General features: G+C 38.1%; 1 protein-coding gene across 5 annotated transcripts; it reads right to left on the reverse strand.

The window, feature by feature from the left end:
- Window positions 1–1,724: 1,724 nt before the first annotated feature.
- LOC129236473 (protein tramtrack, beta isoform) lies at window positions 1,725–99,394 on the reverse strand. 5 transcript variants are annotated; one of them, XM_054870897.1, is made up of 7 exons: window positions 39,052–39,411; window positions 18,698–19,183; window positions 18,069–18,608; window positions 17,890–17,991; window positions 17,335–17,422; window positions 13,590–14,023; window positions 12,527–13,521 (listed from the first exon to the last, which is right to left on the reverse strand). In XM_054870897.1, the coding sequence occupies exons 2-7, from the start codon at window positions 18,839–18,841 to the stop codon at window positions 12,826–12,828; spliced, it is 2,004 nt and encodes a 667-aa protein (XP_054726872.1). In that variant the 5' UTR covers window positions 18,842–19,183; window positions 39,052–39,411; the 3' UTR covers window positions 12,527–12,825. The 5 variants fall into 5 exon arrangements, with proteins under 5 accessions (XP_054726869.1, XP_054726868.1, XP_054726870.1 ...); XM_054870894.1 differs by lacking the exons at window positions 12,527–13,521; window positions 13,590–14,023; window positions 39,052–39,411 and adding exons at window positions 1,725–4,059; window positions 98,828–99,394; XM_054870893.1 differs by lacking the exons at window positions 12,527–13,521; window positions 13,590–14,023 and adding an exon at window positions 1,725–4,059 and having other exon boundaries at window positions 39,052–39,412.
- Between the last annotated feature and the right edge of the window lie 44,785 nt (window positions 99,395–144,179).

Here is a 144,179-nt window from a genome sequence, read left to right on the forward strand (position 1 = left end):
CGTCGCAGTTTTCCTCGCCGTCCAACGCCTACTGGTGAAACACTGCGACGTTTAGCCGCTCGCCTCGAAGAGACTGGCACAACACGAGATGCTGCCAGGCGTGGCAGACCCCGGAGTAGCCGTTCTGCAGAGAATATTGCTGCTGTAGCCGAGGATGTCATGGAAGCGCCGTCGACATCGACCAGACGACGTGCCACGCAAATGGGTATCAGTCAACGGTCTTTACAGCGAATTTTGGTACAAGATTTGAAGATGTTTCCGTACAAAGTTCAGACGGTGCATCAGCTGTCAGCTGCTGACCACCAATCGCGTCTAACATACGCTCAAGCCATTCTTAATCACCACCAAGAGGAAGATGATTTTTCATCAAAAATAATCATGAGTGATGAGGACCATTTCCATCTTAGCGGGTACGTAAATAAGAAAAATTTACGCTTCTGGGGCACTGAAAATCCGCGTGTAACCCACGAACAGCCATTACACCCGCTCAAAGTCACTGTATGGTGTGCTGTTTTCGCTGGAGGAGTCATTGGACCTTTTTTCTTCGAAGACGTCGCGGGCCAAACGGTTACTGTGAATGGTGAGCGCTACAGAGCAATGATCAACGAGTTCTTTTTGCCGCAACTTGATGAATTGGGATTGGAAAACATGTGGTTCCAACAGGACGATGCAACGGCACACACTGCACGTGCCACAACCGATATGCTGAAGGATGCATTTCCCGGGCGCCTAATCTCCCGTTTTGGCGATTTGCACTGGCCAGCAAGATCGCCTGATTTGACCGCTCCAGACTTCTTTTTGTGGGGCTTTTTGAAGTCGCGGGTTTATGTCAACAAGCCTCAGACTCTTGCAGCTCTTAAAGACAATATCCGTCAAGAATGTGCGGACCTATCGCCGGAAGTTTTGGCCAAAGTGATGGAAAATGCCATAAAAAGGGCTCAAATGGCAATCAACTGTGGCGGCGGCCATTTACATGACATCATATTCTCGACTTGATGTAAAAAAAATTAAAAGACCAAATAAAAATAATCCACAAGAAGAATCAAAGTTTTTCATTTTTTTTTAAATTACAGCCAAAAAACATCGCAAGGTTACTTTTGCGCCACCTTGTATAAATTTGAACTTATAACGATTTTCTCTTGACGAATATTTTTCGTGTCCATTCTTTTTGACCCATTTTGGCTACTAAGCGATGGCGATGTGCCGATTTTTCCGAGTATAGTTTGTAAAAGATTTGCGTGTGCGGTTTCGCAAATGGGGGATAAGTTGTTCTTGGCTAGAACTTAAGTATAGATTAGTAGTATTAATTGTGAAACTGGCCTTACGGCTTTCCCACCCAAACGGACTGGCAAAAGCGCTTCTATAGATACATATGCAAATGGTTTGATGTATGTATGTATGTATATATATGATTTCTTAAATTTAATTCAGTGATCAGCTAAATAAAATAAATAAATGACGTAAGAAAGCAAATAAGGTTGAAATAATTTCTCAAACGCATGAAATTAAATGCTAATTAATTAATACAACAATGTAATTATATATGTACGTATGTATATAGCGTGAGGGTTAAAAATATGGACGGTCCTTAAATTATTTACATATTTACTGTTCACAAAAATAATTAAAAATATTATTTTTTATAACTTTTGCTATTAGCTATTAAATTATATTATTTTTAAATAGATTTTTGTGCACTAAACTATAAGGAAAAAGTCGTTGAGTTTAAGCTATTAGAGGCTTAAAATTATCATTGATTTCAAATACGCATATGTACATATGTATGTATATAGCATATTTTTCAAAATCTTTAAGTAGATTGCAGCATACTACTAAATTTTTTTAAGACTTTTTGTGCTGTTACTTGTCTCCGTTAAGCAAAATACCACAAATAATAAATTTATGTTATATGTAAAACTTTTAATCTCATTTTTGTGCCAAGTTAATTGCTTTTTTATTGTTTTCTTTGCTTTGTGCGTTGCACTCGATGCCACTAGCCTAGCACTACCTCCATTATCATTAATAGATTTCTAAATTATTTTATTTATTTAAGTAAATGAGTTGCTTTTTGTGCATTATTTTCTATATACGAGTATGTATGTAAATCAGACCTTTTAGTTATGCGCTTGCGTTGACACAACATCAAAAGTTATTCTTATATTGTAAACTAGTAGTATTTCTTGCACTTTGCGGCCTAGCAAAAAAAAATTAAAATTTAAAGCCTAACTAATAATTATTCCTCTTAAACACTCTGTACTTAGCAAATTTCTTCATTTAGTCTAGCATTTCTTTCTATTAACTTACTTTAGTAGGTTTTTTGACAACTGCCACTCTACTTAACCTCTTCCAGTCTTTGTGTTATACGTTTTGCCTGCAACATCGCCATATTTGTTGACTTCGTTACGGCTGCACTTGCCGGCGTCGCTGTGGCATTCGCTGGTATAGTCACTATCGGTTCGGGTGAGGGCGACGGTGAGATTACGATCTCATTTTTAATGGTTAAGTCACTCTGCAATTTCAGTAACGCCGCCGCTGATGTGGGCGATGTTGGCCTCGAAATGTCCCTCTCCTGCGGTGTTGTATTCAAAATACTGACGCCATTATCCATGTAATCGTCCTGTATGATTGATCTTTGTTGGTGCTGTTGTTGCTTTTGTTGCTGCTGCTGTTGATGTGCAAGTTGCTGTTGCTGCTGCTGTTGTTGTTGTTGTACCGCAGCGCTTGCGGTGAATATTGCAGTTTGCATCTCTTCGGCCGTTGCCGCCGTAATCAAATAGTTTAGCGGATTAAAGCTGTTGGTGTCGCGCGCTACGAAATTCTCATGCGCCATCTTTAGATGATTCTTCATTTTATCCGGTCGTGAGAACTCTTTGCCGCACAATGTGCATGGAAACACTTTGCGCACCTTACCCTCGTGATAGAGGAAGGCATGTCGCTGGAAACTGTATTTGTTTTTGAAAGTCTTTTGCAAGTCCTCTTTGGCGCACTCGGTGCACTGATAGACGCCTTCGTTGATGCGCGCATATCGGAAGAGATCGAGCCCACGCACTGACATCTCGGTCAAGTGCTCGGCTTGGTCATCGATTGTGGATTGCGCTTTGCGGCGTATCCGTCGTCGTTGTACTGGGCGGCGGCTTGTGCCACTTGAGCGTGCATTCGGTGTTATCGTTCCAATCGTAGCGTTTGCATTCGAGTTCTCATTGCCCGGCACATCACTTATTGTTATTGTTGTAATAGCGACAGAGTCATCAATGTTACCCAGTGATGTGTCGGCGTTTTTGTAATCCAACCCGGCTGTCTCATCGGCTAGCGTCAATTCTGGCTCTGACTTGTCAGTCTGATCGAGTATGAGATCCATATTTGTGGGCGACATGCTATCCTCGCGCTGCAACTCCTGTTCGAGCAATTGCGTTTGCTGGGACGGCACTTTCTGTTGCTGTTGCGATTGCGCCTTCTTAGTTTGTGACTGTTGCTGCTCTTGTGCAGATAATTGCTCCTGTGGTTGTTGTTGTTGTTGTGCCTGATGCTGCTGTTGTCGGAAGAAATCGGCACTGGGTTTTAACATGGGATTCGCCGCCATGTGCAATAAGAACTGGTGGTGCAAATTATTAGCCGATGGTGGCTGTATTGCGTTGGGCGTCTGACGCTCAGCGACACTGGCGAGGGATTGTAGCGCTGAGCAGCTGAAATCAGTATTACTGCTGGGCATTGGTTCAATTGTCGTTGTGTTATTATTCGGTATTTCTTTCAGTCCGGCGCGTAACTGTTGTTTTAACAGTGAATTGGTGTTTTTGGTGATGTTCTGCTGTTGTTGCTGTTGCTGCTGCTGCTGCTGCTGCGGTTGAGCAGTTAATTGCAGTGAACTGCGCACTTTTAGGCCTAAGGCGGTGGGTAGATGTGCAGTGACATCCTGTTGCTCATTGAATTGAAGGAGTGATGTTTGTGTGGGTCCTGATTGTGGGTCATTTTGTGACTGTTGCTGTGGTTGGACGGTGGCCGCGGGTTTAATTAAGCCGAATAGTCTTTGTGATAATTCTGGAGATGTATTTATCAATTGCACTAAAAAGGTAATAAGAAAAAAAGGTTAATAAACAAAACATACATTTTAGGGTAGAATAGGGGGATTTGAAGGTAGTGCAAAGGAAATCCATGTGTTATGACAAAAATAAAGTATCTACGGAAAGTGGTTGCTGGTGAAAGTCACTGACAGATGACTTCAATTATTCTGACGTTGCCAGGATTACCAAAAGCCAAGTGGATACCACGGATACAAAAATATGGGCCTGCCCATGAAATACATATTAGGATAATTATTTTTTGACGTGATAACGTCTTATAATTCGATTTAACAGACTGCACGCACGAAAAAATGTGTCGTTACCTTGCACATTAGTGTTACCTTGCTCATTTGTCGTTACCTTGCTCATTGCCGTTACCTTGAATGAACTGCAAGCGAAAGCGCGGAACGAACGACAAAGCAAACAAAGCAAACGAACGGCAACGTTCGACATCTTGCTCTCTCCTACTTAAGTGCGCGTATATGTGTATGTATATGCGCATATGTACATATATAAATTCACGTATTTGTATTTGCATATGCCTTCTTATTGATTATTATTAATTTGATTTACTTGAAGAATTTAAAATAAAACCAAGTTTGTTAATAATACCTGTTGTTTTAATGTTATTATTATTTTTTGACGTGATAACGTCTTATAATTCTATGTAGCCGGCTGCACGCACCAAAAAATGCGTCGTTATCTTGCTCATGCGTCGTTACCTTGCTTGAACAGCATGTTATGTTATGTCATGATATGTTATGTTATGTTATGATATGTTATGTTATGTTATGTTATGTTTGTTATGTTATGTTATGTTATGTTATGTTATGTTATGTTATGTTATGTTATGTTACGTTATGTTATGTTATGTTATGTTAAAGTATATTATGTTATGTTAATGTTAACTCATTCTCTATATCCATACAAAATATCTATCAAACAAATAAAATTAAAATTTTGTTTTGAAAAATGCAACCATTCAATTAGTATTTTCTTATGACGTTATCACGTTAAACTATCGTCAGTAAACCGACTTTACAGACAACCTCTTTTTCTTTAATTTTCAACTAAACGACAACTTTTTATTTTATAGTTGGCTCAGCTCTGTGCCTATTTTTTAGTTTTTCAAGAGGGGGAAAAACCGTCAAACTTTTTTTTGTTGTTAATATTTTCTGAATTTTCTTCTATACCAATAATCGGGCATTTTCAATTAAAACTATTGCAGACTTACAGGTTTTTTGTGACTTACAGCATTTTCTCTTTTTTTTATATGAACTTAGCACTTTTTCTATCAACCAGTTTTTCAATAAATTTTTTATTGTTAAAAAATTTTTTTTTGGTCATTTTCGTTATAAATATATATTTTTTGTATTATTATTCATGATTGCGAAATAAGTAACCACCTAGTACAGTCTTATTTCATTGCTCTTAACAGAAATTACAAATTTAATTCGTAAATTTCTGTATTATTTATAAAGGAGAATAATTAAAAATTGAGCTACAAATAATTTGTGACGTAAATCATTACAAAATTCATGGTGGTCTTTGAGTAAAATTTATTTAAAAAATTTCAATCTTCGTTGTTGTTTTTGTGGCAGTGAGGTGTAGTCACCTATAGTCTTCGTCTAACTCATCTAACGGTAGACCCAGAAAATGTGCTCTTTCGACAGGTTGGTGGGGTTGAGAGGGCATGGGAATAGGTGGTTAGTATCGTGCGATGCGCCTTCACATGCCACACCTCGTGAATAATGGGAGTGATTCTGGATAAGTAGGAGTTTAACCTACTGTAATATCCAGATCGTAAATGGGCCAAAGTTAAGGAGTCTCACGAGTCAGCTGAAGCTAATCGTTTGTAATAGATGATGGTTGGCCTCCGATAACAGCTTCCGGGGCTCGGTAGTTTAGGAAGGTGGCGAGAGTCTCCTTATGAATGTCGTTTAGCGTCTGTTTATATACTGTCCGCTACAGTAGTTTCAGTTGTGTTTTATCCAGGTGTAGGTGAAGAGATGTCTTCTGTCTCGCCTGGGAAGTAGCTCAGGCTCTAGAAAATGTTTGCAGGATGATTCGTACGGTAACAACCTAGCAGAACTTGCATGCTGAGCATTTTGCTGTGCGCCTTGATCGGGAGCATGGAAGCCTTTGTCATTGCCCCTAGTGCTGCCGGCTATCGATTTAAGGACCTTGCTGCGTTTTTGGACCTTAGTGGCAATTGCGGTTGTATGCGCTGAAGATGAGAGCAAACTGTCCAAGGTGGCATCGAGTAGTATAGGCTGCTGACTTAAGATTTTGGGGACATTAGTTTAGCTTGCAGATCTATATTACGTTGTAAACATGAGTTTTTTTTATCCCGGTCTTTGCTCTCTTCAGTTCTTGCATCTTCTCTCTTTTGTTTTTTTTGGTGAAGAGTATGCATATTCTTCATGTGAGAGGTTTCCGACTAAAAACCGCGTACATAATCGCATTGGTGTTATCTTAGCTGCAAACTAGGCCAGATTTTTGGCATAAAGTTTTTCATAAAAAAAACCAACGTGAAAAGTCGTCGAATGTTCCTTTTGATTGAAAAATGAAAAAAAAAATCCTAAGAATTTTGGTGGTACGTGTAAGTAGAGAGTATTGCATGCTTTATTTTTCAGCTCGAAAAGAACAATTCAAATGAAACCCGAATCGTTTTCCTTAACACTTGTCTATCCAAAATTAATACAATGATAATTGAATTATAAAAAATTCTACACTAGTACAAAAGAACTATAAATGTCGCCAACAAGAGAAGAGATTAAATAAAATATTGAAAACATAACTACCACAGGTTAGTGTAAATAGTTCTTAAGCGTACATGTTTGTTGTCAGCATTAATGCGAATATCTCGTAAGCTCAAATGTAATCATTCTTAAGAAATGAGCATAGTCCGCTTATACCATAAGCAAAAGCTTACGTAGCTTAAAGTACGTTCACATAAGCAGGGATTAACAATAAATTAACCCGTTTACATAGAGCAGATTAGCTGCAAAATTAACAATCAGCTGTCAAGACTGTTTTGAAAGGTTTTTCTTCATAGAAATTGGTTTGGAATTGGAATATTTTATTGTTTTTGATTTGTTTAATTATTATTAACGATATGAAGAAAAGGCAAAGAGAAGCAATAGTTAATTTAATTGCGCTATAGACAGTTGGAGGAAATCCGTAAACCATGTCTACTGACGTTGCAAAAAATTATGGCCGCAATACGCATGCCCAATTCGATATTACATCTTATAATAAATCGTCCCCTTAGTATAACAATAGCCTATGTGCTCATAGGCTATTATTTTCTTATTGAATTTTTGGATTCTCCATCGTCGATTTTATATGTGGTCAAAATTTTGTCAAATTCTAGTTCCACAAAGTGGGTCAAAACGTCAGTCAAAAAATAATAAATATTTACAGAGATTTGAGTGAGAGCTACTTTCGACAAAAAGTTTGAAATTCATTTTCTCAAAACATCAAAAAATTTATAGGCTATTTTAATACTAAGGGGACGAAATAATAATAGGACAGAGCGACTTGCCACGCTTTTTTCTGTAATATGAATGCATAATTAATAATATCTAACAAAAATTTTATAAGAATTATGTCTAGAAAGCTCTTTTCTTTGCCACCGTCCATTTTATTTAGTTTTTACATTGACGTTTCACCTCATATTCGTAATAATAATTATCGATAAACACAGAAACACAGGATTATACCGAAAAATATATATTTAGTATAATCTAAGATTATTTTATAATCTCGGATTTCGGGAGAGAAATTTTGTATAGGAAATCTCGCTTTTTAATTACGAATTGGGAGTTAAACTCGAAAAAGTAGATACTCTAGTTATATGTGAAGCTAATAGCGAATTAGGAGTTGCATTTCTCAAATGAAGATTATTCGATTTTTGTGAGTTGCCACGAACATACGCGCTTTGGTATAAACTAAGATCAGACATAAAATATGCGCAATTCGGTTTGAACTTGCTGATGCATGAACAAACATTTTCACCAAATCTTGTATATCGACATGGTGCAGTTAGCACTAATCTTAAAAGGACAACTGTTAAAATTTCATGATATTCTATTCATTAGTTCGTGAGTTATTGCGCTAAAAGTGACACAACTTTTATTATTTTCAAAACAATGGATCAAAAATAATTTCATGTTTTAATTTTGCACTGCTTCTTGATGGGAAAAAATACCGTTCAAGCGAAGCAATGGCTTGAAAAGTGTTATGGAGACTTCACTCCATCAGAAACAACAATAAAACGATGGTTCGCTGACTTCAAAGAGAGAGATTGCGGTCGTAGAGACACCGATGATGCACAACGCAGTCGACGTCGAAATGCGGCTGTAATGCCAGAAAACATCAAAAAAATCCACAAAATTGTTTTGAATGATCGAAAAGCGAAGTTGCTTGAGTTAGCTGACAACGTAAAGATACCAAAAGAACGAGTTGACTTTATATGGCAAGAGCATTTGACTATGAGAAAGAGAGAAAAGAGACTTTATATGGCAAGAGCATTTGACTATGAGAAAGCTCTGTTCAAAGTGGCTGCCGCGTATGCTCACTGTTGACCAAAAACAAGAACGTGTTGATGACTCTGAACAGTGTTTGGCCATGTTTAAACGTAATAAACCGAAATTTTTGCATTCAATGTGTAACAATGGATTAAATATGGATCCATCACTTCACTCTGGAATCAAAACGATCGTCATTTGAGTGGACAGCAACTGGTGAACTTCGTCCAAAGCGCCCGAAGACACAATGATCGGCGGGAAAGTTTATGCCTTCGGTATTTTGGGATGTGTGTAGTATAAAATTACCGACTATCTTGAGAAGGGAAATACCATCAACAGTTAATATTATATAGCGTTACAGGAGCGTTGCAAAGGAGAAATTGTAAAGAAACGTCCGCATGTGGCAAAGAAAAAAATTTTGTTTCATCAAGAAAACGCACCGTGTCACAAGTCAATCAAAACAAATGACAAAACCAAATGAATTGAACTTCGAATTGCTCCCACATCCACCGGATTTTTCTCCCAGCGATTTTCATTCGTTTCCAAACCAAAAAAACCTACTCCCCGGTAAGAAATTTCGCTCGAATGAAGAGGTTATCGTTGCAACTGAGGCCTATTTTGAGGCAAAAGATAAATCGCTCTACAAAAGAGGGCATTGAAATGTTGGAACGGCACATGAGTGAATAAAGTTAATTTTGAACAAAAACAAAAAACATGTTTTCTTTGTTAGGCTCGGTACTTTTCAGCCCATGTGTTAGAACCGGAACCAAGAGTAGGTGGTAAAATTTGCTGGTAAAAAGTGTGACTACGCACAGCATTCGCCTGAATTTGCCAGTTACATATATTCCAAAAGTAATGTAAAAACTCAATTTGTGTTGTTTTTTTTTTTTTACTTTTTTAGTGCAACAAAACTTCTTTATTAAAATATTAATATTTATATTTTTCTTTTCAATGTAAATGTATGTATATGCCATAAAATATGTATAGCAATAAAAATAGGTTTTAAACATTGAAGGAGCTGACGTTGTGAGGTTTATTTATTTACTTGCAACTATTTTTATGTTTTTGTTTTGTTATAATTATTATTATTGATTAAGTTGTTATCAAACTAAAAACTAAATTGCACTAGCTACCACTAAAAACGAAGAAAATAATATGTATAGTAAACATTAAATGTTAGATAAATAAAAATTAGACGTATTGTATTTGTTTCTTTTCAGCTCTTGTATTTAGAATGTTGAAAAGTTGTTCGCAAAAGTATGCAACGCTTGATTGCTTATTTGCTGCTTTGCCGCATACAAAAAGAAAGGTTCAAAAATATTTATATGTACGTAGGTATATGTAAAAAATATTAATATTTTAAAGCATTTTCACTCACTAAAATGGAAAATATGAACAGGTTTTTGTTTTTTTAGTAAGAATTCTCTACTCTTGCTGGAGATCGTTTGCTACTATGTTATGAGTGTGTGTGTGTGTTTTTTGTTTTTTAATTTTTTACTCTCTTCAAATTGCCATTTCTTACGCGGTTATTGCAAACAAACGCGCTTAATACATACAAATTTGAAGTGTATTGTATTTAAAAAAATCGCACTCGTTTTTTGTTTATTTTGTAAGTATCGCATTTTTATTGCAACGTATTTTCAATTGGTATTTATGTAATATGTATATTTTTTCACAAGAAAAATAAGTGCACTTTTGTTTTTTATTTTTTAAGAATCGCCTTTTGGCTACTCTGTCTTTATGATAACAGCAATAAATGGTATTGTCACGTTAGAAGCGATTTTTTGTTTGTTTTCATTCGCTGTGTGTTTGTGTGTATAAATTTATTGTTTATTTTTCTTATTAATGTTTAAATTAATAATTATTGTATTTGTAATTCTTTGGCGATAATTTAAGCCTCCGATTTAAATGTATATATATATATATTCTATATATTCTTATGCAATTCATATACATTTATGCTTTAAATATTTGCTTTTTAATTTGTTGTTTTTATTATACGCTTTTTTATTGGTGTTTTTACAAGTAATAGTAAGTATCTGCTTATACTTCGACATTTAATAATGGGAATAAAAACAAACAAAAACATTACAGTTAATTAATGTACTAAACATAAATATATTTATATTTATATATATTTCTTTAATGAACGAAAATCGCTTATATGCAGCTATTGGATTTGCATTTTTTATTTATTAATGTTTTAATAGTACTAAATTTAAATTAGTTTTTTTTACCATACAAAGTAAGCAAATTTTTATAATATAATATTAAACTAGCTTCATTTGAAGGCAACAAGGTAGTTTTATTCATTCTCCTTTTAATTTTTATCGATTTAATAATTAATATTAATTTAATTTTTTAATAATTAATAATAATTGTAAATATTTTAGCGATAAAAAACACGTAAAATTAACTAATTGTGTAAAATGTGTGTTTATCATATGTCTGTCAGTGTGTGCTTGTTTTTGTGTAAGTGCAGTTAGTCGGTTAGCGTCGTGCGAAAATGATAAAAATGTTTTTTTTTTTGTTTCTTTCTTTTTAGTCACTTACGAACAGCCCAGACTTACAATATAGCATATTATTAAACTAAAAGGCCACTTGCGGTCGAATGCCGTCTCGGAGTTTAATTTATGTGAAAATTTTCATTTTCAGAATATTAAAAAATTAAAAAAAAAAACCAACTTAGATTAAGAAAAAATAACATAAAATTGCACAACTTATATTTAGCAAAGAATTATACACGGAGCTGTGGGCTTAAAAACAAATATTTTTAAACGTGCACAAAAACAAAAAAAAAAAGTATTATACAGTGTACTCTCGCTTAAGCGTACACCTAAGGGAATGAAAAATTTGTCCGCTTATGAGAAAAATATAAAAAAAGTTAATATATTATGGGACGGTTAACGTGTTGTGCGAGGGAGAAAGAAAAAAAAATAAAAAAATTCCTAAGGATTTGTGGTATGTGCTGAAAAAAGTGTCTGTTAAGAGGGAGTACACTGTGTATGGTATAAATAAAAGCTTACTAGAGATTCAATTTTATTGCATGAAAAAAAAATTAAATTTGAAAGAAATAAAACAGCAGTGAAAGACTACTTTTCGCGACAATAACTCAAAAATAGATGCTCTAGTTTTTTATTTGAGCTCATAAAATGCATATTAGCTCAACTGCTAAAAGGGCGTAATTTTTCAAAAAATGTTTATATCATAAAAATTTTATTTTGCTTTGCATTTACAATTTAAAAAAAAGAAGAAAAATTTTAATTGTTGCAGCAGGAAAAAAAAAAATTAATTAAGTAATCAATTAAGTTTTCAGTAACAGTATTTTTTTAACTCATTCAAGTGATTTTTTTAATTTCAATTCTCCATTTTTCATTAAAAATAAAATAAATAAATAAAAATAATTAGTCAATTGTGCACAAACAACACTTTAATTTTGCGTCCACTATGCCCACTTCCGCAATATGTTGAAAACTATAGTTGGTAGCATTAACATATTTTACATTGATACATTTTTTTCATTCTTTTGCTGTTTTTATTGTCACAAAATAAATAAACACGGAATCCCGGAATTGAAATGTTTCGAAAAGTTGCTTAATTGTTTAATATTTAAGATTTGCGTATGCAATTTTTAGACTAAGCGTAAGAAAAATTAATATTAAATAATTTAAAAGTGAGAAACATATAAACGTAACGAATTCGGGGGAAAAACGAAAAAAAAGCTAAAATTAAATTTAAAGAAAATGCGCTTGTCTGCAGCATATAATTACAAATAGCCAACGTTTTGAACGTTTTCTAACTGTTATTTTAACGAATTTTGAAAACAACGAAAGTAATGTCGCGCAAAAAGCGGTTCGTTTTGCTATTTAGCATTTGCAACTTTTTTGCTGCCTTGGAAGCATTTGCAACTTTTTTGCGCATTGGAAGCCTTTTCCTACTTCTAAAATTCTACCATTCAGACATGCGTGACGACTTTGTGTTTAGTAAGGTGCATGTGTGTGAGTGTGCATGTGTGTGAATGTGGGTTAGTCGCTCTGTCTTTTTCACATTTCTCGACTAACAGCCCCCACCCCGCGTTAAACAAATGGAAATATACATATTTATATGTATGTATGTCTGTGTACCCAATCACCCATTGTTATTATTGCTGGAGAGTTTACTATTTCCTATTTCCTATTTTTTGTTTTCTGTTTTTGTTTTAGTTTAGTAGTCTCTGATACGCTTGAGGCGTACGCTTATTGCGCTGCTGCCGTTTCGGGCAAACGCCCCGCTCCTAACGCCAGCGATGCTGTCGATGACGTCGACGAGGATGAGGTTGACGATGCCGCCGATGCTATCGCTGTTGACACACCAGCCGCGGAGTGATTTGAGCACTGTGTCGCCAAATCGGGTGGTGTGGGTGTGGACGCTGCCGACACTGCTGCCGATTGGGGTGCTGACGCAGTGGCTGCGCCCGCCGCAGCCGCTGCTGCCACAACTGCGGATGCGTTGGCCAGCGCTGTTGAGGGATTCTCGATTTTGTGTATGATCTTCACGTGCGCCGTCATATTGTCTTTGCGCGTAAATTCCTTGTAGCAGAAGGGACAGGGATACACTTTCACATTGCGTTTGTGTGATGTCACATAGTGGCGGCAGAAATTGCTAATGTGTGTGTAGACGCGCGAGCACACCTTACAGCGATACGTATGCTCACCCTCTTTGGTACAATAGTCTCGGACGGAACCCTCCGCTTCGCCTTCGGGTAGGGCGCCACCCGACGTGTTCAATTTGGTTTTGGCCGAAGGTGAAGAAACTGTGGGGGTGGTGGTGGTGGTTGTATTACCACTTAAAGCGCCCTTCAGCTTATTTGATTGTGTGGGTGTTTGGGCTGCGTTCGCATTGGCGGCAATGTAATTGACGTTGAACATATCCATATAATCGCTGGGGTAGTTCTAAAGAGAAATCATGCAAAATACACTTGAATACTGTAATTATGAAGCACATGGATACACACACATACCTTGCTGTCGGTGCCAGGGATATTGCCACTGCCACTGCTAACGCCATTTTGCTTTAATTTGGTACGCTTATTTACTTTCACCTTAGACACTTTGCCGATGGGTGTCAGTTTCGGTATGCTAACCATCGAGTTGAGTAGCGTCACAGCACCTGGCATGCCGCTGGCGCCAGCTTCCGCTGACATTTTCATGGCAGCAGCCGTAGCGGCAGCAGCTTCCAACAGTTGTTGTTTCTTTTGTTGAGCAAGCAGCAGTTGTCGTTCCACTTGTTGTTGTGCTTGGGCGGCTAAGGCGTTGGCGGAATTTTGTTGCGAAGGTGAGCTGGTGGCATTCGGATCGAATTTGAACTCAACAGGCTCGTCGTATTCGTCCAGCATCAGTTGTGGTTCCATGTACGAGGTGTCCATTTGATCATCGCAGTCGCTATCATTGCCATCTAAAATTGAGTCAATTGTGGGATTGTTTAGAAATAGTTTAATGTTGAGAATCAAACAAATATTTTTGAAATCAGGCGAATGAAAACACACCACACATACAGAGAAACATGCAGAAAGTTTGAAAATCCTTTTACGAAATTTCTACAATTTTAATTTGCAAACTGAAATGAAAGTTGAGTGCCCTTTAGTAGTGACTCATCTGAGAGTTCTGCTTCTAAACGCTGCTGCAGACGTGACTCTTAGTAAAAAAAATTATTGAGGCATATAATCAAGAAATTTTTTAAAAACTGGGAATTCAAATTGGTGATTTCTATGAAATCTACGAGCCCATTTTTTCATTTAAAATGCTAATGCAACGGCGGAGAGCGTGAGAAAGAGTTATTCTGAATGAAATTCGCGAGGTTACACTAACTGGACTTTAAGAAAGCGAAGTTAGATTAAAAAGGGTATGTCAAAAAGGACGCTTTGATGTTTGAAGTGAACAATTTCTAGACGGTAACTTTTGACATTTCACAAGTAGATAAATGTACCATTTTACAGGACAGAACAAGGCGTTAAAGTTATTGAAACTTATTATGAAAATGGTCTTGATCTTTAAGAAAAACATATCGCAAAATACGTGATTTTTTTTGGTGGAAATAATCGTCCGAATGTGTCGACAATTCAAAGGTTGGTGAAAAAATGTCTGTCGATGACAGAAAAAGGGTTGCCAGATCAGACTGATAATGGGTGGGCGAGTCCTTAAAGTGACTCATAACTGAATTATTCAATTAAGCCGATTAAATATTTAAGTTTTTACAAATTTTCATAGTCCATTAGTTGCAATCTCTCTTAAAAAGCTCTCAACTGCTCTTTGATCACTTCATCAAAAGGGGATATGTATTTTTTCATCTTTTTTTTTTTAACAATAAAAATGATTATGAACTTAAGTTGTATTATGTGTGTGTGTGTGTGCTTTCTTCACTCGGTTCATGTATGAATGTATAATGCAACGAAAAAGCAAACAAAAAACGGAAAGGAAATTCGTTATGCTGTAAAAAAAACTTAACAAGAAGCTATATTTTTCACACGCACGCGTTCCAATGCGGGAAAAAAAACGTATCGGAAAAGCTGTAGGGATTTCAAGCCATATGCAGTTAATAACTGTGTATTCAAATTGTTGCAATTTGCATTTATCCAAGCCCGTGCAACACGTGCAAGTTGTATGAATGCAGCGAAACATAACTGCTTCACGTATGCAACGTAATGGTATTCGAAAAAAAATATCGCGTAAATCAAGGAGTGCAGCAATAATGAAAAAAATTGGTACCAGATTGTTTTTAATGCTAGCAAAAAAGAGTTTTTAATGCGCGCTGGTGTTTTTCTTTATTTTCTCATAATTTGTTTTTAACTGTATTCTTAAATTTAGTAACTTTAACTATTTGAAGCAATTTTTATTCGCATATTTGTTTTTTGTTCTTCATTACGTCGGCCATGAATCCCTAAGCTTAGCCCGATCGAATCTATTCACTCTCTTTTTCTCTCTAATTTCATCGTTTCCTTTTCGTTTTATTTGCGTTTCTTGCATCATACTTTCATCATTATTTCTTTGATTCTTTTTTTTTTGTAAACTTTGAAACTCACCTGCCGACGAAATGAGTCGCGGCCTTTGAACTTTTCGCTTACATGGTTGACACTACGCGCAAAAAAATTACAAACGAGTAAGTACGCGACATAATATTTTAGTTGTTTTATTTTATCACTGTTTCTTACAATTTTTTATGTTTTGCTTTAAATTTATTTCGCACAAATGACCTACGATTTTTTTATATCCAACATACTTTTTATGTTCGGGTATCTTAAGTTTCGAAATAGTTTTGTAAATCCCTTTTAGCTTTTCCGATGCGATTTTCAGACGTGTTTTTTCACTAAATTATTATTTAAAATATTTTCCCACGAAATTTGTTTGATTTTCAATACAAATGAATGTTGTTTTTTAATAAATGCATTTTCTTGCTTATGAATATGATTGGTGGATTTCTTAAAACTAATGGTAATTGTTGGAACTGATGTGGTCAATTGCTCTGCAGATGAAATTATTAAAAATCTTAAACTAATGTCTTGTGATACAAACCAAATAATTATAATAATAATATAAATAACTCTATGGAGTAGAAAAAATTCACTATGATGTAGTTTTATTTTGTGCCTTGTACGATCTCCAAGGAAATTAATAATCAAAAAAATCGTTCTAACACGTGGATGGTATATTTTTTGCCAATGATAAAAAATTTATGAGTTCTAACCTCAAATAATAGTGGGGAGTACGTTCAGGTTGCGCTTATTTGGGCAAAGGTGCAAGTTTTCCTCATTTCTGATTTCTCATTTTTCATTATTACATTATCAGTCATTGAATTAGAAGCGATGAGGAAAAATTTTAAATTCTTACTGAGAAAAGCAACAAAAATTGATATACACGTAGGTGTACGAGCACTACACTCGGCATAAAAAATGCATTGAACTCATTTAACAAATCTATCATATTAAACTAGATAATATTTTTTTGAATTCAATCTTATGATGCCAACTCTAATCTTTTAAAACAAAAACTACGTTTAACCCTAAATTCATAGACTATATTTACGGTTACATTGTTCATAAACATATGCCTCTGATACACCTTATATTACTTTTAAGGTCACCTAATTTAAGTATCACGGGAGATATTAATAAAAATCTACAAATATTAGCTAGAAACAACTTTTATTGAGTACTGGTGCCAAAATGAGCTTTCGTCGTTCTATGATCGCTTTCACGACCTGCGTTGTATGAATTCTTTTAGTTGAGGGTGTATGAGAGACGTGTGTTTATGAATCTAGGGTTAATAAGACAAATATCTAAAAATTCCGCAATGATTCTAATTAAAGCTGTACTATATATTTCTTTCATAAAATCCACAGGATCTTTCGGTTGGCAAGCAAAAATATTTTTCGACAATTTGCTATAAAAATTCATTTGCAGTGCAATAAAAAATGTACCAAAACAAAAAAAAAATTATTTTAAGAAAATAATTATTATTTTTATATAAATTCTTATGATACATAAAGCTGATGGCCTATCCGCTAATGCCTTAAAATCATTGTGATTGCTTTTCCAATTTGAAATAAAATATTTTGAGAAAAAATTATTTTACATGTTTCTAAAAACTAAAATAAAATAGTAAAATCTTGTCATAAGAATTTAATGGTTTGAATTTAATTTAGTTTAAGAGATTATCTACATATATTCAGTTTTGATGGTTTTGATGTAAAAATAAAATGGAAAAACTCACCCGATGTGCTGTTGTCATTGTCATTTTGCTTGGATTTATTGTCTTTTGATTTGAATTTCTTGCTGTGGGAAGCAGAATCTCGGCTCTCCTGTAGAAAAAATAAATCGTAGTAAATTAAATATTTTGTATACTACTACTAAAGCAAAATTATCAAAGCAAAAAACAATAACATCGTGACATTCTAAAGTACAAAACTTTGTTGTTGGTTTAGTGTCACCACCTTTAATGAATTCGCCTTCAGACACATTTTGAACGAGTAATAGCAGTAAAGCAGCTGATTTAATTTTTTTATTCGGTCTCTAAATTGACAAATTTTCTTTAAGTTACTCTGTGGTTCATAGATTTGCACATTCTAGGTGCCAAAAGCAAAAACAAAATGCATTGTTTTTGTTGTTTTTGCGGTACTGCTACTACTACCTGTTCAATGTGCATTGGATTAACTTTTAAATATCCCACCTAGCCATTGACAGTTTGATCAATCGTTTTCGATATGTAAATAATTTTAGTATAAAAAAAACCAAGAAAAAATAATAATTTCACAACTCGTTTACTTACACTCGGATCGCGCATATCGCCACCATCGCGTTGATTATCATCCGAACCATCATCATTGCCACTATACGAGTCCCCCATTTTGCAATCGCCCATTTCGGAGTCCTGCAATGCATAGAAAATAAAGTTAAATTTTAGCATGATTCCATTTGGCTCGCCTTTGCGTTTTCATTCATACTCACATTCATCATGCCTTCACGTTCGAATTCATCATAATCATTGCCGGTGCCATTCGAGCTGCCCGACAATTTTCGTGGCCTGCCACGTTTTCGTTTCGGCATTGAGGCGAGCGCTGAGCTCAAAAGCGATTGTTGTTGTGCATGTTGGCCGCCGGCCAAAGCAGCGGCACTAGCTAAACCACCAGCACCAGCGCTTGAGCCAGCCAATAGGCTATTTTGTGATTTGCTGCGTTGATGTTGCTGCTGCTGTTGTTGCACCAAGTATGGTTGGATACGTTGGAGCTGTGGTGGTGGTGGCGTCGGTGCGACAGGCGATGGTTTATCATCATTCACTTCGGTTAAACCTTTGATGCGTAATGATTCCGCAACGCGCAAGAAGGCGGTAAGACGTTCCTGATCGACAGAAACTTCGCCGCGATACATAAAATCAAGAAGAGATTTCATATCAGAATATGGGACATCCTTCAAAATGACAATGGGATGCTTCTCAGGATGATTAACAAAGAGCGCATTGAAATAGGGACTGCAGGCGGAGAGAACCATCTGTATTGGTGTGGAAAAGTAAATTTATTAATGTATGCGTGCACGTTTTTAGTTTCGGAAGTTGTTTGAAAAGTTCCAGCGGCTTTTACCTTGTGTGCTTTCAAATATTGCCCATCCACGGCCAGCGTGACATCCGTAAACGTTTCAGCGTGCAGAAGCTGGTCGAATACAGATAGTAAATTGCTTTGATGGTTATTCCATCGTAGACAAAATCTTTGGGATGCCATCTTCATTTGGAAATTTCTTGTTTTGGATTGGCTGTGATTTGCTCACAACCCACCAACGTTTACGAGTATAAATATGTATGTTGAGAAATGTCAAAGTAATTTTGCCAGTCTGTGCTAGCTAGCAAAACCGACGATTAGCCACTGCGCGAATTGGTCGGACACAGTTGGATGTGGCAGATCCTTTCACTCAGCTTACAAGACTTGTTCTTGTGTTTTCACTAAATATGTGTGTATTTCGTTCCGTTACTGCGGAGCAGCGACGAGAGTTACTTGTATATTCCTCGATTTGTGTAAAAAAATCGCTCTCCTTTTTTCCTTTCAAACGGTGAACATGTTTTTCAAAAACTCCTGCAATGTGAAGAAAAGGAAACTGTAAAATTGGTTTTACAACTTTTTAAAAGGTGTTTTTGTAATACACATGTAATTACATACATATATGTATATGTATTACACAAATTAGTTTGTATGTATTTGGAAGGAAGTAAAGTATTTTTATAAGCGCGAAAGACCTGAACTGAGTAGGATGGACATGTGTTTCAGCAACTAAAGAGTGTTGGAGTAAAAAATCCATAGTTAACATCTTTATTTCGGAGGAATGCGGTTGGAAATACAGCCGAGTACCTAAAATATGGTATGAATTGTCATGAAACCATAAAAATGCAATACCTTAAAAACTGAAACTGTATCTACAGACTGCCTCGAGGTCTTCAAACACTTTCTATGTATTTATTCAAAGCAACCAATGAAAAAAATATAAAATTATAACTTCCGTTATAGTATTATCGACTAAACGAAATAACTGTTTCTATGCATACAGCTAACTGTAGGCGAAAGGATTTACAAATGAAATTGAAATGGGATGAAATTGACGAAAGACAGCTCGTGAACGAAACAGGACGCACGCCATGCAAAAAAAAAAATAAATAAAAAAATATTAAAGAATAAGAACACGATAAAAAAAGGGAAGGTTGAGGTGTGTTAAGCAAAGCAATTGCACATTAGAAGAGAACTAAACGATGGAGGGTTGATTGAAGGAAATGTTTTTGGCAGAATATTGGCGAGAATGTTGGCGCTACGAAAGGTATTTGAAGTTGAAAGTTCAAATAAAAAACTATTGACGGAATTCCATCACTGAATGAAAGTAGAACTGCAAAGAGGGAGAAATGTTGAAAGCATGGGGCAGATTAGAAGTAGGGGGCAAAGAACTTATTTAAATATACCATATATGAGAGTAGTGACTGATGAACCACAGAAGAAAGTCGCCAATGGCAAATATTTCTCCAATCCATTTATACAATTGGCACTAAATTAAAATTACTCAGTTCATAAATGAAATGAGGGGCACGAGAAGCTTCGTAAGTATTTGAGCAAGTTGGAGAGCCCGTAAGAACAAACACACAATCACAGCGAATAGCAAGCGAGTGAGCGCGGTCAACGAATGAGTGAGCGTACAAATTTGCAAAAGAGCGAATCACATACTTGTGTAGAAGAAAATATGTATTTTCACACATTTGCAGATACAACAATAAAAAAAGGAAAGAAAGAGCATTCAATGTTCAATGCATATTAAAGATAATTAATTATCGAGCTTGTTGTGCTTTAAAATTTGAAAAAAAAAAAATCACTGATAATGCGAACGAATGTAATGAGAGAAAGGAGAGGAAAAGCACAGTAAAAGTGAAATGCATAAAATCACTAAACGGCTAATAACAGGTGGGTTTCACATTCTTAAGAGATAAATTAGAGATTGTTTTAAGTGTCATATAAGTGTGTATTTGCGTATGTATTGCATATAAAATAATTCTATAATAAATGTGCAAATGTCTTATTTGAGGTATGAAAGATTCCACCACAAACATTTATGCAAAATATGAGCCAAGCTCCTATCCAAAATCGTAGGCCTTTTACGGCGCTGAGATCAAATGTTGAATGTATCATTTTTGTGGCTAATATTGGGTGTTTTTTAAGAGCTTGGGAACTTGAAATTATAATAAAAAACAGAAATATTGTTGCGGTGAATTTTTTTCTTATTATAATTTGGAAGATAATTTCATAGCATTTATTTTTTTGATATACATATATGAAATACGGCATATGTCCGTCGCGGCTATGAATTAAGTTATCCATTCACTCAGTCCAATTTTTAACTACTTTTTCCAACAAATTTGGAAGTATCTCGTCAATGGTGTTTGAATATTGCAATAAATCCATGTCGTCGATGTTTAGCTGATTAATTTTTGAAAACAAAAATTCAGTCAGCATGGCTCGATAGCGCTCGCCATTCACCGTAAGCGCAGCTTCTTCTTCATTACGAAAAAAATTTGGACCAATGATGCCCCCAGCGCTTTATGAACTTCGTGAAAAGTTGTTAATTTTTTTTTTCAAAGTAAATTTCCACAATTTGAAAGCATTATTTTGGCGTTTAACGATTCCTTTGATGGCTTGCCAAATCTTACTGGACAGAAATGTCAACACAGTTTGCCATTCTCAGCCGTCATACCATAGTTATTGATATCGATAGTTCTTATGCAGCTAAAAAACACCCGGTACATACAAAATACATGTAAAATTCAGGCATTTTTGACTACCGCCGTAGCCAAATGGATTGGTACGTGATTACTAGTCGGGAGTACGTAGGTTCGAATCTCTGTGCACGAAACAGCAAAATGAAGGGAAAAGTCGTTTCCAATAGCGGTCGCCTCTCAGCAGACAATGGCCAAACTCTGAGTGTAGTTCTGTCATGAATAAGCTTCTTATAACACACCATTTGTCTTTCGAAATCGGCTTATAACTGTAAGTCTCTTCGTTTGTAGCACAACATCAAGACGCACGCCACAAATAGGAGGAGGAGCTCGGCCAAACACCTCACAGTGGTTTACACTCCAATTATTCATTTATGACTTCAGAAACGCATTTTTAACCAGATTGCATACTTTAAAAATACCTCCCAAACATACGGTTTTATTAGTTCTTAGGGTGTGCCGAGTAAAAATATACAGTTTTCAGAATTTTTTATTTACTTGTACCCTAAAACCTATTTACTTCCAAACCAAATTTCGAGGTTCTACTCTTACGCGAAGTGCGTCAGTCAGTGATGAGTTAGGGAATCAGTCAAATAAGCGATTTTTTAAATGCTTGGCATAACTTTCAGAATTTCAGAGCTAATTGAAATACTCTTACAAATTTACATAACAAATTTCATACCTTTGTTTGAAAAGGTAACGAACTTACGGTGGGGAAAAACTCGCTGAAAAGTGTCGTCTAAATAATACACAGTGCGCGCGTCAGCCGGAACTGGACCTGACGCAAAGCTGTGTAAGCCAAAAGTAAATTTCAAAACCACTTTAACAGTAACAAATATCCACTAGTTCCCACGTTCTAAATACTTCGGCAGCTGATACATACTCACATACATACATAAGATACCTCTCACCCACAACAGCATGTTGCGCCCCTCATTTTAAAGCAACAAAATGCTCCAACGCTTATTACGAATGCAAACAGGTATGAACATAAGCACACAGTGATCATTTGATAAATCTAACTCACAAGTATTTCTCATAATTATACCACAGCATCTGCGTTCTGGTCAATACTTTCAATACCGTTTAATTGCTAATATTAAAAAAGATTCCATTAAATAAACATATTTTTTCAAAACCTTTTCATACCTGCTAGTAGTTTCAATGCACATTTTATAGTTATTTATATTAAATATGTACACATAAATGTCTGGTTTCTTTAATATGTATGTATGCACATACATATATTTATTGACGATTTTAACGCATTTGCCGCAGGCAAGAGATTCTATTAATTTCGTGTCTTTCGCTTTTGCTAATAGTTATTTATGAATAACTGATTTAACCGGTAAATGGTTTGTGCCATCATAGCATTCCTTTGCCAATTCATCAAGTGATCGTCAATATCTCTTGAAATTTTTTGCTAGTTTTATGAGTCACTTTAAATGAGTCAGACGCTGGAAGGTTCCGTAAACTTTGTCAGTAGGGGTGGTATTGCCTTTATACGTTCGTATGTCCATATGTATGCACATATGTGCTCATAGCTTAGATCATTGGAAAATCATTGGTTGGGACTATTTTGGTTACGGATACTTGAAATTTAATAAATGTACGAAGTGAATCTCACCACGTTGTTGTTTTAACAGCATAAAGCATGCTCCACTAATCATTGCCATGGGCGCTCCTACAACATTAAATGAAAACTCTCAAAGACTTTAAAGTCCACTGCAACCCTGGATTATTTTTATACCAGCGCACTTGCGCCAAGGGTTTTATAATTTCGTTTACAGCACAAAGGGATCGAAATTCATATACTATATGTATGTGGATATGTGTGTACCAAAATGCGCAGAATGATTAGAGGAATCTCTTTAGCCATGAAATTTAGTCTTAACATATAAAAATTGGGCAAGGTTTTTATTCGATCTCCATAATAATTAAGTTAGATCTAAATGTGTACCAAGTTTGAGCGAGTTTTATTAAGTCGTTATCGAGATGAACGCATTTAACTAAAAAGGGCGCGGCAGTTTTTTTTTATATTTGCTTGTATTTATTTTCTTAAGTTGCGCAAAATTTAGATAATTTTTCCTAATTTTTAACAGATACCACGTTTTTTTCTTTATATTTTTTATTAATTTTTGTTTAAATTATCGTGCGCATTTACAGACAGACATGACTAAATCGACTCCTCTCATTATTCTGATCATTTTGTTATACATATATGTATATGTACATACAATATACACCTATAACTCAAATTCCGCGAAATTTCGCTCGTAGATTCTTTGAATGATTGCCTTTAATATTAGTAAAAGGAAATTGCTGATAAGTTTTAGTTGTATATTTTTTTATAATTTAATGTTTTAATACAAAGGCTGAACGCAGACTTTTTCTGCCATGTGTACGTCGGGTTCTCTATGCTGCTACATTCAACTGTTATGTGAGCAAAATTATAATACCCTTGCACACAAGACCGCGGGTACGAGTATAATTAAAGATATACAGGAAAAACTTTTAAGGAATCACATAAGAAATCACAAATAACTGGAAACTTATAATTACAAGCAATTTTCCGGGGAGCGTCAATTGGCGTGAATACGTGATTCCTAGAAGCACGAACAAGTGTTCCACCACGTGAAGTGATTTTATTGTAATACATACATACATACATACATATCTACATAGTATGTTCATAAACATCCAAACAGCAAAAGCCTGCAAACAAGTGTCACGTCATCGTCGTAGTAATGGCTGTAGTCTTGGAACATTGAATGGCGATTGGTAATCGGCATTCGCTGATCGACAAAACGAACAATAACCCACACGTGAAACGAGAGACGCCGGCAGGCTAGCAGGCGAACGAGTAAAAAATGACAGCAGCGACGTTAGCGACGGATGCAAAAACAAAAAAAATACTGAACTTAAAGGCGAGTCGTACAAAAGCTGCCTATAACAGGTTTCTAAGCTATTCATTTAATGTGTGAGAGCTCGTACTCGTATTAGCGGCTGATTTGACATTTTAGAAGATTTCAAATTAGGGAGCAGTAGTGCAAAGCAACACACATGCAAAAACAAATGCACAAGAGAAATAGTTAAAAGGCGGTGTTGCGGCTGCACAGGTGGAGTTGTGCTTAGAGGTTTTTTTTTGTTTGTTGGGGGGAGGAGGTGGAGTAGTGCAGTACATTATTATTATTATTTATTTATTAAATTATAATTAAAATTATAAAGTAATATGTTTACTGCACTAGCTACCAGGGCTATCGGCTGCAGTACATATTTAATGCAAATATACTAGGCAGAGGTGATGCTTTTAAGTTATTGGTGTGAGTTTCTTAGTGCGCACGCGCATGCCTGTGACTCAAAGCGGAAATCGGCTATGCAAAGCTCACTGAAAAGATTTACCAGAAGTCAGCAATTACAAATTATTGTAAATTTTAGTAAATTCATACATGCATTGTGTTTGTGTGTGTGTTTGTATAAATATCATGCAATACAGCTGAGCATCTAATAAATGCTTATATTATCATTTTAAATAATTATAAAATTGCTTGGCAAACTATTCACTTTTGTTCTAGTCTCGGCATAAACTGAATACTTTCGCCTTGTCGTTGTGATGTTAAAAATCTGTTTTCGTCATTGCAATTACATTTTCATAAGTAAATTTCATTGCTCTAAAAGGGCAAAGTAACTAATAATTTGTTTTGCTCACAATGTAATTATAGCTGACTAAGAAGTGCTCATAGTTGTCATCACAAATACCTGAGTGTCTAAAGCGTTAAGCAGGGATGCAAGGTGGCGCAAAATTAATCATCCAATCTTGTTTTTGAACAACTACTAACTATTAAATAAAAAAAAAAAAAAAAAAAAAATAGTTAGAGTGATGGATATCTTTATTTTGGCCTTGGCGTGCTCCATTGCTTGTTTCTTTGTCTACGTTTCGTTCACAAGTGTCAAATTTGACTGACGTACGACGCCATTTGTAAATATATAAATCTTCAGAAAGGGTGACTAATTTTGCGCCATCTTGTACTTACTAATGTGTACCCAACTTAAACTGTTTGTGGAGAGTTTGCTTAAGAGCTGCATGGCATAGCAGAGTGCCGTAATTGAAAGCAGCTTATGGAAACTATGGCGCAGAATCATAGTAAAGTTAAAGCGGCCTCTAAATATGGAACAATTTGATCCGATCTATTCAGAGGAATAAGACTTCTATAGACGCTATGGGCTACACAAAGCAACTGAGCAAAAATAATGCAACTTTGTTATAAATCTAAAAGTTATATGGCATACAGTCACTCATACCTGGAAGCCAATCAATTCTTTTGTGTTTTCTGGACTAATGTTCACCTTCAAAGCAGGCAACACCTCTGATTGCTCCCCAGCACGATTTTGCATTGCATTTACCTTTACCCGCCAACGCACGATTCAATGAAACGCAAGGAGAGTGTTTCGTATGATTTAGATGAAAATCTGGGATTTAGTATAATATTGTGAATGCACATACATACATACATATGTATGTGTATATGCTTGATAGAATTCATAGAATTCTGATCTTGATAAACTTTTCTAAGTTCATTTTCCTGCTACATACATATGCACATATGCATATATCTAGACATATACTTTGGAACTTCCAGCGAAGAGCACACGCCTCATTAGTTACATTGAGCGCTGACGGTCACAGTGGGTAGTTTCTAAGTCTTATTTTATTCAGCCGAAAGCCTCCGATGCTAGCGCTGTGTTACCATATAAGTTTATGTAGTTATGTAATAATAAAATTTTGATATAAACCTTTATAAAATAAAAAAATAAGCTTGTGCTTAAAAAAAAACGGAAAAAAGAAAATTGGAAAGTTGGTTGCTGTATCTTACTTCGCAAATTTTTGGATGTGTCTTACAAATGGAGGGTTCCACACGGACTTATGGGCGGCATATAGAAATTTATATACAAGGTGCCGGAAAATTAATCATATGACGTCCTACGTCAATCATATTTGACACTAGACAGCTGCAGTATACAAACAGACAAGCAATGGAGCGCATAAAAGGCGAAATAAAGGTTTTTAGCACTCAAGTTAATTTTATTTAGAATTCAAAAACATATTATGATGGTTAATTTTGCGCCACCTTGTATTTACAGAAGTTTGTTTTTTTATTGGAAGTGACAAATTGTTTAACTTATTTGTAATACGACAATAACCGCTTACTGGGGTATGGTTATTTTCCAAATACAAGTAAATGTACGACATTTGAAGCTTAAATAGAGATTTAAACAATGGAAATCATTAAAAATGCAAGAGCTTGAGTAGGTGAAACCCAGAATAAAAATTTGAAAGCTTTTGTAAAAAAAAAAAATTATAAAATAATAATAAGCTTGAAAGCTTCTAGCTTGTTGAACTTTAGCATTGGAGTCGAATATAGCAATGATGTACGTAAAATGAACTTCACAAAACACTGTCAGGCTTAAAAACTTGTAGAAAAAAAGCTTTCCAGGCTTAAACAAGTAAATTACATATACTTCTGTTTTATTATGAACACTCGAATAATGTTTATTTGGCTGTCTAAAAATTTGAAATAATATTAACAAACTCTTTTATTGTAAGTGTAACTTTTAAGTTGTGTCTTCATAATTCTCATAATTTTTTATATTATATTATTCAGAAATATTGAGCAGAAGCCTCAAAACTAAATACTTATAATTTATCTCAAAAGTGTTAGTTCAACATTAAATTTCCAAAATATGTGTAAAAATCTTTGAAAATGCTATCTAGCTTAAAAGCTTTTTCAAAAGTTCAATATTTAAGCCAATAAATCACCTTGTTCAGCTTAAGACATTTCAAGTGCTTTTAAGCCTCAAATCAGAATTGCATCAATATTAAATTTATTTTCGTTTCGAATTAGCCAGTATTTTCGTTTTTTGCCAATACTTAGTAAGCTTAAAAGGCTTTGAAAATCAAATTTAGTTTGAGAGTTTTGCTTACTCAACATTACAATATCTATAACAAAGCTAAAAACAAGCTATGAACCTTTAAGTTTGTATAATATTTCTTATTATTTGAACCAAAAATGCCAAGGTACAGTAAGCTTGAAAAAAGTTTGAGACTTTCAAGAGCTTTAAACATTAAACGGGCAGCACTGGTTGTAGTACACATTATGAGTGAAAACAAAATAAAATTTGTTTATTAAAACTGCCTATACAAGTTAAGAAAAGGTGGCGAAAAGTAATCACTTGTTTTTGCAAAAATTTTTTTTCTGACAAAAAAAAAAAACAATACAAATAATGATTTTGAGGAATGGAATAATAAAATAAATATTTGATATTTACGCCCTCCATTTCTATCTGCTTGTATACTATAGCTGTCTAGTTCACAAGTGCCAAATATGATTGACGTACGTCATTTAGAAAAATTATAAATCCTCCGACGGGGTGAATAATTTTGCCCCACCTTGTACATATAAAATTGACAAGAATTTTGCATTTCAAAAGTTAAAATTTTAAGCTTAAGCTACTTAGTTTTCAATATTTTATATTACTCAAGTATTTTAGAAGAAAATAGCATTTTTCAACTACGTTTTAAAAATCACAAAAGCTGTCAAAGCTTTAAGGCCTAAGAACTTAGCTGTAATTCAGCGCTATTATTTATTTAATTTATTCGAAGCTAAGCAAAGCAGCATGAGAGACTAAAAGCTCCTAAAACGGCAAGGCTCAATATGAGCATTATTGCCAAAAGATTTCTCTCAAATGGATCATAAAATATTATAAAATAATATAAAAATTTCAAATCCGAGCGCTTTAATATCTGTAAAGCTTTGATAGCAACACCCTACTTTGAAGCTTCAAGGAAAGTCAATTTTTTGCTAGTTTATCAAAAACTATATTTGTCCAATAAAAATATTGTATTTTCCAACGGAACTTTTGAACCGAAACGGTATGCCAAGTTTTGTCATACAAAAGCGTTTGCTAATGTTTCTTCTAACAAAACGATTTTCTTCTTTTTTTTATTTGCAGCAGCAATGAAGGGTGGGTAAAAAGTGCAGGAATGAGTGCACATACATACATACATACATACATACATACATACACATGTATTGTATTTTCAAGCGCTTAGAAATGTCAACTAATGTGTACACCCAGGGTGTGGAGCTTTGCGGAATGACTCTAAAAAAGGTAACTAGCAAGCAATTGAAAATTATTGTACTACAACTACAGGAACTACTCAAACGAATAAAAAAAAAGTACACACACACATTGAATGAAAAGCAGCAATAAAACATCGAGAGTGAAGCCAGATGAAGGTATTCGATTTTTTTCAGTAGCCAATTGCCGACAAAAGGCAAGGCGGGCAATGCAAGGTGAGGCGAGCAAAGCTACAGCTAGCGATCGTGTGGCCGCTTTTGATTATTTCCAGGTAACGATCGGTGGAGGTTGGTACGCCGCATAGTGATCACCTGAATGAGGCAAAACAGAAGTGAAAAGCCCATTGAAACACGTAGAATGTAAAACAGTTGACGAAAAAGTTATGAATAGACAAAGGAAAATGGTAGGCAGGCGAGTGGCGTGTCAGCTATAAGGCCACAATAATGTTGGTGGTGAAAATTGTCGTAACAAAAATTACAAGCAGTGCTCAGATGCTTGCTTGTATGCTTGAGTGTGTGTAGATGTGGCAAAAGTAGAAGCAAATACTTAAGATAAGAGCTGAAAACACAGAAAATATTGAAGACAAATATACACACGAGCGTTTGTTTGTATTTACTTTGCAGCAGACAGTTGGGATTCTTTATTGCTTTGATCGTGGGGTGGTGAAAGATGAGGCACCAAAAGCGACGTTCGTAATTCCAGGCAAGAGGACGTGCAACACTGCTAGAATAAGCAATTTTGGGGGTGATCGTACACAAAATACGAGCGCACAAACACACGCTCACAAATATATGTATAATATATATATGCGAGTACTTGCCTACAATGAAACATGGGGTCATACGCGTTGGGTAAGCATGCGGAGATACGAAAAAGCATGGCATGGCAGGGGATTGATGGAGAACACGATCACCGCGACACACTCGCGCTCGCACACAGGGCATTGTGTAGCAAACCAGCTAGCAGGAATGGACGCAAAAGTCAAAACGGCGCACACACTTGTTGAAAATTATCTTATCTCATTTTTAAAAGTGTACTTCTTCAAGATTTTTACTACGCGTAGATGTGTGTGCATACACGCATACACATACATGGCCATATGTGATTTCCTTATATTGCGTTGTTTCGAGTCAACAATCAGCCAGCCAGCCTGGTTTACTCCACTCCATGCCTTTTGCAAGAAAGAAAGTAAATAAACGTAATGAAACAGATGCGCCTGTGTGTGAGTTTTTAACATTTACTTAGCTTTCCTGCTGCTTACGCATGCAAGGTTTCACGATAGAACGCCCCAAAATTTCAGGCAATGCGCGAGTATGAAATTGGCAGTCACAGTCACAGGCATTTATTATTTGTATTGCATGTATGTAGATACTTTTGGAGCGCACAAGTGGCGCTGCTCGATTGTTCAAATGATACTTTTGTTGTTGTAGTATATTGCTATAATTTGTTGTTAAGACATGATAAGGCGTTTGTGTCGGCGTCGCCGCCATCGCCAACAGGCTACGAAATATGGGCATCGTTTTCATTTGCTGGTGTTGAAAGTCAAAAATACCAACAAATTTACACATACATTTGTGTATGTTGTGAAATTCGAAACTTTATGATCCGCTTGACAGAGCAAGGAAAGGGACATACACAATATATTTAAAAAAAACATTTTTTTGGTTGGTTTGTTTTTTCTTTTATTTACGACCATGGCCAGATAAGAGGCTTGAGGCATAAATGCTTATGATTCCTTTGACGTAATTTTATAGAAGCAACATAATTTGTTTCTTTTCTTTGAACATAAAATTTTGATAAAGGCAGCGCTCAAAAGCATGTGCAGATTTTTTGTATTTTAAAACGATTACTCAACTTGTTACAACTGGCTGAAGATGGAGCTTTGGAGATTAGTTACTTAGGGCAGAAACCACCGTGAAGAAGTGATGCAAGAATTGAGAAGCTTTTATTCAATGCAGCTTTCTTATTAAAAAATGTCCTGAAAAGTTTCACAATTATAGAAAATTCTTAGCAGAAAAACCAAGTAACCCTCTTTTAATTCATAAGAATATCGGAATGCACAGATTTTTAAGTCTAATAAAGCCGTTACAGGTGTTGAAGTTTACATTTATCTTTAACATGAGTATGCAACACGATCTACAGAATGCCGAGGTGTGACCAACATCAGACCGGTAACCGGTTCTCAGCGATTTTGAAGGAATCAGCTGATTTACTTACGTCATGGGCGTTGTGACGGCGGTTTGTTTACGAAAAAACTGAGTTTTTGTCGGTGATATGTGAAAAAATTTAACACAGTCTACACTCAAGTTACTTCGTTGCCGTATGAGCAATGACTTTATGGACGTGTGTGTAAATACGTGTGAAATGAGCGGTTAGAATCCTGCTGCCGAGTCCCCGTCGACGTGGCAGCAGAAGTTACTCTCACAATGGCTAAACCGGGCAACTTATCATCCTGAAGTGTGTAATTCTCAACAGTCTTTTTGTTAAATGTGCATGGGATACGCTTGCAAACTCAGTCCATGCTCGAAAATTAGGGTTGGCTTCCCTATGTATCTATGCTTTACAACTACATCGATACCATATTCAAATTGCATATCGTTGGTTTTTTAATGCTTTCAGCTAATCTGCTTTCCTGTATTAAGAGCCATAAAGCTCAAAAGAAGAGTAATGTATGAGAAACTCACTCGTTCACTTAAATGATTTTCAGATCCGCCCACGATTTTTATCTGGTTAATCGGTTCCGCTTCAAAATCGAAAATACAAAATCAAGATATATGGCTTCAAGCTAACATAGTGATCGAAAAATATGGTATTATAGAAATTAAAAAATTTTCAAATCATAAATTGCCACAGGTAGAGCTTTTATTTACAATGTGAGTAGCTTGAAAATGTCTTAATATTATTTAAAAAAAAGGGAAGATGCCTAGGCCAAGCTTTCACTCCGATTTCGGTATGATTTGCCCCACAGAGGGCGCTACCATTTGGAACTACAGATGACTCAATTATGCGAGTACTTTTTATGGCAGAAAAACACTTGGAGGCTGTTGTTAAAGGCTGTCAAGGAGTGACAGTGAGTGAATTATAGAATTTGTTTTTTGGTATTTTGTATGCGTTACGGGAGCGGATCCAGGGGCATTAAGGGGCTAAGGATAGAGATCAATAGATTAATGCTTTTGCTTACGATCAGAAGTAAAACCAAAAGCTTTCGCAAGTTTAAAATCATAAACTTTCAGATCAACGTACGAATATGAGTTAAAAATTGAAGTTGGGAATATTTACTGAAAATTTTATACGAATTCTGAGTCTTCTCGTGTCCAATTCGCATTTATGTTGTTTTAAGTTAGTTAAAATTGTCACAACAGATTCGGTGATATTCTTAAAGGAAAACTATCAAATTTATCAAGAGGATGCTTTACGTGAGCTTCGCAAGATCTCGAGATAAATACATATTATATGTATATATGGGGCAGCCGTCGTAGCCGAATGGGTTGGTGCGCGACTACCATTCGGAATTTAAAGAGAGAACGTCGGTTCGAATCTCGGTGAAAACACCAAATTAAAAAAAAAAAACATTTTTCTAATAGCGGTCGCCCCTCGGCAGGCAATGGCAAACCTCCGAGTGTATTTCTGCCATGAAAAAGCTCCTCATAAAAATATCTGCCGTTCGGTGTCGGCTTGAAACTGTAGGTCCCTCCATTTGTGGAACAACATCAAGGCGCACACCACAAATACGCCAATTATATATATATATGTATGTATGTATATATAAATAGTTCTGAAAAGTCTATCTAAAATTTCAGTATTAAGCCTATACTCTTAGTGATAAAGTAGATTCCATACGAAAACTGAAACTTATTAAAAAAGAGAACGGAAAAGCAATGCTCACTAGAATATTAGTGAGCTACACTAGCGAACACTACTAGGTTGTTCAATACGTTTTGCGTTTCGATAAGAAAAACACAATTTAACATTTGAACAACAATATACTTCTGAAAACGAGATTCCAATTTATAAATCCCATCGAAGTGAGAATCTGAAAGGACTGCAAAATACGCTTCCCCAGTTGTTATGACCTCATCATTTGATGAAAAACGCTTTCCAAGCAAGAAGTTTTTTGGTCTGGAATCATCTGGAATTCGCTATGGGCCATATTAGATGAATACGCTGGATGCTCCAACAATTCGAATTTCAAGTCATGGATTTTATTCATTGTCAAAATGCTTTTGTGACAAGTTGCATTGTCCTGATGAAAAATATTTTTTCTTTTGCAAACTGGGTATTTTTTCACGAATTTTTCCACCTTCAATTTGTCTAAATGGTTACAATAATATTCAAAATTTTTTGGTTTAACCAGTTTGCAAGTTTTCCGCAAACGAAATTGCTTGCGCATCCCAAAAAACTGATGCTAACAACTTCTTGACCGATTGCCGATTTCAGGGCATGAACTCGTTTCGGACACCAAGAACCAGGTTCACACCACTCCTTAGCCTCTTGTTTTGATTTATGATCATGGGGACAGACCTAATTTTCATCCACAGTGATGAATCGACTAAATGTTGCTGAGAAAGTCGCATTCGAATTGGTTTTTGTTCCATTGTTGGCGAGTGTGGCACCCAATGAGCACACAGCATTCTGAAGCATAATACTGCAGTCAAAATATTGTTTATATTGCTCAAAGAGTCAGTCACTCGACGATTTTCCAATGCGATATCCCGTATTTTTTTCTACGATTTCTGGTGTCGTTGCTGTTTTTAGACGTCCTTTACGTGGATCGTCTTCAATTCTTGTACGACCACCTTTAAGTCCAGCAACCCATCTTTCTACTATGCTAATTGATGGCGAAAAGCCCTGATACACTTTCAACATTCGTTCACAAATTTCTTTTGTTTTTAAACCTTACAAAAATAAAAATTCAATCACTGTGCGTTACTTGATTTTTTCCATTGTAGAAAATACTGTGACACGTCGGTACCAAATGGCTTTCAAACAAAGAATGAATTGACAGATTGAAATGACACTTCACATGCGTTCAAATAAACAAAACAACAACAACAAAAAATTGAGACTTTTCTTGCCTTTAAGAGGATCACGTAAATAAATATATGGATTTTATGATACAAATTTTCAAAACTAAGCTTTGATATTTTGTACATTCGATTGGTATTACTGTAACGCATATTGATTTTCCAATTATGTAGTTGCTTTAAAGGCATAAGTGAAAAAAGTTAATTTAAAATTATTGTAAAGTCTTTTAAAATGATTTCAATACCCTAGCTGCAGAGCTACTAAAATATAATTTCTTAGCTGGGGGCCAATTAGACAAATACTTTCGCAACAGGAGTAGATACGATGATAATATTAACAGTAAATATTACAGATTCTCCATTTAAAATAATCTTTACACTACGAGGTACAGCAGCTGCAGAATAGAATTCACGAAAATATTATATATTTCATATCAATCGCTCTTTGCTAACAAGATCAGAATACTCCTCAGTGAAACTTTCGAAGGATATTTATTGTATGTGTTACATATTTACGCGTCATTTCATTCACTATTAATAGACACAATTGTAAACAACACTATTTCAGTTACTGATCAATGGCACCCGGCAATTACAAAAACACTTAAAATGTAGAAATGCTATAAGTTGCTTGCGCTGATAGGGTCATTGCAAAGAGAAATTTCTGAGCCCAACAAGCGAGCCCAATAATGAATGAATAGCATTTTTGTGGTTCCAAAAAAAAAAAACAAAAACCAAACAAATAAAAAATATTTCATAAAATACAACACAAAAAGTGACAGCAACTAGAAAATCGAAAAGCGGCAATTCTACAAATTGATAGTTTTATGAATAGCTAATCAAATTTGCGCTCAGTGAGAGTATGAGTAATGTGCGAGCTTAACATACATACATACATAGATATATACATATGTACATGAATACGTGTGAGAGAGCATAGACCGATCGTACGGAGCAAAAGATCATTTGTGAATCAGTTTATGGCGGTGGAATGAGTAAGAAATCGGTGAAATGGTGAAAGAAAGCGTTTGGCAGAGCGATAGAGAGTAGCAAAAAACAGAACGCATTTATTTGATTGATTTTCCGTTTTCTATTCACACTTCTTTCACCCCTTTTTTTATCTTTTCTCACTTAGTAATAGGCAGGATATTTGGTACTTGGATTTTTTTTTTAATTTAGAGGATTGTTGTTTTTGTTTTCAGTTGGTAATATTGGCTTTAATGAAGAAATTTAATTCATATGTTTTATTTAGTTGATAGGAATTTTCACTGAATTGTATGTCGGTTTGACTTATTTGAGTGTTGAGTGTGCGCGTATGTAAGTGCGCATGTATGTTTATGCTCTCCACTACGGCAGCAACGATAATTAAAGTGCGGTGACAGAGTGGGCGATTGTAAACGATTTGTTTTTAAAAGGAATTCAAAGATGCCAGCGCCGCAAAACAGGAAATTACGAAATGACAAGTAAAAAAGTTTCGAGATGTTCTTGTGGTCGACGTACTAATAATATATTAATATATTTAAATGAAACCTGGTCTAAGGTAGGTGGTTGTTGGAAATGAACAAAATCGGTCAATAGTCACGCCCACCTCCCATATAACGGTAATTAACAAAAAAAAAAATATATATATATATATATGTATATATGTATATATGTATATATATATGTATATAAAAAAAGAAACACAAAACGTGATGACAAATGGCGAGCCCAAAAAAGAAATACAACGTATAACACTTTTGAAAACTTAAGAAATGTCACTGCTTACACAAATTTTTATTATTAAATGTTAATTTTGTTCGGCGTATTTTATAGGAAATTCTTTTAAGTCATATTTTTTGTCATAAAATATTAAAAAAAAAATTAAGTTTTTGCTGTTTCAGTGCGTTTTTTTGAGTTTTTTTTTAATGTGTTTTATTATTGTTTCTTTTTCAGAGTCCGCACTATATACTTTATGAAAAGATTTCGAGCATTATGCGAAGTTTTGGAATATTGAAAACCTACAAAGTTGCTTCATAAATTCATACAGCGTGAAGTATTTTAGATTTTTGTATTGCGTTCTTACCCGATTTTCTAAAAAGGGACGGTTATTAAGGCGTAGATTTCATAAGAATTATATACAACTACCTAACCCTGAGAAGTTCCCAGAATTTTTCTAAATTCCCACAGTTTTTAAATATGTTTGTGTTTCAGTGCTTCTCACACATTTTCAAGATCAGTTATTTGTTGGATACACCGAATTTTTGATTTTTATAGTATTTTATGCTTTACATTTTAACTTCAGTATTTTCAATGTTTTTTTTTTTCATTTAAGAAAAATGTTATTTTTATGTACTACGTAGGAGTGTGTTTTAGTATATGAAGTATTTATGCTTATCAAAAATGCAATTTACGATTTAAAAAAAAAAAATTTAAATTATTGAAATAAGCAAGAAAGAAAAAACAAAAACAATTTAAGCGAGCTAATTTTCAAATGGTCGGGAACTTTTTACTGTTAAACAAAAAGAAAAAAAATACAGAAAACATAAAAAAATAAACAAAAAAAGATTAAAAAAATAAACAAAAGAAAAAAAACAAAATAAAAAACAAACAAAAAACAAAATAAAAAACAAACAAAAAACAAAATTAAAAACAAAAAAAAAAAAATAAAAAATAAAAACAAAAAAAAAATAAATAAAAACAAAAAAATAAAAAAAAAAAACTGTTTTTTTATAAACAACTGGAAAACCATCAGATTAAAACCGAATTATGCCCATAATTTTGATTCTGTACATTCAGCATTTGAGAAATTTTTAGAATTGTAGGAAAAAATTGAAATGTACTTCTTGATCAATTCGAAAATCAAGCACAAGAATTAAAAAAATTCTATAAATTTTTGCAGGTACGACAATTCAATTAACATTATTTTAACACCTCTGCTCAATTGTGCCCCACGGTATTATCATATAATTTTGCGCACATAAAGATTGTATGCAACGTCGTACAGGAATCGGGATAGACATGCATATCTAAATGCTCAGAATGATGAGAGAAGTCGATTTACCGAAGGCGGTAACTCGAGCAAAAATTAATATATTTAAATGAAACCTGGTCTAAGGTAGGTGGTTGTTGGAAATGAACAAAATCGGTCAATAGTCACGCCCACCTCCCATATAACGGTAATTAACAAAAAAAATAAAAATAAAAAAAATAAAAAAAAAATTAATTGTAAAAATATACAAAAGAAACAAAAAACGTGATGACAAATGGCGAGCCCAAAAAAGAAATACAACGTATAACACTTTTGAAAACTTAAAAAATGTCACTGCTTACACAAATTTTTATTATTAAATGCTAATTTTGTTCGGCGTATTTTATAGGAAATTCTTTTAAGTCATATTTTTTGTCATAAAATATTAAAAAAAAAAATTGAAGTTTTTGCTGTCTCAGTGCGTTTGTTTGAGTTTTTTTTTTAATGTGTTTTATTATTGTTTCTTTTTCAGAGTCCGCACTATATACTTTATGAAAAGATTTCGAGCATTATGCGAAGTTTTGGAATATTGAAAACCTACAAAGTTGCCTCATAAATTCATACAGCGTGAAGTATTTTAGATTTTTGTATTGCGTTCTTACCCGATTTTCTAAAAAGGGGCGGTTATTAGGGCGTAGATTTCATAAGAATTATATACAACTATCTAAATTCCCACAGTTTCAGTGCTTCTCACACATTTTCAAGATCAGTTATTTGTTGGATACACCGAATTTTTGATTTTTATAATTAGTATTTTATTCTTTACATCTTAACTTCAGTATTTTCAATGTTTTTTTTTTTTTCATTTAAGAAAAATGTTATTTTCTTTTTTTTCCTTTAATAAGTACGTGTTAAACATTTTTTCAACTTTACCTTCACGTTGAGAAATCACGATCACGATTTTGTTAAATTTCACACTTTTTGGAGCAATTTTCTTGCTGCATCACTAAAAATTCCTTCAGTAATCAATACAATTTTTTAGAATATCTTCTTATGACATGTACTTTTTTTGAATACAATTTGTTTATACACTTAAATTTTTTTTACAAAATTAGAATCCACTATATTTTTCATCTATGTACATACATATGTAGACCGATGTTACGCACATATTTTTTCACTTAAGTCTCTTCTTTCTTTTTGTTGAACTTTTCGCCTGAAATTCCTTTATCAGCACAAATAGCAAATTTTTATTTTCATTCAACACTGTCTGTAATTGTTGTTGTTTCTAAAGCTCTATATAGCAGTAGGCACTTTGTTTTTGTAATAACTTATATACAAATTGAGTCTCAATAACTAATGAGGAGAAACACGTCCTTACACGCGCAGCCATCAAACGTGAATGCCTGTTGAACGCGCCTCTCCTGCGCTGCTTACCACCACCATGAACCACTGTCTGCCAATGGTACCACTGCCAATCACAGGCAACAACACCAACAAATGGTAACTCAGCACACAAAGCGACGCTCGGCGACGTCCCGTTTGACGACGTGGACACGAACGAAGGGGAATTACCGAAGCTTCATGAAACGAGACAAGGCGAGGCGAGTACATCGATCATTCGTATTCGTAGATACATATATATTTACATGTATACATATATTTTCATATCGGTGTGTTTGTGTGTGCACAGCGACGTCCTACAGGCGAAGGAGGCGCAAAAGAGTAGAAAAAAACTTGAATATTTCCAACCACCACCCCCCTTTTTGATTTACTAATTTTATTGTATTTGGTACACGACTGGGACTCGTCCAATTCATATTTGCTTGTCGATCGTTCGTTTGAGTTACTCATACGCGCAGGCTACAAAAGTGCTTGGTGATTCGATATATTTGGTTCATATGTACTATACGTATGTTTTGTGAGTGTCTGTTTGTTTGTGTATACCACCCTTGTGGACAAGTGAAGTGGTGAGGGGGATGTGTCGGCGGACGACTTTTTAACTTCGCCTCCTTTTTACGCCACTGAGATGTGTGTTTATGCATGAGTATAACAACTTAAAAAAGCAATGGTAGTGCCCCTCACGGCACAGAGATTTATCGAAGAGGGTAAATTCCGTTGCCGTTGCTCTGTTACAATTAGCAGCGCTGCTTTCGCCTGTTGCTTTTCAGTTCGTATAAAAGGGCGACCCCTTGATTTGCGTTTGTGTATAAATGTGTGCTTTTCCTATTTAACCAAGTGAGTATGTGGCTTTTGTGGAGGGGTTGACACGCAGGCACTTTAACGCGAACGATGAATAAAAAAATAAGTAAAATATTTGTATGTGAGCCTAAATAGGCGGAAGTCAATTTAAAGGATTGAGTGGAAAATATTCCCTTAATACTATAATTAGATGGTATAATACTTTATGAAATTAAATTTCTATAAAGAAATCGATTTACATAAGTAAAAAATTTACAGATTTTGAAAAATTTGAAGCCATTGGTTTAAAAAAATGTGTGTGTAGAACTAAATGCGACGACAAGCTTCTTGCTTAGCGATGATATTTTGATGCTTAACTGCTGGCTTTTAAACACTTACGTTGTTGCAGTGTTTGTGCTGTAAAAGTTGATATTTTTCCGATGGTTTTCCACTAATGCTATAACACTTCATTAATTCCATACAATTAGGTAGCTCCAAGTATTTACCCTTCAACGCACTTTAAATACTTTCTTTAACAAGCATATAAAATATTTTTCCCCCCCAACACACTTTTTTGAATATATCGCGCCGAGCTTGTTTTACGTTACTATATTGCACACAATTTTAAAAAATATAAATATAGTAGTTGTGGTTTTGATATATTTTTACACTTCTCTTCTCCCCTTAATCAAATAACACACGCGCGTACACTGGATAACCAACAACACCACTATAACACACGGCGACTAAATTCATACTGCTTGGCGAGCCTGGCGAACAAGCGTAACGAAGCAGCAGTGACGATGGCAGTGGCAGCCATCAGCCAGCACCAGCGCTAGCAGCAGCAGCCGCAGCAGCAACACAGCAACGGATGATGAACGAATTGTTGCGAAGCGGATTGTGGTGAAAGAGGCAACGACGAGTAGCACTGGCAGCAACAGCGCGCGATCCTCAGTCCTCTCAAAAAAGGGAAATTAATGCACACCACAACCACATATGAGCAGCAAGCACTCAAGGTACTTAAGCAGCGAGCCACGAATGCACACACATACATAAGTGTGAATACGCGAATGTGTGTCGAAGTCAAAAAGTCACTTCTGCTGACTTGACTACCAATACAAAATTGCATGTTGCCTTTTGTTATTCTCCTTCGCAGCAGCAGCAGCAGCAACAACAGTCACAACAATCAATCCTACGCATTTCGCCTTTACGCGGCCGCGTTTTCTTGCTACCCTATCTAACCAACGTGTTAGTTTATCGAAAGCCAGCAAAGTATTGCATGCCGTAGCATAGAAATCCTACAAAGCTAGCAACAACAACACATATTCATACAAATAATAGCAAAGCAGAACCGTCGACTTCGACAACAAACACAACGTAGTGTGCGCTGCTCAGCTCGACTCAGCAATCTCCTTTTCCTGCTGCGCTAAGTGCGACGAGTGTGCAAGAAGGATAGATAGCATGAGCGCGAGAGCTGAAGCGTGGCGGTATTCACTACGCTCTCACAACTGGTATATGTATGCATTGAAGATTGGAAAGGAAAATACAATACGTATAGAAAAAATGATTTTTCCAACTCGCAGTAAGTAGCCTGTGAGCCATCACAAAAGTAGGGTGGCATATCTAGGCTTTTATAAGACAAAAAGCAATCATTCTTTTTAGTTTATGTGGTACATTACGACTCCGCTCTGCGACAATGAGTATAACTTTATGTCATCACTGCTTACGCACACCAACTCAACCACTCTCTTGTTCTCTCGTCATCTCTGTTTTACCCTATTACACCACACCCCGTTAGGTGTTCAACATCTCCTTAGCAATCTTTTAATAATGTTAATGCTGTTGTTTCCTTCATAACCCCATTCGCATGCACTTGCCGTTCCGCTTGAAAGCTCCTCAGCAAATATCAATTTAGTACACTCTGAACTCTCTCTCTCTCTCTCACACGCTCTTATGCCTCAGCTTTGGTATTTTGTAGACTTCCTCAGACTTGTCCGTTTATAATTCAATTAAATTCTTTTGAAGGTAAATGCATTTCAAGCTGACCTTTTCTTTTCTGTGTATGACCTTTTTTTATTGGTTTATTCCAAATTTTAACTCTTTCGTCACGCTCTGTTCTCTAATTGACTTGTGCATGAAATTTTGAATGAACTGAAAGCTTTTGAGCGTCAAGTCTCCAATTGGGATATGATCGTTTCTCCTGGCGAAGTGTTATTGAATTTGTGAATGTGTTCGCCCGTGTATATTTGAATATGTGCAGGTTCAGATTTGTGGTTTTGTTACAAACTTAAATGCGCTCTTTAATGTGATTTTTTACAGCCATTCTCATGCTTCTTTTTTCCAATATGGGGTTGCTTTCCATGAATTTGAGCGGGGTTACCATAATAATATGTATGTATGTATGTCTGTGCAATTTATTTGAATTAATAAGGGAAAGTCGATTATTTGATTCAATCTGTAATTTTTTTTATTTTTTATGACTTGTAAGTCAAATTGTGCTCATTTCCCAAATCCCAACTAAATTCAGGCTACATTAATTTATTTTTAAAGAGTTATAATAGTGAAAAAAAGAAAATATTTTCATTAAACTTTCACAAAATAAAAAAAAATTATAAGAATTTGTTTCCAATGAAAATCTGGGACAGAATTTATGAAGCCGATTTAGCCCAGTTCTGAATATTTCTCGCGTACATATTCAACCTTTCAATGTGGATTTTGATAATTACTAAAGAAACCAAACACCGATGAGATTTATTTGACGCGCCCTTCTTATCCATTTTGTCCAGAATTCGTATTGTGAAATACGATGCATGTAAACCACTTCTCTCAACACTTATTATTTCAAGATAAACCAGAGAGTAAGGCCAAGTTTATAGTCTAAGATACCAGGGGGAGATTCTACAAACCCGTTTAGAGAATTACGCTATCTTTCAGGTGAAACTGTTTTTTATACGAGTATGAATGCATGCATTCCTCTAACTTCACGCCGACAACGGCTGTTTTCCTCACACTAAGCAAATCAATCTCAACCTTCTCTTAAGTGAACAGCTCTCTTGGAGGGACAAAAGTTTACTTACGGTTCAATGTTCGCCCAGGAAAGATTTCACTGTAATTGGCACTTAAATCCTTTATTGGGTGTTTGGTTGAGCTCCTCCTCTTATTTTTAGTATGCGTACTCACGTTGTTGTTCCACAAATGTTCCTACAATTTTAGGCCGCCATTGAACTGCAGATGGTTTTCCATGAGGAGTTTTGTTATTGAAATATACTGGGAGTTTTATCATTCCCTGCTGAGGGGCGACCGCTATTAGAAGAATGTTTTCTATCATTTTGGTCCTTCGCGCTCAGAGCGGCTTTCGAACCCGGGCACTACTGAAGGGTAGGTAGGTATATAGGTGAAGTGGTTGAAGTACCAGTCTTACATTCTTCAAGTAGCAGTAAAACGCCGTTTTGATATCATGATTTTTAGACCTCTAACGGGCTGATTTCTACAGCCAATCAGAGCTGTTAATGTAATGGAGAAGTGGGATTTAGGTTGGAGCATTGCCCCAGGCTGTCGAAGAAAAGAGCACCTAGTGACCTTAACTATGCCTAGGTCATAGCTGCCAAACCTGGACATTTACAGAGAAAGTGCTCAATGGTCTTTTTCTCTGAAAGGTAGCTTCTGCAATGGGGATTAAATGAAAAACCTAGATTTCTACGTGTGTGTCGATCGTCCAATGGCCGGTAAGCAATGGCTGGAGTTTGGAAATTTAATGGCGTGGAGCCCCCAGAACTTTCTCCGCCCTGCGTCGATTGTACTGGGGTCAAAGGGCTTTCGAAATAGCACACGAAGAAATGGTCCTTCATCTGTTCTGCGCTTTTCTGAGAATTAAGTCGGTAAAAACGTACAAATCTATTTGGCTAGTGTGAAAAGCTCCCGATTTATTAGTATGATGTAGCCCATAGTAAAATGTCCATAGTTATTGGTTGAGCTCAACATCTGAATGTAGTTGCCTTCGTGACATCAATGTAAGACAGCACTGGAAGGCTTGACATCTAGAAGTAGCAAGACCATCATTAAGAGGAACTTCGCCTCAGTATTTTTTCTTAGCATAGAGGATACTTTAAGTATGCCTGCTCGGATGTTAGCTACTGCTCGGATGTTACTACAGCCGCAATAGATGTTTTATGCTCGCAGTAGGGAATAATGTGCACAAGAATACTAGAAAATTTAATTTCATTCATTATTTCTATATATTCTTACATCCCAATCGCTGATCTCTGAAGCCATACATTCAGATTACCTGTCAATACAAACTTAATCGCAGCCATCGCGGTTGCTCAGGTGCGTGCACAAGACGCTTACTGGCCAAAGCTATTGGCCATATATCTTTCTGCTCATTGGGCTGATCTGACACGTTGACCATAATTATGTTTTTCTAATAACTTCTCAGCGTTTCTAGCCTTTTTCAATTATATACACATACACACACACACACTCATGCATTTCAGATACAGTATATAGTATGTATCCAAGACCAAACGGACATCTACTAGATACTATTGTACCTGTGAGTTATTATAAGCTTTTATTTTTTCCCACTTGCCACTCGCATTCTGTGCCGTTTTCTATTGCCACTGCTTTTGCGGTTTGCTGCATACATTAGCGTGTTTTTCTAGCTTCCCCACTTCCTTTTCTAATGGCTTTATGTACATACACACGCACATGCATACATCTACAAACATACACATAAAGCTAATTAATTTTTTGTTGGCGCTGCTCTGGGCTCAAATGTGCTTGTGGCCGGTGAGAGGCGCGTATTGCTTGTTCTCCACGGTGGCGCTCTGTCTGATGTAGAGTTCTCACATAGGGGAGCAGCGGTTGCGTGCTTGCCTTGTGGGAGCGTGAGTGATTTTCGAATGCTCTTGTCTGGTGTAAAAGTTTCATTGTTGTTTTTGGGGCACGTGTAGTTGTGTTGTTATTGTGTATTTTGTTTTCGTTTTTTTATTGGTTTGCTCCAACTGTTGTTGAGGAAAAAATTCCTTTACACGTAGGCAGTGATCGCAGTACAGCGATCAAAAGGCGTATTTGAGCCAGAAAAAGCTTCGGCTGAAGGCAAAGTATAAGTAGGGTATGTACGTATGTATGTACAATAGGTAAAATTGACTGTTTATTAGTAAACGTACATATGTATGTATACAAGTATATATATACTATATATGTATATGCACGTATATGTATATGTATGCTCACATGTATGTATGTAGTTATGAATGTAGTCATAAGTATCTAATATCCGTCAGGTATACATGTGATTGTTATTTTGAAGGTATTTTCTCATTCGCTGTTGCTGTTGCCTTTACAATTTTATTATTTCATGTTTTCGGTTCTCCTTTTCCTTTTTCGCACCGGCATTAACCACAAGGTGTTCGTCACTATGCTGGCATCTATTCATCTATTTATCTATGGCTTTCATAGTGATTTGCCTCTCACTGCTGCCTTGTTCCGTGGGCTGTGAGGTGTTGCCTCATACAAGGCACTCAAGGCGTTCAAGGCAAACACACACACACACACACACATACACATTGTAATATGTAGATCGCTCGTCGCGGCGAATGGATGGCGAAACAATCAACCAACCAACCAAACAGTCATACCAACCCAGCAAGAGCCGAATCAGTCACTCAGTCACATTAGCTGGATCGAACATGGTTGAGGACGAAGAGGGCTTTTGACGTTACACCACTAGGCGTATTAGTTGTTTGGCCTACCGTACACGCGCACACACACTCACATACACGCATGTGGGCACACCATAGACATGACAAACTCATAATATAGTTACTTTCCTCCTCCATTCTCTAGCTGGTGATTAGAGGGTCGACAACGACAACGATAAATTCGGACGATCGCTTCGGTGCCTAGGAACATATACGTACTCTGCCTGATGGCTGGTGACTCTGTGACGACGGTGATGGCAGCAAAGCCAATGCTTTCATAGCTAGCAGAACTCAGTTCGATTGCCGCCTTCGTCGCTTCGCTTGCCACCGCATTCGTTTAGCTTTCGCTGCGCTCCCTCCGCTAGTTGTTGTTGCTGGTGCTGCGACTGATATTGATAAAAACAGGCATTCATGCATTTGTGTAGGTCTAACCGAAAGTCGAGAGGAAGTAATTGAGAAGGCGCAAGAGTCGAATGTGAAGTGAAAAACAGATCCGAAAGCATATCACGCAATAGGGCAAGGCAAACAGGCAAGCAGGCAATTCGGTAGAAATGTACATACGTATGTAGCACTAGCTAGATCGCTAGATCGGTGGATGTGCAGATGGGAAGGGAGGCGACAAATCAACCAACTAGCCAGCCAGCCAGCAAGCAGGCAGGCAGGCGAGATTGCACAGGCTAGGCAGGCGGCACGGAATTCACGATACGATTCAGTGACTACGCCGCGGAATCAACAAACGGAGAGCGCAATAGACACGCTCAAAGCAACGTAGTGATGGCAATACCACAGCAACACCACAACCAACACCATCACCAATTATAACAACTAACTATATGTGGTGGAATTCGCTACCCTGACAGCGTAGTCCGCGATAGCAGCAGCCGATACCAGCGCCCCAGCGGTTTTCCATATATGTAAGTGTAAGCGCTTAAATGGATACGAGTGTAGGCTATAGAAGGCTCAGCAGCCAATCCAACTATTACCGGTGTACTCAGCATTACATACAAACATACATTTATATGGTACATATTTTGTTTGGCGGGTATACATTTTCGTACGCGCCTTACTCTCTATTTAAGCGGTTGTCATGATCTGTTGCGTATGTGTGGGGGTGTGCGTGTGTGTGTGTTATGCGGTAATTAGAAAATAGCGCTACTTGTTCAGTTTTAAGGGTGAAGGGGGCGAAAGGAAATTCTGTAAATAAATTTATACCCCTACCCTTTTGCGCAAGGGTATTAAACTCTGTTCACATAACGGTTGTATGTAACAACATAAAGGAATTGAGATAGATTTATAAGTAGATAGAGACACATATGTATATACCAAAATGCTTAGAATAATTAGAGGATGTCTGTCCATCCGTGCAAACGCAAACTCGAGTAAAAATTTATATATTTCAATTAAACTTGGATCAAATGAAACTTCATCTTCCCACATTATCAAAAGAGAAAAAAAGTGATACCTCGGTTGTAAATGAGGCAAAGTTACTCAAATTTGGTACGAATAATGCACACAAAAACACAAATAAGACGCAAGTAAAATTTTGAAAAGTGGGCGATTCCACACCACCTTCTGGGTAAATGTGTGCATCTCGATAAAGGCTTCATAAAACACGCCCAAAGTTGCTACACGTACTGGATCCCACCTCATTTAGATCTGACAAAATGATTATTAAGATCAAATAAAAACCACGCCCACTCTTTATATGTGCAGCATAAATTTTCGACCCTACGTCTGATATTACAAGTTACGGCTCTCATTGTCTATGAGTGTTTCTTGGATTCCAAAACCTTACAGGCAATCCAAATAAAAAATATTACTCGTACTAAAATGTGCGTGGGTTTTAAAGTGCGGTCCGGAACGAATTTGTCCTTCCTTACTTGTTTTTTTTTCGTTTAAAGAGGGAAGTGTATGCAGGAAGTGACGTAATAGGGTGCTCTTACCGGGCTATGCATAGACAAACATATATAGGGTGGGACATTTAACGTTTGAAATTTGAAATGCTCATTGCACCACGTTACACACATTCTTTCCTATGAACCAAATATACTTTTTTGGAAAGGGGATAAAAAATAAAAATACACGTGTATCGGCGATTTTCATGTACACGTCACAATTTTTTTTTGTATTTTATAACTTTAAACGAGCAATTCTTGTATGCATATCTGTATAGCCACACGATCTCAGGATTAGCCTAACGGATTTGAATGAAATTGGGCACACAGATAGTGTATCACATTTCTAGACTTTTCACCTAGGTGTTTGCCACTGACAATGTTTCACAGGGTTGCCACCTGTTCGAAATTAAAAAAAAATTGCATGAGATATGCCGATGTGGGTATGAAAAGAAAGGTATTTCACTCCGCATTACAATAGAGATATAAAACCCCGAATTTTTTTTATTAATTTTATTATATTAAAATTAAAAATTGTTACATTAAAAATTTTAATGCTTTTAAAGAAACTTAGGCCTTTTATTTTTGCGTTTGTAAGCATTTGTGTCAGTATCGCGACAAATAGACCAACAGTATTCGCCAAGCATATGCGTAATGTCTTGTCCTTTAAAGCGCTTTTCAATAACCGCAATGTCCTGATGGAACCTTTCGCCATGTTCATCGCTACAAACTCCTAAATCACCAGGGAAACAATCTAAATTATTGTGAAGGAAATGGATCTTTATCGACATTAATATGCCCATTTCGCCATATACCGAAATCATTTCTGCAACAATATTTTTATAATTGTCAGCTCGTTTGTTGCCAAGAAAATGCTCAATAACGGCAACTGTGCCTTTCCATGCACGTTGTTCGATAGCATTCAATTTTGATGAAAATTCATAACTTGCAACTATTTTTTTATGCGGACCACTGAAAACACCTCAAATTATACACATCATTAAAAAAATTCCACTGCTTAAAGCATGATGCAAAGAGTTCGGCTGTTCTCTTTGACAAATTTCCTTCTCGTACAAGGTCATTGAAGTCGGCTTGCGTTACTAAATGCGGCACTGCAGTCCCAAGTTCACTGGGTGTTGGTACAAATTCCGATACTTCTGGTTCCCCGCATCTCGCATTCGATGCAAGAAATGTTGATAGCATTGTTGGTGCTACTGTTGGTTTTCCATCCCTTAATTCGGGAACATCATCGAAAATCTCCATTGAAACCGCTATACGTTCTTCTGGTGAGTACAGAACCGCTGGAATAACGGATTCTACATTAGCGTAGCGAATTTTGTTGCGGCGAAAGTATTGGTACCCTTTAGTTTGAGTAAAAGTTACGCAAAAGTAGCACAGATCACTGCAGTGCTCCGTACGTGGTAGCCAAATTGTTGGTACAGAGTACTTTATTGTTGACCTTCCATCAGTAAACTTGCATAAATTTCTATAGCAATAGTCGCACACGACTTCCGGAGTATACCACAAGTAAGGAACATAAGCAGTCTTGAATATTTTCTGAAACGAATTAACCACTGTTTTCGTAATATGTATTTTTAAAATTTTTACTTGGTGCGAATAAGCCACAAACGTAAAAAAATTTATTTCGAGTCGGGCACTGCATTTTTCCTAAGATGAAATATACCGAAAGACGTTTTCGCGCAACAGAACTTAAAACAATTGTCAAAGTATACGTCTCCTAGTAGCGGAACTGTCAGATGATCGGAACTGTAACAAACACACAAACGGCACAGAGTGTGTTGTATGAAACAATAAATTAAAGGTTAATAAGTTGTTTAAAAATTCGGAGTCCCTTCAAGTTATGCCGAAAATTTAAAAAAAAAATTCAAGAAAATCTGAGAATTGATGAAATTTTTTCTTTTAATTTTACATAATAAAAACATTTCCACGAGTCTGCCTGCAGAAATTCAGCGCGATTGGATCACGGAAAAAGGGTTAAAAATTGATCCAAAGTTTTTCATACAGGCGGACTACGAGCTCTATATTTTATACATAAAAAAAAATTCTGACGTGTACATGAAAATCGCCGATACACATGTATATTTATTTTTTCTCCCCTTTCCGAAAAAGTATATTTGGTTCATAGGACAGAAAAAAAGTTCGTTTTTGTAACGCAGGGTTGTTTTTATTGCGAAATGGGTCGTTGGGAAATATTAAAAATCTTGCAAAGTGGTGAACCGTCTTCCGAAACGGCAAGAAAATTAAATTTTAAATTCCGTAGGCGCTTCTTTTGCCTTCCAAGCAATTTGTGCATTAATTTGTGAAGCGTGTGCGTGAAATTGGACCTCTATTGGATACAACGACATTTTCTCGCGCACAGCTAAAAAAACCTCTGCTGTTAAGTGAAAAATTGGGTTCACAGGTCAGCTGGGGAAGTCAATTGAATAGTGTTCCATAATTAATCGCAAATATTGTACTTCCAATTAACCCTTTTGCATTATGCGACGGAATAATCCGCGAACAAAAACTCCCTCTTATCACCGAGAATTCTTTTTCATTATAACAAACAGTAAAGATCTTGCCAACGCAAGGTATTTTGAGTACATCGCGAATTTCAAGCGGTGGTACGAAAGGGTTAACAAAAAACCCACATTAGAAAAAAATTTCGATTCTTAGTTCAAGTTATTCCATGTTTCAAACGTTAGATGGCCCACCCTGTATAAACATGTTTATATGTATGTAACAACAAATCCACTGCTTTGGTTTGTAATTGAAGCAAGAGTAATTTATAGCAAGCAATATTGCATTAGCCGTTGCACAAACTCATTAAATTCATGAAATAGGTAGAAATAAGTCTAAAGCTTCTGGTTAGAATTATCGTACTTTACTCTTTAAATTCGATATTATTCCCGTAAAATTCCGAAAACATCCCTTCAGATAACTTTAGAGTCCCGTAAAGTGTCTGCAGAAAAACGCCTTGCTGATCAAGCGGTCGGCCGATATCTGGCAGACTTTCCAGTTTGTACGCAATCAGGCTGCACATTCGACTATTTTTTCGGTAGCGATTAAGTGGGTTTAGTGTACGCACCTCTATATGTTTATGAGATTTAAGAGAGGACGACTAAATAATCGGCCGATAAAGTCTGCGGTGGGCGGCGGCTCCTAAACGAATTTAAAAAGAAAATCTTAAATTTTAGAGGAGGACTTTGTTCTCTGTGATACTCGCTTGTGTGAAAAAGTTTTGACATACGAGGCACGCACATAAAATCACACAGCAGACGGTGCTATAAAAAGTACGCATGCACAAAGCTCCAGTCAGAATTACTACCTCTTCAGTCTCGTTATTTAATTGCTCACAAAGGTTAAATTCCGTTGGGAATGGAAACGGATTGGAAAACAATGCTGGGAAGAAAGCAACAAAAAATAGGCAGCCCTGAGTCAGTAACTCGATGTCAAAGCACTTCTTTTCCGAAAAAATTAGAAGTGACTTTTTTTAAATACTGGCAGTAGGTCTTGGTTTCAATCAGCACTGCGGATATACAAAATGATTTTTAATCACGGCTGTCTGTTAGCAACAAAAACAAATCTCGGAATACATTTTGCTACAAAAAAAAATCACATAAAAATCATCAATCATTCGGAAATTCCGCAATTGAAGTTAAAACTTTTCGAATCTTTTTTCCTTTTCCTTTGTTGAGAATACTTATACTCTCCATTGGACATACCGTCAAAAATCAATACTGGAGATTAGCGTGGTTTCAATCTAACCATAACCTGAGCTCAAAATTTAATTTCATATAATTATTCCGATTTATTCACTCTATGACGCGGTATGTCTTACCGACCAAAGGTATACTATTTTGCATAAAAGGAATATGGTCTCCATACCCGACTGGGTTTGTACGTTGTGGGCACGAAACACCAAAACGATAGAAAATATATTCTACGAATAGCGGTCGACGCTCGACAGGAAATGGCGAATCTCCGAGTGTATTTCTGCCACGAAAACCATCTGCATACATTTTGTTTAACATCATCCAGATGCACGACTCAATTTGAAGGAGAAGCTCAAACAAACACCCCAGAAAGGATGTTGGACAAGGGAAACTAATGGTACGGTATGCCAATGGCAGACTTAAAAACAGATATTGGAAATTTCATTAAACTCCTAAGGCGCTCTGAATGTAGGTGCCCGATAACGATACTTAGCTGTGAACAAATCGAAATAAAATCGACTTTCAAAGCAAAAAGCTGGGTATGTTAAAGCTGTTGTCACCGAGAAGCTCACAACAGTCAATGAAACCACCAGATTAATGGAAGCCATAGGAAGGACATAACATATATGGTATGATTTCTGAAAGTAAAACGATTATCGATCACAACTCCTAGAACAAGTCGGTGATTAAATATAGTAGAGATTTAGATAAAGATCTAAAATCGATAGATTTAAATATGACAGACATGAACCTATGCCATTAATAAAAGGAATAAATAAAATTGGACCTAGAATACCGCCACCTTGTGTGACACCCGAGGACGCTACAGAGGGAAACGATTTCAAATTTTTTATTTCAACAAAAAACAATCTTCTCGACAGATATGATTTTAGCCAAGAAAAAAAAATAGAGTGGTACCTGATACAATCGAGTTTACCTATGTTATAAAAATGCAAAAATGGGCTTGCGAGATATCTGTATAAATGCTGCGTATTTGCTACGGTGATTTCAGAAATTAACTAAGCATGTTTTTATTTCAGAGTTGAACCAATTTCAATTTGGGGAGAATGGGCGGATTCGTCTGTTGCGTAAACCTAGCAGTCAACAGTGTTGTTGTTGACTCAGCATCTACTCAGCCTATCTGAGAATTACAGATTGACGAAGTCGTCATAAATGAAGTTCTAATTGAAATGAAGTGGAACGTTATTTCCTACAGCCATAATCAAATACTCAACCGAGGTGTAAGGAGGGAATCTATCTCATATTCGTTGTTCTACCACAATAAATAATAAAATACAATACAAAAAATATATCCTTTGGGGTGAATAAGATCTGTAAGATGGGCATCGCGTCAACCCAGCGAGTGCTGGGTTAGTGCGCAAACGTGTAAAGTCGCGAGATACTTCTGGCCACGGTAGATCATGGGTTGAGACTAACAAAGTCGCAGCTCTCGAATTTGGTAGGTGTCCTTACCGGGCGTTGTCCGGTAGGTATCCATGAGGTCAAACTAGGGATCGCTTCAAATTCTTTCTGCAGAAGTTGAAGATGAAGTTAAATCATTTCAGCACCTTCTCCTCAGCTGCCCTGCTCTCGTCGGGCTAAAATTCAGACACCTGGGCTCTCACTTTTTTGCTATTCCAGTGGATATTGCAAGTTTAAACATTATATCCCTGGTGACTTTCATTAGCAGCTTGAAGTGGTTAACGCAATCTTAGCCGCCCATTCTGTAGTCGTCATCGTCAGGTTTTTCCTCGCCTGTTTTTCCTTCTGTATGACATCACAATGGATGAATTTGATGCTTTGCCTAAGCGGGCTCTTGCTTGGAAAGCCATTCAACCTATCCTAAGATCTGTAAGTAGTTAAGTTCCCTCTCTGAGAAAACAGCTACGCTCGACAAGTTTCTCATCGTCACGTAGTAGTTTTGATGATGACAAAAGTGTAAGGTTATTGTCTGAGGAAAATGTACAATATTTAGAACGAGTTATGGAGCGAGTACGGTTGTAAAAACAAAGGATTGATATGCTATGAGGACGACGCGAACGCAGTAAGTTCCAGTAAGTTCACTCTCGTACATATGGACACAAGAGTTTGAGCCTTGAAAGTTTTCAGCCTATAGTTGCTGGTGGTGATAGAGGAAAGGTAAGAACTTTAAGATATTAAGTCGAGGCAGACTTGACTCCTGACGTCTATTCAAATAGCATAGCATAAGTCATACAACTTTATTGTGATTACGAACAGCCTAAGCACCCCATAACTTTAAAAGGTCAAATGAGTTAGTTCAGAAGAACGTCGGCTCATCGTAAAAAAAATTATAAAATTTTTTTAAACTTCAATTGAGGCGCATGTTTCACTATTTTTATTCAAAATACGGCTTTTAAAAATTATATGTGAAAAATTACATCATTTGTATGTCCACCATGAGCACGTCTACAGGCTTTCATACAAGAATTAAAATTTTCAAAAACTTGCTAATGGCATTGACTTCAGTAACCTCGATCCGAATGTTGCATTTCAGTTCTGGAATCATTGTTGGCTTATTCGCATAGACTTAATTTTCAAAACACCCCCACAAAAAGTTGTGTAGTGGCGTTAGATCGCATGATCAAGGTGGCCAGTTCATGTCTCCCTTGCGTGAAATTAATCGATCGGGAAACTTAGATCGCAATAATGCAATGTTTTCCCGTGTTGTGTGACTTGTGGCTTCATCCAGCTGAAAATAAAGATCGCCTATGCTTATCCTTCAAGCTCAGGCCACAAAAAATCTGCAATCAGTTGTCTAAAGCGATGTCCATTGACGGTAACAGCTCTTTCATTTCCACCTTCGACGAAGAACGGGCCAATTACGCCACCCGCCTAAAAACCACATCAAACAATACATTTTAGTAGATGCAATGATTTTACCGCGGTCGTCGTAGCCGAATGAGTTGGTTCATGACTACCATTTGGAGGGGCACAGGTTGGAATCTCCGGGCAGAAACAGTTTTTTTTTCTAATAGCGGTCGCTCCTCGGCAGACAATGGCAAACCTCCGTTTGAAAAAAACCTCCATTTGTGGAACAACATCAAGTTGCACGTCACAAATAGGAGGAGTTCGGCCAAACATGAGAAAAAGAGGGTGTAAGGGTTTTCTTCTATCCAGATGCGACTTCATCACTAAAGATGATTTCGCGTGAAAAAAGAAGCAACGAACCAGTTCACGAAACCTAGTCTGTTGGCTTCAATTCTTTTGTTAATTGAATTTTGTAAGAATGCAAATGAAAATTCTTATCTAAAATCCGATCGACAGTCGATTAGTGAATGCCTAATTCTTGATAACGTCGAGATATTCTCAACAGCACATCCAGTCTTTAGTTTGCCAGTCCTTTTTCTATTCCCAACAGAACCAGTTTCTTGAAATTGTTTTATCAACATTTAAGTTGTGCATCTGCCTATTTAGCAAATGTCACAGATGACATAAAAAGAGGTACCTTCTACGAATTATTCACTACTGACATCTAGGCATCACTTTTGAAAGACTCTTTATTTTAGGACCACTTCTAGCTTTTATTGTGGAATTTATTGACGGTCATATCGGGATACAAAAGAACGTCTAGGTGGAAGCCAGGGAAGTGAAACAAAGCTTTGGATGAATATTTGAATCGACCAACGATAGTATGAAGAATCAAGCAAGAGGAAACTTAACTGAAGCTCTATGAAAGACCTCAATAAATAAAAGACAGTAATATGACATAAAAAGATCCAAGTAGTTTAAGCAACTTAGTTAGAGGATGGAAATCAAATGCAGGTATCACAATGGGCCTTAGGACCACCGAGTGTCTTGCCTTAGACAAGCAACCTGGCTAACGTAACCTAATACGACATAATTTACCGTGGATGCTGTTTCTAGGTGCCCAATTTATATTTGTGCAGTTTTCTTACAACCAGCAAACCGATCACCAAAATGATTTCATCTAAGAGAAGTTATGGTGTGTGAACGGATATTGGGTAATCACATATGGATATCGATAGGCGTGTATGTATGTATGTACATAGTATGTACGTATGTTTGCATACGATCAATGGCTTTTGCTCATACACCTAGGCGCAGTTTGGGGCAAAGCTTGCCTGTGCTGTGCGCTATGCTGCAGCCTTGTTTTCAATTAGTACTCACACACTCGTCGTACCTCGTTCATTTATTGCCGCTGCTGCTGCTGCTGTAATTTTACGCCCTAATATGTATTCTTGCTGGCGTGTGTTTTAGTATGATATATAGTCCGGTGGGGCTAAAGGGTATCTACGCAACTACCGAGGGTACAGCTCGCATTATATCGCATCGCTTCGGTTGGGTGATCGGCTTCGCCTGTTTTTCTAACTGCTTTTATAAACATACATACATACATACTTATGTATGTATATACCTTTATGTATATGCATGCATATATATATTTGTGTGTATGTATTTTCCTAATTTCATTTCTATTTCTGGTATTGAACTGCGGCTTTGAAGCTTTTTTCCACCACATCCATATGACGGTGTAAACATGTGTGCGTATTTGTGTGCTTGCATGTCTGGCTGCCAGGCTGGCGGCGTCGCATTGGCACAACTATAGACGAAGGCAGTAATAACAATAACAAAACTGTGGCGCTTTCAGCTTAATCGCATCGACAACAAGGCTTGGTTCTGTTTTTGCGTTCAACCTGTTTGCTTCTTTTTATACAAACACATAGACATACATACATGCATAGTTGTGTACGTTTATAATTTTTATTTTTCCTTCCTTCATATTTTTTCGTTCGAAGTTCTGCTTTCTGCTTGCCATGAGCGAGTCATCTACTTGTTTCTATTTCTATTTCTATTTCTAATTCCATTATTCTATTCTTTTATTTACCGACTTCTAGCGCTGCCTTATGTCTGTTTATTTGTGTCGTTGTTACTCTTTTTTTTGCTGGGCTGTTTGTTATAAATTTTTTTATGGCCAAATCTTTACACATTTTTGTATACATATATGGATATATATGTATATGTATGTGTGTGTGTGAATGCATGCACTTGTATAAATGATTATACATTTTTAAAGGCTTTCAAGCGTCCTCTCATTCTAGTTGGCAATACAAACTCAGCTACAGAGGTGTCCATATTTTTAGACCCAAGCGAAAGCTCTGTTCTCCTGCATAAGGTATTTTATTTTAAAAACTGCTGAAAATTGTTAACTAATTTTTTATAAAAATTTAGGCGATTCAATTTTGTTATTTAAACTTGGCTGATCAAAATTATTTTATCATAAATCGAATTCAACCTCAACGTTGCAAAGAGGTTGCATGAGGCGTAAATTTTAAATCCTGCTCCTTATCTTCTGGATTCATTCGTTTACAATCTACCTTTGGAAGCATTAAAAGATATTTGGTGATCTTTGCTTTGTAGAAGCGAAGCACGATGTTGGCAGCACTGCAGTGCTAACAGCGGTCGTCCCTCGGCAAGCAAACCTCTGCCTTGAAAAAGCTTCTAATAGAAACGATTTCTCGATTGCAGGCGACAATCAATTACAAGTCTCTCTATGTGTGTAACCACATAGAAATGCCACACAACATTTCTAGGAGAAGCTTAGTCTAGAGACCTTCCAACGATTTTTAAGGCATCTGGATACACCGAGCGATAAAGGGTGTTTTTTTAGAGGTTAGGTTTTCAAGATGAAATAAAACATACATACATATAATTTAATGTTATGACCAAGAATTTAGCTTTATTATAAAGATAAGGGTTTGCCATTATGTTTTAAAAATGATTTCGGGCAAGTGGCCGGCGCGGCTGGCTCGAATAACCTCCAGCCGAGAGGCCCAATTTTCGACCACTTTTTGCAGCAATTGGGGCCGTATGTCAGCAATAACGCGCCGAATATTCTCTTCCAAGACGTCAATCGTCTCGGGCTTATCTGCGTAGACAAGCGACTTCACATAGCCCCACAAGAAATAGTCCAGCGGTGTTATATCGCACGATCATGGAGGCCATGCCACAGGTCCACGGCGCGAGATAATGCGCTCACCAAAAGTTTCCTTCAATAAATCGATTGTTGCGTTGGCTGTATGGCATGTAGCGCCGTCTTGTTGGAACCAAAGGTCGTCCACATCAACATCGTCCAATTCAGGCACGAAAAAGTCATTAATCATGGCTCTATAGCGCTCTCCATTGACTGTAACATTATGGCCGGCTTCATTTTTAAAGAAATATGGACCAATGATTCCCTCTGCCCATAGAGCACACCAAACAGTGACTTTTTGAGGATGTAACGGCGTCTCAGCAATAGCTTGTGGATTATGTTCACTCCAAATGCGACAATTTGGCTTATTAACATACCCATTCAACCAAAAGTGAGCTTCATCGCTGAACAAAATTTTCTTCGATGCGTCGCGCGAGCCGAACCATTATTTTCGTAATAAATTTGCACGATTTGCAAACGCTGTTCAGGTGTAAGTCTATTCATTATGAAATGGCAAACCAAACTGAGCATAAATCAAGTGACAGCTGTCAAAAAGACCATCTACGAACAAAGTAGTGCCAACTTGAAAACCTAACCTCTAAAAAAAACACCCTTTACAATACCAATAACATATTAATAAGAGCGTTTTACTACGAAAGCGAGGATTATTTCTCACTAGCTATTTCTAATGGATTTCCACCTCCCGAATCCTTCTTATACCTCGACAAAAAAGGCTTTATACAAAACGAAAACCACACGCCAATAATATATCACATATTCAGAAGAGCGAACAATAAAATAATCACATCAAAAACTCTTAATGCAAATAATAAACGTTTTGATACATATATTTCAAGCTGCGACAAAATCGAATCCACCCTTACCGTTAAAAACTGCTGGTGGTTAACAAATGACACGCAACACTAACTCACACCACCTTTCTAGTCTGACTACCTTCTTTTACTACTTTTAAGTCTTTTATTATAAACAATAATCTATGCATCGTTCTTGTTCCCTTTTTCCCTGCATCAAAGATATAAAATATTTTAATAACTTCTGAATTTCAATACTAAGGAAAAGTTACTCGACATCAGATAATATACGTACTTGAGAGCTCGTCTAGAGACATTGTACGACACATCACTATTATACTAATACTATTGTTTATTATAGTACTTAATATTATTAGTTGAAAATAAATAAACAAATATAAAAAAAAATCTCACCTAGGTCCTCAACTTCAATCAGCGACATTGACACCAGAAACGGTCAAATGCGAATTATTTAAATGGACAATCAATAACGTTAAATGGCCGTCGATCAGTATGCAAGCTCCTAAGCGTAGAATTTTTAAATACGCGATAGGTTAGGTTGAAACGGTTGTCCTGTGGGACACACTTAGGCTCATAGCCCATTGTTATGTCGCGTGGAGAACTTGTCCAGTGAGTACTTTCCTAATATTTTTGAAGATCCCACATTACTGAGATCTTTTAATTCATTAAAAAGTTGTCTACCTTAAATAGAGAACCTACGTTTGGATTGAGGAGAAGAATGGCACAGAAGGTGCGAGAACGTCTCTTCCTCTTCTTCATCTAGACAACTACTGCAGAAGTTATGTGTTTGCAGACCCATCCTCTGGGCGTGCCTGCCTATTACGCAGTGCACTCCCCCGTTATAACTAAAATCAGCGTGCTAAGACTGTGCTTTTTTGGTTTAGCAGAGATTTTGTGCGTTTCGCATTGAGAGTCGGTCACAATCGTCAGGCGATACTTTAGGCAGTTTCGTTACGCCATTTTTCATTCGCTGTTCTTACGATTTCCTAAAAATAAGTAGGTAAGAAGTCTGTAGATATATGCCTATGCCATTGTCTGTGTGCTCAACGGTTAATTCGGTGCCAAGTCTAGCTATGCTCCATGTCACAATGGCCAGGAACCCTTGGTACATTTAGGTGAAATGACTCAGCCATCGCGTTAAGAGAACTACATCATAGTTACCTTGGAGGTTGTCGACTGCTTCTTGAGGAATTGTATCGCCGCCTGGCTATCAGTAAAAATGTAGATATCATCTCCAGATATCGCATCACACTGCACCAGTGTCACGGCCTTCATTATTGCCATAAGTTCAGCCTGAAAGATATTACAGTAGTCGGGGAGCCGAAAGCTGAAGGCGACTCCCAGATGTTCGGAATATACACCGATACGCGGTGCTCTAGGCTACTGAGTTTTCTCAAACCTTACTTAATTTATACAGCGGATGATTCTTGCTTTCAAACGCTGATGATTGCTCGATAATGGATTCCAAAAATAATGTTGCTGGCATGTATTCGAAGGTAAACAGTTACATCTTCGAACTTACGCGCTTATTCAATGCAAACAGCTTCACATGACCGCCAAGTGCCAGTATCAACCCCGTACGCTGAGTCGCAACAAGGCTCTCAAGTCGCATATGATCTCCGGTAACTACGGAATGCTGTCTCCCGGCCCTAAATATGTAGTTAGGAACTTTAACTTAAATTTGAGGAGTATAAAGTCAATAATTCAAAAGAATTCCTACTGAGTTGCTACGGCAGGAATCATCCTTGTATACACATATATTCTGGAGGCTTAGCGTCCTTCACTTCCGTGAACTTACTGACAATGCCCAATATACACGAACACAATAGCGTAGACTCAACTGCAATCGGCAATTCTGGCACGACTTTCACTCGTAGTCTATGAACACCATTACAAACTTCCTTCCTCCTCAAGGTATTGTTATCTTGCCGCGATGTGGAGACTTAGTAAGGGCAATATTTATGAGAGCGATGCCGGCGGTAGCGTAGCTACTGGGAGTGTCTCCCATGCTGGTAAGGTCGATGGTGAGCATTGAACCTAATAGCCTCTGGTGACGCTCCAGCATGCTTGTCCAGCAAGCTTATATGTGTGCGTGTCGGGTGACACTCGTACTTGCTTCGTGTCACACATACTTGTTGTCGGCTTTTGCATGATGAAAATCAAAAATTTTAGATATTAGCGTCAAGCACCCGATACGCACACATATAAGCCTGCTGGACAAGCATGCTGGAGTGTCACCAGGGGCTATAAGAACAATTCTTCTAGTAGCGTCCGAAATAGGTTAGTGGCAGCTACCGCGCGAACTTAGTGACTCGCTATATTAATGTCCTATACGAGTCCAACTGACGCACACGGGGTTGCGCATGGCTGATACCCTTACTATAAAACAACAACAACCAAGAAACGGAAGTTCCGCCCTATGTTTTAATTAAGAGGGGCACATCCTCTAAATTTATGTGCCAATATTTGAATTTTTATTGTTTGTGTACTTTTTAGATGTTCCAAGGAATAAATAATAGATAATAAACTGTCACTCCATGAATGCCGTTATCGGATACCACCACCAGAACTCGAGTTGTCCGCGTACCATTGTGGTACGTTCTCCGTTCTCGAGATTGTATCAAATTAAATTTATTCTTAACGAATATAAGCTGCACATGCGAAGAACGCTCTCATGAAACCAACAAACTCTTCACCAACTTCTTCAACCTTCCATAAACTAACTAGTCTAACACCCCTCTCCACTTGGTTCGAACTCTTCGAAATAGCACTTTTTTTATACCTTCTAAGATCGACGACGACATGGCCCGAATTACAGTACTACAGCACCAACAACAAAAGGAAAAGTAGTTCTCTGCATTGAAGAAACCAAGTACAAGTAGAGTAGGCCTTAGTTTTATATCAGCTACCCTGGCACGCTTGAAACTTTCGCATTTTCTGAAGTCGGCCAAGATCGTTTAAATAACAGGATTTTCAATTAAGAAAAAAACTAAAATAATTGAACTCTAATTGACCTCTTAAATTGAAAATAATTAGTTGCGTGCTTCTGGGCTCTACTCTGTAGCTGGTTGGAGGGTTGCAAAATGCCTGCACATTTATAGATTTAACAACTATTGCAACCCATTTCACACGAGAACATTTCATTGAAACCTCTTCTGTCAATTCAAAAACGAAGTGGTGGTAGAGCTTGAGTATTTTATCATTGTCCCGGCATTGGTGCGCAATCGCATGTGGGCTTGCCTTGATTGGTACTTTGGATCCAATAATCCACAGTATTCCGAATGAATGTATATCACAACGTAGACACTGTATGTATGGATGTGTGTATGTATGTACGTATGTGGATATGTGCTTATTTCATATATTTTCAAATTGCTTCATGAGGCTTACAGGGTGGTTGTCCTTAACATGGCGAACATTTTCCGCGCATGCTAAAACAAAATGTATAATAATTTCTATTGGTCGATTGCGTGCGGGTGGTTGCGTTCGTTGATAGCAACTTTATGGTTGAACGCCTTGAATGATATGTTTCATATCTACATAAACTGGCATACATAAATTCTAAATTGTAAACCATGCGGGAAAGTAGTGAATTGGCAAATATGAAAAGCTGGTGGCTTGTCCTTCTTGTAAATTCGTCAATGTGAATTGGCTTGAAAATTACTTTTATATTTTTGTAAAAGTAGTGCACTAAATTTGGTGTGGGTTGCTTGTAAAAACTCTCTACTGTCTTTTTGAGATTTTAAATTTGCAAATATTAAATACGAGTATTTTCTAAATTCGGAAAAGTAAAGTTTGGCCGGCAGACCGCCTTCGTGCAGTGCGCTCTGGATAACGAAAAATAATCTGCGGTCTTAACGGCCTTTCCTTAAAGTTGAATGATGACAACCCCAGTTTTTTTGTGGAATATCCCTTTTTTAAGCGACAATTTGACCGTTAATCTCTGAGCTGGTTCTTGCGGTATCCTGCAACTTGAGTATGCTGGGGTGAAACTCAGTAATGGCTGGTGCCGCCATCTCGTTAAATCCTGTGATGTGAGCCCTTGGGGCTGTCGACAGCGGCGGGACTACGGTGCCACTTCCAAGGAGGAATGGAAGAAGGTAGCGTCCACACCTTGTCTACAGCTCTTATGAAGATGGTGAGATAGAGTTCTGGACCTTCAGCGTGCCGTGAGAGTGCCGGGCACTTTCAACCGTTTTAATTCTTGTCTCAATGAGGTTAGGGGACTAATTTTTGCAGCAGAGATACACTTGTACGTTAGGCTAAGTTGCAGCGGCAGTCTACACTCAGGCTCATAGCCGACTGGGATGTCGTATGGGAAACTTTTCTTGATCTCTCTAAAACCAATGTGAACTGTTGAACAACTCTAGAAGATACCTGAGCTTCACAGTGCTGAGATCTTCCAATTCATTAAATAATTTTCTGCATAAAATGGTGAATCTTCGTCTGGATAGAGCAGGAACGCAACACAGAAGTACAACATCGTATCTTCCACCTCTCTATTTGGCAACTTTTTTCGTTCCTACTCTTTCTTGGAAGGTAGGAGGATAGTTAATGCTCTGATGCTAGCTGGAAGTGAGAGTGCATAATCCAACAGTCCCGAAAGCTCCTAAATATCGGTTAGAACCCTTCCCCGACCTTAGCTAGTGTGTGATCATTTACTAAAAATGTTCAATCTTTTTTTGTGGCGCTTCTAGCGACGAATTTTGCATGCAGATCTACTGAAAGAAGGTTTAGTTTTGGATGTACATACGAATATGTATAATATATAGTTTTGGAAGACGTGAATGACATTGGACCGGTTATAAGAACAGATGCGCGCCTTTGAGCTTTGTAAGTTCTCTTAATGTTCTCACAAGACTACAACGCCAGAGCAGAGAATTGGCCTAACTACCGCTGTCTGGAGCCTGTGCAGAACAATATCCAATTCCCCATTTTATCCCAATTGATTAGCTGCAGTAGTACTACGCTGTCGTTGCTTTGCGTGCTCTATCTGCAGCTTTAAGTCCCCAGTTTAGTTTCCTAGCCAGCACAAGGCTTAGATATTGAACCCAACGTACCTGCAATTAAAAGAAAATTGTATTTTAGAAAATAAATTACAAGAATTCATAAGCATACATATATATACATAAACACTTGTACACAAATATGTAGTATATTATATACAGTATATATAAAATTGGTATAAACCAGCTGGTCATAGCCATTATACAACCCTTATGCAGTACCTAAAGAAGAACTCGACAGGCTTATTGGGTCATTTATTTATTTATCTATTGAAGAAAAAATTGGCCAACAAAAATAAAATGTGTTACAGGATAATACAGATGATTTAACAAAAAATAATAGGACTATGAATAAGTTCGTGCGGTTTTTTTTCGAAATTTGAAACTTTATTGACGTAAAATGGTTACAAATTTAATATTCAAAGTATTGTCCATCGCTTACTACTACTTTTTCCCATCTTTCTGGCAATTCACGGATTCCCTTTGTGAAAAATTCGGTCGGTTTTGCCGCAATCCACGAATCGATCCATTTTTTGACTTCATCGTAATTACGGAAGTGCTGGTCAGCCAGGCCATGTTGCATCGATCGGAAGAGATAGTAATCGGATGGCGCAAGGTCTGGACTATACGGCGGGTGGGGTAGGACATCCCATTTGAGCGTTTCTAAGTATGTTTTGACCACTTGTGCAACATGTGGCCGAGCATTGTCATGTTGCAAAATAACTTTGTCGTGTCTATCGGCGTATTGCGGCCGTTTTTCTCGCAGTGCTCGTCTCAAACGCATCAATTGTCGTCGGTAGACATCCCCCGTAATCGTTTCATTCGGTTTCAGTAGCTCATAATACACAACACCCAGCTGGTCCCACCAGATACACAGCATAACCTTCAGGCCATGAATATTCTGCGCCGACGTCGATGTTGAAGCATGGCCAGGGTATCCATACGTTGCCCGACGTTTTGGATTGTCGTAATGGACCCACTTTTCATCGCCAGTCACAATTCGATGCAAAAAACCCTTTCTTTTGTGCCGTTGAAGCAGTTGTTCGCATGCCATAAAACGGCGTTCAACGTCTCTTGGCTTCAATTCATACGGCACCCAATGGCCTACCTTTCGGATCATTCCCATGGCTTTTAAACGTTTGGAAATGGTTGATTGATCAACTCCCAAAGTTTTTGCAACCTCTTCTTGCGTTTGAGCCGGATCTTGATCGAGCAATTCCTCCAATTCGGTATCCATGAACTTTGGCGGCGCACCCTCGCGTTCTTCGTCTTCCAAGCCAAAATCACCACTTTTAAAGCGTGCAAACCACTTCTGGCACGTTCGCTCAGCTAGAGCATGCTCACCATAAACTTCCACCAAGATACGATGACTTTCGGCTGCTTTTTTCTTCATATTAAAATAATGAAGAAGAATTCCCCGCAAAAACACATTATTTGGCACGAAATTCGACATTTTCAAGTGTGGTAAAAATATTGTTGTTTACGCTTCAAATAAAAAACTTATACTGACGTTTGTGCCTTACGACAGTAGCTCTCCAATGAATGTTTGGAAATGTGGATCGATGGAATAATAATCAAGTTACGCCATCTGTTGTAAAACCGCACGAACTTATTCATAGCCCTATTATAAAAGGAACGCCTCTTCTTTTCGCCAAGACTCAGCAAGTGGCCAATTGATGAAGCAACTGGTACAAATGAACATATGTCGACAACGCGGGAGAGAATTGCCTTAAATTACATGTGTTGGTAAGGCAGTGCATCTAATGAGGTATAGTCATACTCGCTAGCGACGAATCTTACTCGATAACTTTCTTGTTGCGCTATTAGAGTCGCAAGCGCTTTTCGCACTGTATCCCATGAAGCTATCAGAGTAATTTCTGGCATAATGCCCCCAGATATAGTGGCTCTGGAAAGTAAGATAATATATAACAAAAACCGAAGCCTTGGCAGGTCGTTAATGGCTGAGGAGCGCAAAGAAATCAGATACGAGATTCTATCTAAATGGCAAAGTCACGGGGTATAACAACCAAAGGGAAATGGACACACCGACTCATTAGTAATGTGCAGGCATGAGTCGATAGAAAACACGGTAATGTCGACTTTTATTTTATATGACGCAGTTCCTGTGAGGACATGGTTGTTTTAGAGAATACCTCCACAAGTATGGCCATGATGATGGAGTTATATGCTCATTTTGTGCCAAGGCTAATGAAAATGCGGATCATATTTTCTTTCACTGCCAAAGATATAGTAAAGAACGAGAGTTTTTGGAAAACCAAATAGCAGAACCAATAACACCGGACAATGTTGTTCCACACATGCTAGAATCTAAAGAAGTATGGGATTGTATCAAAAAATTGTCAGGGTTCGTACTCAATGATTTGAGACAAACGGAGAGAAGGCGAAAAAGCGAAAGCATAGCACTAAATAGCTGAAATTTCATAGTAGTAGTAATAGTCCTGTAGTAGTAGATTTAGTAACTTACGGTTGGGCTGTAGGACCACTTTCTAGATAAATTTATATGGATGCAGGTAAACTGACGATACCAGATATAGAAAATGACCTTTCTGTGGTATGGACAGAGACATGATGAATGGGGGAGTACTGTTATGACAGGGGTGGCTCTCTCATCGAATGGCCTAAACAGTGGGTTGTAACAAGCAGATGCTACTTTCGACGGATTGCATCAGGACAATAACGGACGTTGAGTTTAGTACTCAAACCACCTCCTGACGCATACTTAACGGTTGTACCGGGAGGATCGGTACTTTAACGATAGGAGATTTAGCTCGGGTTAAAGTCCTACACTGACGGGGTTAGGCTTTCGATGCTTCCTCCTCCTAAAAAAAAACTTTGTTGTTGCTTTCGCATGCAAATTTTTCGTCAATTTAATCGAGCATAGAGATAGTGAGCGAGGAAATGGCGAATAGAAGAAAAATAATAATCTTAATCCGTCCAAAGAAAATATAAAAAAAACATTCATCATCATCATCGTCATTAACACTACAGTCTTGTGTAGACCATTGCTTCCATAAACAACATAACAAAATATTATAAAACAATTATTTATAAGCATAACTAAGAAGTTTATGAAAGAGTGTCAAAAAATGAAAGAGAGCAAATTTAATCTCACAAGATTTGTAGATAGTATTGCATTCTGTCAGAGCTCTCATGATGGGTGCATTCCTTGCATACAGAGAGGAGTAGGGGTAATCCACAACACCCGCTCCAGAAAGGAGGGGCAATCTAGAACACCTTTTCATTTATTTGAAGTCTAAAACATAATAATATATTTTACAGAGCGCTTAGAGCTAATATGAGCTTGAATTTCTGCCGATAGTTGAATAACTAAATTTAAAAAAAATTTTCAGAAATTCATAAAATTCAATCTTTGACACCGAAAAGTCAAGCGGAATAGAACTCCAAATCTCATAATTCGCTTAGTGCGCATGCAATAATTCGTCTGAAGCAATTGAAGTTGAAATGGGTGTGGGATATGAAAGTGAATGCTCTGCAATGGGGATGAACAATCGATTTCTCCTCTTATTACACTAAAAACAAAAGACAGTGAGAGTATAGATCTTCTACTCTCTAGAGACTTTAAGTTAATTAAAATCAAATAGGAATTATAGGAAGGGATTGAATTTATGATTTGCAATTCATTCAATTGCAAATTCATCTGAAGGCCTCCTGATAAATGTTGCACATTCTGCTCTAGAGCAAACAAAGGAAGTAAAAAGTAATTAGAGAGAGTAACATTAAAACATTTCTTGATATAATATTTAGAGAGATGCCAGAGTTACTGCACCACCGAACAAGCGCATTAATTTCCGATTGCAACATAAGAACAACCTCAGTTTTTTTAATCGGAGAAAATATTTTCAAATAACCAGCATGTAGAAAAAAATTACAAATTAAAAAAAGGAATAATATCCTTAATAAATTTAATAAGGCCCTAAAATACTGTCTTTTGCTTTAATAACATCACAGACGAAAGATAAAGACAAAATAGAACACCGAGACTGCAGAGATTTCAAATTAATAAGTAGGCATCGGCCATAAAAAAGCCCCTCATAAAAAATTCTGCCGTTCGGAGTAGGCTTGAAGCTGTAGGTGTCCCTCCATTTGTGGAACAACATCAGACGCACCCCACAAATAGGAGGATGAGCTCGGACAAACACCCAAAAAGGGTGTACGCGCCAATTATATATATATACAGCTATGGTCAAACGTTTAGCGCACTTAAAAAGAGTTCAATATAATGCTCGATTAAATGATATGAAACCAAATTGAATCCAGTTTTTTTAACTAAATATATTTAACACTTTATTATAAGACAAAATAACTTAAAGTAGACAGTTTTCCCTAGTAAAAATATGATAAAATAGAAGTAATTCTTATTTGGTCATAGTGGGATTTGGACAAAGACTTAGCGCAGTTTTGATTTCTGTAAAAAATATGAAATATTTGTAAGAATTGAGAAAAGATTGTTGACACATCATTCCACAAGTTTTCGATTGGATTTAAATCCGGACTTTCTGCTGGCCAATCGAGCTGGGTAATATTTTCCTGCGAAAGCCAGTTTTTGACCACTCTCGCAGTATGTTTGGGATCGTTGTCGTGCATAAATATCCAATTTACTGGCATAAACTCGAAAGAATATGGCTCCATATTCTTTCTAAGTATATTCAGATACATATGCTGCTTATCCATATTTCCTTCTATATTGACCAGCGGCCCAACCCCGCGCCACGATAAAGACCCCCAAACTTTTAAATTCCCACCGCCATGCTTCACCGTGCTTTTGATGTACCGTGGATTGGTTTCCTGATTTTTTTCACGATGGACATACGTTTTTCCATTAGGACCGATGCGGTTTATTTTAGTTTCATCCGTAAAAAGTACTCGTTTCCAAAACTCTGTCTTTTCGAAGAGGTGCCTACGCGCGAATGATAAACGCGCTTTAATATTCTTTTTTGATAGGAGCGGTTTTTTTCTGCTTATGCGACCAAATATTTTATTTTCATTTAGACGCCTTCGCACGAACTTACTGGACACAACTAAGCCTAATTCTGCCCTTACTTCAGCCGCTATCGTTCGTGAAGACATAAAAGGATCCGATCGACTTTTCCTTACAATTATTTGATCCTCACGGGGGGAACTTTTACGTGGTGGAGCTTTACGATTTTTTTTTTGTTTTAATAAATTAGCATCCGACTTGACATCTCTGATGGCATTGAATACCATTTTTCTTGAACAATGCACTATTCTGGAAATCTTCACTTGATTGGTCCCCATTTGGTAAAGGTTCCATATTATTTTTCTTTGTTCAACTGAACAACACTTTCCTCTAGTCATTTTAGTAAAAATTTAAATAATAGACGTTATTAATTAAATATTCACCACAAAAAATAGTTATTTGCCGAACCGATCGCATGTAAGAGAAAAACATGTGTAAGTGCGCTAAATAGTTGTCCAACGTAATTGAGACAGAACTCAAGAAAAAATAAGCAATAACAAATACGAAAGAATTATAACGGTTATTTTTTGGGCATTTGAAGAGACCCATAAATAACTCTTATCATGCTGAAAACAAAATTAGGAAAATTTGCACTCTCTTAGAAGTAACTGCATTATTTATCAGTATAATATAAAGTGCGCTAAATGTCTGACCATAGCTGTATATATAAATATATATATATATATATATATGTATCTAGAATAGTTATATGAGAGTTTGGGGTCATGACAACGCCAAGTCCAATTGAACTACAAATCTAATTGAACAGGCGCTACTGATCTTATTACCTTCACCCTTAAATCCCCATCCTAAAGCTCACATTCGATTTGCTGTAGCCTAGTCCTACAAACAGTTACATTCCATTGCAGCCTCTTGGGGAACATTCTGCTCTCCAAAGTATGTTGAAATGCTTTCAAGAAATAACCAGAATCGAGTTCCATTTCAATTTTTGTTTCATTTTAAATTAATTCAGGTTGTTTAACGGTTTATTGCGCCTCCTTTTCGCCTTTCACTTAAAGCAAACAAACAAATACACTACCATATGTTTTAATGTATGTACATATATACACACATATCTTTATTTTTATGCATTGACCTAGATCCATGCAGACGACGGACGCACAACGATCTCCGATCGATGATCCTCTTGACGATCCCAACAAACAAATAATCATCACATTCTGCGCCTACACTTTCTATATTTATACACACACTCACTAAATTTATTTAAAATTCCTCTTGCTGCCACAACTGTTTGCATTTTGTACATGTACATTTCGACTTCCTCAGCACAATCGCATCCTCCTGTTGCGAGTGAGTGACTCTCGAATGAATGCTGATATAAAGTAGGAACATAGACGAGTTTACATACATACAAATGTATATATGTATACATAAAAGTTGACACAAGCATACGCTTATAAGTGCACATGCTCAGTATAGCGCTTCCTGCTCTTCAAACAATCGTCTGAGGAAAGCAGCAATCGCGGATCTTTATTGCATATCCAGCCACCCCACCCATTTATTTTTTTCTCGTCAAACTATTTCTTCATTGACTTGCTCTTCCTTTTTTGGTTTGCATGTGTAATTGTATGACTGTTGTTTGCAAATACATATATTTATATATGTATATAAGTAAGAAAACGACGAAAGAAACAAATAAGGAGCAAGTAAGCAATAAAGTGAACTTCGTGTGCCAGGCGCGTTGCGTACGAATGAGGATCGTGTAGGAGAGCGATTTGACTTGTCTGCTGTTGGCGGCTACATATACCACCCATTCCGGTAATGGGGTATGTGTTCTCTCATCTACGTGTGTATATGAAGGCATAGTTGTTGTCATGCGATCATTTCTTTGCCCTACACTCTTGCTGCTACTTGCATCAGCTTTCAGTAGAGGCGCATAGAAATGCGCATGCACATATGTATGTATACATACTTACTATATATTTTAAGTGTGTACACAAAAATCACTGAAATGGGTACTTGCCGTTTAGGTTCCTTTTACCATTTCCCAGTTTTTAAAAGCAACTTTGAGAACCCAAAAAAAAAATCGAATGGAAGGGGAAAAATAACAAAATTATAATAAAACAAAAATAAAAAAAATATAAAAAAAAAATGATATAAAAAATAAGTAAAAAACAAAAAAAAAAAATAAACTAAAATTTAATAAAAAATTAAGTTAAAACTAAAATCGAACTAAAAAAATATATAATTCGTGCTTACGGATAAAGAACTAAAAGTAAAATTAAAGAAATAATACAAAACCAAGAAATAAAAAAAAAAACAAAGTAAAGTAAAACAAAATAAAGTGGCATAAAAAAATTAGGTAAAATAAAATGTAAAAAACTAAATAAAACAAATTAAAACGACGTTAAATAAAATATAATATGTATATATATTGTTATTATTTATTCAATAAATATAAACGAACTTTTTTTTTTTTAAAAAAGAACTAAAAGTAAAATTAAAGAAATAATACAAAACCATTCAAAACAAAATAAAGTAAATCGAAATAAAGTGACATAATATAATAATAAAATAAAATTAAAAAAAACTAAATAAAACAAATTGAAACGACGTTAAATAAAATATAATATGTATATATATTGTTATTATTTATTCAATAAATATAAACGAACTTACAAATTAAATTAGATGGCTACTTTTACTTAAATACACCAAAATTTTGTCAGAAAACATTTAGTTTCAAACGATAATTAAAAAAATAATAATAATTGGCCCGCATAGTTCCGTTCGGTGTTTGGTCGAGCTCCTCCTCTTATTTGCAGGGTGCGTCTTGATGTTGTTTCACAAATGGAGAGATCTACAGTTCTAAGCTGACTCCGAACGACACATGTTTTTTTTTATGAGGAGCTTTTTAATGGCTATTATAATTATGAATCATCAAAAGTTTGAGTATTTTTTTCAACCAGTTAGTAAGATGTTAAAGTAAGAAGTATGTATGTATTAGGGCGGGTCGATTTAAAAATCGCTCATTGCTCTGTGAAAATCGTATTCTAGGGATCAAAATAAGAAACTTTGCCGAAGGAACCATACCTCTAAAACGAATTCTGATGTCCCCCAATTTGGGTCGAACGAAAAATTCCACTTTGACCCATTTCAAAATATCACCATTTTTGGCCTTTACATGAGAAAAGAAACTAAAAAGTTCGACCCAAATTGGGGGACATCAGAATTCGTTTTAGAGGTAAGGTTCCTTCGGCAAAGTTTCTTATTTTGATCCCTAGAATATGATTTTCACAGAGCAATGGGCGATTTTTTTGCCTCCCCACAAAAGACACTAAAAGTTCGACCCAAATTGAGGGACATCAGAATTCGGTTTAGAGGTATGGTTCCTTCGGCAAAGTTTCTTATTTTGATCCCTAGAATATGATTTTCATAGAGCAATGGGCGATTTTTTTGCCTCCCCACAAATCGACCCGGTCTAGTATGTATACATATATGCTCTTAGTTATTGGACGCGAGGCGACACGCGTCATACACTATACATTTTATGCATATTTTTGCGTTTTTTCGTTTACGTCTGTCCATTTCGTTGCTGATAAAATTTATTAACTAGCTCAGCATTGCGCCTGACGTTCGGCTAATATTCGCCTTGCCACCGTAGCGCGTAAGCATTTCCTGCGGTCTCATCCACATTCCTCACTATTTCCAGCTAATCAATATGTCCTCCTCTTTATTGTACACTCAATACAACTCGTGTTTATTCGGCGCTTATCTTCAGCAAATTCCCGCAAAAATAACAACAAACCTTCTCAACCCGACACTCACGCATACATCACCACCTCAGCCGCCACTTTCACCACCACTAAATACAATATGCCTTTCTCTTCCACCATCCTCCTTGCTAAGCAGCGGTCGGATAGTACCCAGCATTGTTTTTGTTTTACCGCCCTCGTTGCTGTTGCTTTTGTTGTTATGCGCCTTGCTGTATAACAGAAAATTTATTTAGAGGTGACTTTCCTGCATTCTCCTTGAAAGCTATTTATTCATGAGTGCAGGCAAGTATGTATTTATATGCATATATAGATGTGTGTGTGCATGAATGTTTATAGTTGTATGTATTTGTTTTCGTGGCTTTCGTGATAGTGGACGCTGCCTTGTTGCTGCTTTTCGTTTTTGTATACATACATATATGCATTCGATAGGCTGCTGTTATCGGCACACAAAAGTGCTGTTGTTATTGTTCCTGTATTTTGAGTGCTTTTTACTCTTAGTCAATTTACATACAATTAACGTTTGGTGCCGCGTGCAAAAAGCAAGAAGAAATCCTCTTTGAGAGGATTAAATTTGGTCAGGCAGCAAGCAAGCGAATCGTTGTTGTTGACGTTATAGCTATGCGATGGGGCTGCGTGGGCAGCGCTGCCTGTGGGGATGAGGTAAGCGCGTGTGCGTTGTATGGACAAGCAAAGAGAGTGTACGACAAAAAGGCTTGTGATTTTAGTTAGATTAATACAATGGTATAGGCTATAGAAGACCGATATTGTTGATTTTGAAAGAAGTGGGTGTCACATTAAGACCGCCTATTTAGGATTTATATATGTATGTAGGTCTATTTTCATTTTTTGGTGTCGATAGAACAATTTTGTTATTTATTTGACAGTTGTCATGTGTGTCATGGAGCCATGAGCGCATCCACTTTTGAAATGGTAACCTGCTGAATTGCTTAACTCGTGACACGAAATGTTTGCCGATTTTAAGAGTAGAGTTTCTTTCATTGGCATATATTTTTTTAATGGAAAAGGCCTACACTTGTAACACCAGAAGCCTCTCTGTATCAAAATTCGAGATTCCTCGTTCGATGGTTGGAATAATGGAACATTTCAGCAGAAACGCCAACGTCACGGTGCGGCCTTTTGTCGGATATTGTTTTCTGCTTTTCGTGGTACTCGAATATAAGTAAGGGAGGATGTGTGTGATCTCAAGAGGGGTACCTTTGAGGGGTATAAGGAATATTTGGTCGATGTCTGAAGCAGTAAAAATAAGGTCACAGATGAATTCTGCCTGATCACCGATATTAAAAAGGATAATTTAGCGGCATCTGGCGTAAATTCTTGCAACATATTTCTTGCGGACCTGGCATAACACTTTAAGAAGAATCTATGAGAATTATAATTTTGGAAATTCAGCGATGTAGTAATTATTTAAGAAAATTGAACCTACAAATATTTTCTATTCCCCGAAATCCTTTACTCAAATACATTTTCGTAAAAATCCATGAATGCCAATCTTTGTAAAAAATGCAACAAAATTAATTTAGAACCATTGTTAAGAATTCATTAAATTAAAGAGAGATTTAAAAATATTTTTTTTAAAAACGTCAAAAAAAGACAATTCAGTGAATCCATTAATGGCCTAGTAAGCAGAAGAAAACATACCAATACCGATCCAAGAAGTTTTGGAGATTTGAGACTTGAAAGCATAAATAGGAATTTAATTTAGCGGGCATAGAAAAAAATTTTTATTGTCTGTAAACCATTTACTTATATTATTTTTGGTGATACTAAAAATAAATACAGTTTAAAGAGTGCGTCAGAAAATGCTCATCCGGTTTTCACGCTTCACCCAGCAATTAGCACCTAAATTTTATATCTTTGATTGATGATAAAAATTGAGGTGGCAAAAGGAGGCGGGAAAAAGTTCTACATATTTCAATGAAAATGACACGTGCCAGTACTTTTTTTTTAGCGTTTCCTAATTTCTTATATGTATCTCATGAAGTAGGTTCGAATAGAACAAGTAAATATGTAGGTAAAATAAATCTGTATATTTTTAGTATACAATGGTTTTTAAGTTTAACTTGAGTTTGAGGTTAATAGGCCAAACGTAAACTCAATCATTTACATAAAAAAAAATTATCGATATCACAAATTCCAGCTACATAAACCTAACGAATCTCTCACACCTCTCTGTGCGTTGGTCGGCTTTGCCATTTCAGTCGATTTTACTTTACCAGAGCGACCCGGATTTACATTCGACTAATGATTTCCACTTAAGCCGTATTCCCCAACAAATTACGGGGAATGTTTTGTTTTGCTACAACAACAACCGCTGACGGTCGATGGTCATGTGTTAGTACTCGTGCTCTCGTTCTCCTCAATGTTGTTGTTGGTTATGAACTAAAAACTAACAATTGAAATTCTCACCTGAAAAGAGAATTCTGAATGTTGAAAGAACAAAAGTCGCACTGTATGAAAGCGGTCTGATAAAACTATCTACAAAGAGAGTTGGCTGCTTTAAAAGTAGTAAGTTATAAAAGGTAGTTAAATTTCAAGGGCCGATGTTGAATGTGAACCACACCTAAACGTCAATTTCAGATTAACTCAATTTGAACCATGGAAAGATACACAATCGAGCAACGCGTTAAAGTTATTCAGGTTTATCATGAAAACGGGCGTTCAAATCAAAATGCCTATCGCGCACTTCGTGACTTCAGTGATAAGGCACATTTTCACCTCAGTGGATTCGTCAATAAGCAGAATTGCCGCATTTGGGCGAATGATAATCCAAGAGTGATTGCCGAAAAACCAATGCACCCACAAAGAGTGACTGTTTGGTGCGGTTTATGGGCCGGCGGCATCATTGGACCGATAATAACGAACTTTTTATGGCCCGAATTGGAAGATATGGATGTGGACGATATGTGGTTTCAACAGGACGATGCCACTTGTCACACAGCTAACGAAACAATGGCTCTTTTGCGCGAAAAATTTGATGGCCGAATAATCTCACGTCGCGGCGATGTCAGTTGGCCGCCAAGATCATGTGATTTGACACCGCTGGACTTCTTTCTTTGGAGTTATTTGAAAGAAAAGGTGTACATCGATAAGCCAGCAACAATTCGAGAGCTAAAGGATGGGATAATTCGGCACATTAACGGCATAGAACTTCAATTATGCCTCAGCGTCATCGAAAATTTATACCATCGGATGGAGGTGTGCCGCCGATGCCGCGGCGGCTATTTAGCCGATATTTTGTTCCATACATAATTGAGCCATACCAATATTATCATTATAAAGAGAAATGACAATAATTTCTTTAAAAAAATTGTATTTTATTCAAAATCAACACCGGCCCTTGAAACTTAACCACCCTTTATAAGTTGTATGTGGTTGTTGCTTTCACAAGCACATTTTTCGTCAAGCACGCAGCGCCCAAACATAGTGGGCAGAGAAGGATCGTAGGGAAGGCGCGTTTTTTACGCGCGATAACAGGGAACAAGGAATGTGTGGAATTGAACTGAAAGATGATCAGGTCTTCTGACACAATTACGTTCTTGATATTGAAGCAGGTTAAGCTCCTATTTATCCAGAATTGACCCCGACATACCAAACATATGCCCGGCATGTGAAGACATCCCGCACGGCACTAACCACCTTTTCACATGCTTCTTAAAACCTACTCATCTCAATAACGCCCCACTCCCTCTGGACCCAACCTGACGAAACAGCATGTTTCCTGGGCTTACCTTTAGATGAGCTACACGAAGACGACGGATGATATATCCTACACTGACGGGGCTTGTATTACTGCTACAACAACAACAGGTCTTAAAAATTTCTCTTCGAACTAATCTGATTAGCTCCAAAATTTGTATTGTATTTATGTACTTATGCACATATATATATACAAGCAATTAAGTCGTCGGGTGTATCATTTTGCTAATTTGGTCTAATCGCATCCCGTACCTCATAGTTCTATGCACTTTGGCAAATGTTTTTAGTATTAGAATTGAAACAAAAGTATTCGCACATTTTTCTAGCGTATCAACCGAACCTAAAAAACACGAAAACCCCTATGAATACGTATCTTCTGACCTACAAAGAGTGCCACTACACAGCGGGTAGAGTATTTTTCTCCTTCAATAATAAATGCCGATTTTGCCTTTTCGCCGACAAGAAAGAAAAACATCCACGTATACAAGCACGTAAAAAACCCACTCATAGGCACATATGTATGTATGCAGAAATGTGTGTATGCCTCTTAAACCCACATATATATGTATGTATATCTTTGCCCGCATATAATAAAAAGCCATTACATTCAGGCTTTTTCCTGCATTATGGCGGCATCTATCAGCGCGTCCGACCATCGGCTGGCCCACAACTGAGGGCAATTGGAAAGCAACTGTAGCACACACGTGTGGCATGTGTATTTGTATGTAAATAGGAAGTAGCAATTTTAATTTTTTACTGCATTTCTATGCCTTTTTTACGCGCCATAGCACATTTATATGTACGTACACACACACACAAACACTCGCAGCCATGGGGACATTGGGCTTTGCCTGTTTGCGCGGTGCTTCGCCTGTTTAGCCAGGCGGCTCTTGCTGCTGTTGGCTGACCAGCTACTCGGTCATGCCGCACCGCACCATACACCCCTCACTGCACCTTACATGCCTCATGCCACACACTGCTAATTGAATTAAGTGCATCATCATGTGGATGCAACAATGGCGGCAGTGCGGTTGCCTGCGGAAGGCTTAAGTGCAGCAAGGCGTTGTCTGTGCATTTGTACAAGAAGGAAGCCGCCGAAGCCGAAGCCACTGAAACTATCGATCCAACTAGCAAATCCAATTCAAGTACTGCTTATGAAGAAAAGAAGTGTAAAAAAAAACTGCGCAAATCCTTTTAGGCTCTTGTGGTTATTAGGGCCATGGCATGCATTGTGCCGGTGCTGAATGTGTGCGAAGAAGTCAATAGCACAAGCGAATAGCAGGAAATTTAATTATTTAATGTAGTAGTTTATTCACTGTTTTGAGATTTTCTAATAAATACAGAAAACCATAAACAGTTGGTGAAATTTTCATTGACCAATATTTTCTCATATTTGCACAGACTCTGTAGGCTCTCCGTTGGCGATATGTTGTAGTTGTGACTTCGCCTATTTCTGTATCGTAGTTTGACTATTTTTGCTTTTGTGTTACAAATTAAGAAATTATTCAAGTCTAGACGAGTAAGATTGATGCAGCTGCCGAGCTCAACTTGCATTTTTTATTGATGCTTACTGGGCGTAGGAATATAATCTGAGTTCTCCTCTCAGCAACTCTCTTTGGGAAAAGCTTATAGGTTGCAAGACTATTGCATTGTTTTCTATGCTAGGATCTATAGGGAAAATATGATGGCAGTCTTTGTAGGCATGTTGGACTGTCCGCCTTCAATACTCGCCTATGACGTAGACGCCATTGTCGGCGACGACTGATTTGATATGTTTCCCAAAATTTCGAAGGCTCCTACAATCTCTACATCATCCATATATTCTTGAAAACGGGACACAGAGGTGTTTCGGGGTAAGAGCCAGCAGACGGCTGCGCGAAGGAAGAGTTTGCGAAACCAAGCTGAAGAAAAGGCTAGACCAATGACTAGCAACAGGATCAGAGCTTCGTATATCGATTTGTGTAGAAGCTGCATAGATGCAACACTTTCTGTGCAAATGAACTTAAGATTTCGGGCCATCCAAGTCTTCAATTATCTGAGGAGTTTAGGCACCGTTTCTTTGGAAGATTCATCTTTCTTTTGATTGAATTCTTCAAAAAGTCCGAATGGTTTAAGGACATGTAGGGACTGGTCTGAGTAAATAAATTTTCTGCTGAGTATCACAATTGGTCTTTTTGGCCACCGAGAGAACTTCTGATTAAAGCGCAGTACGTCTTACCTAATCTTACTTGACGCAAGAAAACACCTTTTTAAATTTTTATTCCATGCCTGCTTGAAACATAAAAAGTGACTCTAGTCCATGGGTACGTCCCTTAAGTGGTCCTGTCGCATGACTCCATCTATATTTTATGCCTTGACGTTAGCCTTGACGTTAGCAGTACTATTTCCAAGCTTCACGATAGGCCGCAAGCACTTTGTTCGCTATCACAGAAAACAGCAGCCATAATTTGCGACGCCAACTGCTTGACATTAAATTTCTTTTGCGGGCTCTATTTTTTTATCCCCTGTATCGACTCTTGCTTGAAATACGAATCAAAATTTCGTCCCAATAACTCTGACAACGATTAGTTGTTGCTTGTCGAGCGCTGTGAGCATTCGCGATACCCAAGTTGCAAATGGGAACCTAAATTTTGTCAGATTCATTCTTTGCTTATCTGTAGTTCTTCTGCTATCTGCCAAAATTTAATTATACGACTAGCCAGCACTAGTTTTTTTGCGGCCACTGCGATCTATAGCTGGCTCTTCATTTTTGGAACCGAGCCCATAATTTTTATCATTCCATAGGTCCATCCATAGCCCTTAAAAGTCAGTGATATTTCTTCAAAATTGTATTACCATGGAATTTAATTACTGTGCGATATTGGAAATTGGCAGAATTTCCATAGATAATAAATTAAATAAGAAAAGGAAGTGTTATTATTAACGAAATGATGAGTCGTCGCATTTTATAACCGGGCGTACCATTTCCAGACGTTTCCTATAATATCGCACGGGAACCCGTTCCAATCATCATAGTGCCATTCTGCTCGCTTAGCACACCGAAACCGCCCCTAGAGCACTAGCTCCGCATATTAAGATTGGCGCTTACAGCCTTTTTGGGTGTTTGACCGAGCTCTTAATCCTATTTGTGGCGTGCGACTTGATGTTGTTCCGCAAATGGAGGAACCTACCGTTTTAAGCTGACTTCGAACGACAAATAATTTTTTATAAGGCGCATTTTCATGGCAGAAATGTACTCGGACTATTGCCATAGCCTGCCGAGGGGCGACCGCTATTTGAAGAACTTTTCCATTTTGCTGTTTCAAGCACGGAGATTCGAATATCCCTAGTCACGCATCAACCCATTCGGCAAAAGCGGCCACCGTTGGACAGTCAAACAAACCCTCTATTGAACACTTTTGTCGAATCAAACTCCTCAGTTTTACCATCACAAGCATTCTTCGGTGCATCTGATCGGTCATAACCGAAATTGATCATATGAGATTGCCTCTTTTTGGAAAAGTCACTTTAAATTAAGGCGTACATCGCTTTTAATGACTTAAGCCAAATTTCTCGCACAGTTTTCTGGAAAGCAATTGAGTTTTATGAAAAAAGTTTTCATGACAGAGATGCAGTAGGAGGTTTCCATTGCTTTCCGAGGCATAATCGCTGCCAGAAAAAACTGTTTCTACCTCATCTATTTAACTTGAGCCTCAGTCTGAGAATTTTAAGAATTATAAGCATGACCACACATCTCCCCTCTGTGTACAAATGTGTGTATGTATGCACTTATATATAAAGTAGGTACAAGTAAATAGCCGGATACGAATCTTCACAGTTTACTTTTCACTTAAGTTCGTTTTTTCTTTTGCCTAATTGCAAGTCCTTAACCCTCTTAATCAAATAACGCCAATCTGTATCCATTGCGAATGTGGACGACCCGCATAAGTCATTGTAGTAGCAACTTGTGCTTCTTTCTTTTTCCTCATTTGCCGAAGAGCCCAACCCACTTTCTCCGGTTCCTCAAAAGCTGACGAAACGCCAGAGATGACAAGAGCCGGAGTTCAGTGCGGCAACGGGAAATAAGAGTATTCTTAAAAAAAAAATCACAGGGAAAAAGTAATAATCAGAAAGAACAACAAACGAAATAAAACGAGAGATAAAGAAAGAAGCTACAGAGGTACATATATTTTACCATAAGCTCTCACCGAGGCAAGCAAACAAACAGGCGAGCTACGAAGGTATGAATGCAAGAATTAAGCAGCCAAAGAAATTAGTTAGCAAGAAGTATCGGTAAAGTTGAGCGCGCGGAAGGAAAAAAGATGGTAACAACACAAATAAAAAGTGGAACACACACAAAACGTGGAGACAATGCGACGCGCCGCTACGTTGAGCGCGAGCGTGTGTGCGTCGCTGTGAAGAAATGAGGCAAAAAAGGTCACTGACCAAATTATGTTTTGTAACGAAAAGAGGAGAAATAGTGGACGTCGCGGACATCATGTGCGATGGCAGACTTGGAGAGGAAGAGAGTGCTGAAATGTATGCTGGTGTGAGCACAGCAAGGCCTTGCTGAAGCGAGGTGGCGCACAAAGTAGGAGGACACACACTGCGTAGGTAAAAATGCTTGACTGCCGGCTTGCTGGTGCGGGAAGCAAAACTGTTTTTTGATGTTTGACTCTGTTGACAGTCTACCAGCAGCATAAAGCAAAACAACAACAACAAAATCACTCATATACATATGAATGAAAGCTACGCTAGAGCTGATGTCTTTCTGCGCGGTTCGCCAAACGTGCAGACTAACCGAGGAACAATCGAACTTGCCTGGCTGTCTAGAAAAAGCGCTGTGGCAGAAGAAAGTTCGCCAAAGGAAATGAAAGCATTCAACTACTAAGAAATCATATGAAAAGATAGGAAATACATACAAGCACAATGAAACGGAGTCAACGGGTTTTAAGTTGGATTAACGCACTACGTTGCGTTGACCACGCATGCGCACCACTCAAACTTGTCCGGATCGCGGTGCGTTTGTGTCTGACTTGGTTTGCACGCGTGTTCTCGAAGTCTTCAACGCGCTTTGCCAACTACTACGCTTCGTGGACTCACTGAATGTTATCAGCGTGCTTGGAATACAAATGTCAATATGGGTAAGTGCTATGCCAAAACAACAACAAAACAGATCTGCGTTAATGTTTACCGAGTGCGCGCACACAAACAAATGCCTGCATGTACGTATCTGGTGCTGAGCTTATGCGTGCCGTGCATATCCACATTTCAGAACCATAATTTTTAGCATTCATTCCCGTTGTTGTTGTCCTTGTGTGTACCTGTTGCGCTGATATCGTTCTACTCCCCCTCACTTTGACTTTCTTCTAAGTACGATATGCTGCTTCCTTCAACACCTTTTCACACTCTTCGCTTCATTCACCGGCTTTGTTCTCTGCGTTGTTTGACTTGGCAAAAGCAAACTACTCTCCGTCGCCTTGTTTTTGTATTTTAGTTGGTGTTTTTGAAAAACCGTTTCTTGGCTTCATTTACGCTTTTAAATGTAAGTATGTATGTATGCATGCATTTGTGTAGCCTCCGCTACTACCACGAGTATTGCCCAAGTCAGCCGTATTGGGACGCATACGCGCAGCTATGTTTATATCTCCGGCAAGAAAGCGAGCTAACAGTTAGCAGCTATCACCTAGCAGCCTGTCGGTCAATCATGCAATGCACACACATACATATCTACTACCATGAAATCGAGCATTTGTTTGTGTGTGTGCGTGCGTAACTTTTTCTTCGTACGCATGTCTAACTGTTTCTAGTGTTTGTGCCTTCAAATCCGTTCATCAACAACAATTCAGTCAGTTCGTCAGTCAATCAGCCAGCCAGTAAAAGTTTATTCACAACTTTTTTTCTTTTTAATCCATTCAAGCCAACGCATGCTTAGTGGCCAATGACCACTTTGAACAGTAAAAGTTACCGCAAGGCTAAGAAATTTAGGCATTCCAATTTGGCTTACACCTTTCACTGTTCATATTTATTAAGTACTTCTTCTACGAACCATATCGGAATCGAAGTTGAAAAGTAATCAGCGTTTAAATGGGAATATTACTGGGTGTCTAGTAATTACAGGCCAGCTGGACTTTCTATGGGATGATTATGAAGATATTCGAGACTACCATTCTAAAGACCAAATAGTTAGAACGAATAAGAGGAACAAAAATAGTACACTTAATCAATACAGTGCCATTCTTCTTCTTCTTGATTGGCACGATAACCACTTGCGTGATTTTGGTCGAGTTTAACTACGCGCGACATTGTCCGTTAGGTGTTCACGCCGTGATTGCCTCAAGTCCGTTCTGCACAGACTGTCTGGAGGACGAGGTGTAATCATCTCAACACCTTCTTCTCAGCTGCCCTGCTCTCGTCTGGCAAATACTTAGACATCTGGGCTCTCACATTTTCGCTACGCCTGCGGATATAGCCGTTGTAAATATCATAAATTTGGTGAAGTTCATTAGTAGCTTGTTACGGCTAACTACGAACGCAAATCAGCCCCCGTCGGCGCCGTCGTAAAATGTATGGTCATCATCGTATCTAATCCCAAGGCTCCTTCTTCGTTCCCAGCTCCTTTCTCCTCTCCCATGTATGGCACCACAACAGACGAATTTCTTAATATTTGTCTAAGTGAGCCCTTAGCTAGGGCAGCCATTTAATCTAACCTAACCTAACTACGCGCGCCAGTGCTTTCTTTCTCGTGCAAACCGGCGCCAGTTGGACACACAGAGTGAAACCCACTCCTTCTCCGCCTGATCTTTCTTTCCTTTCTTTTCCTCTGCTACCAACAGCTGCTACCGAATCGAATACTTTCAGAGCCGGAGCGTTTATATTCATTCGGACGACATGACGAAACCAACGCAGCCACTGGATCTTTATTCGCTGCGCTATCTCTTTGGCGTCGTAAAGCTCATACAGCTCATTGTTCCATCGCTTACGATACCTACCGTCACCAAAGTGCAAAGGTCCAACATTTTTTCGCAGAATCTGTCTCTCCAATACTCCAAAGGACGCTTCATTGGATGTTGTCATCGTCCATGCTTCTGCGCCATACGTTAAGATGGCCATGACGAGATCCATAGTTTTGTTCTTCGAGAGAGGACTTTATTGTTGTTGGCAAGAGAGATTCTCCGTTGGGTTTCACGACTGACATTGTTATTGGTGTTAACGCTGGTTCCTAGATAAACGAAGTCTCTTACAACTTTAAAGTGCCATTACAGTCCAGAAATGAAATATGCTATAAAAGCTAAAAAACAACGTGATTACCGTACAAAATTACTGATAACGTGGCTTTTGCGCGGATGGAGAGACTTTCATTAGATCTTGCAGTGCTTTATTTTCTCGAAAAAATGCCCTCTGAATATGTGACAACATTACGAAAATATTGCATTTCATAGGGGGATGGAACAAGAAAAGAACAGAACAAAAAAAATTTTAACAATTAAAGTTTTCGCACAACTACATATTTTGACACAGATACACTAAAATCAGCTGAACAACGCTCACCCTTCTTTTTTGTGGAAGGTAGAAACTGCCATACATTTTCCTGGTCAAGGTGCAACAGTTTGAGAAAAAAACACACAATACCATGCAGTGATGCCATATTGTGAGAAATTTCTCTATTTGAGGAATATTTTGTAAAAAAATCTGTAAATTGGAAAATGGGAAAATTTGTGCTACATTTAAATGGATTTTTGTGTAACACAGTTACCGATGCGCAATTGATCAGAATTCAGTAAACCTTTATTGCACGAATTAATAATGCGTTAAAATAAATTGTGGAAATAGCTTTATTTAATTGACTTAAACTTTTTCCAATAAGACATATTAAAAGGAAAATAATGAGAAAGTCGATTATTTTTTACGGAACCATTTAAAAAAACTTGTTGTAAAGTATATAAAACAGTTGAAAAGCGATAAATATATTGGTTGGCTGGTTGGTTTAAGTGGGGATTCTTCCAGAATCAAACTAGCGCTTCCGCACCATTTTGTTGCCACATCCTCGTTACCAACTTGCTTGACAGTTACTTACAGCAAGACTATATCCAGTCTCTGCGGTCCAGGAACCTTATCAGGTTGTTGACATCTAAGCCAGACAGCTGTTCCATATTCTCGAACAGCGGTTTACCCAGGGTTAACATTCTGTCCTTCCATAGGGCAGGGCATTCACAGAGGAAATGGAAGATTGTTTCCTTTTTCTCCGGTTGTTTGCAACTGTGACACTGTGGGGATGCCCATTTTGGCTGCCTGTTCTCCGATAGACCAAAAGCCGGTTATGACTGACGTTAGTCTCCAGGCATCCCGTCATTTCATGTTTATAATGTCGACGATTGCTTGAGGTTGTAGGTGGGCCATAACGCCCTGCTAATTTTGCATTTCGTGTGGTCTTGCCATCTATGTACAATCTGCAATTCGAAGGTATTTTAGGGAATTTGCATTCTTGACTGCACCTAATGGTGTGAATACTGATGCTGCACGAAGGTTATTCATGGCAGATCTCCTCTTGTCAGTTCATCTGCTCTTTCGTTACCTTGAATGTTCCGGTGTTCCGGCACACAGATTAAGGTAGCTTTATGGGTTTCACTCAAGGTGGTGAGGCTATTCCTACTTTGTTTCACCACTTTAGAGGTTGTTGTAGCCGAATCCAGTGCCTGGATTGCAGCTTGTCTATCCGAAAGAATAGCGCTATTGCCCTTATGAGAGAAATCTGTGATTAGTAGCCTACAAGCTTCCCCAATTGCCAGTACTTCCGTCTGGAAGACTTTGCTGGTATTAGGGAGACGCACAGATTTTTCAATTCCAAGTCTATGAGAATTATATATTCTCCAACACCACATTTCGTTTTACTACCTTCTGTATAGACTGTAGTGTCGAAGTTGTTTAGTGCGAATCCTTTATTCCATTCTTTCCTAGATGGAAAGAGAGTGACAAAAATATATTATTCGACAAAAAAGATGAGAGTATCGAATGCATGAAAATATTTTTTTTTTCTCAAAAGGTAATTACGTTTTACTTTGTTATCGCACTTCAATTTTGCTTTTTCACCCACTTGCACGAAAGTGAGGTTATTTCGAAATGTCATAAAATCATTATTATTCCTAAATTTATATTTGACGGCTTAAAATAGTTAAAATAGAATCATTTTATATTTAATTTGAAAAAAAAAAAAATGAATCAAAAGTGCAATATCATATATGGACCCATATGCGGTAAATGGTTAAGAATAAGTGTTCCTCTTGAACGATTATGGTGCTCACGCGTACGGTACCTTTAATCAATATTTTCACTCGCAGTGTACGTTAATGACAATTACCTATGTAAACCCTAAAAAAAATGCGTTCGAGAAATTTTCTAAAGTCCTTTGAAACCTCCAGACGCATATTTATTTGACGCTAACGATATAAGTATCGACGTTGGTTATGAATGCGATACACTTAGTTCCATTCGCAGAGGCGATGACTTCAATGCGAAAATGGATAACAACAACTCTGGTCTAAAGCAAATTAAGGGCGTGCAAGACTGCGGATCACGCAACAGCAACGTCAGCAAGCTAATTGATGTGTGCCAGACGGTTCAGCTTGTCAGTGGGGGCTCAATAAAATACACCTGGACTTCACCCAGTGGGACGACTCACAATCAAATAGACTATATTTTCGTGAGTCGAAAGTGGAGAGGCTCGGAATAGAGAGGGGAACCGACACAGACAGTGATCACGAGCCAATTACCAGCGACGTCAAGACCAAGCTGAAATGCAGGAAGAAAACCAACACACTGCGCAAACATAAGCGATTCCGCAAGGGAAAAGCTCCATGTTTCGCATCCCATGGGACTGCGAAAAACAACAGCTCAGGACTGTCTACGATGGAGACCCTATGCTTCCAAGAGAGAACAAGGAAAAAAAATTAATGAAAAGAAGTCGTGCCAAATTTAAGTTTGTAGGTTGGAGTTGTATCGAAAGAAAAATATTTGTGTGTTCATAAAGACTATATTTTTCATACAATTTCGCGTTTGCGTTTTTGTTTTTGATGACATTTTCGAAGAATTACAATTTTGCGCCACCTTGTACATACATATATATATTCTGACCACTCTCCATATATATACGAGATGTCACATGCTGGTATTACGACTGAAAAATGTGCTTTGAACTCTCTGGGAATTTGTGGGATTTTTTTACGATTTGGGCAATTGATTGATTGTTCCCGATTTTATGGGTAAATTTGTTCGAGAATGTCTGGTTTTAGGCAGTACGAACGGTTTAACACTGCCTTATTGCAAGTGTATGCATCTTGGATTTTCTAAAAGGAGTAAAGCGTAGAAATATGAATTTTTTTATAATCTTTGTAATACATGCAAGATTAAAAATTACTTTTGAGGGAATTCGCCAATATGAAAAATTATCAAACCATATAAATAAACTATTTTTAAGCATATTTAATATTTTTTTAAATTAAAATTATATTTTTTTATTACTCCTTTTTCTAGCTAAGCCAGAACCGTCAAATTTAAGAGTTGATGTAGCTTCTGTAATGCCATTAAATAAAAAAATATATATAAAATACTAATAAAAAGAAAATTTAATAACAACAACAACAAATATTGTAAAAAGAAAAGACCAATTCTAAACACCCACGTTGATCATTCATTCATAACAGGTGAAGAATTTCCAACAATGAAAGTGCAATTTACAACAGAAAAAAATGGCATTTGCATTCAAAAATAGTAAAAATCCATGCTGAGTTGGCTGGCTCAATCTGCGGGTGCTGTTGCACTCGGCCAGACATATTGGGCGAGTAGGCAGGTGAATTTGATCGGCTCTTATTTTATTTGCTTTCATACAGACGTTTTTGTTGTCACTTCATGTGATTTCGGACCTACATATACAAACAATTGTATTTGTTTAGCGGTTTCTCGCCGCTACTCAATCAACTACTTACATACATACTCGTACATATGTATGTATACACTTACTCATTTGCTGTTATGCCTTCTTCCGCTAACCCACCATTTCCATTTCAGTGGAATAAATATGATTTTGTACACAAACAAGCATAGCTAACTGTTTCTCACTTAACAGTTATATCATTGTTTTATAGCATAACTCACTCAGCTATGAATTCTCTATAGTATATAATATAAACCCGCGTTAATTTGAGCATGAATGTTGATTGGAGTAGGCGCTCCCAAGGCTCTCAGCGGCCATCATCGATTTTGTGTCTCCCACTCCCTGCCATTTGTTGTAAACAATTTTAACTTTTTCTACATGTCATGCCAACTAGCTACCTCTCCCTCATACCTTCCTCCCTCCCGCCTTTCTAGCAACAAAAGCAAACGCTAATTTGATTACGCTCACGATCGCTCACTCACACTTTGTTGCTATATCTGAGAAAAATGAGCATATTTATCGATCGCCGACACATTTGCTGCGGAGCGCAGCCCACTCGCGAGTGCATAACCCCTCAAATAATATATTCACATGTGTTTTCTAATTGATATTGTGATTGTTGTTGCTGTGGGCATGTTGTTTTCATCAAACGCATACATACGAGTACATGTGAGAACATACATCTTTGTATGGGATTTTTGAGCATCATCATTTGTTGTTTGCTTTGGAATTTTGTGCCCGAAAATTTTCATTAACAAAAATATTCGGCGGCAAAATACAATCAAAAAGTTGTCAACAACAAGAAAAGCGAAAAGGAAATTAAAAAACACCAAATTTGAAACTTTACTATTTTATGGTGTTTTTGTTGATGTATTTTGTAATCAAAAGTTAAATGTAGTTTGGCGCTAAAACTGGATTATACTTGCTGGTTTTGTGGGGCTTGTTGTTGTTGTATATGTATGTGTTTTTTGTTTTATCATAGTTTTGTTATTATAATTATTACTCAAGTGCTTGTGTGTGTGTGTGTGTGCCACCAAACGCAATGAGAAGTAGGTTAAGTTTGCAACAATAACAAAAACTCCAATAACAAAACGAAAAGCAAGCGAAAAAAAACAAACAATAATACTTCATCAGCGTTTTTAGTTTCTATTTAATTTGCATATTTTTTTGTTTTAAAACTTAAGTTCTTTTTGGGCTTGTTTTCGCAACAGGTGGCAAAGCCAATTTTTCGTTTTTGCTGGGGGATTTTGACCTCGTTTGTGGCAGCGAAAAATGCAATGCAAAGCGGAAACTGGTAAATGAGCCTTTTTGGGCAAAAAAAAAAATGTCTTGAGAATTTTTTGTGAATTATTTGTGGAAATTTCTCAAAAAATTCTCACTTATAACTTTTTAAGTTCAAGTTATTTATTTATTTTAAGTTATTTATTTCTATTAGTTAAGCGCAAGGTCAAAGGAAAATATTTCAACTAGAAAAAGTTTTGAAAATTGTTGAAATTAGAGAGTGAGCCAAATTTGAGATAGTCTTTTATTTTCTAAGAACAGAAAGTGATGCTTATATTTGTACTTACAAGCTTAGGTAATTTAAAAAAAATATTTTCCATAAAATTTGCTTATGTCGGGTGGGTCATCGGCTGCTTTGTTTTGGAAATTCTATACAACAATTGCTCTTAAATATTTTAACTGTAGAATTAGTAAGACTTCCGATTAGTGTGCAACATAACTTCATTCAAATGGCTGCCTCGGCCGGCTCTGCAGCTACCATTCAGTAAAACCAATTTTCGAATACTCCTAGCTGTATCTCATGAATTGCTTTGCCGATATGAAGCGTGTCAATCGTTCTTGGACTATCTGTACAATCGTCCTCATCATTATTGGCTGCTGGACAAACCTGCCCGGATGTTTGCCCGCTGCAGCTTATACCTCCAGTTATTTCGGTTTCTTGAATGCGTCTTCCATGTCCAAAGTCCTAAAAACCTGCGTCTTCTGCTACACCATGAATCTGTCTAAGCAGCAGGTGGCTTCAGTATGTATGTATGTGGCACCTTCCAAAGAATATTGGTTGGGGTGGGCAATAGGTATATAACCTGCCAATCTCAAAGCCGCAGGCGCCGACGGACTGCCGGCTGAGCTATTCAAACATGGCGGCGAGGAGCTGGTAAGGTGCATGCATCAGCTCCTATGCAAAATATGGTCGGATGAAAGCATGCCTGCCGATTGGAATTTAAGTGTGCTCTGCCCAATCCATAAGAAGGGCGATCCTGCAATTTGTGCCAATTACCGCGGGATTAGTCTTCTAAATATCGCCTACAAGGTTCTAGCGAGCGTATTGTGTGAAAGGCTGAGGCCCACCGTCAACCAACTGATTGGACCTTATCAGTGTGGCTTCAGACCTGGAAAGTCTACCATCGACCAAATATTCACAATACGCCAAATCTTGGAAAATACCCATTAAAGGAGAATCGACACACACCACCTTTTCGTCGACTTCAAAGCTGCATTCGACAGTACGGAAAGGAGTTACTTGTATGCCGCGATGTCTGAATTTGGTATCCCCACAAAACTAATACGGCTTTGTAAGATGACGTTGCTCAACACCAGCAGCGCCGTCAGAATTGGGAAGGACCTCTCCGAGCCGTTTGATACCAAACGAGGTTTCAGACAGGGTGACTCGCTGTCGTGTGACTTCTTTAACCTAATGTTAGAGAGCATAGTACGAGCCGCAGAACTTAATCGCTCAGGCACAATATTTTATAAGAGCGTACAATTGTAGGCGTATGCCGATGATATTGACATCATCGGCCTTATCGGCGCTGTTAGTTCTGCCTTCTCCAAACTAGATAAGGAGGCAAAGCGAAGGGGTCTGGTGGTGAATGAGGACAAAACGAAGTACCTACTGTCTGCAAACAAACAGTCGGCGCACTCGCGTATCGGCACCCACGTCACTGTTGACAGTTATAATTTCGAGGTTGTAAAAGACTTCGTTTATTTAGGAACCAGCATTAATACTGATAACAATGTCAGCCTTGAAATACAACATATAATCTCTCTTGCCAACAAGTGCTACTTTGGACTAAGTAGGGAACTGAGCTGTAAAGTCCTCTCTCGAGGAACAAAACTAACTCTTTTCAAGGCTCTCATCATGCCCGTCCTAACGTATGGCGCAAAAGCTTGGACGATGACAACATCCGATGAAGCGACGCTTGGAGTGTTCGAGAGAAAGATTCTGAGAATATCGCAGACGATGGAACGATGAGCTGTATGAGCTTTACGATGACATAGACATAGCGCAGAGAATAAAGATCCAGCGGCTACGTTGGCTTGGTTATGCCGTCCGAATGGATACAAACGTTCCGGCTCTGAAAGTATTCGATGCGGTACCAGACTTGACTTCACTTGGTGTGTCCAATTGGCGCATTTGGTTAGAACGAGAAAGAAATGACTGGCGCGCTTTGTTAAACTCGGCCAAAATCGCGTAAGCGGTTATCGCGCCAATTAAGAAGAAGAATCTCAGTCTGTTGTTTATTATTGTGGTTTTTGCGACCAGGTTTCAGTACCACTTAGCAAGGTGGGAATAATATTTGAGCGGTACAGTGAAATCTTCGTTCTTCTGTGAGCAATTTCTGAAGAAATTTTGTTGTCATGATTAATGGCTGCTCCTAGGTACTTAACTTCCTTGACTACTTCGAAACCATAATCACAGATTTTGAGTATTTGACCCACATTGTGCCTTATATAGTCTGAAGAAGTTGAGAAAAGCGCTTTAGTTTTGACTTCATTTATTTCTAAGCCCATATTTTATGCTGCTATTTATATACTTTCGAAGGCTTCTTTCAAATTAGGCAGCAATTATGAAAAAATGTCTATGTCGTTCGCGTAAGCCAGCAACTGAAGCGATTTAATAAAAATAGTTCCCTTTGCGTTCACGCCTGGATCCCTGATAATCTTTTAAAGGGAAATATAGACAAGAGAGCCCATCCGCTTGCCGGAGTCCGAACTCTCGCCGCGACTTACCGTTTTGAACTGATATGACGTTCCTTAAATTGTGAATAATGGACGGCGTCAAGCGTACGAGTATTAGCTTATTGCTAATATCGAACTCGGCGATCGCTAAGAAGTGCCGGTTTCGAGTTAAACTGTCAAAAGCTGTTTACATATCTAATAAAAGCTGGTACGACGTCATGTCGTATTCACGTGATTTTTCCAATATCTGCCTTAGTACAAAAATTTGGTCAATATAATAGCGGTCTTTAAAGACAATTCACAAAAATAAGGCTAATCTAGAAGGAACTCTCTTCAGGATATATTCATGAGCCACTTTAAGCTAAGTTAGTGCCAGCCCGAATAAAAAGCAGCTGATGCTGCTATTATCCAAACAAAAAAGTACAGTTTTGACTCCTTTCCTTCCGGAATGACACTCTCAATGTCGTACAAGGTGAAGTACTTTAGACACCAAGCCGAACCTGAGTACAAATGTCGAAAAATGGATGGGAAATACATTCCAAATAAGCTACACAGGCAACTTCAGTAAACACTGGGCTTTAAAACTGAAGCTGGCTCCGTGGATGTTTAATATTCGACCTCCGTAAAACCAATCATAATGAACGATAAATTGTACGTCATTGTGCGACTAGTGCCGGTATTACAGAAGCCATAAGGCCCTGAAACGTCTGGTTGGCAGTTTTTTAGGGATTAGGCAAAGAATGCAATTGTATTCTTGAGAAGTTTTACTTTAGAGGTAACTACACCCACCGCTCAGTAATCATCTTCCAGATGTACACGGTTTCGGGAGGACCTGTAAAGCATTTGTAGTTCTTAGAATTAATTGAACGATAAAAATTCAGATTTTCAGATTGTCAAGCAGTCCTCTTGTCATTGGTATTACCAACGGTAAATTCCAGCATAGTCATACGTTAAGATCGCGGGCCGAGCCTCAGTAATAACTTCACTCGGTGCCGAATTGACCAGAGCCAAGATCTCGCTTGATGACTCCGAAACAGAGACGCCACTAGACTGACATGTACCTCATTTCATGGTGAAAGCGCTCAGTGATCTGAATCATCTACCTGCCAAACATGGATATTTCCAGAGAAACTGCTCAACAGACTCCTTCTCTGAAAGGTCTTCACAGCTTCTGCAATGTGGGTTAAATGGTAAACCTAGTTTTTCCGCGTGTGTGTCGATCATTCAGTGACCGGTAAACACAGCTACCAGTTTGGAAATTGAATGACGTGAGTCTCATGAAAAAAATGGAGTTTCATATTAGACTAGTTTGGATCTGCACCATGGCGTCGTCAGAGCCTTGAACTCGGTTTATGTTAATATCTCCTCCGCTCCCACGTTCCCTAAGCATTTTGCATACCTGCAGGTCCGCAAAGACTTCTGCCTGAAAAATACTAGCAGTGCTCGACAATTTTATGAAGATAGATAAATCGACTGATAGATGTAGAGAAAACCGCTGCTCCGACGCCGGAATCCATCATGGAGTCGTCAGTGAAGACAGAGATGCCAGCTTCGGTGCAGATTTTCCCCTTGTTCCAATCCTGCCTATTTGGAAAGATTGTCCCAGCACTACAGCTCTAGACAAGTAGATTTATGTCTGACTGTCATATGTGGCCACCGTAGCCGATGGGTTTGTGTGTGTACGACGGGTTTTCGGGTTCGGAATCTACACATATGTATATTTCGGCTATAACTTGAGGATGATGAAACGACTAAACCAATTTTCTGTGAACGTCCAAATAAAATCGAACTTAAATGTGGTTTACGGCGACCGCCGTAGTCGAATGGGTTGGTGCGTGTCTACCATTCGGAATTCAGAGAAAGACCAAGGATTTCGGTGAAAGACCAAAAATGTAGAAAAAGTTTTTTTTAATAGCGGTCGTCCCTCGGTAGGCAATGATAAACCTCCGATTGTATTTCTCCCATGAAAAAGCTTCTTCTAAAAAATATCTGCCGTTCGGAGTCGGCTTGAAACTGTAGGTCCCTCCATTTGTGGAACAACATCAGACGCACATCACAAATAGGAGCAGCAGCTCGGCCAAACACCCAAAAAGTGTGAGCTCCTCCTTCTATTTGTGATGTGCGTCTGATATATATAAATGTTTAGGTATTCGGCTGCATTAGCTAATCAGAAGCCATCTCGCTTGCTCAGGGTTAAGGGTGTTTCGTAGAGGACATAGAGTAGTAACAGAACGGTGCAACGGCACACACTGCACGTGCCGCAACCGATATGCTGAAGGATGCATTTCCCGGGCGCCTAATCTCCCGTTTTGGCGTTTTGCACTGGCCAGCAAGATCGCCTGATTTGACCGCTCCAGACTTCTTTTTCTGGGGCTTTTTGAAGTCGCGGGTTTATGTCAACAAGTCTCAGACTCTTGCAGCTCTTAAAGACAATATCCGTCAAGAATGTGAGGACCTATCGCCGGAAGTTTTGGCCAAAGTGATGGAAAATGCCATAAAAAGGGCTCAAATGGCAATCAACTGTGGCGGCGGCCATTTGCATGACATCATATTTTCGCCTTGATGTAAAAAAAATTAAAATACCAAATAAAAATAATTCACAAGAAGAATCAAAGTTTTTCATTTTTTTTTAATTACAGCCAAAAAACATCGCAAGGTTACTTCTGCGCCACCTTGTACCTTTAAAAAGTAGTAGCTCGGTTGCAGCTAATCTATAGGCAGGCTGGAAAAAATCGAATCCTATAAATTTCCATTGGTATATTGTACATAGAAAGATGGTTTAAATGGCCGTAAAACAACCGTCTTTGGCGTCTATTGCTAGTATTTTGTTGCTACCTTTCGTTACGCTCCGTAACGAGACCTCGGAGCAGCGAGTCTAGCACACATTATATAATATAAAAATTATATAATAGACGCAATTTTACTTTCCAGTTCGCCACTAGATTCCGTATGAAAACGCCATTTTTTAATTTCCTTCTTTGGGATTTATGTAAAAGCAAACATATCAACATTTGTACTTCCCCATGTTCGTATGAAAAATTGTTGGTATTATTTGTGGCTGCGTGTACGTTCTATATGTAGATTGACTGTAATGTGATTTGTCTATTTAATATGGATATATACATGTGTATCTTTCAATCTCTTCCTCTCTTCACCGTCCGTCCTCGTCACGCCACACTGGTGGAGCAGCGCTTACATCCTCTAAGCTATTATCCATTGCGCACACATATGGTTTTTCACTCGGTGTATTGCAGCTCCAGCGATCATGGGAAGCTCGCCATGGTTGCGGCTACACCCTTCTTCATACCGGTGCTTCTCACCGCAATCCGCGATTACTGGTTAAATAAATAAAGTATAGAATTGTGTGATATTGTATTTCCGCGCGACTCTCTCGCCGTTACGTATGTATCGATTATCTGCTGTGCTTTGCTGCGGTGCAGCCAGATGACCCCAAAGTGATCCCCTAACACCGCCCGCACAAGCTGGCCGAGTTGCCTACGCTGCGTTCATCTGTTTTTCGAACCGGGGATGAATCAGATGTGGCTTCATAACTCCGCATTACCGATACTGTTCATATGTAAGTATGTAAAGTAAATTAGTAGTATGTATGTATGTATATGCGCCTAGTAATATCCAACCTAGGCAAACCCACACGATGCAGCGGCTTGCAATCAGGCAACATCAGGCACAACAGGCGACACAACTTCGAGTGAGCTTTTTGTGGGCGAGTATCTATTCGTCATAGCGAAATATTTATGTACAGACATATCAATACATACATGCATACATATATGTATGTATATGCTGCTCTATGTTGTTCTACATTTTTTCTTTAGTTTCCTTGTATTTGCTGTGAGTTAGCGACACATCTGTTTTGCTTTGGTTACACTGTTGTTATTTCAGTTATGCTTCAACGATTATTTACAATTTTCTCCACCCTCCGTTTTTTGGGGTTAAATTGCGCCAACCGCTAATGGCAAAGCCTAATGCGCACTAGACAAATGACACACTATTTGAAAGAGTTTAAGAAAAGACAAAGCAAAAGCTTCAAGTTGACGCTAAAGTTGGATTCTTCAATAGCCGCCAATCGATGTAATCGCGGTGATCTTGCCGCACTAGGCAATCGCAGAAGTTGCCATGACTGCCCATTGATGATTGCAGCTGATGAATGTCGCCGTTGCCCTGCGCTTGCTCTGTTGACAGCAACAACCCCAATAAATATGGAAGTTTTTATGGCGGCGATAAGTGCTTTGTTGCCTTTGATGTCACAAAGAATGTGGCAAAGTGGGTATTGCGTAAATTTCCAAACACACACACATATATATATATACATATATTGCAGAAAGAAAACCACAAGAAATGCTTGAGAGGGTTTAAGTGAGTCTTTCCACATAAGTTCAATAATGTGAAAATTTTCCTTATATTGGCATTACCACTTAAATCCGCGCTGTTGCTTATTTGCAACGAACTGAAAATTCGCTCTTGCAACTATTTATTGGTTGGCAACTTAGTAATTGCGGATTTTTTTTAGAAAATCAAAGACAACTTTTTCATGGAACTAAATAACTTTATTCTCTAATGCATTGCCCCTTTTGACCATCTTTTATTAGTAAAAATCTGAATTAGGTACGATTTGACATCATCATCATTACTGAAATTTTTACCATTCAAGGAGTTTTGTAAAGGTCGAAACAAAAAGTAATCAGATGGTCAGGATTATGTGGTGGATGTGTCAAAACATCCCAACCAAGCTCCATTAATTTTTGCCCAGTGGCCAAAGATCTGTGTGGCCTTGCATTGTCTTGATGGAAGACAATACTTTTTCGATTTGTCAATTTGGGCCGCTTTTCTTCAAATGCATTGTTTAATTTGGTTAGTTGTTCAATGAAGACATCAGAATTAATCGTTCGGTTGGGTGGTAAGAGTTCAAAGTAGACAACAGTTCCTTTGTAATCCCACCAAACTGATAACAAAACCTTCTTTTGATGAATATCAGCTTTGATGTTGCTTGAGTTGGTTCAGCTGGCCTGCTCCAAGATGTTTTCCGCTTGATTTTGTTGTAAACAACCCATTTTTCATCGCCTGTTATCAGTCGTTTTGAAAAAGGATCATTTTCATTACGTTTCTTTAGCAAATCGCAGCTGTTAATGCGTTGCGTTAAATGCGTTTCTTTCAGTTCGTGAGGAACCCATGTATCGAGTTTTTGAACATAGCAAAGTTGTTTTAAGTGATTTTCAATGCATTTATGTGATACATGAATCTTCTGTGCAATCTCACGTGTTGTACTGTGACGATCCGAATGGGTTATTGCTTTGATTAGAGTGTCATCAGCTTCAACTAGACGACCAGAGCGTTTTCCAACTTTGAGTGAAAAATCACCAGAACGAAATTTGACGTTGCCGTTCTTTTAAGGCTTCGTCACCATAAACAGCACATAACTTTTTATGAGCTTGCGATGTGGTTTTCCCTTTGCGGAAATAAAAAAGCAAAATATGACAAAAATGTTCCTTTTGATTTTCCTTTTTTCAACGAACGCCAAACGAAAACTACGCAACCGATCAAAAAACTTTTTTTACTGATTGGAAGCTGAATTTCCAACTATCAAATAAGAAAATGTGTTTTACATTTGTACTACGTCTGCAAACCCAAAAATTCAACTGAAGCCATGTATGAGCGAAATCCGCAATTACTTAGTTGCCAACCCAATAGTTTAGCTTTATTCTGTTTAGTCTGAACACATTATAAGTGTGAAATGTTAGGAACTTATACTTTAACTATGCTTTACTTCTCTGATCTGGTTCCCTTGGGCAGTGCGCCAACCTAAATCCCATCAGTTTTTCCATTACATCAACAGCACTGACTGACACTGGCTGTAGATATCTTCCGGTTGGAGGTACAGGGTGGCTGATGAAAGCCGCTACCAAAAAAAAATTGAATAACTTTTTTTCTTTTTAAGTTATCTGTTCCATTTTTGTTTTAATTTGCAGATTGATCTTTAAAATTTATTAAAATGGATAACTGGGACACGCAAACAAGAATTTGGATAGTCCGCCGCTATCACGCACTGGAGTCCGTAGTTTTGGTACAGAGAGAGTACAGGCGGATGTTTGGCGGCGATCCCCCGAGCAGATGGACCATAATGAGACTGGTGAATAATTTTGCTGAGCAAGGAACAGTCGCAAGAAGGCCTTATCATCGAAACCCACCAGTTCGGACGGAGGAAACGATCGCTGCTGTAGCTGCAGCTATACAAAGCAATCCAAGGGTTTCAACAAGAAGCTTATCTGCTCAACTTGGTGTCAGCCGACAGTCTTTGCAAACAATAATGCACAAAGATTTAGACTTATTTCCCTACAAAATTCAAATGGTTAACAAACTGAATGCAGCAGACTTGCCGATTCGCTTGGAATTTTGCCAGAAGATCCTGCAAATGGTGGAAGAAGACCAAAACATGTTAAACTGCCTTTTCATGTCTGATGAGGCCCATTTCGATTTAAACGGCAATGTGAACAAACAAAATTGTCGAATATGGAGTACTTCTAACCCACAGATACTCCACGAGACGGAATTGTATCCTCTTCGCGTGACAGTGTGGTGTGCGGTTTCTTCACGCTGTATTGTCGGGCCTTATTTTTTTGAAGAAAATGGTCACACCGTTACGGTTACTGGAGACCGTTATTTGAAAATGCTGAAAGAATTTTTCTATCCAGAACTACGCCGAAAGAGAATTCCTTTCAACTCTGTGTGGTTTCAACAAGATGGGGCAACGTCTCACATAGCCCAGACTGTTATGACAGAGTTGCGACGAAAATTTCCTAATAAATTGATTTCAAGAAACTCCGAATTTCGTTGGCCCCCCAGGTCGCCTGACCTTACTGCACCTGACTTTTTCTTGTGGGGTTTATGTAAACAAGAAGTTTATAAAACAAAGCCAACAAATTTGGATGAACTAAAACAATCCATTCGGGCAACAATTGCGGCTATTCCTGTCGCTACTCTCAAAGCAGCAATGAACAACTTTTTACTAAGATGCCGCACTTGTGTCAACGAGCATGGGGGGCATTTAAATTCAATTATTTTTAAAACTAGTTAAGCTACATTTAATAAAATTTAATGACCTTCAACTTGAAAAAAAAAAATAAATGAATTCCATACACTAAAAAAAAAAAGTTATTTGAGTTTCTTAATGTAGCAAAATTCTTCAGCCACCCTGTATCTTAATAGTATCAAAACGGCGCTTGGGTGCTACTTGGGGAATGTTAGACTGGTACTTAAACCATTTCACCTACCTATACTTTATTAGTTGACACAACACTTACCCTTTCTTCTGTTCTTCTTTTCGAAAAGTGAAATAATATCAACATAAATCCTCAATAACTTCAATTTCCGCAAGGGGTGATAAAACTAAATATAATTTTTTTTATTTATTTTTTTGCAAGCCAATGAAGGTATTCAATTACTTTGAGGTATTCAATTACTGTTTTTCATTGTTATCTTTGCGAATTTTCGCCTAAATAATATTTCAAAAATAGTCAAAAGACTAAATAGGTGTTTAAAAAACAAATTTGTTTTTAACAGAAAAGAAAAAAAATGCGTATTGAAGGGTTAAATTGGGTGTAATAATTTTCTACGGAAGCTAAATAAAACGCCGGTTATAAGCAATAATTAGATTGATTTCTAATAGGGGGTTTTTGACAGATCACGCGTGATTACTGCCAAACTATTATAAATCATTTTTTTTTTTCAGTTTTCATTGACATTTCATCATAGAAAGACTTACGCCTCAATAACGTTTAAAAATCGCACAACTGAATTACGAAAATCGACGTTCTGTCAAAAGTCTTCATCGCGCGATTAGGCCAACAAAAAGCAATAAAGCTGCCGGCTGTGACCGTCTACCAGTTGAAATTTTTAAGGCTTGCCTAGAACAGTCTGTAAATCTTCTTCAGCCTATTTTCAATGCAATCAGGGAGGCAGAACAGCTCCCCGATGACTGGTTACAAGGTATATTAATTTAACACGCTACGACTCATTGTTGATCAGGTACAAGAGTGGCAGACAACCCTCCAACTAACCTTTGTAGATTACAGTATAGCTTTTGACTGCGTTTCTCGTAACAGCATATGGGACGCGTTATACGCTCGAAGGATGCCGGCGAAACTAATATCTCTCCGTCAAACACACCGACATGCAGAACGAAATTGACGATCTCTGGTCAACTTCATTGAATGCAGGGCGAAAAATAAATTACGAGAAAACGAAAGCCATGAAAATTCGATCCGCTAACAGCCACCCTTTCCTCTTAAATAGTGATCAAATTGAGAACGTTGACACCTTTATCTACTTGGTTAGTATCATTGCCGCTGACAGTGCGAAAGTAGACGTTATCGCCAGAAGCGTATGCACAGCTCCGAGCTATCTGATCTTTGAGCATCCTCAGCATATATACAAAATTACGAATCTTTAAGACAAATGTACTATCCTGGGTCATGAATAATTGGCTCGAAAACAAAATTCAAAGCTGTGTGAACAGATGTTTACGTAGGATATTGAAGATCTGGTAGCCCAACACCATAAGTAATGACGATCTAGGTATACGAGAGGTTCAAAATCCAGCCGGTAGTTCACATGATAAAACTGCGAAAGTGGAGGTGGATTGGGCATACGCTTCGCAAGGACGCAAATGAAATCTGTCGTCAAGCGCTGGATTGGAGTCCACAAGATGCTCGCAAGGTTGGCCGTCTTGGAGGAGAACTGTCCAGAAGAAAGTTGAAACGTCAAGAAAAACTTGAAACGAAATCAATCTTCTTGCAAAACATAGAATCAGATGGGGGTGTTTTACTAAGGCCCTATGCTCCGGTGGGAGAAACAGGAACCGATGATGATATGATGGGACCAGGATTGTGTGATATTTATCACACCTTTGGGCTTTTATTTGTGGGGGTGCGTAAAGTCTAAATGCTTTGTGGGTAAACCAGCTTCGATTGAGGCATTGGAAGTCAACATTACTAACGTTATTTAAGAGATATCGGCTGAAGTACTCCAGCGAGTCGCGAGTCATTCAAAATTGGGATTTACGGATGGTCGAATTACGGCGAATTACCTTTAATTATCTTTATCTTTAAAATAAATGGTTTTACACAAAAATAATAAAGATTGCCCAATCAATTTGATTGTTCGTTGCTTTATTTGAGGGCACAAAATACCATGAGGCCGAAGTGCAAATTTCATAAAGAATCGAATCTGTTTCATTTCAATTCAAAATCCGATGCCTCTAAATTGGTCACCCTTTAGTATAGTATCATAAAACACGTGAAATCAACATTTCATTGGATTGAGCTTTTGATGACCGAATCGTTTCAAAAAAGAGGTCTGCCAATTTTATGCTTGGATCAGGTGGCTTGACTTCTTTGGCCTACTTTTGGTTGCAGTCATTAGTTTAAATCATACTCTACTGTATGATGGTTTAAAAGACAACATTTAGCGCGTTATTATAGAGATGAGAGAAAGAGAGTTTAAAATATATAAAATTGGAGCCGCCAGATGATTGCCATAAAATTCGCGCGTATTAGCGGTTGCATTGAATTTTTGTGTTTTATTTGTAAAAAAAGGGCTATAAATACCTCTAAAAACACCCATTATATAAAGAATGGTCTGGTCTGTCTACTTTTGGACATTGTCCTGCACTGTAAATATTTTTTTGAATATTTTTTAGTTTTCTTACCTTTTTGTAGTTGTCACAATCTTGTCACAGGCGCAAATCCATTAGATTAATTCAAGAATTTTAAACAGTTTTTATTTCAGTTTTTAAATAAGTTTTATTGGTGGCAATCATAGCAACAACTACTCAAGTTGAGCTGAAAAAAACCGTGGCGCCGTTTTCGCAGCTGGTTTGATTATTTTTACTTGTGGATTGAAATTAAGCAGCGGTGCAGAGTTTATAGCTTGCCTTTATTGCTTTACTTTTTTTAAATGAAGTTTGCTCTATTTTGGTTTTTAATATTACGTTATTTAATATTTCTCTGGATGCTAAGCACTTTTTTCCAAAATTTTTTATTTACTTAGTTCCAATTTGATTCACGATTTTCTTCCTTAAAATGCATGAGAGTTACTATGCTTGATCTATATGTATTCAGGTATTGAAAATTGCTTTTATTATATTTTTTTTTATTTTCAAACAGTTTGTTTTGCGATAAGTTGAGTAGAGTAATACTTATTTTAGGTTCTTTGTTTTGTTTTTATGCTTTATTTTGGCCTATGCTTTTTTCTAGCAAATTATCGTTGTTTTTTTCTATTTGTTTCTGAATTATATTATATTTAAAAATATTTTTTATATTTGAATTAATTTTTATTTTTTTTTTCTTTATTTTATTATATTTTTTACTTATTTTATTATATTTTAACTTTTAACATTTCTCAACATTTATAACTTTTTTTATTGCACTGCCGGCATTCATTTAGCTTCACATTTTTTATGCTCACCACTTGTACTCTTTTTATTCGACTTCCTAGTTTGTTTCACCTTTTTGCACTTCTCCTCAATTCGCTTGGTGGCATTAAGTTTATGTCAAATAATTTTCTATTTTGTTTATTGCAAACGCAATTTTTATATAGAAATTCAATAATAACGAAATTAATAAATATCGAAGCAAAAAATTCTTAAGCGCTGCACACAACTCAGGCATAAAACAAAACAAAATCAAAGATTAGAAGCTTGTAGCTTTTGAAACAGTCAAGAAAACAGAAACCAACGCAACACAACCTCGAAACAATACTGAAATTTAGCTGAGGATACGAGCGAATCCGTACCAATCGAGGCGGCGCACTTGGCTGGCAAATGTGTGTCCCTGACGCCGTCGCCGCTGTTGTCGTTTGCTGCTGCAGAGGCAGAGACGATGCAAATCGTGCCAGTAGTGAGCGCCTAGCGAGTGTTGCTTGAATACCTTGGTTCGCTGATTTTGTTATTTAGCTTTCGTGTATGTGCGAATGCCTGTACGTTGGTATGTTCCTGCTTGGATATCTCGTGGATGGATAGATTCGCTGCTACTATCGCCGTTAATTGGCTGATGGACTCACGGGTTGCAGACGCTGCCCACTGCTATTGCATATACTCGTATGAATGTAACTACGGCCTTTGTTGTTGTGCTCTTTGGTTTTGGTTTGTTCGTTTCGAATCTCAAATGGAGATATGTATGTGTGTGTGTGCGCAGACGGGAGTTGCAAAAGGTGACACTTTGTCGTTGCTATGTTCAATTGTTGCTACAATTTTCTTTTAGAGCAACTTAAACCTAATGTAAAGAAAATAAGCCACACGGTGCACTCACGGATACTTTGACACTCGCTCTTACACAACTTGGTATGAGGAAAAACTACAGCTAGTTACGTGCATAGACACCCGTATGAATTAGTAGACACTTTATAATTTTATTGTCGGAGTTTATGCACAGCCGCGTAGAGTTTTTGCAGAAATGCTCACATCAACAGATGAATACTCGTATATTCTTTAGATCATTTTGAATATTTTTTAAATACATTTTACTGAACACATTAATTACTCATATTATCGCACTTTAAGTAAAATAGTTTCCATTAACGCTAATTTTTATATATGTATGTATGTATGTAAAACTATAGTTCAGTCCTTCAAAGTTGACTCTTATAAAAGAATTAATGAACTTATTCATTTAGTTTTGTACTACTACAGATGTCTCGCTACCGGACATTGGACGGATGAGAATGGGCTCGCGGCAAACGTACACGGATTGTGTAGTGATTGCTTGCTTGGGGTTGCGATACAATTATGGATGGATAAATGGATCGAAGTGTAATGTAATGAAATGCAGTACGACGAGCGCTGCAACAATGCGTCGGCGACAACTAATACTATGACGGCTACGACACTTTCCCAGCATGCGAGCGCAAGTGGGAGCGCTTTGACATTTCTCGTGTATTATTCGTAAAAATTCTACTTGCTTTACTCATTGTTTATGAACGCAGAATGAGAACGCGAACGAAATGTGTAGAAGCTTCGCTGTTGTTTACAAAGTTACAGTGTTCTTTGTGAGGAATAAAAGCGAGAAAATTATAAAAATGTATACTAAATACGGCGGCCGCCGTAGCCGAAGGGGTTGATGCGTAATTACCATTCGGAATTCGAAGAGAACGTAGGTTCGAGTCTCGTTGAAGGACCAAAATAAAAAAAAAAGTTTTTTCTAATAGCGGTCACCCCTCGGCAGTCAATGGCAAAGCTCCGAGTGTTCTTCTGTCATAAAAAAGCTCCTCTTAAAAAAAAATATCTGCCGTTCGGAGTCGACTTGAAACTGTAGGTCTCTCCATTTGTGGAACAACATCAAGACGCACACCACAAAAGGAGGAGGAGCTCGGCCAAACACCCAAAAAGGGTGTACGTATCAATTATTTATATATAAATATATTCATATGACTAGAAAACTAATGAAAATCCGCCAATGAAAATAATTACAAAAAGTGCAATGTAGCTGAAAACTATGTTAATTAAGTATTCTCTAAGTTTTTATAATTACCATATAAGCCAATTGACATCACCTAAAGCAATGAGAAGTAGGGCGAAAATGATGAGGTTACGTTAAATATCCCGTTCTAAAGAAGAAAAAGTTATAACTGGGAATAGATTCCTTTTTTTTTGGATGCCAGTTGTTTGCCCGCTTATCAAGTCAGTCACTGGTTTCTAGTGAGTGGCAACAGGTGAAGAGTGCCGGATAGGCTTCATATTATATATTCAAAAAGTAAGTAAATACAAGAATTTAAAAATAATAGGATAAGCCGCATATTATGCAGTCTGTGGCAGAAAAGAGGAGCCGCGATTATTCATTAAGTATAAAAGATATAATTTAAATTTTTTGACATGAAAGTATGTACATAGTATTTGTGGAACAACATCAAGACGCACACCACAAATAGGAGGAGGAGCTCGGCCAAACACACAAAAAGGGGGTACGCGCCAATTATATATATATATATGTACAAATCTATGAGGCGCAATTACTGAATAAGCCGTGCAGTCTCACTCGGCCTCTTTTCGGCATGCTCTGAACCAGCTTCCTGTGTAGTTCGTCAACAAAGAGGACCGGATTTTGTGAACATGACGCACGATTTGCTTTAAATTGTGGATTGGCTTTCCGGCAAGATGCGTGTTCGTAATTCCACACACATTTTCAATGGGGTTGGCGTCTGGGGACAGGGAAGGCCAGTCTATTACTGTGACGCCATTTTCTTGTTTCCACAAAAATACCGCCTCGAAACGCGTGGCTACTTCTCACTCATTTTTGTTTGGTTGCATTTACGCGAAATTTTTGAACGACACTAACCTGAGTTAGCGTCGTAACCCTTGAGTGGGACTATTACGCAGCAAAAAGCAGAACGAAATATATCTTGAAGTTACCAGAAAAAAAAACGGTAATTTTTTTCTGACTCAGACTGTATATTCAAAAAATTAAAATTTAACAATTTAAAAATAAAATCAACCGATTAGACTGGGAATAACTACAACAGAATAAAATTGTTTTTTGGATCAGCATCAGGCCAATTTATGCCATGAAAAAATATGCTTAGATTTATCTCTTGATTAATAACGTTAACATCAGATTGTTCTATTTTTAGGAACAAAATTTAACACATTTGCTCAAAATCGGTGCAAAAGCTTGACCAAAATTATCAATAGGGTTAAGCGCGATAGATATCGGCTTGAATAAATATAGTTTTAGTAGTAATCATTTTCTAATTGACGCTCTATGCTGTAATCGAAGTTAAATGAAAAAAAAGTAATTTCTGATTGGATAAATAATTAAATAATCCATGGGAATCGTGGTCATTTTCGGAACAGGATTATTGTTATGATTGTAAATTAAAATAATATCACACTGATGGCTTTCTAAATTGCTCATTTGACCCATGTTGAGCTACGGCGCAGAAATTTGGAGCATGAATCTTGCATACGAGGAGCGCCTAAAAATATTTGAGCGCAAAATACGAGAAGAAGATGGCGAGTACGGAATCAGGACCGATAAGGAGCTGCTAAGTTTCTGCAATGCCGAAAATATTGCAGAATTTATCAAGTCGCAACCCAGCAGATGGGCAGGTCACATCATCTGCATGGATGACGGTAGGCCGCAAAAACGTCTGCTGGTCTGCAGTCCTTTATGCTCAATACCTCATAGCAGACTAAAAACAACTTGGATGCATAACGAAACCGAGGACCTAAAAAAATTAAGCGTTCAAAACTGGAACGTGTTACATGAGGTTGTACATTTGTGAGCATTTTTCCACAAGTCCAGTTGCGTCCACATCCTTTATAGCCAACCTGATGTACTTCAAGTTTTCTGCCGACTTATGCCGCTTAATTTGACGTTAAACTGGAGTCTTCGATACAATTTAAAAATTGCTGGTTAAGACTTTAAAATGCTTTTCTACATACATATAGATATAGCACGTGTCTGTGCATTTACATGACGTACAAATTTCCTTACTCAGCTGAGTTTGATATATTTGGTATAATAATAATAACTTGTAAAGGGCAAATGTAAGGTAAATACAATTCAATAACTATCACGATTCTTTTGTTCAGTCACAACTTCGAAAGGCCAACTGTGCAAAAAATTTCCTTCTGACTCAGCTGAGTAAAGAAATTTGCACGTCATGTGAATACACAGGCATGTGCTTATATTTATATGTACCTATGTATGCACATGCATACATAAATAAGTAAATGTATACGTACTCTCTCACCTGTGCTGTTACTCATCACATTCGCTACTCTCAACGCTAACAAACCAACCGGCCAGTCATTCATATTTTATTTTCAAACAAAATACAAGCGTCGTAAAGCCTGGCACTGCTACGAGTACGAGTATTATTGTTGTTTTATTATACTAATGCTGCTCTTGTTTTCGTCTCAAAAAGCGATAAGCAAGTACAGAAAGCAAACGAGCAACTTGAGTTGTATTCGTACTCTACATATGTATGTACATATGTAGGTGTGTACCCTGTCGTTCTCGTATTGCTTCTAATTGTCGGTGGTGTTCCATAAACTTTTGTAAGAATTCTTAAAAGATTTCGTAACCGCATCGTTGTGCTCTGCTGCCTCGCTCTCGTCGTTGACTTTTTGCCGATCGCCTGCCAACAAAGAGCGAAGTCAATAGCAGTAAAGTGCAGTCGCATGCAACCGTCGCTACAAAATCAGCAGCGCGACACAACTCCTCACCTGCACTCCTCGCAAAAAACACACCACCACCCTCTCACCCACACTCCCTCGCTCCACTTGTATACCACTTGCTGCGCTACTGCAACAAAACGAAACCAAATCTGCTGTATCAGCGATTGCCGCTCTGCTCAGCTTGACACAAGCAAGGCTGAAGTAACGCAGGCAGCGGCTACCGCAGCAGCAGCAGAAATACCACTGACAGGGGGAAAGGAGGTAGTTGGATTGGGGTGCATTGCGAAATATGGCAATAATGCAATCACACTGCTGCGATCGCTATTCCTCGCTGTTGCTATTCTTTTTGTTGTTGGTGGTGGTGGTGCTGTGGCAGCAGTTGCATTGGCTGCCGTCGTCATTGTCCTCGTTTGGCTACAGCTATCTCAGCGTTTTCGCCACTGGAAGAATTGACTGTTCAAAGTGCCGAAATGGTGTGTACTGCGGCGGTTGCACAAATGTTGATGTTGTATGTGTGCGTGTGTGTCTGGTTAAAATTGCAGCAACAGCGTCAACGAGTCGGTTTCTCCTGGTTACAATTCTTTTGAATTGAGGCAATCGAAATTATTTGCGAAGCATTGGAGCTTTATGGGCTATTTCATAAGGGCAGTAATGTCCATTATTTGAGATTGCAGGGAAAGTCACTATTTGTTACTCTGAAAATTGTTCATCCCAAACATCTCACTGCATAATCGTACATTCGTATATATATAGGAGTTTGGGTCTAATGTGGAGCAGTGCTGGAATTCTGTGGGCCGGTAGCGCTCTCTTGTTACGGCATAGCGGCCACATGCAGAGCAAATTTAATGACTTAAGTTTCGAAGCTAAAAGTGCAGAGCTACGATTAAATGTCAGGAAAACTAAAACCATGGAAATCAAGACCTTGTCCCAGAGCACATTCAGAATTTATGGATAATCCAACGATAACGTCAATAGCCTCACCTGTCTAGGAAGTCAAGTCGCACTAGACGTTGGAGCAATAGATGATATAGATACCAGCACCAAAAAAGCCAAAGCAGCTTTTGTAGGCCCCATAAAGGTTTAGTCTTCCAAACAGCTGGCGATGCGCCTCAAACTTCGGTTTTTTAATTCGAATTTTAAATCCATTCTTTTGCATGGCTGCGAAACGTGGTTGGTGTACGTACTCGTGTTTGCGACTCGAAAATTACCAAAAATTTGTGAATCAATGGCTTGGAACCGTTCTTCGTAGCCGGAGACCCTACAATTGAATCTCAAACGAACAACTCCTTGAATGAAGCAGAAAAAAACCAACAGTTATTGAAATACCGACCCAACGACCGACATAAGTAGAATGGCACTTGACTGGAATCGACAAGGATCACGCCGCAGGGGACGCCCTAAAGGATCTTGGCGACGTAGCCTTAATGAAGACGAAAGCGACAACAGGTAGACAACATTGGCAAGGATTTGTTTTAAGATTTGTACTTTGCGCTCAAAGCCGACGCTCTAGCAACTAATAATAATTGCTCTGGGCGGACTAATCACCGATAGTCAGTAATTGCGTTTTTCCAGAATCCGTGAATTCTTTACTTCTCTTCACAATTTCTTCTCTTCCATTGTTAAACCAACAGATCTCATCCAGCCACACAAATTGCTCTTATAAGAATGCCTCTCATATATAATCGGCGCCCACATTCAAGACTTTGTACGGAGGTTGTCCTTGGAGACTATTTTATGTGGGGTACATATAATTTACGAGGGTCTGATCAAACCGATCCCAAGGAATTCTAGAATAGATCATGAATCAGATACCATAGCAACGCTCCAGTGCATCCGAGTTAGCGTGTATTTTACCCCATTTGGTGCAATGGCCTGTTTATCTCTTAACTTTTTTTTTACAATTTTCTTTCACTAAATTTTCTGTTAGCAATTTGCGCAATACAAACCAACGAAGACACCATGCAGGCCAAATGGAGTTTGATGTGATGTGGTGCGACAGGCTGCATAGACCAGTAGGGATTCCACTTTAATACATTTTATGAATTCTGGGATTGTGGCTGTGGTTAATAATCGTAGTAATAAAGACAGAACTGCCTCTTCAACAGAACGGCCGCCGTAGCCGAATGGGTTGGTGCGTGACTACCATTCGGAATTCACAGAGAGAACGTCGGTTCGAATCTTGGTGAAACACCAAAATTAAGAAAAAGATTTTTCTAATAGCGGTCGCTCCTTGGCAGGCAATGGCAAACCTCCGAGTGTATTTCTGCCATGAAAAAACTCCTCATAAAAATATCTGCCGTTCGGAGTCGGCTTGAAACTGGAGGTCCCACCATTTGTGGAACAACATCAGAACGCACACCACAAATAGGAGGAGGAGCTCGGCCAAACACCCAAAAAAGGTGTACGCGCCAATTATATATACTTATATATATATAATGACCTGTAACGGTTGAAGTGATGCGTGAAACGCTTGGTCGAGAGCATCTTAACAGGTAATTCGGCCTTTTGGATTTTGTACCACGAACATGTGTTTTTTGTTGGATTACATGTAGTTAATTGCTTCCAACTTCTTTCGGTAGATGGATGCCTTTATTGTGTTGAGTGGGGTGGCGACTGCCACCGTCTCTGCTATGTCTAATGTCGAACCTTTCCTTGCTATCTCAACGGGAACCCACATCAGAGTAATTTTAAGCCAATGATGAAGCAATTCTAGTTCTTTTCTACTCTGTGAGACTAGTTTGGGTGAAATGGAGTTGGAGTCTAAGGCCTTGATAGCTGCTAGACTGTCTGAGAAGATATCTAACTAACTTCCTTGTAGAGTTTTCGTGATTTGCATGCTTCTTTGATCGCTAATAATTCTGCCTGGAACACGCTGGCACAGTCAGGAAGTGGAATTGACTGAGATAGGTTGAGCGGCTTCGAATGGAAGCCAGCTTCCACACCACAGTTCATCTTAGAACTGTCAGTGTAAATTTTAATATCGTACCTTCCAATCACCTTCCCTTTGCCCCATTCGGTTCTCGGTGGAAAACGTACAGTAAAGTCTTTCTTGAAGTTAAGGTCGGGGACTGTGTAGTCTGATCTTTTTGAGCAGCGGGGGTCTCTGTAGGAGGTTCTTGCTGTGACCCTACGATTGTTTTTATAAGTAAGTCTAATGGAAATAGATGAGCTAGAACATTGAGCCCTTCAGTAGGACTGGTGCTAAGCGCTCCTGTAGTTAAAATACACGCTGTTCTTTGTATCTTGTTCAGCTTGGTTTGATTGTATTTACTTTTCTATTGCGGTCCGCCAGACTAGTGCCGCATATGCTAGTACAGTAGAGCGCCGATTATCCGAAACAATTGGTGCAGAGGGTGTTCGGATAATCGATTTTTCGGATAAACGAACATTTGCGAAATTCCAGTTCTTTGTTGAGGGTAGGGTAATAAAACATGTCATGATACACTAGAGTAATGATACACTGGAGTACAGTACATATTATGTACATATTATGACATATTAAACATTTAAGTAAGGATTGCACATACGGTACATAAATACATATGTCTAAACATTTTTTAATAGTACAAAACTAATCTAAAAAAAAAGTCGAACATATTTGTTTGCTTAAGTTTTGAGACTCGTTTTTTTTGCCCCCAAATCTCTTAGGTGTTTTAAAGACTGCACAGAATCGCATTCGTCTTGGTGTCCCAACCATTTAATAGCATCTCAAATCATTTAAAGGCTTCCTCATTGGACGGACGTTCATGAACGTTTTCTTGGTCACATTCTTCAAATCATGAAACCTCTTTCATCAACTCAACCATTTCTGAAACAAAGTTTTCATTTGTTGGTTCTTCAGATGTAAGGCTAGCTTCGGATTCAACTGCTGGACAAAGCTTATTCCAGGATTTCTTTAGAGTAGTCGCTTTGACAGAAGCCCACGCTTCTGCTGCCATGTAAACATCATCCTTCAAGTTAATATCTTTGTAGATTTCAAGAATTGTTTTATCTTCCTCTTGACCGATTAGGACACTACGAAGCAACGCTTTTATGTACTAACGTTGGAAGGCTTCGAACACCCCCTGGTCCATAGGTTGAACGACTGAGGTAACATTGGGTGGCAAAAAAATCACTTTAAATTTTCTGTCTTCTCTCTCAAGTGAAAGGTTTGAGGGATGACTTGGAGAATTATCAATCACTAATAAAACATTTCCAGTGTCTCTAGTTTCTATCTGATGTTTTTTAACCTCTGGAATGAATACAGCGTCATATCACTCGATAAATACTTGAGTGTCCATCCTGAAATTAATGAGAGATTGCCCAAACAAAACTGTCGGCGTCGGATGCGCGTTCGATGCGCGTTCGTTTCGCGGCACGATAACACCACCGACGCTGTTATATTTAGGAACTGCGATACTAACTTAAATTCATAAAGCGCGTGACAGAAAGCAAGTATGAATCATGTTCTAAATATAACATGCTATCGATGAAGACACGTAAAATGCCAAAATCATGACGTTCCCTTGCGTCGCTCTCTGAGTCATTTCTATTAAGCGTTTCTATTTCATTTGTACATACTTTTTTTTATTCTTTATATCCGAAAAAGGCGTCATGTTTCCTTTCGGTTAACCGACGTTTCGGATGACCGGCTTTCGGATAATCGACGCTCTACTGTATTGGCCTTACAATGGCTGTGTAGGACCAATTGAATAGTTTTGGTTGCAGACCCCATTTTTTACCCAATATTCTCTCACACGTGTAAAGTGCTACATTCGCTTTCTTTTCCCTGTACTCTACGTTGGACCTCCAGGTCCAGGCGAACGCCTTAGTATTATTGGTCTGTAAATAAACACCAGAAAAGCAATAAGGGCTAATAACTGAGCATAAGCCGCTCTTATTAATATCGCTTTTCTTTTCTCCAATTCTTTTCGGGAATTTTTATTGATGACTGTAGTATATCCGCAATTTTTAAAAGCATTAATAAGAATGACGTGTGAATTATCGAACAGATTTCAAGCTCTCAACAATTTCTAAACTTTTTGAAATCATTGTCCTTTGCCATTAAAAGCCTAATTTCGTGCATGCATAGATTCGTTACTGGATGGCCCAAAGTGTCTAATCTCGCCGTTTTTAGTGGGTATTGCATTAGAGCCTTCTCAGCAGGGCAGTAAATCGACTGTAGTTACCCGGATTTTTACAAAGCTTTCGACAGAGTCTCTCACAACATTTTGTTATGTAAATTATCTTTGCTTGGGTTTCACTCTGTTTTCCTGCAATGGTTGAAATCGTATTTATGCGCAAAGCATTGTATGGTCACAATTGATGGTATATCTGCTTAAATATTCATTGCTTGCTCTGGAGTGTTTCAGGGAAGTGTTCTAGGCCCACTACTTTTTTGTTATTATTATTGGCAATTGCTTTTCATTTGCTGATTTTCTGTTATATGCTGACCAGAGAACGTTAATGAATAGAGAAGTCTCAATGACGGGAACGCTTGGAACTTTGGGGGTAACTCGTTCAGCTCTGTTAAAAGTTTCAGCACACCACGGCGCCGCGGCGGTTAGATTTCATTTTTGACAATTTACACTATTCGTAGCTCGTGAGACTTCTCTATACATTAAGGTTCTCTGTGCTGACGACTTACAAATGTGTTCAGTTATTAATAACACCAGTAACGAATGCAGGCGAACTTTCTTTAAATACCAACATATGCAATCATGTCACATTTTCCAAAATCTCAATTGTCTTTCATACTTCTTATTGCATTTCTAAAGATTTCGGTGTAACTCTTGACAGCCGTTTCTCATTTAATAGTCACATTAATTTTCATCTCCTCAAAATCATATTCTGTCTTAGGCTTCGTACGACGGAATAACTCAACTTTTACGGACCCTTATACCCTGAAAATGCTGTTTACTGTTTCGTTCAGTGCAGGTGGGAATATGCCGCCTTTATTTGGAGGCCATCCCCTAAATTTTAAATCGACAGATCGAATAAATAATACCGGCTACCAGACTTCAGAAGCTGATTCGAGTAATTTCGAGGTGGTTCATAAAAATGGTATAAATATTTTATCTGAAACTTTGGAGTTTAATCTAGCGTTCAGTTTCTGTTGATAAACATGTCTACACAAGTGTCTATGTCAGGTCTACAAAGTATACGCCCCTTATCATTCCAATGTCCTTACTCGCATTTCTTCAACTAAGCATGTTTTTTTAACCTGCGCTCTCTCTTGCCGCTCACCAAGTATTTTAGGGGCGTACCCTCACTAATCTAAACTAATTTGAAATTATCGCGTACTTGCAGAATCATTTGGCTCGTTAGTACAAAACTAATGCTGAGTAATTAATCAAAACAAGCGCTGATGCAGATGATAAATGAAAGAAAGAAGGAAGGAAAGAAAAGAAAAGAAAGTAATAGAGCTAAACAGGGAGTTGGAGCGCATATTTTTATATATGAAAAGATAAAAATAATGGTAATATTGATGGAAAACTTAAAGGCGCTGAGGGGAGTGCTAAAATAGAAGTTGTGAATAATCTATGAATTTTTAAACATACATACTTACATACATGGGGAATTTAAAAATGTGAAAATTGGCAACAATGTAGTGTTGAGTAATTATTTGCTGGCGCATATCGGGTAGCTGTACTGATAGTATTGGGGTTGCTAAGTGCTTGCCGTCAGCCTGTTGACGAAGTGCTTGACTAGCGTATTCGCAATGCTCAGACGATTATACATGCAAAATACGATATTATGCGAAATACACACACAGAAACGCATACATACACACTTGCTCACAATCCTACAAACAGTTAAATGGGGTTTTATTGACTCTACGATCGCTGAAGCGTAACAAGTGCTGAGCGCAAATAGGAGCAACAATGCTAAACATCAATGCGAAAGAGCACCCACCACGATTGGTGGACGAGAGTGAACATTGGTTGTGAGAGTGAACAGGGGCTATGCTCACTGATTTTCCAGCGCTACAATACAATGAAACGATCGCGAGCTGGGCAGGCTACGTCAGTGAATGCCTTAGCCAGCCAGCCAGCTAGCTAGCCAGCAAACAAGAAAGGTGCCGGAGCGGAGGATATGAAAGAGGAGCGTAGCGTGCCGTGTAACAAATGTAGCTTAGAGTCACGCAAGCAACGCTAATTTTTTTCACAGACGCACACTATCTAAACCAAACATAGTAAGTATGTATGCAAGTGCACACAATGACTGAATGGCTGAACGTAGGAGAACTGGGGTGCAAAAGGGTAATCAGCAATGTGGGACGAAATCGCTGTGAACGCTGGTTATATGTAAATATGTACGGGTACATGAATGCGCTGTGTGAGGATCTGCTGTTGGTCGTGGCGGATGGGTATGTTGCGAACAAGGCAGGCCAAAATTTGAGGTGGGTGAGCTACAAAAGGAAGGTGAGTTACAAGAGCCACAAACTTGGGCTTATAGCAAAATGTAATAAAAAATAAATAAAAAAATAAATCTGCACACCCTTTGTGTGAGAAGGGACTCGAATTCACTTACTGGAACAATCAGGCAACAAGTGTGGAAACTGAGCGTGGAAATCGCATGCCAAAACCAAACAATGACACTGCGCAGCCTGGGAAACAGGGTAGCAAGCGATATTGCGACTAGAGTGGAAGAATGTGGGTGTGGTGGGTCATGCCAAGTGTGTCTAATAGTTAAACGTAATGGTAGTAAAAAACATATTATATTAAAATCAACGATTAAGTTGCGCTTGTAGAGAAAATCTGAATTAGCGGAATGAAATTCTGTATCGCCAATTGCGAACCAACTCGCATAGAGTGCGAGGCGAAGACGAGAAATAAAGGCACAGAGTCGGACTTTTGGTACTTGACGAGCGTGGTTCCGTGTGTTGGTTATAGGTTTTAAAGTACATAGTAAGTTCCGTTGGTTCTCAAAAGTAAAGAGTGGCCGGGTTTTGTTTGCCATTTTTAGGTATAGCGTGGGAATGTGATAACTTTCGTTTTGGTAAAGTTTGCTTACATTTAATTCCTTATGTTAGTAATTTTCCAAAAATAAACCTCAAAATGACATAAAAATCCCATAACATTTTATAAGAAATCTGTATTCGCATCGTAAAAAAAAAAAAAAAATCAAGTTTTAAACAGTCTAAATATGTTTCATTTGATTCCCATTTAATTTCCCAGTAGCTTTAAAAAATGATAAGCGTATGCAAATATTTTCAGGGATAACAAACATACAGACAAAGCTTTTTCACCTTTTTTGTTTATTAATTAAATATTATATAAAATATTGGTAATGGTAATGGTTGTACGGGTTAGGCCAATGCCTTTATACACTGCGACTGCGATTGATCTATTGTGCGGCCGTAATTACTTAATTATAGTTATTTAGTATACCGTGGAATCGCACCAGCTCCTTAGGAGGGAGCAATTGTAGGTCTTCCTCCTCTAGTAGGTACAAGCCCAGCATTCTGTGTCTTCTGGTGCCTAATGCCTCACAGTTGGTGATTAAGTGTTTCATAGACTCCTCTTCATCACAGCACAACCTGCATAATCTTGTACTAGATAATCCTATTGCGTTAAAGTGTTCATTACAGGCAAAGAGACCTGTAACCGATCCACAGAGTAATCTGAGACCCTTTTTAACTAGGGTTAGAGCAGATTTTGCTCTGTTGGCATTGAAGTTCAAAAACTGTTTGGAGTGATTAAGGCCGCTTGTGCTGTTCCAGTGTTCCCTGATTTTAGTTTGCATCCATTTTTTGGTTTATTTTTGGTCATAAACCAAGCTTAGACATATGGAAAACAAACTGCTTCGACACATTAGTGATTTTGTTTTGGTATCATATACTTTGGGTTTGTGCCGAATAATCGTCATTTGCGGGAAGTGTTGATTTTCCTCTTTCCTTCGAAAAAACGGCGGCTGAAGCGCATCGAGAGCAACAAAAAGTTTATGGAGATGCTGCTTTAAGTGAAACAGCGTGCCGAGATTGGTTCCGTCGCTTCAAAGACGGTGATTTTAATGTAGACAAGCGTCCGCGTGAAGGAAGGCCAAAAACGTTCGAAGGCGCTGAATTGGAGGCATTGATCAATGAGGATCCGTGTCAAACGCAAGAAGAGCTTATTTCAGTATTTGGAGTTACCCGCCAATCCATTTCCAAGCGATTGCATGATTTGGGAATGATTCAGAAACAGGGGACTTGAGTTCCTTATGACTCAAAACCAAGGGATGCTGAACGTCGTTTTTTCGCCTGTGAACAACTGCTCCAGCGGCAAAAAAGGAGGGATTTTCTTCATCGCATCATGACGGGTGATGAAAAATGGATTTATTACCGCAATCCAAAAAACCAAATAAAATAAAGTCATGTGGACTGTCCGGTCATGCTTCTACGTCGTCGCCTCGCCCGAATATTCACGCTACAAAGGTTATGCTATGTATTTGGTGGTGTTATTTATTTTGAACTGTTAAAACCAAGCGAAACCATCACTGAGGATCGGTATCGACTTCAATTGATGCGATTGAGCCGAGCATTGCGCGAAGAGCGGCCGCAATACGCGGAGAGGCATGATACTGATTCTACAGCATGACAACGCTCGGCCCACGTTGCCAAACCCGTTAAAACCTACCTCGAAACACTGAAATGGGAAATCCTACCCCACCCGCCATATTCTCTAGATATTGCGATGCCCGATTATCACCTGTTCCGAACGATGGCACATGACCAGCAGTTCCATTCATATGAAGACATCAAAAAATGGCTTGATCCGTGCATAGCCTCAAAAGATGAATAGTTTTACCGCGACGGTATACGAGATCTACCAGAAAGATGGGAAAATGTAAGTAGCGATGGGCAATACTTTCAATGGTTCACTTGTAACAATTTTTTCAGAATAAAGTTGTATTTTCATCAAAAAACAGCGAGAACTTAGTTGCGTACCTCATATTTTTGAAGCAAATCTGTCAAATCAAACTTTAGGGAAAATATTTTAAAAAACATTTCATAAGATTTTAAATAATTTGCCTTATTTCAACTATTCTCAAAGAAAACAATAATTTAGATCAGCTCCTCTAAATTTCGTCAGACTGGTTTCGGAGGATGCCATAGTTTTTCATTTAAAGTAATAATACTAGGTTGTTCAATAAGTTTTGCGGTTCGATAAGAAAAACACAATTCTATGGTTTGAAATACACTTCATTATTCAGTATAGTCTGCCTAAATACCAATATACTTGTTTGAAGGAGATTCCAATTTATGAATTCCATTTCTGAAGTGAGAATCTGGAACGGATGCAAAATACGCTTCCACAGCTGTTATGAATTCAGCCTTTGATGAAAAACACTTTCCACGTATGCAGTTTTTTAGGTCTGAAAACAGATGGAAGTCGCTGGGGGCTAAATCTAGTGAAAACGGTGGATGCTCGAGCAACTCGAACTTTAATTCACGGATTTCAGTAATTCTGAAAATGCTCTTGCGGCACGTTGCATTGTCCTGATGAAAAAGAACTTTGGCAAATTGAGTCTTTTTTCACGAATTTTTTCCTTCAGCTGGTCTAGGTAGTTTCCTTCAGCTGGTGGTAGTCGGTCTGCACGACCAACTCACTTAGACCTTACAGGTCCGTTGTGATACCACTGTGCTACACGGGAACCTCATTTATCACCATTTTGTGGCTTTTATGAAACGTAGTATTGATGCCAACCCCACGCCAGACAGTTCTGTAAGAGAATTAAAAAAGTATTTACCTAGACAACCCGCTCTGATTTTAGCTAGGGCTGGACAATTGCAAAGGAGGTACTCGACTGTTCCTCTGTTCCTCTTCCTCATCTCTGCAACCTCTGCAATATTCATGGGAGAAAACTCCTAGTCTCGAGGAATACCTGCCAAATAGCCAGTGACCGGTTAAACAAGCCACGACCTTCGAGAATATTGTCTCTTGAGAGACTAAGCAATTCCTTTGTTCTTTTCTTGTTTATTTGCGGCCATAGTAGCCTAGCTGTTAGACACGTATCTTCATTTCTCCATGACCTATTGGCCTCTTGGATAATGTGGTTTTTTATTATTAGTTTACTCGTGGCCATGGGTATTCCAATGGTACTTTTATCACTTAGCAGTTGGAGAGCAGTATCTCTTCTGGCTAGCTCATCAGCTTTACAGTTTCCCTCAATATCTCTATGTCCCGGAACCCAAATATGGCTGACCTTGAATACGTCACTAATATCATTTAGAGCTGCCCGGCATTCCTGTGCAACTTTCGATCTTAGTAAAGCCGCATTCATTGATTTTTTGTTGCGGCGTGCGTATTTAGATATGTAGCCACTTCTTTAACAGCTAGTACCTCTGCCTGATAGACCCTGCAGCAGTCTGGTAGTCGAACGGATAGTTCCAGTTCTAATTTCTTCAAGAAAACTCCATAGCCAACCTTATCGTCTAGCTTGGAGCCATCTGTAAAAAAGTTTAATTCCCCCATTCTCGATGGCCTTGGTGTCTGTCACTCCCTTCCTGACGATATACTCATCTTGAAGAGCCTTTCAAAGGTAAGTCTAGGGATAGAGTAGTCTATTTCTTGTTTGTGACTATTCAGAGAGTGCAAAATAGAAGAGAGTGCAAACCACCAATCTTTCCATAGCGCCATACTTTTGAGGCTAAGCGCCGAGACGGCGGCCACGTGTTTCCCTACCAGATTTAGGCAGGTAAATTGATTAGCACTTCCAGCGCTTTGTTTGGGGCAGTCCTTAAAGCGCCAGAGATGCATAAAAAGCTGTTCTTTGGACCTTACTCATGATTTTAGCGTAGGTCGCCTTTTGAGCAGATGGCCACCATACAAGTATTCCATACATTAAGATTGGCCTAACTACAGAAGTATAGAGCCAGTACGTAATACGAGGTGTTAGTCCCCATTTGATACCGACCGATTTTTTGAAAGTGTATAATGCAATGTTGGCCTTCTTTACTCTTTCCTCAATATTAGATTTCCACGTGACTTTCCTGTCTAATATGAGTCCTTGGTACTTGACATACTCTTTCTAAGGAATTTCCACACCCTTAAAAATTAGCGGGGAGATTATAGGGAGCCTATGTTTCTTTGTGAAGAGAATTATTTCAGTTTTTTAGGGGTTTATAACGAGTCCCCTGCTCTGAGTCCAGCTTCTAAGTGTGGCCATGTTAGAGCGCAGAATATCCATAAGGGTGTTAGGATATTTGCCTTTAACGGCAATTGCTAAGTCATCTGTGTACTAAGTGACTAAGTGACTAAGTGACTAAGTCGTCTGCGTCAGCTGGTCTAAAATGTTACAATAATATTCAGAATTTATTGTTTTACCAGTTGGCAGGTAATTCACAAAAAAAAATCTTTTCACAAAAACTGATGCGAACAAATTCTTGACCGAACACGAACTCGTTTCGCAGCCGAAGAACCAGGTTCACACCACTTTTTAGCCTCTTGGTTTGATTTAGAATCATTGGGATAGACCCAAGCCTTATCCATAATGAGAATCGACGCACATAATTCACTATATCCTTTCGAAAGCGCTTTAAATGTTGCTACCCAATGAGGTGCCTAGGGCTTCCACTAAATCTCTTTCAGTCACTCGACGATTTTCCAATGCGATATCGTGAAGGTACTTTTTCTATGATTTCTGACATTATATATATAGTATGTATATATTTAAGCTGTTAAAATAGCAGCTGAAATTCAAGAGAAATCAAATGAAAAGAACGATGCACAAAATCGGTCAAAATTGGCCTAACTGGGGATTGTAAAAGATCATCATTTTCTGACAGCTTTGACCTCGCTGAATCGAAAAATGACACTTAGAATGTTGTAAACCCTGGGGAAAGTGTTGAAAAACCACCCTCATCCCTTAATCTCAAAATATGAATATAAACTGTAAAACATTTTAATACACAAAAATAGCACGAGTTTTATTCTCATATATTATTTAATTTTATACGCAATTATAAGTAAAAAGATGTAAAATCAGATACACCCTTATCAGTTTTAAAAAACCACCCCTTTGCACCCTTACATTGAGTGAAGTAATTATCTATTGTTTTAATCATTTTTTTCATCCCAAGATTATTGTCATTAATAATATTTTTTCTCTCAAGCGAGCTGATAACCCCATAGAATTTTAATACCCCCTGGTATTTTTGAAACCACCCCTATTATATCCTTCTTACAAAATACAATCAAAAGTGTTCAAAAAGCCGAAAGTTGTTTCTTTTTCTAATTCATATAATCTTTGTCCTATATGAATGTTAAAAAGACTCTAGTAAACTTCAAAATCCCCACACTAAAAAACTCACCCCCTTTACACCCCTTATATAAAAATAAATCATTAAAATTCCCAAAAAAGCGTAAGAAATCTATTCTTTTTTGCTTTCGTTACTTGCTTCTTGACCTTATTTCAAAAACATTCTAATCAATTTAAGGAGCACCTGATGGCTTAAAAAACAACCTTTTTTACATCCCTTAAAAATAAGTAATAGTCAAAACTTATATACTGATAAAAAAATAGTGTTAATATTGTCAATGTTTTTAGCAAAACACTTGGTAAAAATAAACAAGAATCTGTTAGCCCCTTGTCATATTACAAAACTACCCCTATCATTTGCTTAAAAACACTAATAAGGTTCAATCCTTTTTCTATAGTACCCATCCCTTTTGCAATAAGAATAATAATTAAATCATTAAAGTTCACCAAAAGCAATTTGGGAATTTTAATGATTTATTTTTATATAATAATTTTGGGATGAAAAAAATGATTAAAACAATAGATAATTACTTCACTCAATGTAAGGGTGCAAAGGGGTGGTTTTTTAAAACTGATAAGGGTGTATCTGATTTTACATCTTTTTACTTATAATTGCTTATAAAATTAAATAATATATGAGAATAAAACTCGTGCTATTTTTGTATTAAAATGTTTTACAGTTTATATTCATATTTTGAGATTAAGGGATGAGGGTGGTTTTTCAACACTTTCCCCAGGGTTTACAACATTCTAAGTGTCATTTTTCGATTCGGCGAGGTCAAAGCTGTCAGAAAATGATGATCTTTTACAATCCCCAGTTAGGCCAATTTTGACCGATTTTGTGCATCGTTCTTTAATTTTTTTGAAAATCTCTGCTTCCTATAACCTCTCAAATGTCGTTTCGGAAGCTTTAGATATCAATTAATAAAAGGTGGCAGAATTTATTATTGACTTAATATTAATATTTATGGCCAACACCTTGTAAAATCCACCCCTTACCATACTTATATAGAACAGCCAAGAAATGCGACCCATTTCTAGTTCCAAATTCATTCCAACGGAATCAGTTCGGAGCCAGCGCATTCCCATGCAGCGATAACACGGCAGTCATCCGTTCGACCTTCCCACGACAACCAGGTTTAGTTAACAGCCGCACTTACAGGTAATAGTCACTTCGTCAGGCACTTTGCGTACTTTTTCAACTTTTTTCTCTTTAATTCATTTTATTTTCCTTAAACAATTTTCTTTTTTAGTCCATATAATTCCGCCATTCAGGTTTAAATCGTCTTTGCATATTTTACCTTAAATTGTCTTGGCTTAGTTTTGGTTTTGCTTGTGGTTTTCCACGTTTTTGTTGCGCCCATAACTGCATGGTTTGACAAATTTCCAACTTGCGCCGTCACAAGTGCTTAAATTTTTATTTTTTCCAACTGTTTTCGACTTTTTCTCTGTGCACATTTTGGCATGCAAATCTGCGTACGCGTCGGAATGCCAACAAGTGCAGCATGCAAACGAGGCAATAATATGGTTTAGGTTGGAAACAATTTTTATGTCTATGCTGATAAAAAAGAAGAAGAAGAAGAAGAAAAAAACAATTGAAAAGTCTACAAAGTCTGGTGTATACAAATATTTCATAGCGAATGGAAAAAACAGCTTTGCAGGTGCATTGCAATCAAGGAGGTCCGCTTTAATAGCTTGGCCTTTATTATAGCTAGTCGCTGATTGGCTTCACACTGCTGTAAATCTGTTAAACATAATCTCCAAAATTTCAATTTTTATTAGGATGTTGAAAAGATTTCTGCGCATAAAATTATTCCTAAAATTGTCGGTGGCCTTCAAGCCGAAATTCAAAACCATATTCGCATCAGTACTAAACAGCTTTTGGTCAATGGTTCGCGCATTCCTTGGGCGCACGTGCGTACGAGAAGTTCAACTGGAATAAGAATCTGGTATAACTGTCCAAGGAGGCCACTCGAATAACTCTAAGTGCAAAAATTCTACCTTAAGAAATGGAAAGAAAACCAGGTTGAGCTAACCGAGCAGGATTCCCGAGTTATAGCTAAACCGGAACCTTATTGACACACTTCGTTTCATGGCGCGCGTCTATCAATGGCACGGCTTTGGAGGAAGATTATTTTGGAGCCGTTATTCTGAATTTCGAACTATTCAAATGTAGTACCTAACAGTTAGGAAGCAGCATGCGATAACTCGGTTTATTTATCGGTTTTATTAGCTGCATGAGAGCCATCGAGATTGATAGTTATGGTTTGACAGCTGAAAATGGCAACTGCCTGATAGAAATGAAAAAAAAAATGGATTGGAATCTTAGACGTAGATTTTACTTCAAAAGTCTGAAGTTTCGCTGCTTCCTAAGCTAAAATTCAAAGATTTGTAAGATGTATCCGTTCAAGCAGCATTTTCGTCTTCTTGATTGGTGCGATACCAATTTTTATGCGCTTTGGACGAGTTTAACAAAGCGCACCAGTCGTTTCTTTCTCGTGCTAACCGGCGCCCGTGGGAAACACTAAGTGTTTCCTCTTTCTCTACTTTCCGAGCTGAAGCGTCTGCATCAATTCGGACGACATGACCCAGCCAACGTAGCTGCTGGATCTTTATTCGCTACGCTATGTTTATGTCGTCGTAAAGCTCATACAGCAAAGTTCAAAAAATCTTCCGCAGAATCTTTCTCTCAAATACTCCAGGGGACGTTTCATCGGATGTTGTCATCGTCCAAGCTTCTGCGCCATACGCTAAGACGGGCATGATGAGAGCCTTGAAGAGAGTTAGTTTTGTTTATCGAGAGAGGATTTTACTACTCAATTGCCTACTTACTAAAAAGTAGCACTTGTTGGCATTTCGCTGCCATGCAAATCTTAGCCCAGAAAAATTCTTACTCTGCTCTGTCATCATCAGCACCAAAGTCAACTCTCCAACAAATTATCAACGATTCTTCAAGTGGTTGCCGACTACGGACGGACTGCTTCTTGTCTTCTCACAGCACGCTTGTTGCTCACTTCGATTGTGTAACCTTTTGCGTAGGGGGCTCTCCATGCTTCTAAGACGCTTCCAAGTTGACTTTGTAATAAACCAAGTGCTGACCCGTCAGTTAGTCAACGTAGCCTTCGTTGGTGCCGTTGAGCTGCTGATGGCGCTGTTATTGTTGTTATTATCGTTGTTCCTCTTATTTCAAAAGCGCCTTGCAGCTTTTCGTTGACGTAATTTGTTTTCATGTGTTTTTGTAATGTTGCGTGGGATTCTAATGCCAAAGTGTGGCAAGCTTCAAGCGAACTCCAGCAGCTTGGGCCTTAGTCTGATGGAAACATACGAACAAGCATGATTTCGGTTGACTATTCATGTCTCTAACTTAACATAAAATATGTATGTAAGTATATTTATATGTATTTTTTGTTGTAGATTTGTATTTTTACCCAGTTGCGTTACTTTGTCATATTGACTTTGGTATTGAAAAACTGGTTTTCACTTGGCTCACTCAAAAAAATAAATGTGTGTATGTGCATATGTAAATAGAAAAAAAATTGTTTAGCTCCTGTTAGCTTTTTATTACGAAATTTTTATAACTAGGGTGCTAGTATTCATAGGCATATCTTCGTATGTTTGTGTGGATGTGCCGTTGTGTGCGTGGTTTTATCCGGCGTTTGCTGGTTGTTTTCGTAGTTTTTTATTATATATCTATCTGTATCTGCGTATGTGTATGTATGTTACTCCATAAACATAAATATGGTGGAGCATTTGAAATGATTGAAAAATTCAAGTTTCGTCATTTTGTCATTGGCAGCTTGTAAAGTGGTTTTGTAGCTTGTCCTCCTCAAAGCCTTTCAATTCTTTTTCAAACACCTAACATACGAGTATAGATATGTATGTGCGAGCATGTATGTGAGCGCGGTTTTTATGGCAGATCCAGTTTCCGTTCTATGTGCGAAGGTGGCTTTAGCTCTTATTATTTATTTCCAATAATTTTTTGTGCTTACTTTTTTTAAGTTAAAGTTCTATTAGGTTAGGTTAGTTTAGCCAGGTTGCTTGGCTAAGACACGACACTCGGTGGCCCTAAGGCCCATTGTGATACCTGCATTTGATTTCCTTACCCTAACACACTCCTCCCTCTACCTCCCTCTACCCTACTACTTGAGAAGGTAACTAGTCGCTCCAGTCAGAAATTTTGCAAACTGGTTCCCAGGTCTTCAAAGAAATAATCGCCAAGATATTTGGCACATCTTCTTTGAAGTGCAGGACATTCCAGAGGAGATGTTGATCCCACTCAATTTCGTCTCCACAGCTCCTGCAAAAGTCAATGTAAGGTACACCCTTTCTACTGGCTAGGGTGCTAATAGCGCAGTGACCTGTTATAACACCTGTGAGAACTTTGGTAGTTGATCTGTTGAAACCAAGCAGACATTTTATCCTTTTAAGATTCAGTTTTGGTCAGAGTGTTTTAGAGATACTGCAGTTCGTAATCAGAGACGAAATTGTATTGGTTTCCATGATTATATATATGTATGTATATAATTGACCCTTTTTGGGTGTTTGGCCGAGCTCCTACTCCTATTTGTAGCATGCTTCTTGATTGTGTTCCACAAATGGAGGGGCCTACAGTTCCAAGCCGACTCCGAACGGCAGATATTTTTATGAGGACCTTTTTCATGACAGAAATACACTCGGAGGCTTGCCATTGCCTGCCGAGGGGCGACAGCTATTAGAAAAAACTTGGTCTTTTACCGAGATTCGAATCTACGCTCTCTGTGAATTCCGAATGGTACTCACGTATCAACCCATTCGGCTACGGCGTCCGCCGGTTTCCGTAATTATGCTCAAGTCAATCGCAGTGTACAGTCGTTTAGAGGAATTCTTATGTCCTCTACTACCCGCTGAAGGTCCAGTTTAGAGCCTTTTCTTGCACACTCATCCCTCTTTCATTTCCCTCCACTCCAGAGCGGCCGGAAATTCAACAAAGTGTGGTGCTGTGTTGTTGGATAAGCGAGAACGACCTCCTACATTCTTTGACACATCTTGAATTGAAACACGTTCAGTCCAACCCATTTCCATCCTAAGTTTAATAAGGGAACTGGGTCTGGATGAGGTATTGTGATGGGTAGAGGACACAAATGGCCGTGAGGTCGAAGTGCAACCCTCCAATAAATCGAAATCTAAAACAAACTACCTTTCATATAACAAAAAAAAAAGTTTAAGTAATGCATGAGATCTTCAAATAACATCCTAAAAATAATCACGAGAATCCTGCCAGGACGTTGTCGGCTGAATTGCCACTTAGGTTAGGTTAGGTTGTAGTTGTTGTCCACTATGGGACATACTCAGACCCTTCTTCCTAAAATGGTGCAGCTACGTCTTGATAGGGCAGGAGAGCCGCCTTTCTTACAAATTTCTCAAAGATAAGCAGCTTACCTGTCTGTAAGGGTATGCCAGGGTTATTGTCTGTGCACTTATTAGTCGATTTGGTGTCAGGTCTCGCGAGCTCATCTGCCTTAAAGTTTCTCTCGTTGTAGCAATGGATAGGAACAGATGCTGCCTTTAGCAGATGTGAGACATTTCATGGCTACCTTAGAGGTTTTCGACTATTTTGTGAGTGACAAATCAGGTGGCTATAAAGACTTTCAGTGAAAATGTTTGGATTATTATTTGATCACATTGTGAATTTGTTCGTACCAAATCTTCAGTTTCTGTGAAGGAGAGAATGAAACTGAGAGACACATACTTCAGTAGTACTCTGCCCTGGGTATAAGAGATCTGGGAGATCATCTAACAATCACCGGCATTATGAATTTCGATTACTATTGCGGAAATGTAGATAACCTCTTTCTAGTAGTGATCAAAACTCATTAGTGTTGAAGAGCATCCGAGGATATTTTTGTCGTAAAAACATTCCATAAAAACCATTTGCGATTGAAGGGTACGTCGACACGAAAATGAGGTAAGTTGAGGAAACTCAAAATTGTTTTATGAGTACTTAGTCCTGCCAAATTGGGTATCCCTTACAATAAATACTGTCATAGATGTAATCAACCGGAGAAAAGGAAACTATCTTCCAATCCCCCTTTGAATGGAAGACGAGGATGTTAACCCTTGGTAAACCGCTTTTAAAAAAACCTCGAAGAGTTGGCCAGCATAGATGAAAACAACTTTATAAGGTTTCTCAATCGCACAGACTGGATATAGCCGTGAAGGTTAGGTTAGGTTAAAATGGTTGCCCGAGGAGTGGGCACACTTGGACAAAGAAATTGAATTCATTGATGATACCATTGTGAAGGAGGTAAGGTGGAGAAAGACCGATAGGACGAAAGGAGAGGGCGGAGAGAGATGGGGTGGTTAGGAGGATAAGATTAGTACATGTGGATTATCAACGATGACTGTGTTGAAGTTGCGTTAACCGCTTTATGCTGCTGATGAAGTTCATCAGATGTTTAATGTCAAGACCTGCTATATCAAAAGGCAAAGAAGTAAGAGCCTAAATCTTAGTCCCGCGACAGCAGAGAAGCTAAGGAGAAGGTGCTGTGATGATTCTACCTCATCCTTCATAAAGCTGAGGCAAAAGGGACTCGTGGTAATTCCAAGCCTCACACCATGCACACCTCGCGGATAGTGTCCTGTGAGAACACCCGCGGGAGTTGAGATTTCGTCGACCTCAGAAGTGTGCTCGAGCGCCCCAGAGAAGCACTAATTGGATTCTTGGTGAATCACCACTTCATCCAACCAACCTGGTCTATTGCTTGGTACCAACCCAATCGTAGGTTTCGATTTGAAACTTTTACGAGAATTTGCAATTGGAAGTTAACTTAATTCGGGCATCTGTTAACTGGTAGATAAAGTTTATGAATATCGATATAAATGCACTTCCAATATAGTAAATTATCAGTTAAAGTGGAACTTCTATTTGATGGTCTCACTGCAAGGATTAATGAGGTCTGATTGCACATTGATTGAGGCTTAAGTGGAACCTCACTCTCAAACTGCTCTATTACTCTCTCGAAGTCATTTCTATAGTGTCTTCTTAATAGGTGAGGTAAAGTGGCTGTCCTTCGACACACCTAGGTCAGTTCGAGGCCCTTTGTGATACCAGCAGAACTATCCTAGTCTTACTCTGCTTGGTCGTCTGTAAGCTAACATCCGCAAATGTTTCCAGAAAAGTGAGACCGAGCATTCTCAACCGTCTTCTACACGGAGCCATGCACCCGCATAGAAGGTCATTGGATGGTGCCGCTAATCTACTGGCATGTCTTCCTATTAGACAGTGCCCAGTTAGGATACGTACTATGATGCTTAAATCCCTCCTACTTAATTTAAGTTGACTCTTAGTGCGGCCCATGTGCTATTCGAGCCACGTACGTCTACTGGCAAGGCAGGTGTTTAATTATTTTCAGTAGGAATTAGCAGCAGTAATGGCGACTCTGCCTATTAAAAGTTTACATTTTGCCAAGCGCATGGGTATGTCGACCTTGTCGTGACTAATTTGGAGCGCGGAGACCAATTTAGTTAACTAATCTTACCTTTAATGTTGCTTTGTCCTGGCACCCAGAGAAGATTAATACAAAAGTACTGTGCAACTATTTTTAATAATTTTTAGCACTTTTTTACTGCCTTAGACGAGTGTTTATATGATAGGAGCGATTTCAGAGCTGCCTGACTGCCGGAGTAAATGAGATTCCTCTAACTGTGACTACGCTTTTAGCACTAAAAGGCTTTTTGAGATTGCTTGAAATACGCTGCAATTATTAGGCAAGCGAAAAGATGCATTTTTGTCTAAAGTTTCCACCTCCCTCTTGTCAGTATATATATTGGCCCCGTTTTTATTGTTTACTACACCATTTTCCCCGTCCTCACTTAATGGAAAACTGATCAGAAGAGGCCTATGTAAGTATGTATTCACCGAGTCCCCAAAGTCGTTGGTGTTAGGAATACCAGAAACCATCCCAAGTATGCTCGAGTGTCGCTGGATGTTTGTCTTAAACATTCCCTCATTCCCTCATGATTCTCTCAATCTTAGCGCCTCTTATTAGCAAGTCACAAAATTATGTAAATCCTAAATTAAATTAAAAATTAAATTGAACTGTTGAAAATTTTAGGCAAAAATTTGACCCGATTCAAGAGATTCCGAAGTTATGATCAAACTGTGTATTACCACTTTGAAATTACCATTTAAATTTTTCGGTTGTGGAAATTTGCAATGTGTTTATGTTTCATCCATGAAGCACTGTGAGTTGTGAAAACTTACTCATACAAACATACACATGTATACGTATATTTGCTAGCGCCTTAATGCAAATTTTTGTTTGGTCCCATGCATTTGCCTTGGTATAATTAAAGCAAAATTTCCCAAGCAAAATGCCCATAAATGCAAAAAAAAAAGGATTAAAAACAATAGAAAAAATGAGCAACAGAAAAATAGGAAAAATAATTTCTAGCTACGTAAGCCCGCCACGGTTCAGACAATGTTGTAAAATTTCCCTTCAATTTTCTAAACCGCTTCTAATCTACAATAGCGGAAGTGCACATTTTACAGCTAAGCGAGCTTCTATTAACACAGTTCGCGAAAATTGAATATTAGTCCCGCAGCATGATAACTTGGCAGTCTTTCATTCTTAAAGTTTTTTTGTGACCAGCTCATTCATGCAAATTTCCGCTACTCATTCATCCATTGACAAAGTTTCTGTAAAATATTGACAAAGGTATGCACACATTCACACGTATTACTTGCAACAAGTTGGGAGCCAAGGCAATGGCAACAGGTGTCGCAGAGGGGACAGGTTGACTGGAACTAAAATCCATAAATATAATGTCTCATTCCCGTTTTGGTGGAGTTAAGGAAAAAATGCGCAGTTATATTTCCGTACTACTGAGTGGTTGAATGGCAGGTTGGCGCGATTCTGGCATGACTGGGCCCTTAAAGAAGAAACTGATTTAGACGAAAAAAAATGTAAAAAAATAGGTAAATTCTAAATTGCAGCGTCAAGGAAAGCTCAAAGCCTGGCACTTACTTCAAGAATAATTCACAGGGTGGTACAAACACATTTTTCGTATTGAATCAGATTATTTTGACATTGCAACTCTTACCTGTCTGAACTGACTTGACTTTCAGTCAAAGCAATGCGGTCGTCGACAAGCAAGCGGAGCATCAACGACAATTTTTTAAGATCGGTATTCCTTCTAGCCTTAACTGGTTATCTTTCGGATTTACACTTGCTGAGAGGCTAAGCTGAGAGCGGGCAAATACTGGGGAAAACTCAAATAGGTGAAGCTACAGGCTATGAAGAGCAGGAAGTCGGTAGGTAGGATTGACGTTAAGTTGCCTAAAATCTGTTTAGACAGAATCCCGGTGTTATCTTGAGGATTATAAAGCGCTCGCCCGGCCTTGATCAATAGGAGATTGAAATATTTCAAGTTCTACACATGTCAACCCCGTCCACTGTAGCCAAATGGGTTTGATCGTAACAACCTTTTTTTTTTGTTTGGTGAGTGAGGTGGGGTTCAAAATGCCTTCGCACTTACAGCGACCGTAGTCGACTGCGTTGTGTGGTGTAGTGGCCACTAAAACGATCCCTCCTCTCTTTCTGGAGAGACCTCCATCCCGGAACTGCTTTCTATATTACTTCGGGAGGGCCCAGACCGCATCCATAAAGGACCAATTCTATTTACCCACGTCTAGGTCCACCATAATTGTAGCCAGCTTTCATGCTATGGGCTCGTCTTCTTGAGCCTCTATCTGTGCGGCTTCGCTTTGTTGCACTGTGTCGAGGTCAATCTTTTTTTCGTTGTATGTTCTCGATGTATTTCATTATGGCGTTCCAGCTGTCCTCGCGTTCGAGCATTTTGTTGGCAATCTGCTCCCTCAGAGCATTTCTCTCCGCGAGCCATCTGTTACAACTAAAATGCGTGTGTTCAGCGTCATCGCTCAGCGCTTCGCCATACATGGACTTGGAATCGGTGACCTTGCCCACGCGGTACAGGTATCTCCGGAAGTATCCGTGGCCCGAGAGGAACTGAGTTAAGAAGTAGTTCACTTCCCAGAAGTTCCTTTTGACCCATTTGTCAATTGATGGTATAAGTTTCGCCGTCCATCTGCCACTCGGTTCAGTATCCCATCGGCTTTACCACTGCACCATGGTTTGGCATCTGAGAAGCTAGTGATGACGTGTTTCTTCTTGGAGTCCCACGCATTGAAATTTCATTAGACGCTTTTCACTAGGCATTTGCAAACCTCCGTGTATATTTCTGCTATGAGGAAGCTTCTCATAAACGCCACCAGCTATCTGAAGCCACATATTGAAGTAGAAGATCGGTGAAATATCTAACAAGAATATAAAAGTTTGGGGGAAAAGAACTTCATTACTTTTTTGGTAGATGGTAGACCTTGGTAGACTTTTGCCACAGCCTTTAACTCCTTTTTGGCAGAAATGAAGAGATGTAACGCCTTCATAAGACACTCCACACCAAACCATTACGGAGGCCGGATGGTGGCCACGCTGAATGCTTGGAACAATTTTTTTGCATCTTTACAATTTTTAGCATAGATTTTGTCGTTTTGCTTATTAAAAACTTCTTCATCTGTGGAAAGAATATTTTCATGGCTGTTGTCGCGGGCCACCGAAAAAGCTGCTTTCATCTGTCCAGTCTAATTTTCTTCAAGCGCGTTATCAAAAGCTGACCAGTTGAGCGACGGAAGGCTTTCATGTGAAGACCATCTCTAATTAGTCATGCTATGGATCTGGTCGATACGTTCATTTCCCTGGATATGATTTTCTGCTTTTTAGGTGGAGTTCTGCGAATTCTTTCTCGAACGGCTTTTATGGTTCCAACCACCCGAGTGACTTTTTCTCTCTGTTACTTCAGATGTTTGGGAAAAACGATTGATTCGTGCAGTAAACAAACATTCTCGAAATATTAATTTTTTCACCAATTCGCTAATCTCACTTGCTTTTTTATCACACTTTTGTAATGCGATCACTGCAATGCGATTTTTAGCTCCCCACGCTATTGTTAACAAGCGAAATTTGCAACGAAAAGGAGTGTAATTTATGAGCAGAAAATGCATACGAGCAAAATCTAAAGTAACGGGACTTTTTCCGCAAGACTAAGTATTATATATAACACAGAGGCTGGAAAGTCCCGGGGGCTAACACATACAGGGTTGCCCATATTCGACGGACATCTGGCAGCCCTGAATCTTTTGACAGAGACGTCAGATCGCTTAATGACATACCGCGTTGGAAGCGTCAGTCTAAGCAGATTTTTACCATGGAACAGTACACGCCACAAGAGCGCTCCCAAATTGTTGAAGTTCACATTCACCAAAAGAAGTCAATTGTGAAAACTCAACGTGCGTATAAAAAATTAAATAGTGTGAAAAGTGCGCCTTCTAAGAACACCATTAAAAGTTTGTACGAAAGGTTTTCGACTGGTGATGCTCTTTCTAATCCAAAGAGGCCAAATCAAAATCGACCAAGGCGATTGGATGAGAATATTGCTCTGGTACGGGTCAGTGTTGAGACGTCGCCAAGGACAAAATCGTTGTTCTCAGCAGTTGGGCATTGCTCGGACCACTTTACATCGAATTATCCGTATTGATTTGCATTTATTCCCGTATGAGATTCAATTGACGCAAAGATTGTTGCCAGCGGACAAGCCTCGTCGATTGGAATGGGTCCAAAGAGTCATCGAAATCCGTTGGGTCCGTCGAATATGGGTAACCCAGTAGATGGCACTAGTTTTATTGCATTAACCTCTTTTTCAGTTAGTACTAACCTTAAAAGGAGAGTCGTCAAAACTTCAGGATATTCTATTCATTAGTTCGTGAGTTATTGTGCTAAGAGTGACGCTACTTTTGTTATTTCCAAAACAATGGATCAAAAAGAATGTCGTGTTTTAAGTTTTGAGTGTTTGGCCGAGCTCTTTCTCCTGGTATCTACATTTTTTTTTTTCATTCCATTTTGATTCCAAAAATAAACTAATAATTGGAGCACCCTTTTCATGCATACCAAATAAGCAGGTTCTTATCTGCCAACATTTGTACATGAAAATATTTGTTTGAATGGAACCTTTTCTTTAAATCGAATACTCACTGCCTTCTTAGACATTTGCTTGGCGCATTACAAACCTCTTTGTAGCTACAATATTTACATATAAATGCACGTAGTTATGTATGCACGTAAGCATGGGTGTGCACAGTTTTATAAATACCGTTAGAACACTAAAGTCCCGTCATAAATATTAGCTAATGAATGGAATGGAAAACCTGACCTAAGAAAGTAAAGAAAAAAAAGCCCATTAAAGGGCTACCCAACAAAGTCTCCATAGAGATGGAAGGCAATGGAAATAATTGGTAGACGCAAAGAGGAGATAGAGAAAAGAAGAAGGAAAGCGTATTTGCATAGTTATATGTTCGTACATATACATATGTGTGTACGCGTATCCATTCCTCTATTACTATGTGTGTTGAAATAGCTTCTATGGCCCTTTTGAGCAGGAAGAGTGTCAAATGAAAGCAATAGAAAAACCAAAAACACTGATTGGCAAAAACATCACATTTTGTAGGGTTAGGCGGTTGATGAGCACCGTGAAAAAAATTAGAAAATTTAAATAAACAAAGCGCTTTTCTGCTTCAAACTAGAAAATATAGGAGGAAATAGCAACAGATCTAGAGGGCTGGAAGAACAATTAGGAGAAGAAGGCGGAGTACACCCATTTTGGGAATTTGGCCGAGCTCCTCCTCCTATTTGTGGTGTGCTTCTTAGTGTTGTTCCACAGTTTCAAACCGACTCCAAACGGCAGATATTTTTTATGAGGAGCTTTCATAGCAGATATACACGCGGAGGACCGCTATTAGAAAAAACTTTTTCTTTATTTTGATCTTCCACCGAGATTCGAACGCACGTTTTCTCTGAATTTCCAATGGTTGTCACGCACCAACCCATTCTGCTACGGCGGTCGCCGAAGAAGGTGGAATAGCCCAAAGTAATAATGAACTAAAACAGAAAAGGAGTAAAACGGTGTGAGGGTTTCAAGGCTACAAAATAAGCAAAATACAAAGGTGGCAAAAAACTAAAGAGGCAATTAAAGGCCGAAGGGTAGTTGAAGGAACTTATTTTCAAGGTTTCGGCAAATAACTTCGAAACTTGTAGAATGCTTAAAAAAAATTAATTTTCTACTTTGAAAAGCTTTGGACCAAATAGAAAGGAGAAAAACCCAGCATGGGTGACTGGCTGAAATAGTAATACGCAGTAATGAGGTTAAGGCTTACACCCTTTGGTTGACCTCCTCTTCCAATTTGTGGAGGGGCCTGGATGTTTTTAGAGGAGAAGTGGAGAGTCCTACTGTTTTACGCCGCCTGTAGATGGTTTTTATGAGGAGTTTTTCATGTCAGAAATACACTCGGAGATCTGACTTTGACTACCGCCGCCTCTAACCGGCAGATAGCTTTTTATGAGGACCTCTTTCAATGCACTCGGAGGTCTAACATTGCTTACCGAGGGCTATTAGGAAAAACATTTCTATCATTTGGTGTTTCATGCCCAGTTGGGGCTTCGAGCCCGGGACCTAATGAGCTCGACGGCGCTGTACATATGAATCTTCAGATAGAAGAAGAAGTTTGGGTGCAAATATTTTTAAGGCAAGGGGAAATAAAAGCATGGGGAAATAAATAGAAAATGAAATAATTAATATGTATTAATATAATTGGCGCTTACACCATTTTTGGGTGTCAGGCCAAGCACCTCCTCCTATTTGTGGTGTGCGTCCTGTTGTGCTGTTCCACAAATGGAGGGAACTCTAGATTTAAGCCGACTCTGAGCGGCAAATATTTTGTATGAGAAGCTTTTTCATGGCAGAAATACACTTACCATTGCCTGCCGAGGGGCGGCCGCTATTATATTAGAAAAAACTTTTTTTTCATTTTGGTGTTTTACGGAGTTTCGAGCCAACGACGACCGAGTTTCGAGCCAACGACAACTGAAGTGAAAAGTTAATAGCTGCAAAGGCTGAGTTTGATTCGCTACTGAAACTGTCGTCCATCCAGTAGTAACTGGGTAAGACCCTTGGATATGTTGAGTAAGTCGGATGGTACATGAAGGTTGTGTGGTAATTATCGGGCTTTAAATTTAGTCACGGCTCCGAGTCTATATCCCTTGCCTCTCCTCAATGATTTTTCGAACATTTTGGTCGATAAATTCATCCCGCTTTGGAGCTGCGATTACTGGTATGCATTGCCTTTGCAGCGTGTAAGGATCAACTAGCAAATCGCGCACTGCTCGCTCACCTATTGAATGGTGCGGAGCTTTCCTTATGGGTGAAAGCCTCGATCTTTGCTGCTAGCGCCGCATTAAGCCAAGTCGTAAATGGAATGATGCAACCAACAGGCTTTTTCTTCCGCAGATTTATTTCCGCATTTAGCAGATTTAGCACTATGATAGAGGGCTGACTGCTGCCCATTTTAGGTACGTAGGCATATGGTGGCAGCCTAGTTGATCTCGCGCCTACAATAATTGACGGTGGAACCTATAAATTACGACGATTTGGCTGATAAGGCAGTCAAAAGATAAAAATCTGCGTGGAATATTATGGGTATGCAAAGCACTATTTTACTTAAAAAGTTTTGTTTTCTACATTTCAGACCCGTGAGCTTATACTGCGGCACCTCAGCTAGACTTACCCGACCTCTTCTTCTTCTTAATTGGCGCGATAACCGCTTACGCGATTTTGGCCGAGTTTAACAAAGTGTGCCAGTCGTTTCTTTCCCGTGTTAACCGCCGCCAGTTAGACACACCAAGGGAAGTCAAGTCGTTCTCCACCTGATCTTTTCAACGCAGATGAGGCCTTCCTCTTCCTCTGCTAGCACCAGCTGGTACTGCATCGAATACTTTCAGAGCTCCATTCCATGTATCGATTGGGACAATATAACTCAGCCAACGTAGCCGCTGGACCTTTATTCACTGCGCTATGTATATGTCGTCGTAAAACTGACCGTTTATAACTAAAAAGTTTAGACAAGCCTTTTTGTGGTTAACTCATAATTTGTCACATTCAGGTACAAGAGCGATTTGTTTGGGCTGGTATTGAGCGTGCGCTCTGAAGTGCTGGCGGAGCAAACCAATTCGTCATAACTGAAGTTCGTTACAGCGGCGGAAATGTCCCAGCCAACGTTTTGCGCACTTTCATATCGACCAAGTTGGACCGTTCCTACCCTTAGAAGGAAATCGCTCTTCATTACGCTCCCGAAAAAGATAGGGTTTATTTGACCGACCGTTCATACGAGAATTTGTGTCATCGATTGGCCACCATGGGGCAGCACGCGCCATAGGTAATGGCTTGGGCAGCTGTAACCGCAGAGGGGTCTCAAATTCACCAGACGCGAATCTGATGGATTATTGTCTTTAGGGTATTTTGGAGAGCAAGGTCGGAACTAAAAGATTCACCAGTCTCGAGGCGCTGAAAAAATCCATTGTCCGCGAATGGGTCACAATACGTGCAAGTCATATTTGGGCAGTTTGCGATTCATTTCTGGACGGTCTCAAGGCCATAGTCAAACCAAAAGGTGTTTATATCGAGCAAAAGTAAATTGATTTTTAATTTTGTATTGTTTGCACACATTTTTTACTTTGAATTGAATAAAAGTAATTCTCCAAACTAAATTTATGGCCTTTTCAAATGGTTACACTTTGAGTGGCGGACCCTGTAGAGAAGTATTGTGGTAACCACTCGTTATTCTATCGCTGTTTAGTTACTCTCTTCGGCACGGATCTCTAAACTGTAACTGTAGCAAAGAGTAGTTTTAACCTTACATTCCTTTTATTGTTCTTGCCTGTTTTAGCGATAGTCAATTGCCAATAAATAATTTTTTCTTCACGGATATTAAACATACGCACATACACATAATTATGAATACATACGGGTATAAGAACTAAAATACGATAAGCAGCAAAATAAGAAAATTAAGTTTGGCGGAACTAGGAAATTATGTATTAGGCCCGGCAAATAAGATTTCAAAGCTTTGAGAAATCCTCAATGCTGCCTTTCACATATAAAAAGTTGTTCAAAATATTTCGCTTCTAATAAATTACTACTACAGAGACACCTGGGTGCAGATATATACAAAGAAACATATTTATTCATAAATTATTTACGTTGTAAATCTGAGCATAGATAAAACTCTTTCCTGCCTGTTTGCCAAGGCCAACCGGTGAGTTGCCTACATACGAGTATAAGCCTTTGTGCACATTTGTAAATACATACATACAGTACGTGGAAAAAATGGGTAGCCCAAAGTTATTTAAATACAAAAAGTATACTGAGTAGTAGAAATATACATTTACATAAACTCGTGCATAGTATGATACATAAGTACGTTTATTTTAAAAATTAATTTCATGTGGTTTCACCAAAGTAAGCAACTTTTGAAGAAATTTGTAATTTTTAATTGTTGAGGATAAAGGTTAGGTTAGGTATATCTGGCTGGTCTAAAAAGATCTCACAAATACCACAAAGCTCCATAAGTAGTGTTACCAGAGTTGTTGAAGTCGTATTAAACATAATTCGTGATACATGTCTTGAGGAGTTTTAATAACAATTTTAAACTTTTGTCAGCAATATCCTTCAGAGATGAAAATTATACTGATCCTAGGTAGCTGTACCGAGTTCTGCTTAGAGCAGGGCAGTGGCAAAAGAGGTGCTCTAACGTACTTCTTTCTCCTTCGCATAAGTTACAATCGTTGTTCTAGATCAATCCCATTTTGGCTGCGTGATGTTCCACCCGTACTCCAACCAATATTCTACATTCCTTCCTTAGGAGTCATAAAATTAGGTTGGTTGTTTTCTTGTTGCAAGTTCGTAGCATTATTTTGATAATCCAGTGGGAGGTCGTGTCATTCCATATAGGCTGTGCTTCCAGAGTTAGTTCCTCGTCTAGCTCCATCTTCAAAACTGAGAGTGAGAGATATACCCTATGATCTGAAAGTACCGGGAATGTTTAAATAAAACAAAACATAGTTTAATTTTAGGCAAATTTATTTTATCTCTTTAAAATATGACCCGTCTCAAGCAACACACATGTGCCAACGTTTAACCCAGTCCTCCATGCACCCCTGGTAGGCCGGCGAAGGTATGGCCTTCAGCTCCTTCGTTGCATTCTCTTTGATCTCCTCTATCTACTGAAATATCAGTAACAGACGACTATATTTCGAGTTCTTCTTTCTTCAGGCCCAACTATTGCTTAGATTAGAGATCAAGGATACTTCCCTAATTTTAAAGCGACCTCTCCATCCCGATATTGGGTGTTTTTAAGAGTTGGACTTATCGAAGGGATAATGTAACTCGTAGCCGCAGCGGACATATGCCGGATATTGTATTCAAAAAATGAGTGCCATGAAATTATCTACCAGATTATAGCAAACAAAATTTCATTCTAACAATATTTCTGTTTTGTATTATCATTTTAAGCATTTATTTTTTTAATACGATATTCGGCATGCGTCGGAAATGACCTCGAAAAATATCTGCCTTTCGGTTTTGGGTTAAAGCTGTAGGTCGGAGGTTTAGCCTGTGCCTACGGAGTCCCTTATATTTACTATCGCCTGGTGTTTCATCTCGAGTCAAAAAAAAATATATGCGGAAACTTAATTCTTCCAAATACTGTATGCGCAATCAATCTTAGAAAAGCCTCGTAGTTAAAAAGGCTAACTGACAAGACACGTCCCGCCAACTAGCCGAGCAACATTGTCAAATGACTAGCGGACTTCGACGGCTGCTTTGTGTGAATATCTCTAAGGTTTGTCTAATTCTTTTATGTGGCTGTGTGCGTTTCTTTGTTTTGTTATTTATATTGTTTTTCGTAGCCTTTTCAATAGTCACTGCTGTTCATCAAAGTTGAACGGTTCTATTTTGTGTCGCTTTAGCTGTTGTTGCCTGCATAGCAGTTGTTACCGCTTTAGCTTAGACTTGTTACCTCCTTACCTTGTATCGCATACTGAGTAAAAAAAAATCTCTCATGCCCATAAAGTGACTTCTTCAAATCCCGTTAGACGGAGCAATGAATAAACAAATTACGAAACAAAACAAAAAAAAAACAACACAATACGACAGCACACACAAGTACAACCAGAAAAACGAACAGCTAAAACACAGCTTAATAGGTGCAGCTTGAGAAACAAGCAAGAAACTCACCAGTCAACCCCATCGGCAAACCGAAAGTGTAAAAAGGCGACATGGATGTACCAACAATGAATGGGAATGATTTAGATAGAATACCTACACACACATATAATAATACATAGAGCAACAACAAAAACAATAGCAATAAAAATCATGCAAGTCCAATAACTTTTTATTAGACGCAACCAGCTACTACACACTAAATACAATTTACAATACACGCCACATACATACATATATATGTGCATACACATTGATACACACACGCATGCCCTGCGACAGCGCCGTTCGTACGTACTCGTTAAACTCCCTGCGCTTGCGCTACAGTAACAGCAACGAAACGGCTTGTCTTCTCGGCTTAGAAGTGCACACTTGTGCTTTGTTGTTTTGTGGAAAGGCAGAAGGCAAAAGCTTGAGCAATGAATAGAAATATTGTAGCTAGAATACGAGTAACAGCAACAACAACAAATGCAATAAAATGAGTAATTTATTTTCAAGTTAAAACAACATTAAACAGGGACTACGAGTGCATATGCGAGTATTGGCTCAATTTCAAAGCATGGGGAATTTTAAAAGCGCTGTGTGCCATGTGGTTGATGACTAAGCGAGTAGTTGTTTGGAATAATCCCTTGAAATTTTAGAAAATAAATTTGGTTTAATATTTAAGCTTTAATTGACTAACAATACACGGTCGAGAAAGAAGGGCATACAATTGGAGTTGAACACAAACTTTCAGAAAGAAATTTAGAGAAATTTTATCTAAATATAAGTATACATATACATAGGTACATACATATGTACATACGTGAGTTCATAAATAAGTGCTTGAGTTCGTAATGATGATGCAAGATTTTCCAATTTTTTTTATTGTACGTAGTCCCTTTAAAGGTCTATACCTTGTCCCAACCTTTATGCCTCTTTTTATTTCTTAAATTCCTCAAGAAAATGCGACTAGACAGATTCTTCAAAATACATACATTTCTATTGTGTAGATAACTGACTGGATTGCTCCTGAGTCATCTGGCTCAAGCCATGTTTTTATGTTAGGGAAAATAGAAATTAGTCCAGGAGGATGCGAAGGTAATTCGCCGCGCCATGAAATGAATGGATGAATTTGCTGGGGTGTCATGGGGAAAATACATTTTTTTTAGTCGTATTGTCTTTAATGTCAACAAATTAAATTCTTCTATTTTATAAATCGACACAAATATGTGCATAAGCTGACGACATTATGATTCTTGCGAGAAATAGGGAGGCTCTTCAGAAGTTTTTATGCGCTTAGTGCAAGCTGCAAGACCAGCGGGCCTCAATATAAATGAAAAAAAAGCCGAAGTACATGACACGACCCTTTCATGATAGTCACATCAGAATCGGAAGTTATGTTTTTGACTTCATGCAAGAGTTTAAATACTTAGGCGTAGTACTCAGCATAAATTATCTGTACAAGACCGTATTCAGGTAGCTAACAGAACATATTTTGGCCATATTAAACTTATGAAATCTTCATTGATATCAAAGGAACACAAAAACCAGATGTACAAAACTATAATAAGACCGGTTGTCAACTACGGCTGTGAAACATGGGTCCTTAAAGTTATATATATATAATTGGCGCGTACACCCTTTTTGGGTATTTCACCGAGCTCCTCTTCCTATTTGTGGTGTGCGTCTTGATGTTGTTCCACAAATGGAAGGACCTTCAGTTACAAGTCGAATCCGAACGGCAAATATTTTTTTGAGGATCTTTTTTATGGCAGAAATACACTCGGAGGTTTGCCATTGCCTGCCGAGGGGCGACCGCTATTAGAAAAATGTTTTTCTTAATTTTGGTGTTTCACCGAGATTCGAACCTGCATTCTCTCTGTGAATTCCAGATAGTAGTCACGCACCAACCCATTCGGAAATGTAACGTGGTTTATAAAGTTCCAAAGGTTAAGGTGGTATGGACGCGTTTTAAGAATACGCAGCGAAAGAACGACCAACAAAGTATTTGAAGCAAACCCTGAAGGAGCAAGAAGGTGAGCCCGCCCAAGGAGGCGATGGTTGCAAGGCGTAGAAGCCGATATACGAAAGATGAAAATCTCCCAACATAGAGCGTAAGCGGATTGCCTAGAAGAATGGAGGCGTATTCTAGAAGAGGTAATGGTCCACCCCGGACTGTAAAGCCAAAATGATGGTGATGATGACTTCAACGTCTCATCGAATCGGTCCAATAAACCAATTTGGCGTTGCTTTATTATCATTATTGCTTTCTGAAAAAAGTCAAGGAGAATTATTTTTTTCGAGTTTGAAACAAAAAAAATGGGGCTTTTACAATTTTGCTCGATATAACCGTTTTGCCCTCTTTGGAGCAGATTCAGACGGAAAAATGTTTCTTGTTTTCGACTGTCGCTTTGTCAAAGGCTATTTAAAACATATCCAGCTTGCAGCGGGCTACGGATAATGGGCCCGAACATCATCGGAAAAAGCAACCTCACTAACAGAGATAAAACAATTAATTTCGACATTAAAAAACAACAAATCGCCTGGATATGGGCTCATTTGAGGAAAAAATTTAAAGCATATGCCCGACAGAGCAATAATTTATTTTAGGGACGTTTTTCAACGCTTCTATGCAACTCAAATACTTCCCAAAGACATGGTAAATTGCCGAAATCATTGCGATCCCAAAGCCCAATAAAAACGCCACGTTTGCGTCGTCGTATCGACGAATAAGTCTGCTGCCTCCTATCATAACAAAAATTAACTTAATTCCCCAACATCAGTTCGGATTTAGACGAAAACATTTGACAATCCAACAAGTGCAAAGAGTCAATCACAAAATTAGTAAAGACTTCAACAATAAACAAGTATGCGTGGCTGTATATCTCGGCGTAGCTAAAGCCTTTGACAAAGTATGACACCCTGGATTACTGAGCAAACTCTGATCTCAAATGACTACTTTCTAATGCTCAACAGTTACATCAAATATAGAAATTTTATGTTACGTATAACGAACCTATGAACGCAGGAATTCCCCAAGGCAGTGTACTAGAACGCACTCTGTATCTCATCTACACCGCTGATTTATCGGAACCGCCTTCAGGAAATAGCATGACGTTTGCAGATGCCACTGTACTAATGGCATCTCATAGAGACCCGAACATAGCATAAACAATTTTACAAAACGACCTAAGAAAACCCTTGATTGGTCAAAAATGGAATATAGAAATTAATGGCGCTAAAATAATTCAAGTCAATTACACGAACAGAAAGGTAACCATAGACCCATTAAAAATTGGAAACTCTGACGCGAATACTGATACGAAAGCTAAATATTTAGGCATTACAATTGGCTCTAAACTAAACTGGAAGGACCATATAATAAAAAAAAGGAATGAAATTTCGATAACTGTACTGGCTGCTAGGACCTCAGTCAAAGCTTTCGCTGCAAAAAAAACATTAATCTACAAAACGACAATTGCACCAATTTGGAAGTATGGTATAGAAGTTTGGGGCACAGCTTCTAAATCCATTTTGACAATATATACTGCAACGTGCCCAGTCAAAGATACTTAGAACAATAACAAATGCACCATGGTATATACCAAACGCTTACATTCACCGCGACTTAAACATCTATACAGGTGACGAAGCAATACAAGCTACGAGCAGAAGGCACATAAGCAGACTTCTGACGCACACAAATCCGACGATGAGAAAACTTCCTGCTGAAGAAAAATTCAATAAGAAGAGACTTAAACGAAAAACACCTGGAGATTTCTTGTAATATAATAAGAAATATGCTTATGTAATTATCTGAATTATTTTAGTAAATATTTTACAATTGAATTACATATTCCTAAACGATCCTGAAGTGCAATGGCCTTATAGTTCTAGTAACTGGAGTAACTATCGAAATAGTTTTAAAACATATTTATATGTTTAAACAATATTTTTTGGAAGCAATAAAAAAAAGCGTACAGCAACGGTGGCGACTCAACACGAAAAAAATTGTTTGAGCGGTTACGCAGTGTGATAATTTTTGATTCTCAGAATCGAAAAATTTCGGAATAAAAATTCGCGGTTATTATATGCAATAATCTCAGAAGTTTTGAAGGAATGTAATTAAGATATCGGGTGCTTTTTAAGAGTTGGACTTATCGAAGGGACAATGTAACTCGTAGCCGCGGCGGACATATACCGGATATTGTATTCAAAAAATAAGTGCCATGAAATTATTTACCAGATTATAACAAGCAAAATTTCATTCTAACAATATTTTTGTTTTGTGTTATTATTTTAAGTTTCATGACATTTATTTTTTTAATAAAATATCCGGCTTATGTCCGCAGTGCCTTTTGGAGTTGGCTTAAACTGTAGGTCGTAGGTTTTGGCAGTGCCCACGGAGTCCTCTTCCATTTACTATCGCCTGGTGTTTCATGTCCACAGTGGCCATCGAACCCGCGACCAACCCAATGGCAGTTAGGCAGAAACCCATTTAGCTATCACTTCTGAAACTTTCCGATTGAAAACAACGTTCGCTCTACGTGTTTCCCATGAAAATCTGCTTGATTAGAAATCAACATAGGCCCAGAAAAATTTAACTAATAACAACCAAACCGAATTAAATGAAATGTGTAACACAAATAAAAAAATATATGTATATGTATGTGTGTATATAAGAATCATATATAGGTATATGCGTCACGTATGATGTATGACTAGAAGGGAACTTCCAAATTTCCTCAATTAACGCGATAAAACAGCAGAGAGAAAAACGCGTAACGCATAGATTAATTCCTTGCAGCCATAATAACTTTCCCCACGACGCAATTAAATTAAAAATGAGCATTTATAATTGGAAGACATTCGGTGGTTGGGCCGAATTAAATTGGCTTTCGTAATGCTGCGTGCTTACAAGACGCCCTGCGAAGATATTAACGGTATTGAGCGGCAGGGGCGAAAAAGAGAAAAGGTAACATAAGAATAAGAAGGAAAATGTACAAACTTTAAAGGAAGAACAAGAACTACGAATCGTGTTACAAGCGCTGACTTACAAACATACGCACATACATGCATACACATATACATACAGGCAAGTACGCATACAAGAAAGCAACAAACAGAAAAGTCCATCAAACCAGGCAAAAGCAAAGTGACAGCAACAAGAATAAGAAAAAATAAGTGGCAGCAAATAAAGATGACAAAAACAACGATGAAAAACACAAATACACATACGAGTACAAATACAGTGTAGTTGTGTTGACCTAAATTCAGTGCAACAGCAAAAGCAACAACAACTGCGTTATACTTGTACAAGCAAGCATTCAAGCAACCCTCCGCACTGCCCACTTACCAACACCAGCCCAGCCCAGCCAAGCCAAGCCAATCAGCCCGCCAACCAGGCAATCAGGCCAGCAGCGCACCAGCGCATGGCGTCGCATAACAATTTCGGGTTCTGTTGCACGTACACACCAAGCCAAGTGCATTCCTTTACCAACGGTTTTATTGCCATAGCCTTTGCCGTCACTGCCCACCTGTGGCCCACCTTCGTCGTCTCGGCGTACGAACGAGGCAGCGTGCACTTTGAAGTGCAGCAACGCAACGCAGCACAAGAAAAACCTTAGATTTTATGTATTTTACGCGCACATCCATGCATGCGAATGGCTTTCTGTATTGTTGTTTGTACAGCTGTAGTTTGAGCTTTTGTGGTCTTCTTCCTCCGTTGCCATCTTAGCGGATGCAAAGCGTTTCGAAATACCCAAGGCAGGTAAAAAAGCAACTAAAATTAGTTGGAAACATCGGTCAACCAGCTGTTGCTGCAGTGTAAACTATTTATTCTCCATTTTACGATGCATTTTATAAGTTAGACAATTAGCTGTGGAATTGCTTTGAAATGTAGTGGAATGGAGTTCTCCTTGATGATGCCCACAGACAAATGGTTGAACTAGATAGGAAGCCTATTGATTGTATATGTAGTTGAGCTTTTCTCACTTAGTAATGCAAAAGTGAATTAATAGAATTTATTTCTATGTACGTAGTTGAGTGTACTTATGCCGGGAATTTCCACTAACAATTTGCAGGCCGTGAGTTCGATCTGCATTCGAACGGCATGAAACGTAAGAATGAAGAAAAACTTCTAGCAGCGTTCGTTTTTCCATCGCGGCTGCCTTTCTTTCTTGCAGTGAACTTCAATTAAGCCGTTGTATTTAAGTCAAGGATGAAATTTCGAGTCAAAGATGTGCCACTTAGGCCTGATGAAAATCAGAGAGGCAGAGAAGAAATACTCTGTGTGGCACTCTTCATACTCTAGGGTAATATTCACAAAAGGAGTCTTCGATGATACCTTTAACGCTAATCAATCACTTACATATTTAAGGTCTTTACATAAAAAAAAAACCATTGGTGCATACACTGATGTTAGGTGTTTGGCCGAGCTCCTCCTTGTAGTGAGCGTCTTGATGTTGTTCCACAAATGGAGGAACATACAGTTTTAAGCCGACTCCGAACGGCAGATATTTTTTATGAGGAGTTTTATCATGCCAATAACAGTTGGAGCTTTCCCGTGCCCTGCCGAGGGGCGACCGCTATTAGAAAACAACTTTTTCTGTCATTTTGCTGTTCACGCGCAGAGGTTCGAGCCTAGGTGCTCCCGAACGGTAGCCACGCACCAACTCGTTAAGCTATAACGGTCATCTTTACAGACATATGCGCATATATTACGGCCATGGTTAGACAAGGAAAACAGATGGCTCTTTCAAGCCTGGGCTAATCAAAGGACACAGCGTTCTCGCAAGATTTGTTTAAAAGATTATTAATCCACCATGAAATGATCTACCTTTTATTGGTAATTTAATTGGTAGTCGTCAAGAAACTTATTAGTCATCTTAGTCGCTTTCCAAAGACTCTGGTTGAAGTTAATTGACACTCTAAACTTTTATAGTGATTGATTGCCACCAGCCAGAAGTATTACTTAAGAAGACCTGCAGCTAATTAATCGTTTCAGACATTTTAAGCCACACAAGTCACAATCTGATTTAAGTCGGTCGGAAAAGGTCACGCACATATCGCAATCTGCTTTTTAACAGTGCAAGATAGTCACGAAAACCCTCCTACATGACCTCAATGCCACAACCCTGTATAGTAAGGCAGTATATTTAGCTCCCAGAGCCTTTACGACAGTGAACCATCATCCATCACCCATCGTACTCATGTACCTCATGCCGGTAACCAACCCGTAACGCTGCTTGACTGTCGGAGATATTCTACCACAAAATTTTATGATGTTCACGTCACGTTTTACGTTAAATAATACGTCTAGTAAGAATTATGAGCAATTATGACACCGCCTAGGGTTTTATGACGTATTATAACTCCTTAAACACTTTTGAAAAGGAGCGCGCCATTGCCTACTTTGGAAAACGTATGTGCCTCAAATACGACTTTATTAAATGATTCCATGATAGGTCCTCGATTGATATTTCCTTTCACGTAATCAATTCTTCAATAATTTGCCGCATAACATATATATATGTATATATATATAGGTATATCTGAAATAAATCAACAAATGGGGTCGCCGATCTAAACAGGTTAGATCAATGCCAACACCGGAATCGTACTTGTGAGAGAACTGACAAGTGGAAGAACTTTTACTCTAAGTCAATCTAAGCTAGTAGAAGCCATAGAGAACTCTTATCTCTACTAACTTAGATTGGCGATATATCTGTGCGGTTGGCAATCTTAAGTAATTTTTCCAGATTATACTGACAAACAAAGAAGGACAAAATAAGATGATGTTCCAAGTGTACTGTTCGCATCTCACTACTTTTTAACATCTAAGTATATCTTGAAATTGCCGGCATACGTCAGAAAAAGATTAAGTGTATAATTGAGCCCTTTCGCTTATGATTGTAACTTTCGGTAAGTTGCCGAACATAGCCATTAACAGAGCACAAGACCGCAACAAAGTCTTCATTAACTAGTACCACTTGGAGTCAATTCAAAGAAATTGAAAATTCAAGACGTAGTAGATGCAGTGGATGAAGCTAAAAACGTGTCGAAATACCACACACAGAACTGAAACGCAATGCTTGAATATGTAAAAAATGACATCCACCTGCAGGTAAAATCCGCCAAACAGTCGATTAATGAATGCCGAATTGTTTGAAACTGCGAGAGATCGATGCTGAAGGTTGGTCAGCAACACTTTGCGCTACAGCAGCTATGTTCTCAACAAGACGTTCAGTTTTTGGTTTGTCCGTATTTACAGGGTTGGCCATCTTAAACTGACCCATGTGATTATTAAAAAAATATGGAAAAAGAAACATTTTTTTGTGTTTCATTGTGAAAAACATTTAATTTAGTTCAAGGAGATTCGTTTACATCACTTTTTGAATATGATATCGCGCAAGTGGTCGCCCTTAGCTCGTATAGCGTAATGTGCCCGTTTTTCGGCGTTTTCCATAGTTTTGGCCAGCGTCTCGGCCGATATGGCGGCTATTTCCCGTCGGAT

This window comes from Anastrepha obliqua, chromosome 1, assembly GCF_027943255.1.
Source record: "Anastrepha obliqua isolate idAnaObli1 chromosome 1, idAnaObli1_1.0, whole genome shotgun sequence".
NCBI classification, from domain to species: domain Eukaryota; kingdom Metazoa; phylum Arthropoda; class Insecta; order Diptera; family Tephritidae; genus Anastrepha; species Anastrepha obliqua.

Bases quoted from the DNA above. Each gene is read 5' to 3' on its own strand.
- LOC129236473 (XM_054870894.1), bottom strand. From the start codon at position 18,841: ATGAAGATGGCATCCCAAAGATTTTGTCTACGATGGAATAACCATCAA. The intron at 18,609-18,697 runs GTAAAAGCCGCT...ACACCAATACAG, and splicing joins AATATTTGAAAGCACACAAG to ATGGTTCTCTCCGCCTGCAG. The intron at 4,060-17,334 runs GTGAGTTTTTCC...TTACCTTTTTAG, and splicing joins CAATGACAACAGCACATCGG to TGCAATTGATAAATACATCT.